This window comes from Nerophis lumbriciformis, linkage group LG07 (genome assembly GCF_033978685.3).
Source record: "Nerophis lumbriciformis linkage group LG07, RoL_Nlum_v2.1, whole genome shotgun sequence".
Classification (NCBI taxonomy): domain Eukaryota; kingdom Metazoa; phylum Chordata; class Actinopteri; order Syngnathiformes; family Syngnathidae; genus Nerophis; species Nerophis lumbriciformis.
In genome coordinates, this window is record NC_084554.2 from 47,990,228 (window position 1) to 48,101,292 (window position 111,065).

Here is a 111,065-nt window from a genome sequence, read left to right on the forward strand (position 1 = left end):
GCACCACATAATTTCATGTAAGTGCCCCGTCATTCTAACGTTGCCTGACAAATCATTTTATGTGATGTGCCACATCATTTTATTGTGGCCCGTCTAATCTTTTTATGCGATGCACCACATCATTTAATGTAAGTGCCTCATCATTCTAATGTTACCTGACAAATAATTTTATGTGCTGCGCCACATTTTATTGTGGCCCGCTAAATCATTGTATGTGATGCACCACATTTTATTGTGGCCTGCTAAATCATTGTATGTGATGAGCCACATAATTTTATTTTGGCCCGCTAAATAATTTTATGTGATGCACCACATCATTTCATGTAAGTGCCTCATCATTCTAACGTTGCCCGCCAAATCATTTTATGTGATGCGCCACGTCATTTTATTGTGGCCCGCCTAATCTTTTTATGTGATGCACCACATAATTTAATGTAAGTGCCTCATCATTCTAATGTTGCCTGACAAATCATTTTATGCGCTGTGCCACATCATTTTATGTAATCGCCACATCATTTTATTGTGGCCTGCTAAATCATTGTATGTGATGCGCCACATAATTTTATTTTGGCCCGCTAAATCATTTTATGTGATGCGCCACATCATTTTATTGTGGCCAGCTAAATAATTTTATGTGATGCGCCACATAATTTTATGTAATCGCCACGTCATTTTATCGTGGCCTGCTAAATCATTTTGTGATGCACCACATAATTTCATGTAAGTGCCCCGTCATTCTAACGTTGCCTGACAAATCATTTTATGTGATGTGCCACATCATTTTATTGTGGCCCGTCTAATCTTTTTATGCGATGCACCACATCATTTAATGTAAGTGCCTCATCATTCTAATGTTGCCTAACAAATCATTTTATGTGCTGCGCCACATTTTATTGTGGCCTGCTAAATCATTGTATGTGATGCGCCACATAATTTTATTGTGGCCTGCTAAATCATTGTATGTGATGCGCCACATCATTTTATTGTGGCCCGCTAAATAATTTTGTGATGCACCACATAATTTCATGTAAGTGCCTCATCATTCTAACGTTGCCTGACAAATCATTTTATGTGATGTGCCACATCATTTTATTGTGGCCCGCCTAATCTTTTTATGTGATGCACCACATAATTGAATGTAAGTACCTCATCATTCTAATGTTGCCTGACAAATCATTTTATGTGCTGCGCCACATCATTTTATAGTGGCCTGCTAAATCATTGTATGCGATGCACCACATCATTTTATGTAATCGCCACATCATTTTATTGTGGCCCGCTAAATCATTGTATGTGATGCGCCACATCATTTTATGTAATTGCTACGACATTTTATTGTGGCCTGCTAAATCATTTTATGTGACGCGCCAAATAATTTTATGTAATTGTCACATCATTTTATTCTGGCCCGCTGAATCATTTTATGTGATGCACCACATCATTTCATGTAAGTTCCTCATCATTCTAATGTTGCCCGCCAAATCATTTTATGTGCTGCGCCACATCATTATATGTAATCGCCACATCATTTTATTGTGGCCCGCTAAATCATTGTATGTGATGCGCCACATCATTTTATGTATTTGCAACATCATTTTATTGTGGCCCGCTAAATCATTGTATGTGATGCGTCACATCATTTTATGTAATTGTCACATCATTTTATTCTGGCCCGCTGAATCATTTTATGTGATGCACCACATCATTTCATGTAAGTGCCTCATCATTCTAATGTTGCCTGACAAATCATTTTATGTGCTGCGCCACATCATTTTATAGTGGCCTGCTAAATCATTGTATGCGATGCACCACATCATTTTATGTAATCGCCACATCATTTTATTGTGGCCCGCTAAATCATTGTATGTGATGCGCCACATCATTTTATGTAATTGCTACGACATTTTATTGTGGCCTGCTAAATCATTTTATGTGACGCGCCAAATAATTTTATGTAATTGTCACATCATTTTATTCTGGCCCGCTGAATCATTTTATGTGATGCACCACATCATTTCATGTAAGTTCCTCATCATTCTAATGTTGCCCGCCAAATCATTTTATGTGCTGCGCCACATCATTATATGTAATCGCCACATCATTTTATTGTGGCCCGCTAAATCATTGTATGTGATGCGCCACATCATTTTATGTATTTGCAACATCATTTTATTGTGGCCCGCTAAATCATTGTATGTGATGCGTCACATCATTTTATGTAATTGTCACATCATTTTATTCTGGCCCGCTGAATCATTTTATGTGATGCACCACATCATTTCATGTAAGTGCCTCATCATTCTAATGTTGCCTGACAAATCATTTTATGTGAGGCACCACATCATTTAACATAATCGCCACAGCATTCCAATGTTGCCCGCCACATCGATCTAATGTTGCCCGCCAAACCATTTTACGTGGCCTGCAAAAAGCTGGAAAATAAAAAAAAGCCCTTTCTGGCTAGATGCATTTGTTCTTTCAGTTTTGACAGAAAAATGCTGCATTTGCAATTGCGTGTGTCCTACATGTTAATATTATCTGATGTACCAAGCTTTGTCATTGAAAACAAATACATTTCTGCTTGTCATCTTTCAAAGCATCCATCGGTCTGTAAAAAATAGAATCATCAAAACAGTTGCCTTTGCAAATTGTGTAACAATGCTATTATACCTTGATAATATTCATCTATATTCACTGTTACATGTGGCTAGGTATGATGTTTGATAAGAAATTATCGAGTTTGAGCCCATTATCGAATCCTCTTATCGAACCGATTCCTTATCGATTCTCTTATCGAGTCCAGATAGGTTGTTGTGTATGGAAAAAAAACACAATATTTGGTTTAACAAAAGCTCACTTTTATTATATAAGAAAAAAATTTAATTAAATAAATAAATATTGACTGTTACTCCCCCCCCAAAAAAATTTAAAAATAAATATTGACTGTTGTTACCCAAAGTATATTAAGTGGGATTTTTCAGAAAACCAAATATATACAGTAAGACAAAAACAACCTGTCTCTGTGATCACTATAGGTGTATAAATAATAATATAGTGTTAAATAAAATCAGTCCATTGGGCACAAAACTGAAAATAATACAACTCTCCAAAAAGTGCACTTCTGCTGCTATTGGAACATAACTGTTTGTTATGATGCTTTGACATTTTTGCACTTTATTTCTTTATTGAAAGAAAATTCTATGAAGAGAAAAGTTGTTTGCAAATGTGGTTACAATGCTAAAAAAAAATGAAAAGTTAAAGCTAAAAAAAGAAATACACTTTATTGAGTTAACATTATTTCTTTATAGGGGGAAATATGTGATGTTAGGACGTGGCCCTCTGAGGGCAGCCATAATTGCGACTTGGCCCTTGATACGTATTATCTCATCATTTCGACTTTCTATCTAATTTCGACTTTTTTATCTCGATGTTTTTATTACCATTAGGGTATTTTTTATCGACAGAAACGTGTTTCCAAACACCGGAAGTGAACAAACATTTTAGTGACACATTTTTAATTGTAACTGTCGCCTGTGTTAACATAGACATCTTACAAGTAGACGCAGCATTGGCTCCTGTGACGCGAGAAATTGGGCCGCCATCTTGAAGTGGTGATGAGGAGCCGGCGAGCAGCCTAAACTGACAGTTGACAGCTAGAAAACAAAGATGGTGTTCAGCGTTTTCCTACTCAAATGAGCGGACTGTTGAAAATAGGAATCGGGGGATTACTTTTCACAAGTAAGATTGAACATTAACGTACTATTGGTTGTATTTTGTGAAAATAATATTACCACAGAGTTGAGAATGAGCAAAGATCTTCAATATTTGTATGTGAAAATCACAAATAAATCTTCTGGGGGAGGATGACCCCCCTACAGGGGTTTGGTTTACAAACTTTCAGCCCCACCTAAAACAAAATTCACCAGCCGCCACTGATTATGATGCATTCTCATTTTAGGCAAAGTATAAGACAATACCTTCCTAACAGTATAATTGTAACCAGGAATACGTCTTCAAGTAACAATATTCAAATACTAACATTGCTGGGTAACACAGAATTTGGTTTTATTCTGAATCCAGTGAAACAGATTGGTGGTTTTAGCTGATATAAAGACTTTCAGGTGTTTATATATGTTTATATTTCAGTATTTGGCAGACACTTTTATCCAAAGCGACTTACATAAAAAAACATATAAAACAATCACTGTAAACATGATCATTTAAGGGAAGAATGTAATAGAAAATATCAATACAAAGTGTCAAGACAGAATAAACTCTCTGCTGCTGCAGCAACAGAGATACAGTCTATAAGATATATAGATATCTAATATATTCATACATTGTTTATGTAGGATATACGCATGTATATATAACCTAATCATATTTTTTCTTCAATTTAAAAATAGCTGACCGTTTTTTTCCCCGTTCTCTGGGATTATTTTCCCAGTTTTGATCTCAAACGTCTGGTCACTTATAGCATATAAGAATATTCTATTACTGTTAAGCAAACTATGAATAATAAAACATGTGTCCTTTATCATAGCTACACATATGACAAAAAACTGCGTGAAAATCAGTGGTATTCAGTGAGGTTTGATTGAAACTTTTATTAGTAGATTGCACAGTGAAGTACATATTCCGTACAATTGACCACTAAATGGTAACACCCCAATAAGTTTTTCAACTTGTTTAAGTCGGGGACCACTTAAATTGATTCATGATACAGATATATACTATCAGATATATACTAACATCATAATACAGTCATCACACAAGATAATCATCAGAGTATATACATTGAATTATTTACATTATTTACAATCCAGGGTGGGGGGGGGGGTTAGGTTTGGTTGTTATCATCACTTCAGTCATCAACAATTGAGAACAGAGAAATGGACATTGAAACAGTGTAGGTCTGACTTGGTAGGATATATATACAGCAAGTAGTGGACATAGAGAGAGAGAGAGAGGTCAGAAAGTATAAGAAAAAGTATCTACATTTGATTATTTACATTTACATTTGATTATTTACAGGTAAGATTAATTAAATGCGCTGACAGTTCATTGCTCCTGCCAAATGAATTGCACTGAGTGGAGCGGATCACCACTCCAAGATGGCGGCCCCGCGTCTCGTCAGTAGCGCTCGATTGCTGCGTACCCTTAGAAGATGTCTATGTTTGTATACACATGCAGGGAAAACGTTCATAGACATGACGGGGTAGGTTGTCCGAAACAAAAACAAAAAAATAAAACATTACTTTGAAACACGAATGCGGTTTTTTTAAATCAGTTAACAGATTTTGTTTTGAATTCCCCCCGGGAGGCGTGGACCCCGGAAGTGTTGTGGCCGCGCCCTTGCTACATTGTCGCTTCCTTTTTGCGTGTTTTTTTATTTTTTATAAATGATAATTGTGTCTTAAAATTAGTTTGAGAGAGAGAGAGGGGAAAAAATCACACAAATGTGTCAATTATGAGTAGTTTTCGTATCGGTTTCCGCCAGCGTGACGCAGCACGACAGGTAAGCCGACACCGGCCGCCATATTGGGAAGTCCCGGAAGTGAGGCGGGGGGGGAGAGAGAGAGGGGGCGGCACATTGTCAAGCGATAGTCGGGTGTTACATGTGGCTGTTGAGCCTACGGGAAGAAGAAAAAAAAAAGAAATATATTCCCCGTCACCTTTTCTCATGTTAGACCGTTTGGAGCACGGGGTGGACTCGGCTCCACAGCACACCCGCGGATAGGTCGTGTTCGCCCGGAGCCAGCAGCAGCAGCGGCAGCACGGCGGCGTGGCTCGGCGCCAAGGAGACGCGGAACTAGCCCAACATTTTTTCAAAGAGGCCAAAAGAGATTTACCGGCGGCTGGAGCGTTAGTACCGGGGCGAGACGGCAGGAGTTTGAAAGCGGGCGAAGAAGAGGACTCGTCGGGCCGGAAGGAAGGACAAGATGCCGCTGGCTCAGCTGGCCGATCCCTGGCAGAAGATGCCGCTGGGGGGGACGCCAGGAGAGGTGAGTCCCTTACTCACCTTTTGCATAGAAACAAGTGAAAGTTTGCAAATAAAATAAAAAAAAGTGTCAACAGTGAAGTTATTCCAGTACTGTTTGAGTGACAGTGCAATAAGAGAACAACAAAAAGGTGAAGATAAAGACAATACCATAAAGTCATACCTGCCTGCTATATTTACATAAGCGCTTCAAGGTGTGTCACCCACACAGCAACTCTTTTACAAACACCTGGAAATGACTCCAAATATCTCCAGATTTCTGGCCAAAATAAGTGTCTAAAATAGGAGTCTCCAACAGGGAGCTGGCCGCCTGACTCTCTAACCCAGGGGTGTCCAAAGTAAGGCCCGGGGGCCATTTCTGGCCCGCAGCACATTCTAAAAATATTACTACAAAAAACATCAAAAGTGGAATAAAAGATGTGAAAATAACGAGAAAAAAATTAAATGTTGACGCTAACAAAGGTTTTTTTTCAAGCCGATACTAATAAAACAAAACAGATGAACCTATTTATACCTACAATTTTGTTCAATAGACACTTAACTGTAGTTTATGCACTTTAGCTGCAAGCGTCCCTTACTCACCTTTTGCCTTTCACTTTTATTCTTTGGCTTTTAACACTACGTGAGTTGTGTGGTCCTCTGTCCTCTGTTGTCCTCTGTGTTTTTTATACATTTTGATTTCTATTTACTGTTTTAATTGGTTTTTAATCATATTTATTTTTATATTGTTTTTATATTTATTTATTTATTGTTTTTATTCAGTCATTGGTGGAGCTAAGGATAATATTAGAATATTGTTTTTAAAATTGTTTTTAATATTGTTTTCAATATTGTTGTGCAGCACTTTGGAAACATTTTTGTTGTTTAAAGTGGATTGGATTGATTGAACTTTGCATTAAAAAAAGTGAAAGTTTGCAAAAAAAAAAAAGTATGTCAACAGTAAAGTTGTTTGAGTGCAATAATAAGAGAACAACAAAACGTTGTTTGAGTGAATTTTTTTCAATAGACACTTAACTGTAGTTTATGCACTTTAGCCGCAAGCGTCCCTTACTCACCTTTTGCAAAAAAAAGTGAAAGTTTGCAAAATTATAAAAAAAAGTATGTCAACAGTAAAGTTATTCCAGTACTGTTTGAGTGACAGTGCAATAATAAGAGAACAACAAAAAGGTGAAGATAAAGACAATACCATAAAGTCATACCTGCCTGCTATATTTACATAAGCGCTTCAAGGTGTGTCACCCACACAGCAACTCTTTTACAAACACCTGGAAATGACTCCAAATCGCTTAAGATTTCTGGCCAAAATAAGTGTCTGAATTAGGGGTCTCACCGCCTGACTCTCTAACCCAGGGGTGTCCAAAGTAAGGCCCGGGGGCCATTTCTGGCCCGCAGCACATTCTAAAAATATCACTACAAAATCATCAAAAGTGGAATAAAAGATGTGTAAATTAACGAGAAAAAGATTCAATGTTGACGCGAAAAAGTCGGGATGCACACATTTTTTCCCCCCAAGCCGATACTAAGTTCCTGCGTCTCACAAAACAGATGAACCTATTTATACCTTTTAATTTTGTTCAATAGACACTTGAGTGTAGTTTATGCACTTTAGCCGCAAGCGTCCTTTACTCACCTTGTGCCTTTCACTTTTATTCTTTGGCTTTTAACACTACGTGAGTTGTGTGGTCCTCTGTCCTCTGTTTTTTGTTTTTTTTAAATAAATTTTGATTTCTATTTACTGTTTTAATTGGTTTTTCCCTTTAAAATCGTTTTTAATCATATTTATTTTTATATTGTTTTTACATTGGTTTTATATTTATTTATTTATTTATTTGTTTTTATTCAGTCATTGGTGGAGCTAAGGATAATATTTGAATATTGTTTTTAATATTGTTGTGCAGCACTTTGGAAACATGTTTGTTGTTTAAATGTGCCATATAAATAAAGTGGATTGGATTGATTGGATTTTGCATTAAAAAAAAGTGAAAGTTTGCAAATTAAAAAAAAATTGTCAACAGTAAAGTTATTCCAGTACTTTTTGAGTGACAGTGCAATAATAAGAGAACAACAAAAAGGTGAAGATAAAGACAATACCATAAAGTCATACCTGCCTGCTATATTTACATAAGCGCTTCAAGGTGTGTCACCCACACAGCAACTCTTTTACAAACACCTGGAAATGACTCCAAATATCTCAAGATTTCTGGCCAAAATAAGTGTCTAAAATAGGAGTCTCCAACAGGGAGCTTGCCGCCTGACTCTCTAACTCAGGGGTGTCCAAAGTAAAGCCCGGGGGACATTTCTGGCCCGCAGCACATTCTAAAAAGATTACTACAAAATCATCAAAAGTGGATTAAAAGATGTGTAAATTAACGAGAAAAAGATTAAATTTTGACGCGAAAAAGTAGGGATGCACACATTTTTTTCCCCCAAGCCGATACTAAGTTCCTGCGTCTCACAAAACAGATGAACCTATTTATATGTATAATTTTTTTCAATAGACACTTAACTGTAGTTTATGCACTTTAGCCGCAAGCGTCCCTTACTCACCTTTTGCCTTTCACTTTTATTCTTTGACTTTTAACACTACGTGAGTTGTGTGGTCCTCTGTCCTCTGTTTTTTTTTTTTATATACATTTTGATTTATATTTACTGTTTTAATTGTTTTTTCCCTTTAATCATATTTATTTGTATATTGATTTTATATTGGTTTTATATTTATTTATTTATTTGTTTTTATTCAGTCATTGGTGGAGCTAAGGATAATATTTGAATATTGTTTTTAATATTGTTGTGCAGCACTTTGGAAAAATGTTTGTTGTTTAAATGTGCTAAATAAATAAAGTGGATTGCATTGATTGGATTTTGCATTAAAAAAAAGTGAAAGTTTGCAAATTAAAAATTTTTTTGTCAACAGTAAAGTTATTCCAGTACTGTTTGAGTGACAGTGCAATAATAAGAGAACAACAAAAAGGTGAAGATAAAGACAATAACATAAAGTCATACCTGCCTGCTATATTTACATAAGCGCTTCAAGGTGTGTCACCCACACAGCAACTCTTTTACAAACACCTGGAAATGAATGCAAATATCTCAAGATTTCTGGCCAAAATAAGTGTCTAAAACAGGGAGCTGGCCGCCTGACTCTCTCACTCAGGGGTGTCCAAAGTAAGGCCCGGGGGCCATTTCTGGCCCGCAGCACGTTCTAAAAATATTACTACAAAATCATCAAAAGTGGAATAAAAGATGTGTAAATCAACGAGAAAAAGATTAAATGTTGACGACAAAAAGTAAAAAAAGTAGCGATGCACAAAGCCATCCATCAAGCCGATACTACAGGGTAATAAGTTCCTGCGTCTCACAAAACAGATGAACCTATTTATACCTACAATTTTGTTCAATAGACACTTAACTGTAGTTTATGCACTTTAGCCGCAAGCGTCCCTTACTCACCTTTTGCAGAAAAAAAAGTGAAAGTTTGCAAATTAAAAAAAGTATGTCAACTGTAAAGTTATTCCAGTACTGTTTGAGAGACAGTGCAATAATAAGAGAACAACAAAAAGATGAAGATAAATCAAGGTGTGTCACCCACACAGCAACTCTTTTACAAACACCTGGAAATTAATGCAAATATCTCAAGATTTTTGGCCAAAATAAGTGTCTAAAATAGGGGTCTCGCCGCCTGACTCTCTAACCCAGGGGTGTCCAAAGTAAGGCCCTTGGGCCATTTCTGGCTCGCAGCACATTCTAAAAATATTACTACAAAAAACATCAAAAGTTTAATAAAAGATGTGTAAATTAACGAGAAAAAAATTAAATGTTGACGCTAAAAAGTAGAAAAAGTAGGGATTCACAAAGGTTTTTTTTCAAGCCGATACTAATACCGGTAAGTTCCTGCGTCTCACAAAACAGATGAACCTATTTATACCTTTTAATTTTGTTCAATAGACACTTAACTGTAGTTTATGCACTTTAGCCGCAAGCGTCCCTTACTCACCTTTTGCCTTTCACTTTTATTCTTTGGCTTTTAACACTATGTGAGTTGTGTGGTCCTCTGTCCTTTGTTGTCCTCTGTGTTTTTTTTAATACATTTTGATTTATATTTACTGTTTTAATTGGTTTTTAATCATATTTATTTTTATATTGTTTTTATATTGGTTTTATATTTATTTATTTTTTGTTTTTATTCAGTCATTGGTGGAGCTAAGGATAATATCTGAATATTGTTTTTAATATTGTTTTTAATATTGTTGTGCAGCACTTTGGAAACATTTTTGTTGTTTAAAGTGGATTGGATTGATTGGATTTTGCATTAAAAAAAAGTGAAAGTTTGCAAAAAAAAAAAAGTATGTCAACAGTAAAGTTGTTTGAGTGCAATAATAATAGAACAACAAAAAGTTGTTTGAGTGCAATAATAAGAGAACAACAAAAAGGTGAAGATAAAGACAATACCTTAAAGTCATACCTGCCTGCTATATTTACATAAGCGCTTCAAGGTGTGTCACCCACACAGCAACTCTTTTACAAACACCTGGAAATGACTCCAAATATCTCAAGATTTCTGGCCAAAATAAGTGTCTAAAATAAGGGTCTCGCCGCCTGACTCTCTAAACCAGGGGTGTCCAAAGTAAGGCCCGGGGGCCAGACAGCACATTATAAAAATATTACTACAATAACATCAAAAGTGGAATAAAAGATGTGTAAATCAACGAGAAAAAAATTCAATGTAGATGCTAAAAAATAGGGATGCCGGCACTAATAATTTCCTGCTTCTCACAATACCAATTACCGTATTTTTCGGAGTATAAGTCGCACCGGAGTATAAGTCGCACATGCCGAAAATGCATAATAAAGAAGGAAAAAAAACATATATAAGTCGAACTGGAGCCCGGCCAAACTATGAAAAAAACTGCGACTTATAGTCCGAAAAATACGGTAACCTATTTATACCTATAATTTAAAAAAATAAGCACCCAACTGTAGTTTATGCACTTTAGCAGCAAGCGTTTTTCATGGGCTTTTCAAAACACTTATAGCAAGGCTGGCGTTTCAGGTGGTTTAATGTGTTGAAGTGCAATGTTTTTTTACCCCTTCTCGTCAAATGTTTGTGGAACATTTGGCGCAAACAGCACACCGACTGTACTCCTCAGAAACGGGGAAGAAGTCCCAATCGACGCCATATTTGTTTACAACAAGGCGAGTCCCTCACTCACCTTTTGCCAAAAAAAGTGGTGTTAGCGGGGGTGTATTTTGTTGCGTCCCGGAAGAGTTAGTGCTGCAAAGGATTCTGGGTATTTGTTCTGTTGTTTTTATGTTGTGTTACGGTGCGGCTGTTCTCTTGAAATGTGTTTATCGTTCTTGTTTGGTGTGGATACACAGTGTGGCGTATATTTGTAACAGTGTTAAAGTTTTTTTATACTGGCACCCTCAGTGTAACCTGTATCACTGTTGATGAAGTATGCGTTGCATTCACTCGTGTGTGCGTACAGAAGCCGCACATATTTTGTGACTGGGTCTGAACGATGTTAGAATGGATGAAAAGCGGACGTGACGATAGCTCGTAGAGTACGTTAAAGGCAGTGCATTTAAGGCACGCCCCCAAGACCGTGGACGAGATATAATGACTGATGAATACCTTCGTTCGATAATGAAGGTTGCCTCAGCTCAAAGCCTGAGCCCCGACATTAATGAACTAGCATCCAAGAAAAGATGGCAGGTATCTGGCTTGGGCACATCAGATTAGATCAGTGTGTTGCAAACTGAGCAGTTTAAAGTCCTGAATGGTTGTTTTATTCATTGTTATTTTATTTTCTAATTTATTAGCCTGTGGAAAAAGTTAATGTTGATATTTACCTCAGGAGGCTGCAAATAGAAAAGAGGCATTACATTTTTATTTAAATTGTATTTGATATGCCATTGATATTTTTTAATTATTATTATTATTATTATTTGAAACTCGATTTTGCATGTCACTATAAAGTTATATAAGCCTTGCTTGTTCAATATTCAATGCAAAACTTGTTTGGGTCCCTATTAAAAGGTTAATTTGTTCAACTTTGGCCCGCAGCTTTGTTCAGTTTTAACTTTTGGCCCACTCTTTATTTGAGTTTGACACCCCTGTTCTAGACCAAAAATCACTTCATATTCTTTACTGCTCACTAGTGTTACCATATCTGAGTTACTGTGGAGAAATATGGGGAAACAACTACAAATGTGCGCTTCATTCACAAACTGTGTTACAAAAAAGATCAATGAGAATAATATATAATGTTGGATATAGAGAACATACTAACCCTTTATTTATTCAATTGCAAATATTGAAATTCAACGATTTGGTGCTTTTGCAAACAGCTAAAATGATGTAGAAAGCAAACTATAACCTGCTATCCAAAAATGTACAACAATTCTTCTCAACAAAAGAGGAGAAATATAACCTTAGAGGAAAATCTCATTTAAAACATTTGTATGCTCGTATAACACTTAAAACCTTTAGCATATCTGTATGTGGAATTAAATGATGGAATGCATTAAGCAAAGAAATCCAACAAAGCACCAATATGATTCAGTTTAAGAGACGGTTCAAACTACAAGTGTTTACAAAGTAGACAGAACAAGAATTATGATGAACATCTTGAACCTTTATTTTTTTCCTTTTTTTTATTGAGACAAAGGTTATTTATGTATTTAATATTTGTTTGCTTACTATGGTATATTATTTATTTGTTCACTGTTCTGTTACAGAGAACAAGGAGATTGGATAAAATTGCTATGGTATGAAAAGGGGTAGGATTAAATAAGCTCTGCTTTTTCCTACTCCTTTTCGGACGTGCTGTAATGAAACAACTGGAAATGTGTGATGAATTACATTGTATCGTATGCATGTTCCAAATAAACTGAAACTGAACTGAACTGAACAGCTCATTCTAAAAACACTGCTACAAAAACGCATCAAAAGTGGAATAAAAGATGTGTAAATCAACAATGTCGTAGGTGACGTATGTGCGCTTGTTTTATGTCTCTGTGAGAAGGAAAGACAAGAAAGAGTGAGAAGAGCCTGAAGTGTAATGCCCGCAGCTAAAAGCAACTGCCTGAGAACTTATACTTGAATATCACGATATACCGTATTTTTCGGACTATAAGTCGCAGTTTTTTTCATAGTTTGGCCGGGGTGCGACTTATACTCAGGAGCGACTTATGTGTGAAATTATTAACACATTATCGTAAAATACCAAATAATATTATTTAGCTCATTCACGTAAGAGACTAGACCAGGGGTAGGAAACCTATGGCTCTAGAGCCAGATGTGGCTCTTCTGATGACTGCATCTGGCTCTCAGATAAATCTTAGCTGACATTGCTTAACATGATAAGTAATGAATAATTCCGCTGGTAATCACAGTGTTAAAAATAACGTACAAAATATAAAACGTTCTCAAGCATTTTAATCCATCCATCTGTTTTCTACCGCACCTGTTCAAAAAGTCGCATTATCGGTAAGAAGTGTTTTATTTATTATTGGTTAGCTTCAGAATAACAATGTTATTAAAAAGAATGAGACTTATTACAGTCTAAAAATGTTGGGCTTACTTAAAAATGTTGTTGTTTAGTTGTATTCAGTGTTAAAAAATATTATATGGCTCTAACGGAAATACATTTAAAAAATATTTGGCTTTCATGGCTCTCTCAGCCAAAAAGGTTCCCGACCCCTGGACTAGACGTATAAGATTTCATGGGATTTAGCGATTAGGAGTGACAGATTGTTTGGTAAACGTATAGCATGTTCTATATGTTATAGTTATTTGAATGACTCTTACCATAATATGTTACGTTAACATACCAGTTGGTTATTTATGCCTCATATAACGTACACTTATTCAGCCTGTTGTTCACTATTCTTTATTTATTTTAAATTGCCTTTCAAATGTCTATTCTTGGTGTTGGCTTTTATCAAATACATTTCCCCAAAAAATGCGACTTATACTCCAGTGCGACTTATATGTTTTTTCCCTTCTTTATTATGCATTTCCGGCCGGTGCAACTTATACTCCGAAAAATACGGTAGTCATTTTCTATATCAGACGGAGACAAACGCGCGATATATCGAGTATATTCGATATAACACCCAACCCTAACGTGGACACTTACAAAAGCCTCTTTTTCAGTGGTTTTTTTTTTGCTGCGTTAAGCAGAATAATAACGACTGCACAATTGAAGAAAAGCTCCACTGAGTCGAGCATCTCAATCCTAAAGTGATGAAAGAGTCACATGACCCCAAATGTCAAATTTGCAGACACAATAGTGACACTCATGCGCTTGTCGTGGAAAAAGTGTAAACATGCCAGGGAAAAAAAGTGGATTTTAATTAGGCCAACGGACATTTTAAGTGACTTATTCTGCAGATTTATGACATAAGTTCTGGGTTTAAAGGGGAACATTATCACCAGACCTATGTAAGCGTCAATATATACCGTATTTTCCGCACCATAAGGCGCCCTGGGTTATAAGCCGCGCCTTCAATGAACGGCATATTTCAAAACTTTGTCCACCTATAAGCCGCCCCGTGTTATAAGCCGCATCTAACTGCGCTAAAGGAATGTCAAAAAAACAGTCAGATAGGTCAGTCAAACTTTAATAATATATTAAAAACCAGCGTGATGTGGGCGCGCATGGAGTCGTATATCAACATGGACGGAGCTGCGTGAAAAAAGCCACCCGGCCTCTTCGCGTAAACTTACCTTAACCACTCGCTCATCTTTTCTTCATCCATCCCTTCGAGTTAGCTTTTATGATGACGCCGGCTGGAAAGGTCTCTTTTGGCAAGGTCTTCCTTTTGAATATCACCATGGGTGGAAGTTTCTGGCCATTAGCATGGCAAGCTAGAACCACAGTGAAGGATGACTTCTCATTCCCTGTGGTGCGAATGTTCACCGTACGTGCTCCCGTTGTATCCACAGTGCGGTTCACAGGAATATCAAAAGTCAGTGGAACCACGTCCATGTTGATAATGTTCTCTGGCCGGATCTTTTTTTCAGCTATCTTGTTTTTACAATATGCACGGAAAGTAGCCAGCTTTTCTTGAAAGTCTTTAGGCAGTTGCTGTGAAATAGTAGTCCGTGTGCGGATGGAGAGATTGCGTCTTTTCATGAACCGGATCCCTGTCGCTTAGTAGGAGCCATTTTGTGGTCTTTACAGATGTAAACACACAAAGGAAATGAAACGTAATATCCGCGCGCTTCTTCTTCTTCTACGCGGGCGGGTGGTTGCTTACAGTAGAAGAAGAAGCGCTTCCTGTTCTATGGGGGCGGGTGCTTACCTTGGCGGTTGCTTGCGTAGAAGAAGAAGCACTTCCTCTTCTACGGGGAAAAAAGATGGCGGCTGTTTACCGTAGTTGCGAGACCGAAACTTTATGAAAATGAATCTTAATATTAATCCATATATAAAGCGCACCGGGTTATAAGCCGCACTGTCAGCTTTTGAGTAAATTTGTGGTTTTTAGGTGCGGCTAATAGTGCGGAAAATACGGTACCTTGATGTTGCAGAAAAAAGACCATATATTTTTTTAACCGATTTCCGAACTCTAAATGGGTGAATTTTGGCGAATTAAACGCCTTTCTAATATTCGTTCTCGGAGCGATGACGTCACAACGTGGCGTCACATCGGGAAGCAATCCGCCATTTTCTCAAACACCGAGTCAAATCAGCTCTGTTATTTTCCGTTTTTTCGACTGTTTTCCGTACCTTGGAGACATCATGCCTCGTCGGTGTGTTGTCGGAGGGTGTAACAACACGAACAGGGACGGATTCAAGTTGCACCAGTGGCCCAATGATGCGAAAGTGGCAAGAAATTGGACGTTTGTTCCGCACACTTTACCGACGAAAGCTATGCTACGACAGAGATGGCCAGAATGTGTGGATATCCTGCGACACTCAAAGCAGATGCATTTCCAACGATAAAGTCAAAGAAATCTGCCGCCAGACCCCCATTGAATCTGCCGGAGTGTGTGAGCAATTCAGGGACAAAGGGCCTCGGTAGCACGGCAAAGCAATGGCGGCAGTTTGTTCCCGCAGACGAGCGAGCTAAACCCCCTGGATGTCTTGGCTCACACCGTCCCTTATGCCACCGAAGATGATCAAGAGAAGAATATCGACCCTAGCTTCCCTGGCCTGCTGACATCAACTCCAAAACTGGACAGATCAGCTTTCAGGAAAAGAGCGCGGATGAGGGTATGTCTCCAGAATATATTAATTGATGAAAATTGGGCTGTCTTCACTCTCAAAGTGCATGTTGTTGCCAAATGTATTTCATATGCTGTAAACCTAGTTCATAGTTGTTAGTTTCCTTTAATGCCAAACAAACACATACCAATCGTTGGTTAGAAGGCGATCGCCGAATTCGTCCTCGCTTTCTCCCGTGTCGCTGGCTGTCGTGTCGTTTTCCTCGGTTTCGCTTGCATACGGTTCAAACCGATATGGCTCAATAGCTTCAGTTTCTTCTTTAATTTCGTTTTCGCTACCTGCCTCCACACTACAACCATCCGTTTCAATACATGCGTAATCTGTTGAATCGCTTAAGCCGCTGAAATCCGAGTCTGAATCCGAGCTAATGTCACTATAGCTTGCTGTTCTATGCGCCATGTTTGTTTGTGTTGGCTTCACTATGTGACGTCACAGGAAAATGGATGGGTGTATATAACGATGGTTAAAATCAGGCACTTTGAAGCTTTTTTTTAGGGATATTGCGTGATGGGTAAAATTTTGAAAAAAACTTCGAAAAATATAATAAGCCACTGGGAACTGATTTTTAATGGTTTTAACCCTTCTGAAATTGTGATAATGTTCCCCTTTAATGTCAGTGAAAGCAGAACTTCATCCTATTCTTGGTGTTATGCAAAAAACAAAAAGATGAACGCGCAGTTGGAGAAAAGTGTGGGATTGCTTCACAAAGTGAGTCAAAGTCAAATAAGTGTGTGTGTGTGTATGTATGTGTGTGTGTGTGTGTGTGTGTGTGTTCCAGTTCTTCAAGGTTTTGAATCTTGATAACGAACCGTAGGCGTTCGTCCGGGTGATTCAGGAAGGCGCTTCTTGCATAAGTCCTCTTCCTGCGTGCGTGACCACTTCCTGCGTGCGGTGTCGCCGTAGCGTCGCGAGGCGTGTAAAAACGCATCAGGCCCGCGCGTAACCCGCCCCGATTCACCAGTGGCTCCGGTCGCAAAAAAATGAAAAGGTAGCGAGTCACGTGCTCGACGAGCTCGTACTTGCCCGTTGCTTTTCGCACACACACCGCCTCGCTGTCATGTCCTGCTGGCGATGAACGTGACCTTTGAACGCACCTCTAAAGAGTGTGTATGTGTGTGAGATGGCGGCTGTCGCATAAGGGGAGAGTGATGTGGAATAAAGACGAGATCAGTCAGCAGGCACACTAAAAGAGTCAGTTCCTGTTTCTGGGAGGGAACGTTGCATCAGAAAAGGAATGTTCCGTGGTTACACCTGAATGAGGACATTGTGAGTGTGTGTGAGTGTGTGTGCGTGTGTGCGTGTGTGTGTGTGTGTGTGTGTGTGTGTGTGTGTGTGTGTGTGTGTGTGTGTGTGTGTGTGTGTGTGTGTGTGTGTGTGTGTGTGTGTGTGTGTGTGTGGCAGACAGACAGAAGTATCATTCCTATAGATATCAGCTTGTGTCAAGAATTGTTCCCAATACTCGTTTTTATACATTGGTGAGGCTCGGCATCGAACGCGCTGTCATTCCTGGAATTTCGTGTCATGTTGTAGCAAGTTGCAGTTGCGCCCATCCACACACACACACACACACACACACACACACACACACACTCTCTCTCACACTCAACGGTCGAGATTCCTCCCCGTCAAGTCCCAAGCAGCGTGGACGTGTGATGTCATCACTGGTGCTAACAATAGCAGCGAGGGGTCGTCAAACCAGACCAACACACTGCAAGCGTTAAAAACAAAAAAGCAGTGAAGTTGGCACGCTGTGTGAATGGTAAATAAAATAAGAATACAATGATTTGCAAATCCTTTTCAACTTATATTCAATTGAAGTGTGCCCATGCCTTGGGCACTGATACACCCCCATATTAGGGCTCCAACTAACAACTAATTTGATAATCGATTAATCTGTCAATTATTACTTCGATTAATTGATTAATAATCAGATAAAAAAGACTAACTACATTTCTATCCTTTCCAGTATTTCATTGAAAAAAAACAGCATACTGGCACTATACTTATTTTGATTATTGTTTCTCAGCTGTTTGTAAATGTTGCAGTTTATAAATAAAGGTTTATCATGCGCATAGCATAGATCCAACAAATCGATGACTAAATTAATCGCCAACTATTTTAATAATCGATTTTAATCGATTAGTTGTTGCAGCCTTACCCCATACCATCACAGATGCTGGCTTTTCAAATCTGCGCCCATAACAGTCCGGATGGTTCTTTTTCCTCTTTAATCCGAAGGACACAACGTCCACAGTTTCCAAAAACTATTTGAAATGTGGACTCGTCAGACCACAGAACACTTTTCCACTTTGCATCAGTCCATCTTAGATGAGCTCGGGCCCAGCGAAGCATTTCTGGGTGTTGTTGATAAATGGATTTGGCTTTGCATAGTAGAGTTTTAACTTGCGGGCAGCACGGCGGAACAGGAGTTAGTGCATGTGCCTCACAATACGAAGGTCCTGAGTAGTCCTGGGTTCAATCCCGGGCTCGGGATCTTTCTGTGTGGAGTTTGCATGTACTCCGGCTTCCTCCGGCTTCCTCCCACCTCCAAAGACATGCACCTGGGGATAGGTTGATTGGCAACACTAAATGGTCCCTAGAGTGTGAATGTTGTCTGTCTATCTGTGTTGGCCCTGTGATGAGGTGGCGACTTGTCCAGGGTGTACACTGCCTTCCGCCTGAATGCAGCTGAGATAGGCTCCAGCACCCCCTGCAACCCCAAAAGGGACAAGCGGTAGAAAATGGATGGATGGATGGAGTTTTAACTTGCACTTACAGATGTAGCGACCAACTTTAGTTACTGACAGTGGTTTTCTGAAGTGTTCCTGAGCCCATGTGGTGATATCTTTTACACACCGATGTCGCTTTTTGATGCAGTACCGACTGAGGGATCGAAGGTCACGTGCATTCAATGTCGGTTTTCGGCGATTTCTCCAGATTCTCTGAACCTTTTGATGTTATTACAGACCGTAGATGGTGAAATCCCTCAATTCTTTGCAATAGCTGGTTGAGAAATGTTGTTCTTAAACTGTTCGACAATTTGCGCACCCATTTGTTGGCAAAGTGGGGACCCTCGCCTTATCCTTGTTTGTGAACGACTGAGCATTTCATGGAAGCTGCTTTTATACCCAATCATGGCACCCACCTGTTCCCAATTAGCCTGTTCACCTGTGGGATGTTCCAAATAAGTGTTTGATGAGCATTCCTCAACTTTCTCGGTCTTTTTTGCCACTTATGCCAGCTTTTTTGAAACATGTTGCAGGCATCAAATTCCAAATGAGCTAATTTTTTTTTTAAATAACAAAGTTTACCCATTCCAACGTTGAGTATCTAGTCTTTGCAGTCTATTCAATTGAATACAATGATATATATAATACATCATTGTATTCTGTTTTTATTTACCATTTACACAGCATGCCAACTTCACTGCTTTTGGGTTTGGTATATAACAAATCCCATAAAGATAATACGACTCTTAAATAGCCAGAACAATATTATTACATAACATATTTCTTCTGCCAAGGAAGTATATTGGGTGGATATATATTTATTGTATTTCATTTTTAAAATAAAACTTGGCTATAAGTGTGTAGGAGTTCTTTTTAAGCACATTCAACAATCATTTTGGTGACAATAACCGGCATGATATAAAATGTTCATATTGTTAAATCCTTAATAAGCACATATAAACACATATCACGATATGCGAACTCGAAGAGATTGGGATGTGGGTGGTGGGGTATCGAGTGTGTGCTGTGTTTTTTCCCATGGATTCGCGTGTGTGTATGTAAGTCTAAAGAGTTGCTTGCCTCTCGAGTGTTTTTGCAATAATACAGTCCGTCAGTTTAATCGAAGTGAACAAACAACAGGCGTATGTCCATGAAAGACAGGGAAGGACTTTAGAGCTTTTTCGCTGCGCTATCCTACAGGGGAATCTCGTAGCAACCACCTCGAAATCCAAATTGGAATGTTTGCGTTTGAGCGAGCTAAAACAAATTCAAACGTTTCAATTGAATTATCCATTTCTGGTCTTCAAATTGATCACAATTTCGCCTTGTAGAGCAGACAACTTCTCCAGGATGTTATCCAGTTTGTGATTTAGTTTAGAAATTGCCAGTTCTCCCCCTCTGTCTTCCTTTTTTTCCTCTTTCTATCCCCTCCTGCTCCGACCCGGCTGCACCAAATGATATTATAAATACATTTAATAAAGTCAAATACAAATAAGGCGACAAGAGAAGTATCCGACACTACTCTTTTGTAAAGTAAATCTGAACAGCCGATATGGGCATCTACATTAATTATATGATTTTCCTGAGAAGCTGGACAAAAATAAATAAAAAATGAAATTGCCAGTCTGGGTGCCTACAGCTCTGCCTATCTCTTCAATCAATTGTGGCATCTTTTGGGAATGACTTCTAGCATCTTCTGAATTTGCTGATACACCAAGGCACAGCTTAATACATTCAGCTAATGGCCCTAATTTAGTTTTTTGATTTGAGTTTCAGAATTGGAAATAGAATGAACGGAATGTCTTCTCAAAAACTTTGTAAATGTCTATCCCAAGTATTGTTGAGTTGGGATTGGATTGGAGGTGCTCTATTTTCTATTGCTAAAATTGATTTAACAATATTAGATTTTTGTAATTACAATTTAAAAAATATAAAAATAAATAAATGATGTTTTTTAGGCCCACGCTGCATGTATATTATCATCCATCCATCCATCCATTTGCTACCGCTTATTCCCTTTTTGGGGTCGCGGGGGGCGCTGGAGCCTATCTCAGCTACAATCGGGCGGAAGGCGGGGTACACCCTGGACAAGTCGCCACCTCATCGCAGGGCCAACACAGATAGACAGACAACATTCACACTCACATCCACACACTAGGGACCATTTAGTGTTGCCAATCAACCTATCCCCAGGTGCATGTCTTTGGATATTATCATTTATAAATCAAATGCGAGAATGGATTCTGAATCGAACAGTCACCATGAAAATCGGAATCTAATTCAATCGTGAAGTGCCCAAGCGATACAAGCTGTACACTGACTACTCTTAAGTATATCCATGTTTCAGTGCTTGGAGGTGGACTCCCTTTTGTGAAGTACTGTAAATGACACAAGTAATTCCTGCCTGCTTTTAGCAAGTAGTAGGAGACCGCTATCAGTGTCGCTATCACAGCTGCTGTTCCAGCAGGGAAGGCGTCAGGCGGCCAAGATGTCTTATGCAGCACTACTTCCTGTCTGCCCTTCTTCTTCTTCGCTTCGGTGGCCCTGCGGACACATTTCCCACTGTGACCGTCTGGCGCCTTCAGGGGGTCTGACTCTCCTGCAGGGAGCAGCAGGGGGGAGACCATGAGAGGGAAAGTGAAAACGAAAGCGCGCCCACTTGTGTTGACTAAAACGGGATCTGTTTTTCGCAGAGCCAAAATATTTCCTCCCCCTAAGACGTGCAACCTGACGCAAGAAGCCCGCCGCCGTGTTAACCTTTGACCTCTCTGTGCTTACAGGATGCTCATAACGACCTCGAAGACTCCGTGGGCGAGGACGACGCCATGCTGCCCTGCGCTGTAAGTTCCCCCATTCTACGTGTGTGTGTTTGCCTGCGAGATTTGACTGACATCCCGCCAGTAGGCTGACGCCCACTCCGAGGCGGGATAATTGGCGTTGTGAGAGTGAAAACTCGCTGCAGCTGACGATCGGCGCCGTGACTCATCCCAAAACATAAACAAGCCCTCAAAACGTCAACTTGTTATCATCAACTCATGATATCTTTTTAACATGCCATGTGTGTGTGTGTGAGTGCGTGCGTGCGCGGAGGATTTGTTGATGATCACAACATACGTGTGTACACTTTGGTTTCCAACGCCTCTCATGTGGTCACGTGACCTGTTGATGTGGCGCCCAATCTGGTCTAAAGCCTAGTGTCTACACTTGAGTGCATCAAAAAAGGTTATTTCCAGTTGTTGTGTGTGTGTGTGTGTGTGTGTGTGTGTGTGTTGGCAGCAGCTGCGTGCATCGATTTTTAAATGTAGAGGAGATGGCTTATGGATCGTCTGTCTGAGAAGAGCTGAGTAGTCATTATTTCGCTCTCCAGAGTCCTCTACACACACACACGCACACGCACGCACATACACACACGTACCTCTGCACCCACAGGCAATAGGCTATGTGCAAATGGTACTGTGTGTGTGTGTGTGTGTGTGTGTGTGTGTGTGTGTGTGTGTGTGTGTGTGTGTGTGTGTGTGTGTGTGTGTGTGTGTGTGTGTGTGTGTGTGTGTGTGTGTGTGTGTGTTTAGCCAGGTTAAACTGCGATAATGAGGCAAACTGACCTGAAGTTCTGACCCGTTGTGTCCAAAGTGACTTTTAAGACAAAGTTCACTCTTGTAATTTGAATGTTTCTTACACTCTGTAGCCTGTACACACACACACACACACACACACACACACACACACACACAAACTGATGCCCCCGTGAGACAGAAAATGGTTCCCAGACAACATTAGTAGCATCGCTGCTCTCTTGAGAGACTGACTGCCATATGCTGTAATCTGCCACTACCATAGTGTGTGTGTGTGTGTGTGTGTGTGTGTGTATGGGTGTGTGTGTGTGACATAGTAATAGAACATGAGGTCACAGAAACTACTCTAATTGTTCCTGAAAGGTGCCATCTTACATCATTGCCATATCATAGTATTTGTCAGTGGTGCAGGATATATATTGGAAGTGTATTCTAGTTTTGAAGCTGCAACGGTTTAAAAGTGTTTTTAGTACGTCCGACTGGGAACACGCTTGGTGTGTCCGTAGCTTTAATGCTAATGAGCTGCGTGTGTCTTCAAGAATCGCTATTGTGTACTTTATTCACTTTTTACATACACGGTGGGACCTCGATTTACGAACGCCTCTCTTCGTGTTCTTTTTGAACGTTTCGATCCAGCCAAATAAGCCTCGGTGTGCCATCGCTTCATTCGTTCAGTCGTTTAGTTTGACTACCATTTTGATGACATCGCTTCTTGTACACGGCGCTTTGAAGAGGTATGCCCCCCACGTCAAATCCTGTTTGCATTCTTGCGAGGAGTAGACGGATTTGCTCGCAAAAATGAAAGAACAAGTCCACAATTGCAACCATTTTCAGATTGATTGATTTGATTGATTGATTGATTGAAACTTTTATTAGTAGATTGCACAGTACAGTACATATTCCGTACAATTGACCACTAAATGGCAACACCCGAATAAGTTTTTCAACTTGTTTAAGTCGGGGTGCACTTAAATTGATTCATGATACAGATATATACTATCATCATAATACAGTCATCACACAAGATAATCATCAGAGTATATACATTGAATTATTTACATTATTTACAATCCGGGATGCGGTTTTGAAGGAGGATAGAGATGCCCTTTCTTTTACACCTGTTGGGAGTGCATTCCATATTGATGTGGCATAGAAGGAGAATGAGTTAAGACCTTTGTTAGATCGGAATCAGGGTTTAACGTGGTTAGTGGAGCAAAAGATGTGGAGAAAAGGATGTTTATATGGTTGCTGACTTTGCCGAATTAGTTACATTTCTTTGCAAGGACGCAAAGAAAGTGCAAGTGTAGCTGTTGCCAGTAGGGATGTCCCGATCCGATATTTGCAAAAAAATGCGTATCGGCAAGGCATGGGAAAATGCCAATCCAGATCCAGTTTTAAAAAAAAAACTCCGGTCCGTGTTTTCCAACGCACCGATTTAAATAATACATTCCACTTTTCTGCTGCGCCCTAATTTCTGTTCCGCATTTTCCAGCACACCTTCAACACATCCACAGGTCTGTGGATTCTCACCAGTTGCTTTTAGCTGCTGGCATTACACGTCAGGCTCTTCTCACTCTTTCCTGTGTCTCCCTCTCACAGACAGACAAGCGCACCTTCTTACACACGTCACATACTGTCACGTCATACGTCACATACGTATACGCCCTCGCGGAGCAGAGAGGTAGCAGCATGGCTAACGTTAGCTGTGATGCTAGCGCAGCCGTGCGAGCAACCTTCCCTCTAAGGTGCGCGCCTGTGCAATTGCGCACTGCTCACGCGTCCTCTGCGCACGGCAAATCTATGCCACGCACAAAATCAAATAAAAAAATAAGCGCATAAGAATTTTCGACACACGGACACGACAGAGAAAACAGTTTTCGTCATCATTGTTCAAATATTGTAACGTCTGTCGAGACGCTTATCTCTATTCGGTGCCACACGCCCACACCATCAAAATGCCGAGGCAAACATTTCCAGATCAACACCGTATGAAAAAATTTTTGATTTTTTTTTTTTAGTTGTGATTTCCTTCTCTGCATGAAAGTTTAAAAGTAGCATATATTAATGCAGTATGAAGAAGAATGTTTTAATGTAGACACATAGAATCATCATACTGCTGTGATTATATGCATCAAGTGTTCATTCAAGGCTAAGGCAAAATATCGAGATATATATCGTGTATCGCAATATGGCCTTAAAATATCGCAATATTAAAAAAAGGCCATATCGCCCAGCCCTAGTTCAATGATGCCATTTCTGTTTGTCATGTATAATTTTGTCTATTTTGTGTTTATCCTTGAATAAACAGGTCAGTTTCTTGTTACCAACCATTGTGTATTATTCAAACTCCCCTAATTCAGCTGGCTAGTTGTTATCAAGAGTACTAAAACCCTTTTCAACATGATTCTGACAACTAAGTAGGCTAAATAACTTTAAACATGAATACATGCTCGGATAGGCCAGTATCGGTCAGTATCGGTATCGGATCGGAAGTGTAAAAACAATATCGGTATCGGATTGGAAGTGCAAAAACCTGGATCGGGACATCCCTAGTTGCCAGTGCAGATAAATGAGAAGCAGCTAGCCGGCGACAGCCTTTCTGAGGCTATCCGTTGAGAGATTTATATGGCGACTTGATGTCCAAAAGTGACCATGCTGTAATCAGCACGAAAAAAGTATTGTCCAGGTGAGCCAAGGGTGTTTGGAAAAGTTTAATAAGAGGAGCCGTCATTCACAGCACCGATGTAGCACGGCGAGGCTGCTCGGAAAAGCTGCCGCTTCAAGGATTTTATCGGCAAAGAGGAAATTCCACCTTGGTAAGTTTTTAACTGTGATAAGACCGGACGTTTTCGGAAAAATATGCCAGAGGGGACGGGACCTTTTTATTACAGCGAAGGGGAATGCAGTACTGGGACATATTCCGATGGAGGACCTAGTTTGTCATCTTAGTCTAGTCAGGAGGTGACCAAGAACCCGATGGTCATTCTGTCAGATCTACAGCATTCCTCTGTGGAGAGAGGAGAACCGTCCAGAAGGACAACCATCTCTGCAGCAAACCACCAATCAGGCCTGTAAGGTAGAGTAGCCAGACGGAAGCCATTTATTTAAAAAAAAGTTTGCTAAAATGCACCTAAAACTAAATTTTCTGGTGTGTTGAGACAAAGATTGAAGTCTTTGGCGAGAGTGCCAGGCATCATGTTTGAAGGAAACCAGGCGTGGCGCAGTGGGAAAGTGGCCGTGCGCAACCCGAGGGTCCCTGGTTCAAGCCCCACCTAGTACCAACCTCGTCATGTCCGTTGTGTCCTGAGCAAGACACTTCACCCTTGCTCCTGATGGGTGCTGGTAGCGCCTTGCATGGCAGCTCCCTCCATCAGTGTGTGAATGTGTGTGTGAATGGGTAAATGTGGAAGTAGTGTCAAAGCGCTTTGAGTACCTTGAAGGTAGAAAAGCGCTATACAAGTATAACCCATTTATCATTTATTTATTTACCATCCCTACAGTGAAGCATAGTGGTGGCAGCATCATGCTGTGGGGATGGTTTACAGTGGCACGAATTGGGAGTTGAGTCAGTATAGAGGGAAAGATGAATGCAGCGATGTACAGAGACATCCTGGGTGAAAACCATCGCTTCCCATCCAATGTGATGAGGAATTAGCAAAGAGGACTGAGTGAAACTGTCCAAAGATAGGTGTTCCAAGCTTGACTTGAGGCTGTACCGTATTTTTCGGACTATAAGTCGCAGTTTTGTCCATAGTTTGGCCGGGGGGGCGACTTATACTCAGGAGCGACTTATGTGTGTAATTATTAACACATTACCGTAAAATGTCAAACAATATTATTTATCTCATTCACGTAAGAGACTAGACGTATAAGATTTCATGGGATTTAGCGATTAGGAGTGACAGATTGTTTGGTAAACGTATAGCATGTTCTATATGTTATAGTTATTTGAATGACTCTTACCATAATATGTTACGTTAACATACCAGGCACGTTCTCAGTTGGTTATTTATGCCTCATATAACGTACACTTATTCAGCCTGTTGTTCACTATTCTTTATTTATTTTAAATTGCCTTTCAAATGTCTATTCTTGGTGTTGGCTTTTATCAAATACATTTCCCCAAAAAATGCGACTTGTATATGTTTTTTTCCTTCTTTATTATGCATTATCGGCCTGTGCGACTTATACTCCGTAGTGACTTATACTCCAAAAAATACAGTAATTGCTGCCAAAGGCGCATTAACAAAGTATTGCACAGAGTGTCTGAATACTTATGTACATGTGATTTTATTAGGGGTTTTTTGTTCATAAATTTGCCAAAAATTCTAAATTTCAGTTTTTTTTTCTGTCCAGATGGGGTGCTGAGTGTACCGTATTTCCCGCACTATAAGGCGCACCTAAAAACCTCCAATTTCCTCAAAAGCTGACAGTGCGCCTTATAATCCGGTGCGCCTTATATATGGACCAATATTGAGCCACAACAGGTCTCGCAACTTCGGTAACTACGCCAACTTCATTTTCCCCCTTCTACGGCTGCTTACCGTAGAAGAAGAAGCGCTTCTTCTTCTACGGGGGAAAATTAAGACCTAAACTTTATGTACAGACCCAAAAATGGCTCCTATTAAGAGACACGCTTACGACGCAGCGTTTAAACTCAAGGCGATCAGTCATGCAGTAGAACACGGGAATAGAGCAGCAGCGAGAGAATTTAACATTAACTAATCAATGGTGCGGAAGTGGAGGAAGCAACATGAGTAAAGAAGACTAAACAGAGTTTCCGAGGGAACAAAGCAAGATGGCTACAGTTGGAGGACAAACTGGAACAGTGGGTTGTTGAACAGAGAGCAGCAAGTAGAAGTGTCAGAACAATCACTATTTGTTTTGTTGACATTCCCTTTAGCGCAGCTCCATCTAATGGATGCATAACGTAACCCCAGCCTCTACTGTAGCGTCTATTCTATGCGCCTTATAATGCGGTGCGCCTTATATATGAACAACGTTTTAAAATAGGCCACTCATTGAAGGTGCGCCTTATAATCCAGTGCGCCTTATAGTGCGGAAAATACGGTACATTAATGGGACATAAAATGAACTTTTTTGATTTTAGCAAATGGCTGCAATGAAACAAAGAGGGAAACATTTAAAGGGGTCTGAATAATACCCACTGTACACATAGTACCGATAACAGTACCGATGAAACCAGCGTCAATAAGGAATATCGATGTTGGTGTGGATAAAATCCTAACGATAACACATATTACTGTGAGAACATCATAAAAAAAGTCACTGTAGTTGAAGCCGCCACCTTCAAGCTCCGTGGACAGCTGTCATTGAACTAACTAACGCCACATCTCATTTCCCTCCTGACAATTTGGCAAAGGATAGATTCATTATTCATGACTCCCTTGGAGAGATAGCGACAAATAGGCCTCAGCTAAAATTATAATGCCTTTCATTATTAGACCACTCCTTTTTCTAATTCCATACGTCATGTCACAACTTCCTGTGTGCGCGTGCTCTCTGGCAGATGGCGTTTAATCTTGTCCAGCCATCTGGACTGACTTACTGTAGCGTCTTTTTAAAGGCCCCCACACACACACACACACACACACCCAAACACTCACAATTGTGCACAGGAACAATTGTAAGGTGTGTGTTTGTGTAGAAAATGTGTGATCCCACGCCACGTCATCCACTCTCGTGTGAGTGACTTTTGATGAATGCATTGATTGTGTGTATGTATGTATGTATGTATGTGTGTGTGTGTGTGTGTGTGCGCTCTTGGTGCCAGGCAGGGTGGGGCTGGGAGCTGAGAGCAGTGCATTGTGGGTCCTACCATTGTGAGAGGTCACAGGGCGATGATGTAATCTGTCTCGACCCGTCAGCGCTCTTCCTGCACACGACTCTCTCTATCTCTCTCTCTCTCTCTCAATCTATCTATCTCGCTCGCTCCAGGAAGCCGCCAATCACAGCACACGGCAACAAACTGGTGTTTTCACTGCGCAGATATCTTTGTGAGGACACCGTGCACGTCTCTAATCCCTGGCTTTTCGACCACTCCGCCCCCGCCGCGCGACACACTCCTTCCTCTAGTGTCTGCACAACCATGTTACACACAAGACATAAGCAGCTATCATTGATTATTGCTATGATTATTGGTGAGGCCAGACTTAGGTTGGACCGACCTGAGCCGGAATTTGACATGGACGCTCCAAACTCCCTCTGTGTTTTATGTACACCCTTCAGCCTCTTCCTCGACGCCACATGTGGAATTTCACACAGTTTGCTAATAATTTCCTGTCAAGAAGCTTGCTGTGCAAGTTTCATGGTACATTCAAAGACCAGTGGGAAATCCTAGTACTTTTTTTTTTTTTTTTTTAATGCTCATAAACCACTACGAAGCAAAGTTACATGTAGTGTGTGTGTGTGTGTGTGTGGTGTGTGTGTGTGTGTGTGTGTGTGTGTGTGTGTGTGTGTGTGTGTGTGTGTGTGTGTGTGTGTGTGTGTGTGTGTGTGTGTGTGTGTGTGTGTGTGTGTGTGTGTGTGAGAGACGGGCGGCTTTGCGCACAGATGTTGACCTTCCTGTGCAGATGTTGTTGCTAGGGAAACAATGACAGGACATGATGAGCAGCTGGAGAGCCTTCCTGTGCGCGCGCGCGCGTGCCCTCGTCGCCACTTGGCTCTTAACTTTTCTCGTCAGTCCACGCTTTCGGGCGCCATGACAGGGTTGGCGCCATGAAGACGCTTTTACTGCACGCCGGGAGACTCCAACTTCAGGTACAATCTTTTTGTCGTGGCGTTCTGACTGCAGGGGGAGCTTTGTTGAGGTTTGATTCTTTGTTGAGGCCATGCCGTGTCAGCACTTTCTGTGACAATCCTGTGTAAGCCTCCCCCTGAGTGGATCATCGTGTCTTCTGCAAAGATTGTCACTATTATGTTGGATTCACTATGGACTGGACTTTCACAATATTATGCTAGACCCACTCGACGTCCATTGCACCGGTCTCCCCAAGAGGACATCTGCGGTCCTCTCCAAGGTGTCTCGTTGTCATCCCACTGGGTTGAGTTTTTCCTTGCCCTGATGTGAGATCTGAACCGAGGATGTCGTTGGGGCTTGTGCAGCCCTTTGAGACACTTGTGATTTAGGGCTATATAAATAAACATTGATTGATTGTAGGGCTGCAACAACTAATCGATTAAAATCGATTATAAAAATAGTTGGCGATTCATTTAGTCATCGATTCGTTAGATCTATGCTATGCGCATGCGCAGAGGCAATTTTTTTTATTTTTTTTTAATGTATTTTTTTTAATTTTTATAAACCTTTATTTATAAACCGCAACATGTACAAACAGCTGAGAAACAATCAAAATAAGTATGGTGCCAGTATGCTGTTTTTTTTCAATAAAATACTGGAAAGGATAGAAATGTAGTTTGTCTCTTTTATCCGATTATTAATCGAAGTAATAATCGACAGATTAATCGATTATCAAATTAATTGTTAGTTGCAGCCCTAATTGATTGATGGCTTTTGCCGACGAAAACCATCCGCACGAGTCCACACATCTGCTCCGAAGACAGTTAAGGACTCGACCCCCCTTATCATTGTTAATATTAAAATAACATCGTTTGTGCTGTAAAATTTTGATTTGTGCCATTCTGGTTTTTAGGTTATTTTAAAATATATTTTCTTACTAGTGATGTCATGCAGCCACCCCACCTTGTCAAAATCTTCCCAAACTTGTCCCATTCGTATTTGCTGCACATTTTTTTGTCTCACTATTATAATATTTATGTTATTAACATTTTATTATTCATAACCAGTGTTGGGACTAACGCGTTACAAAGTAATGTGTTACTGTAACGCCGTTAGTTTCGGCGGTAACTAGTAATCTAACGCGTTATTTTTTATATTCAGTAACTCAGTTACCGTTACTACATGATGCGTTACTGCGTTATTTTACATTATTTTTCATGTAGTATCGGCTAGAAACAGAATATCTGAGTGTGTTTTATTGCAGCGCTGTGGTGGAAAAGAAAAGGCGTGCTTTGTGTGGGTGGGGGCGGGGGGAACTCCCATACCGCAGTTGAGCGGCGCAGGGGAGACGTTCCTCCAGGGCCTATGTATGTCTTCAGAGCTAACAACCTTCACTTTACCCGGCAGTGGGTCTTTACAGCTGAGGGTGAATGACGAGACCGGCGGTTTGTTGCAACTTTGTGACTTTATTGGACGCAGCCGTCCACCAAGCTAGAGCACCTGCACGCACTCACTGTCGCCGCTCGCTCACCTCTCTCGCCCACTCACTCACTGACGTCACTCACCTCACATGCTGTCATATCTTAAAGGGCCACACACACACACACACATACGCTACTCTCATAACAACTAACAAGACATCATGGTGAAGCCAGAAGTCGAGTTTCTTAACATGGAGACATTCTCAGTACTTTTCTTTTGTCGAGCACAAAGAAAATAACATTTTAGTTAAATGTAAGTTGTGTCTTGGATCAAAAATCCTATCTACTTAAAGTTAAAGTGCCATTATGTTGCAGCTATTTAAAATAGTTTTGTCAATTTGTTCTGGCCTGAAATAAATTGGCCCTTTGAAACATATCTTTGTCTTTGTGTGTTGTATGTAGACCACATTGCTTCAGTGAGTTCAGTGATGCAAATGCATGTCAAGTTGATCAACAGATTGTATTATTCTCCAGTACAATAACAGTACTGAAATTAAGGCTAAAAGGGCATTAATGAGAGCCTTAAAAAAGGGGGGAAAAATAAGTAACTAAATAGTTACTTTTCACAGTAACTTATTACTTTTTGGTGTAAGTAACTGAGTTAGTAACTGAGTTGCTTTTGAAATAAAGTAACTAGTAACTGTAACTAGTTACTGGTTTTCAGTAACTAACCCAACACTGTTCATAACCAGCCACATAACATATAAACTATAACCGTTAGACAAGCATTTTTGCATCCCAAATGTTTGGGGAGTTTTTGATGGGGGTGCTGGGTATGAATAATGAAACATTATTAACATAAAAAGTATACCGTATTTTCTGGACCATAGGGCGCACCGGATTATAAGGCGCACTGTCGATGAGCGAGTCTAATCAGGTCTATTTTCTTACAAAAGGCGCACCGGATAATCCATCCATCCATCCATCTTCTTCCGCTTATCCGAGGTCGGGTCGCGGGGGCAGCAGCCTAAGCAGGGAAGCCCAGACTTCCCTCTCCCCAGCCACTTCGTCCAGCTCCTCCCGGGGGATCCCGAGGCGTTCCCAGGCCAGCCGGGAGACATAGTCTTCCCAACGTGTCCTGGGTCTTCCTCGTGGCCTCCTACCGGTCGGACATGCCCTAAACACCTCCTTAGGGAGGCGCTCGGGTGGCATCCTGACCAGATGCCCGAACCACCTCATCTGGCTCCTCTCGATGCGGAGGAGCAGCGGCTTTACTTTGAGCTCCCCCCGGATGACAGAGCTTCTCACCCTATCTCTAAGGGAGAGCCCCGCCACCCGGCGGAGGAAACTCATTTCGGCCGCTTGTACCCGTGATCTTGTCCTTTCGGTCATAACCCAAAGCTCATGACCATAGGTGAGGATGGGAACGTAGATCGACCGGTAAATTGAGAGCTTTGCCTTCCGGCTCAGCTCCTTCTTCACCACAACGGATCGATACAGCGTCCGCATTACTGAAGACGCCGCACCGATCCGCCTGTCGATCTCACGATCCACTCTTCCCTCACTCGTGAACAAGACTCCGAGGTACTTGAACTCCTCCACTTGGGGCAAGATCTCCTCCCCAACCCGGAGATGGCACTCCACCCTTTTCCGGGCGAGAACCATGGACTCGGACTTGGAGGTGCTGATTCTCATCCCAGTCGCTTCACACTCAGCTGCGAACCGATCCAGTGAGAACTGAAGATCCTGGCCAGATGAAGCCATCAGGACCAAATCATCTGCAAAAAGCAGAGACCTAATCCTGCAGCCACCAAACCGGATCCCCTCAACGCCTTGACTGCGCCTAGAAATTCTGTCCATAAAAGTTATGAACAGAATCGGTGACAAAGGGCAGCCTTGGCGGAGTCCAACCCTCACCGGAAACGTGTCCGACTTACTGCCGGCAATGCGAACCAAGCTCTGACACTGATCATACAGGGAGCGGACCGCCACAATCAGACAGTCCGAAACCCCATACTCTCTGAGCACTCCCCACAGGACTTCCCGAGGGACACGGTCGAATGCCTTCTCCAAGTCCACAAAGCACATGTAGACTGGTTGGGCAAACTCCCATGCACCCTCAAGGACCCTGCCGAGAGTATAGAGCTGGTCCACAGTTCCACGACCAGGACGAAAACCACACTGTTCCTCCTGAATCCGAGGTTCGACTATCCGGCGTAGCCTCCTCTCCAGTACACCTGAATAGACCTTACCGGGAAGGCTGAGGAGTGTGATCCCACGATAGTTAGAACACACCCTCCGGTTCCCCTTTTTAAAGAGAGGAACCACCACCCCGGTCTGCCAATCCAGAGGTACTGCCCCCGATGTCCACGCGATGCTGCAGAGTCTTGTCAACCAAGACAGCCCTACAGCATCCAGAGCCTTAAGGAACCCCGGGCGGATCTCATCCACCCCCGGGGCCTTGCCACCGAGGAGCTTTTGAACTACCTCAGCAACCTCAGCCCCAGAAATAGGAGAGCCCACCACAGATTCCTCAGGCACTGCTTCCTCATAGGAAGACGTGTTGGTGGGATTGAGGAGGTCTTCGAAGTATTCCCTCCACCGATCCACAACTTCCGCAGTCGAGGTCAGCAGAACACCATCCGCACCATACACGGTGTTGGTAGTGCACTGCTTCCCCTTCCTGAGGCGGTGGATGGTGGTCCAGAATCGCTTCGAAGCCGTCCGGAAGTCGTTTTCCATGGCTTCCCCGAACTCCTCCCATGTCCGAGTCTTTGCCTCCGCGACCGCTGAAGCCGCACACCGCTTGGCCTGTCGGTACCTGTCCGCTGCCTCAGGAGTCCCATGAGCCAAAAGAACCCGATAGGACTCCTTCTTCAGCTTGACGGCATCCCTCACCGCCGGTGTCCACCAACGGGTTCTAGGATTACCGCCACGACAGGCACCAACTACCTTGCGGCCACAGCTCCAATCAGCCGCCTCGACAATAGAGGTGCGGAACATGGTCCACTCGGACTCAATGTCCAGCACCTCCCTCGTGACATGTTCAAAGTTCTTCCGGAGGTGGGAATTGAAACTCTCTCTGACAGGAGACTCTGCCAGACGTTCCCAGCAAACCCTCACAATGCGTTTGGGCCTGCCAGGTCTGTCCGGCATCCTCCCCCACCATCGCAGCCAACTCACCACCAGGTGGTGATCGGTTGAAAGCTCCGCCCCTCTCTTCACCCGAGTGTCCAAAACATGAGGCCGCAAATCCGATGACACAACTACAAAGTCGATCATAGAACTGCGGCCTAGGGTGTCCTGGTGCCAAGTGCACATATGGACACCCTTATGTTTGAACATGGTGTTCGTTATGGACAATCCGTGACGGGCACAAAAGTCCAATAACAAAACACCACTTGGGTTCAGATCCGGGCGGCCATTCTTCCCAATCACGCCTCTCCAGGTTTCACTGTCGTTGCCAATATGAGCGTTGAAGTCCCCCAGTAGAACGAGGGAATCACCCGGGGGAGCACTCTCAAGTACTCCCTCGAGTGAATCCAAAAAGGGTGGGTACTCTGAGCTGCTGTTTGGCGCGTAAGCGCAAACAACAGTCAGGACCCGTCCCCCCACCCGAAGGCGGAGGGAAGCTACCCTCTCGTCCACCGGGTTGAACTCCAACATGCAGGCTCTGAGCCGGGGGGCAACAAGAATTGCCACCCCAGCCCGTCGCCTCTCACTGCTGGCAACGCCAGAGTGGAAGAGAGTCCATCCCCTCTCGAGAGAACTGGTTCCAGAGCCCTTGCTGTGCGTCGAGGTGAGTCCGACTATATCCAACCGGAACTTCTCTACCTCGCGCACTAGCTCAGGCTCCTTCCCCCCCAGCGAGGTGACGTTCCAGGTCCCAAGAGCTAGCTTCTGTAGCCGAGGATCGGACCGCCAAGTGCCCTGCCTTCGGCTACCGCCCAGCTCACATTGCACCCGACCTCTATGGCCCCTGCTATGGGTGGTGAGCCCATTGGAGGGGGGACCCACGTTGCCTCTTCGGGCTGTGCCCGGCCGGGCCCCATGGGGACAGGCCCGGCCACCAGGCGCTCGCCATCGTGCCCCAACTCCGGGCCTGGCTCCGGAGGGGGGCCCCGGTGACCCGCGTCCGGGCGAGGGAAATCTGAGTCTCGGTTCTTGCATTTCCATAGAAGTCTTCGAGCTGCTCTTTGTCTGATCCCTCACCTAGGACCTGTTTGTCTTGGGAGACCCTACCAGGGGGCATGGAAGCCCCCGGACAACATAGCTCCTAGGATCATTGGGACACGCAAACTCCTCTACCACGTTAAGGTGGCAGCTCAGAGAGGAGAGCACCGGATTATATGGCGCATTAAAGGGGTCATATTATTATTATTTTTTTCTAAATGTAAAAGACTTCCTTGTGGTCTACATAACATGTAATGGTGGTTCTTTGGTCAAAACGTTGCATGGATTATGTTTTACAGATCATCTGACAGTCGCTTCAGGATGCGGCGTTTTGTGGGCGGTCTTATTTACGTGACTCACCTTCGACAGCGTCTTCTCCCCGTCATCTTTGTTGTAGCGGTGTAGTGTGCAAGGACGGGTGTGGAAGAAGTGTCTAAAAGTTGTAGCTAACTGTTTTAATGACATTCAGACTTTACTTCAATCAATAACGGAGCAGCATCTCCTCATCCGTGGCTCACTAGTGCAACAACAACACCGGAAATGTGTCCCGTGATAAAACGTCCGACCAGAACTCTCTAATAACTAAAGTTCCTGGGGTGAATAATGTAAACTCACTACACCGGTATGTTTTAGCGCTTTCATGGCGAGTTTACTGACAGATATAAGTAAGAACTTTACACTACTTTATATTAGAAATGGCAACAGCGGAGGATTAATGTCCCATAACAAGAAGATAGAGAAAAAGCAGAAGCTTACCGACTACGGTGTCAGCACAGACCACAAAGGCGGACGCGCGCAAATTTTCAGGACTTATGCAGATCCCAAATACAGATCAGCAGGTATCAGAAGGTAAGAAAAGTTGCTTTTGCATAATATTGCAGAACAAAACGGCAGATAATGTCTTACCTTATACACACACACCATAATAATACTGCTATGTTGAAGCACAGTACAATCCATCAAGCAATGCGGCTTCATAGCTTACCAAAGTCCTACTAAAACATTTTGATAGATTTTTAAAATCTGTGTATAATGTTCTATATTTTTAATGAAACATATACCATTTTGGTGTTGTTTACTTGAGTCATATTGCAGTCTACACGTATCTCTTATGTGTGACTGCCATCATATTGCAGTCCCCACGTATCTCTTATGTGTGACTGCCATCTACAGGTCACACTTATCATTTCACCATGTGCCAAATAAAATAGCTTTGAGGTCGGTAAGCACAACCAAAATTATTCCGTACATTAGGCGCACCGGGTTATAAGGCGCACTGTGGATTTTTGAGAAAATGAAAGGATTTTAAGTGCAATTACCGAAAAATACGGTAATAGACAAAAACAATGTTTCAGTGCAAACAAATGGGACACACTTGGGGAGATTTTGCTAAACTGGTTATGAATCGTAAAACTCTAAAATCATCAAAACTATAATAGGCAAAAAGAATGTTTGCGGCACAAATGAATAGGGCAAGTTTGGGCAGATTTTTTTCATGGTGGGTGGCTGAATATGAATAATAAAACGTTAATATCATAAAAACTATAATAGACAAAAGAAATTGCAGCGCGAACATTCAAAGTAAAGTACCAATGATTGTCACACACACACTAGGTGTGGTGAAATGTGTCCTCTGCATTTGACCCATCCCCTTGTTCACCTCCTGGGAGGTGAGGGGAGCAGTGAGCTGCAGCGGTGGCCGCGCCCGGGAATCATTTTGGTCATTTAACCCCCAATTCCAACCCTTGATGCTGAGTGCCAAGCAGGGAGGTTTTTATAGTCTTTGGTATGACTCGAGACAAGTTTGGGGAGATTTTGACAAGGTGGAGGGGGAAGCTGGTTATGAATCATACAATTATAATAACATAAAAAAAGAGAAATAGAATTGTTCGACAAAATACATTTGTAGCACAAAAGTTTAGGACAAGTTTGGGGAGATTTTGCAAAGGTGGAGGAGCTGGTTATGAATCCAAAATAATAACGTAAAAACTATCGTAATTGGACAAAACAAATTTGTAGGACAAGTTTGAGATTTTGACAAGGTGGGGGCGCTGGTTATGAATAATAACATATAATAATAATAATAATAATAACTATAATAGACAAATAAAATTGCAGCACAAATAAATTGGACAAGTTTGGGGAGATATTGACAAAGTGTTATGAATCATAAAATGATAACATAACAATTATAATAGACAAAAAATGTTTTTTGACAAGATTTTGACATGGTGGAGTGGGTGGTGGGTATGAACAATAAAATGATAACATAAAAAATGTCCAAACATTTTGGGCATGCTGGTTATGAATAAATAAACGTTAACATACAAATTATAATAGACAAAAAAATAATTAGCAGCACAAACGAATGGGACAATTTTGGTGAGATTTTGCAAAGGTACGGTGGCGCGGGGTCTGGTTATGAATCATAAAATGATAACATAAAAACTATAATAGACAAAAAATATTGCAGCACAGCCATTGTACAAATGTTTGGGACAAGTTTGAGAAGAGTTTAACAAGGTGGGGGGGTGCTGGGTATGAATAATAAAATGATAACATAAAAAAATGTTAAGGGAGTTTGGGGAGATTTAGACCAAGTGTGGGGGGCTGGAACATAAAAATTATAATAGACAACTATAAAATTGCTGCACAAATGTTTGGGACAAGTTTGGGGAGATGTTGGGGGGCTGGGTGACATCATTAGTCAGAAAACGTATTTTAGAATAACTTAAAAAACCTCAACGACACAAAATGACATATTTTCTAGCACAAAGGAATGGCAGTGTTGTTTTAATAATTGCAATGATAAGTGGGGCAACCTCACACAGGTCAGGAATTGTCTTGTTCTGACATGTGATGACATTCTGAAGAGACAAAAGTGATAAATATTCATCTCCCAGCATGGCGTGCGCGCTCTCATGTTGCATTTCTGCCTGTTGTGTAATTAAGAGGCTTCCAGACCCTCACTTGGCAACTGATGAAGTGCTTTGATTCCACTAATGAGGCAAGGAGGGTTGCGTGTGGGTGTGTGTTTGTTGAAGTCATGGGGAGGACGAGCGCTTGAAGGTCGGCACTGTACCAAGACATTGTTGCACTCTGCTCTTTGTGTGGTGCACAGGTTGCCACGGTAACAGGGATGACAGGGTTGACCGTACCCCTGACCCCTTCTTTACACTCGTCGTTACATCGGCGAGAAGAGGATTTTTGTTTAGCTGCGTTTTCCGGCGTTCCTCACTGCTGTGAATAAATGCTCAGTGACTGGATTGAAGAGGATGAGTCAGTTTGATTGCAACTTTACTTTTTGCAGCAGAGAATGACTGAACGCTGTTAGTCAGATATTTGTTCAGATTGCAGAAAGTGTGACAACTGTTGTTGTGTTCCTTCAGAAGTTGTTTGGAGGTTTATCAGGACCGACAATGTTCCGTCTGTCTCCTGTACGCTAATAATTAGGGCCCGCATGGCCCATTATGGGACATAAGGACCTATTGAATTTGTAAGGTTTTATTATTCTTTATTCTTTATTCTTCCTCCGCCATATTAAACTGTAATTTGACCCACTTAACATGTTTCAAAACTTACCATATTTGACCCACACATCAGGACCTGCGAAAATTACCTTTTTTTTAAAAAAACGAACCACAAAAATCAAAATTGCGCTCTAGCGCCCCCTAGGGAAAAAAAAAAACTAGACTGCCTGTAACTCCCACTAGGAAGGTCGGAGAGACATGAAACAAAAACCTCTATGTAGGTCTGACTTAGACCTAGATTTCATAATTGTACATTGTCAGGCTAAAATCAACAGGAAGTTGGCAATTCCCCCTTCAAGACAAAAAAGTACTAAAAACAGTAACTTTTGCCTCTTTGAGCTGTAATTTGACCCCCTTAACATGCTTCAAAACTCACCAAACTGAACGCACACATCAGGACTGGCGAAAATTGCGATCTAATAAAAAAGCCTAACCCCAAATCTCAAAATTGCGCTCTACCGCAATTTTTGAATAAAACGGAGAAAAAACTGCTCCTCGGAAGAAAATAAATGACAAAACTGCCTGTAACTCCCACTGGGAAGGTCGGAGAGACATGAAACAAAAACTTCTATGTAGGTCTCACTTAGACCTATATTTCATAGATTGACAACCCCCAGCAAAAATCAACAGGAAGTTTGCTATTCCCCCTTCAAAACAAATGTTTTGTAAAAACCGGTCACGTTCCTTCAAAAATGTTCTCCTCTGAGCGGGTTTGTCGTTTCGGCTTCAAACTAACACAGGAGAGAGATTGAACCCTTGTGTATAAAAGTATTGAACAGCGTTTTTCTAATTATATCTTGCTTTTCTTTGGTCGCCAACCTTTAGCAAAGGCAACTCAGGATGGGCGATATGGCCTCAAATCTATATCACAATACATATAGGGCAATAACAGTGCAGTGTTTTAAGTCTCGTCTTAGGATCCACTTTTATTCTCTGGCTTTTAACACTGTGAGTTGTGTGGGCCTCTGTGTTTTTAAATTTAGATTTTTATTTATTGTTTTAATTGGTTTTACCCTTTAAAATCGTTTTCAATCCATATTGATTTTATATTGGTTTTATATTTATTTATTTTTTGTTTTTATTCAGTCATTGGTGGAGCTAAGGATAATATTTGATTATATTGTTTTTAATATTGTTGAGCAGCACTTTGGAAACATTTTTGTTGTTTAAATGTGCTATACAAATAAAGTGGATTAGATTGCATTGGATTGGATAACAATATTTATCACTATATGGCGACTTGTCCAGGGTGTACCCCGCCTTTCGCCCAAGTGCAGCTTAGATAGGCTCCAGCACCCCCCGCGACCCCGAAAGGGACAAGCGGTAGAAAATGGATGGATGGATGGATATTATTTGGCATAAAAATAATTTCAAAAGGGCTTAGAAAGGCTCCTAATTTGCAGATGTACTCTATGTTGTAACGTATTGGGTCATTTCCAGTTGTATTATTTTCTTAGTATTAATCTATTTGCTAATTAACTGTTGATTAGGGTGCACAAAAAAATTGATTCACATCCGAATTGTGATTCTTATTTATCCCGATTCATAATTTTTAAAAATTGATTTAAAAAAAAAAAAAAAGTTTACTTTTTAATTTTTTTGAGAATACATTTTTTTCAATGTGTTTTTTAAGCCATCTCCATGCAACTAAAAGCTTTTATAATCCATAACCTGTTTTTAAAAAGTTTTATTCTAATTATTATACCAAATGATACAAGGCAAGAATTTGTTTGAAGTGAGAATCGCGTTGAAATGAGAATTGAATCGAATTGTCAACCCAGGAATCCGATTCGGATCGAATCGTTAGGTGCCCAAAGATTTTCACTCCTACTGTTCCAGATTTCTGTTACGTGATTCTTTAGTTTTGGGCGATACCACTACTTTGGGTCTCAATCCAATGTCAAGTAGAGTTACAAGGGCAGTATCGGTCACACCAATGTTCATACTTAGAAATTTCAGGATCATTTAATGCTTACATTTTTTTGTCACAGCTATAATCTGATTATCAACTCTTATTCAAGGATTTCCTAATTCAATTTTGTACATACATTTATGATAACGTCAGTAGTGCAAAAATAACTGAACAAAAGCAAAATCTACAGTTGGCTCTTATTTCCTCGTTGTGTGTAATGTGAGAATGAAATATTTTTAAGCTTTCTTTTTTTAAACCCTAGTCATGTTTAAATCAGCTAGTATTTTCCCATGTAGTGTGTCTTCTCCTTGCTTTAATCTTATGTCCGCTAGTAAACTCTTTGTTTTGTCTTAAGGGCTCCTGTTTGTCAGGTCATAGGGCTGTTTTGGCCAGTTCCTTATCTGTTTAGAAGAAGCAGCTGCGCTCCTTTCTGGACGAGAGGATCTATTTTCGCTCTACATAAGCTGAGTCTTTTTGTTTGGATTTAGACATCTTCTTGCTGATGGTATTGTCGCATTGTAAGGGCTGGTCTCCTGAAACTTCAGTAAAAAACCTTAATATTGTATCATTCTGTCTCTGAGGTCCTTTTTACTCAACATATGTCATCCAAAAGAACATGGGAGTGACCAATGTGCTTTATTCCCTGAGAGGAACAGTAATAAAAAAAAAAGTTTTTGTGATCATAGAAAAATATCGATCTTACCACTGTTGTATTGACAATATATCGACACTATGCTCTGTATTGTTACAGTCAATATTTGTATTGATCCGCCCACCCATGGTCACATTAAAGAGTTCTGGTTTAGCGGTTAGCTATGCTTTTCTTGTATCCTCCTACCGTGTGTAGCATAGCATGTTCAATGCTCTGTGGCCTTGTGATTAGAGTGTCCGCCCTGAGATCGGTAGGTTGTGAGTTCAAACCCCGACCGAGTCATACCAAAGACTATAATAATGGGACCCATTACCTCCCACTCAGCATCAAGGGTCGGAATTGGGGGGTTAAATCACCAAAATGATTCCCGAGCGCGGCCAGCGCTGCTGCTCACTGCTCCCCTCACCTCCCAGAGGATGGGTCAAATGCAGAGGTTAATTTCACCACTACGTGTGACTATCAGTGGTACTTTAGCTATTACTTGTCGTCTATAATAATACTTGTATGTAACCCAGTGTATTTGCCCACCATGAAGGCAATGATTAGTGATTTAGAAGCTGCTGAAGGGACGTAAGCTGCTAGCGCTACATTAGTTTAGTTTAGTTTTATTCTTCTTCTTCGGTCAATGGTCAAGAAAATAAAGAAACAGTTGTACATTCATAGACTGAAAAAGAAAATGTTGCAGACCGAAAGGGTTTAGGCTGAAGTTGAACACTTATTGCGCCTAACCCTATAAACAATGTCAAGTGCACGATGAACTTCCGAAAATGATGAAATGTCCTTTGTACAACATATTATAAATACACATTATGCACAACATAAACACAGTTAAGTTATATACACAGTAAAAAGTTAAACCTTTGCACCAATTATATACAATATACAAACAATTATACTTCCATTATTATTTATTATTGCATGTCGCTGTCAAATGCATCATCACAATATTGCTCTATCGTCGGTCAAATTGATATCATTGATATCGTACATCGTCTATATTGCGCAACCCTACTGGCAACAGGTGGACACAACTCAGTACCTTCTGCCATCTAGTGGGAGATAATTGAATTGTTCTGCTGGTCACACTGGCATGTTAGGACACATATATATTTGTTTGTAGTAAATATTTGCTAATTAACACACCAATGAAGTGAAAGGGGTCATTTCGACGAGTTAAATTTTAGGATGCGTAGCAAAGCCTAGGTATCATGTCCATTGGGAAAGTGTTTTTTGTCATGGAAAGAAGAACTCTAAAATCTCTCAAAAGTGGGGCACAAAAAGTAAGCCAGTTTGTGATCCACCTTTGAGGACGTGAGGATGGCGTTGAATCTGACCCAGAATCTGCTGTGCATGAACAGAGGCTCATTCAGCCAGCGCTTCCACCAACGTGTCCTTTGTGCACGTGCACGCGCGTTACGTGCACGTCGCACTGATTGAGTGTCTGGTTTTTGCCAGCTCCTGAATAAATGATGGCGGCCTGACTGCTCGTGCCCATCAATGTTTCATGCGCTCATCCTCTCCTCCGCTCTCACACTCCACTTTTCTCCCTTCATCTTTTTCCTCCACTCTCCACATCGTTTCTGTTTGCTGCTGACGCAGTAGGTGGCACAGCCACAAAGCAAAGTGCGTGGTCGCAACTCGTCACTCGAAATACGTCCAAAGAAGCATCGCTATTGCTGAGCCGTCTCTCTCTCTCTCTCTCTCTCTCTCTCGGCTTGACAGGTGTGTGTGTGTGTGTGTGTGTGTGTGTGTGTGTGTGTGTGTGTGTGTGTGTGTGTGTGTGTGTGTGTTCTGGCAATGCGTACTTATTGGGGACGTCTTTCTGTTTACAAAGTCACTTTAGGGGACATTTGACGTTATGGGGACCAAAATAAAGGTCCCCTGAAGGGAAACCTGTTTACAAAATCACTGTAGGGGATTTGTTTTGGGGGCTTTTGCAAACTTTTCCAGCTTTTCTTCCCCACTCACAGTGCGACTTTGCTGGGTGGGTTTTGGACATGTCGGGGGCACCCCCGGACTCGGGTGGAACGCGGCGGGACTTGTGGGACTCGAACCTGGGTGTCATTTATGATCATTTTCGGGACTTTTGCCAACTTTTCCAACTTTTCTTCCCCACTCACAGTGCGACTTTGCTGGTTGCGTTTTGGACATGTCGGGGGAACCCCCGGACTCGGGTGGAACGCAACGGGACTTGTGGGACTCGAACCTGGGTGTCATTCTTTATCATTTTCGGGACTTTTGCCAACTTTTCCAACTTTTCTTCCCCACTCACAGTGCGACTTTGCTGGTTGCGTTTTGGACATGAACGCGGCGGAACTTGTGGGACTCGAACCTGGGTGTCATTTCTGATCATTTTCGGGACTTTTGCCCACTTTCCCAACTTTTCTTCCCCACTCACAGTGTGACTTTGCTGGGTGCGTTTTGGATATGTTGGGCACCCCTGGACTCGTGTGGCCGTCTGCAAAAGGTCCCCTGAAGGGGATTTTTTGCTCCCCGCCTGCCCCTGTGACTATGCTGGGTGCGTTTTGCGCATGTTGGGCACCCCAGGACTCACGTGGCCGGCTGCGGGACTTGTGGTACTCAAACCTGGGTTGTTTTTTTTTTACATGTTGGCCGCATTAGGGACATTTGCACTGCTAGCCTACCAGTATAAATGATAAATGGGTTATACTTGTATAGCGCTTTTCTACCTTCAAGGTACTCAAAGGGCTTTGACAGTATTTCCACATTCACCCATTCACACACACATTCACACACTGATGGCGGGAGCTGCCACGCAAGGCGCTAACCAGCAGCCATCAGGAGCAAGGGGTGAAGTGTCTTGCCCAAGGACACAACGGACGTGACTAGGATGGTAGAAGGTGGGGATTGAACCCCAGTAACCAGCAACACTCCGATTTCTGGCACGGCCACTCTACCAACTTCGCCGCGTGCGTGCGTGCGTGCGTGCGTGCGTGCGTGCGTGCGTGCGTGCGTGCGTGCGTGCGTGCGTGCGTGCGTGCGTGCGTGCGTGCGTGCGTGCGTGCGTGCGTGCGTGCGTGCGTGCGTGCGTGCGTGCGTGCGTGCGTGCGTGCGTGCGTTCGTTCTGGCAATGCTTACTTAATGGGGACATGGCTCTGTTTACACAGTCATCTTTAGGGGACCTCTGAGGGTATGGGGACAAAAAAACAGGTCCCTTAAAGGGAAACCTTTTTAAACGATAGTCAGATCCAATCTGAAGATGCCGAAGTGAAAAGTGAAACATTTGTTATCCTGGCATTAATAGTACTGTGATTCTGTATGGTATCCGTCCTTAGTTAAAACTATCGTTTTCCAAAAACAAAATCTGGTTTAGTGTTCCTCAGGATGACATTTTCATACAGCATGATTATAAAACATTATTACCTTAAAGTATGATTCACATTCAGAATTGTCCATCCTTCTATATATGGTAGTTGGAGTTGCAGACAACTTCATTACTGCTAAACAGCAGTTTTCAGTAATGTCACAGAAGATGCAGGATTTGCTTTAACATTTAAGTGGTAAAACTTCCTATAAGAGGACAGCTGTAGTGCTGTATTCTGAGGATCATGTCACATTTCATTTGAACTTCTTTTTTTTTTAAATGGTCCTCAGGAGTCACATACAATTTTGTGTGAATTATGCAAAATGATTTAAATTTGGTCCCCATGAACCATATTAACTCTTTTTTTCCCAGGGTCCCCAGTAAGAATGATCAGCACATTACTTCATCAATCCAGAGATTTAAAGACGTGTATGAGCTAACTGGGCAGTGGACATTTGACCTTTTTTTATGCCTCCACAACCTGTAAAAAGGGTGGTCCCCACAAGTGATGATCAAAAACTTGGTCCCCATTCCAAATGATAACCAGTATGTGTGTCCGTGTGTGTGTGTGTGTGTGTGTGTGTGTGTGTGTGTGTGTGTGTGTGTGTGTGTGTGTGTGTGTGTGTGTGTGTGTGTGTGTGTGTGTGTGTCCGTGTCCGTGTCCGTGTCCGTGTCCGTGTCCGCGTTTGCCAGCATGTTATCTGAGCCACAGGCTTCAAGTGAGCGGAAATGCACTTTCAGCCTCTAACCTGGAAGTCTCAAGTGTGTGTGTGTGTGTGTGTGTGTGTGCGTGCGTGCGTGCGTGTGTGTGTGTGTGTGTGTGCGCGCGTGCATGGTGGCCATCCAGCCTGTTAATTTGATTGCGTAACAGGATTAGAGGCTGCAGATTGTGTGGAATGGAATCCCGGGCAGCTCGATCTCTGATGCTATGCAAAGCCTTGGCACAAACACACGCACACACACACACACACACGCACACAAACACACACACACACACACACACACGTCTATGACATTGACTTGTAAGTTGGTGTAGTTCCCCTGTGTGTCAAGGAGAGCTTTCTAGTAACAATGTCTGGTTGTTTTGTTCAGAGGGGAACTGCACTTATGCATTCTAATTTGTAAAATACAGCATGTACGAGGTGGCTAAGAATGCATTATTCCCTCTAAAAAACAATCAAAAACAGCCAACAATACTCAATGTACATTTTGCGACCTGAATATTAGCCAAGTATTAGCAATGTTGTTATTATAAGCGCTAACCTACTCAGTGGCCTAGTGGTTAGAGTGTCCGTCCTGAGATCGGTAGGTTGTGAGTTCAAATCCCGGCCGAGTCATACCAAAGACTATAAAAATGGGACCCATTACCTCCCTGCTTGGCACTCAGCATCAAGGGTTGGAATTGGGGGTTAAATCACCAAAATGATTCCCGAGCGCGGCCACCGCTGCTGCCCACTGCTCCCCTCACCTCCCAGGGGGTGATCAAGGGTGATGGGTCAAATGCAGAGAATAATTTCGCCACACCTAGTGTGTGTGTGACAATCATTGGTACTTTAACTTTAACTTTAACTTTAACGCAGACAAACCATTTTTAGCGGTGCCGTGATCACAGAGAGCTAACTAGCTTATGCTGCTATATTGACATACTGAGCCGGCGAGCTGCTGCGTCGCCTCTGAGTTGGTGAAAGTTAAGATTATAAATCATGTCTCTCACCTGGATAGTGGAAGGATGTGGACATAAACTGAGAAGTTGGTCATATTTGACATCCAACTTATACCTCAAGATGGCGAGAAAGACTTAAAAAAAACGTTTGTTTTGGGACACTTTTTTTTTTATACCGCCGGTTGTATTATGACTAATTATTAATCAAAACAGGAAGATATAAACATCACATCAGTCGGCATCCCAGTGAGAGCAGATATTGTACAGTAAGTGATTGCTTTATTATAGGGATGTCCGATAATATCGAACTGCCGATATTATTGGCCGATACATGCTTTAAAATGTAATATCGGAAATGATCGGTATCGGTTTAAAAAAGTAAAATTTGTGACTTTTTAAAGCGCCGCTATATACACGGACGTAGGGAGAAGTACAGAGCGCCAATAAACCTTAAAGGCACTGCCTTTGCGTGCCGGCCCAATCACATAATATCTACAGCTTTTCACACACACAAGTGAATGCAATCATGCTTGGTCAACAGCCATACAGGTCACACTCAGGGTGGCCATATAAACAACTTTAACACTGTTACAAATATGCGCCACACTGTGAACCCACACCAAACAAGAATGACAAGCACATTTCGGGAGAACATCCGCACCGTAACACAACATAAACACAACAGAACAAATACCCAGAACCCCTTGCAGCACTAACTCTTCTGGGACGCTACAATATACATCCCCCGCTACCCCCAACCACCCCCGCCCCCCACCTCAAACTCCTCATGCTCTCTCAGGGAGAGCATGTCCTAAATTCCAAGCTGCTGTTTTGAGGCATGTAAAAAAAAAATAATGCACTTTGTGACTTCAATAATAAATATGGCAGTGCCATGTTGGCATTTTTTCCATAACTTGAGTTGATTTATTTTGGAAAACCTTGTTACATTGTTTAATGCATCCAGCGGGGCATCACAACAAAATCAGGCATAATAATGTGTTAATTCCACGACTGTATATATCGGTATCGGTTGATATCGGAATCGGTAATTAAGAGTTGGACAATATCGGAATATCGGCAAAAAAGCCATTATCAGACATCTGTACTTTATTATGTTCGTGGGTTGTATTTATTGTTGAGCATTGAGCAATATTGCTACATGACACTTAGTGTTTCACTAAAGCTAGATCTGTTTAGCACACAGCTTCTAAAACTTGTAGATCATCCTCCTCATATTCAGGCTCAAAAATATACGTTTCTGGATCGTCATTTGTCCCCAAGTAATCTTTGTTGTTTCTCATGAAGTCTCCATGATTAGTAGTAGTAGTGTTGTTGTTGGAGGGAAAAGCGAACGTTGTGATGCGTCTGTGAAAGAGCCTAAAATGAGCAGAATACCTAAATGTTACATGTTTTAATGAATGTGCCTGTTACTACATTACATATATACTTGCAGCCTGTAACGTTGGAGATTTTTAGAGTGCTTTATAGGCGGAATAGAGCTACTCCCATTAGCTCCATTGTTGGCTGACTTTTGTTAATGTTTATTTACGAGTTAGAATGCATAAGAAAAGAAAAACATATGTGTTCTTGTCGTACATAAGGATTGTAAATTATTGGCGAAATTCCCCCAAAAGTGCAGTTCCCTTTTAAAGTTGCATATCATAATTCCATTAACTGTAAAGGGGAACTGCACTTTTTTGGAAATGTTGCCTAGCGTTCACAATCATAAGAGACATAACTACGGATATTTTTTTTTTTTTCATGCATTCTAACTCGTAAATAAAAGTCCGCTTACAGTGGAGCCAATGGGAGCTCCACTAATTCTCCCTTAAAATCAGAAAAATAACCATTCAAAAACCACCAACAATACTCTATTTACATTTCGTGACTTGAATTTTAACCAAGTATTAGTGGTATTGTAAATATAACGCAGACCAACTATTTATAGCGGTGCCGTGATCATGAGCTTGAGTGCCAATGTTGATATGATCGACTGATATGACATGATCAGCTGCTTCCTTGCTTGTCTAACTTTATTCTAGATCATAAATAATGTCCCTGACCTGGATAGTAGACGGACAAGGACGTATTCCGACAAGTTGGTACACTCTGACAGACAATTTAAACCCGGAAATGGCGGGAACGACACGAAAATACGGTTGGTTGCACACCTTTTTTCTTGGCGAGGATTTAGAGTCATTCTTCATCTAAATGGGAATATTTGAACATCCCAGCAGTCGGCATCCTAATGACAGCAGACATTGTACAGTAAGTAGGGATGATGTTTGATAAGAAATTATCGAGGTCAAGCCCACTATCGAATCCTCTTATCGAACCGATTCCTTATCGAGTCCAGATAGGTTGTTGTATATGGAAAAAAACACAATATTTGGTTTAACAAAAGCTCACTTTTATTTTATAAGAAAAAAATCAAATCAAATGAATAAATAAATATTGACTGTTACCCCCCTAAAAAATAAAATAAATAAATATTGACTGTTGTTAGCCAAAGTATATTAAGTGGGATTTTCCAGAAAAACAAATATATACAGTAACACAAAAACAACCTGTCTCTGTGATCACTATAGGTGTATAAATAATAATACAGTGTTAAATAAAATCAGTCCCTTGGGCACAAAACTGAAAATAATACAGCTCTCCAAAAAATGCACTTCTGCTGCTATTGGAACATACTAACTACACACACAGGCAGACAGCTAACAAACAATCCAAGACGTCTAATAAAGTTCCAAAGCAGATTCATCCATTTAGGCTCTTTATTGTTGTCGATCTTGCTTTGTCTTTTCCTATCTTTACTTATGTCTTGCACTGGACTGTTATTTTTTTATTTATTTTTTTAACTGAAATACACACAATGACAAATGTATAAGCTGTGTGATTCAATTAACATACTGAAATATAATACACAATATGTAAATATTAGCTTCACACAAATATACAGTACTATCATCAAACAAATACTTCTGAGTGTTGAAACTATTTCGATGGTGGAAATACACGACTGGCAGCCATTTTAAGTCCTCAAAACATCCATTGAAACAGTGCACAAAAATCGTTTTTCAATAAACATCTTACTATCAAATTTAACCACTTTCCACCTTAATATTGAGTTGCATAAACAAGTTAAACAGTTTACTTACAGACTTATCTTTTCCCAGGCTTGTAAGAGCTAACACAACTTGTCTACTTCTCAATTGCCTCATGAACTGAACTAACACCGTCAACCCGGAAGTGCCCAAACTATTGACGCGTAGTATTTTCATATCGCCACAAGGTGTCAGTAAGAGTCTACAATCAAATGGGCATAACATTGCCCATTTGGGATTCGTTCCCAGGGTTTCGAATAAAGAACCAACGGTTCTCAAAAAGGGATTTGAGTCCATGGAATCGGTTCTTTTCTTATCGAACAACCGGGAGAATCGGTTTCGAACATCATCCCGAACAGTAAGTGATGTTGTATTATGTTTGTTGTCACTCAAAGTCTGCAGTGAGTAATAATCAGTGATGTTGTTGGGAAAAAAAGGCAAAAGTTGTTAAGTGTTTTTGAAATTAATGTGCCACATATGCTTAAAATGATTAACATACGTTGTGAACGTCGCTTTGCTGGGAGGGTTCTCCTGGTGCCGACAGATCTTTCGTGAGCCCGGTAGACAGGTTGGAGCAAGTCTTTTATTTGTCATACACAAGTATGGTTTGCTTTCCAGCAATATATATTTAAGTCTCTGTTCGGTCTCTGGGCGTCTCTCTCTCTCTGTCTCCAACTCCAACAACGTGTCTCGGTCCGGCTGCTGCTAATAACCAATCTATCAATCAATGAATGTTTATTTATATAGCCCTAAATCACAAGTGTCTCAAAGAGCTGCACAAGCCACAACAGCATCCAAAAGAGGCGACAGGTGATTAGATAACCAGCCCCAGCTGGGCAATCTATTCACCTGCCACTGGCTTCGAGGCAGGTCCTTAAACACCCCGCTCCGCGGCAGACCACGCCCCCCTCCACATATGAAAATATTAAATGTTATTGTAAATGTGCCTGTTACTACGTTACATATATACTTACATCATGTATATAAAAGCTTAATGGAAGTGTTAGGGTGTTTTTAAGGGCTTTATAGTCAGAATAGAGCAACTACTTTAGGCTCCATTGTAAGTGGACTTTTGATCGCATTTGTTATAGTTAGAAGGCATTAAAAAAATGCATCCGTCCCATAATGATTGGAAACGATAGGCAAAATTCCCCCAAAAGTGTACTTACTTACTTACTTACTTACTTAATTCTCTTCGTCCCTGACGGGACATTAGTCCTCGACGATCTGCCTCCATCTGGACCTGTCTTGAGCAACATGCTGTGCCTCGCCCCAGGTTAGGTTCATCTCCTTCAGCTCAGCTGTCACCGTACGCCACCACGTGTTCTTGGGCCGGATTTGCTTCCTTTTCCCAGGTGGAGCCCAACGTAGTGCGATCTTGGGGATGCGGTCTTGGTACATCCCCAGAACATGCCCAAGCCATTGGAATCGGCGGCATTTGATCTCTAGCACCACACTGTTGAACTTGGTCTTCTTGTATAGATGTGCATTGGATATTTTCTCGGGCCAAAAGATTCGACAGAGTTTCCTGAGGCATCCATTGTGGAAGGCTTCGACTTTTTTCATGTCGTAGGATGTTACTCGCCAGCACTCCGAGCCGTACAACAATACAGATTTTACATTATTGTTGTAAAGTCGGACCTTTGTTCTTAAGCTATGTTGCTTGGACTTCCAGATGGTGTGTAGCCTAGCAAAAGCACCCTGTGCCTTTCCGTGTCTTGCTCTAATGTCCTTTTGTGCAGAGTTGTCCTTATTGACGAGACTTCCCAGATAGGTAAAGTTCTCAACATAGTCGAGAGCGTGTCCATTCACTGTGGTTGGTACATCTGAAGTGGCTTCGAGGCCGGTCCTTACACACCCGGCTACGCAGCAGGCCCGCAGACCACGCCCCCCTCCACATACGTAAATATTAAATGTTATTGTAAATGTGCCTGTTACTACGTTACATATATACCTACATCATGTATATAAAAGCTTAATGGAAGTGTTTGGGTGTTTTTAAGGGCTTTATAGGCAGAATAGAGCGACTACCTTAGGTTCCATTGTAAGTGGACTTTTGATCGCATTTGTTTAATAGTTAGAATGCATTACAAAAATGCATCCGTCCCATAATGATTGTAAACGAGAGGCAAAATTCCCCCAAAAGTGTAGTTCCCATTTAAAGCTGCATATTATAGCATTTTTCATCAAGTGTCAGATGTTCCAAAATAGTCTGTTTTAAAGTATATTGTCCAAAATCCAGTATAGATGCTGGAATTGGGATTTAGGTTACCTTCACACTGCAGTTCGATTCCCTAACGGAGGTGATGCTTGTTTCACGTTTGGTGTTCATTACTTGTTAAAACATTGTTAAAAATCCACTTTTTCGTAACCTTTATATATTGTGTACAGTGTTTATTTTGGGACCAACAGAAGAAGTGTGACTTACGGTTTGTCTCTCTGTTATTTGCTCTTTGTTCCCGTCCATGTTGTGGCTGCCCTCCATGGCGTGACTGGAAATGTCCTCACACACGGAGGGCGACAACAGGTGGAGGTAACCAAAGAAATGTCACACAGCACTCGCATTGTGCAAAGTGTGCGTGTGTGTGTGTGTGTGAGTGTGTGTGTGTGTGAGTGTGAGTGTATGTGAGACAGGTGGGGGAATTTGGACATGGAGGCTTTGGACGGGTCCAAATTGTGTGGTCGTTTCCTTGAGAACCCCAGTGATGATGCAATAGAGTGAGATTGTCAGTAAAAGTTCTGTACCGGATTAGAGGAAGGGGAGGGGCTGCGGGGTTCTTGTAGTCGTGGTTTGCTGTCATTGGTCAGCGTGTGTGTTGAGAGGGGGTCTCCAGGACACCTGATGGAAACTTTGGATGGAAGGTTACAGCTGTGGGTCAGCGGACGAGGGGAGTGAGGTCAGTGTGGGGAATCCCACTCCCTCCACACACACACACACACACACACACACACACAGCTGCTCTTACTGCGGGTATCCCCTCACTCTGACTCACACGGCAGTCACTCGCTGTCACAGCTTCGCCACAAGCAAGTCGCACTCCCGCCTGCGCCGTGTTTTGACATGACGGTCGACACCAAGCCTCCGTGCCTGTGCGCCCTCGACGGCCTCCTGCGGGCGCTGAGGGCTCGACTGAAAGCGCTCCGTCACTCGCTGTTGCCCCCCAGGAGGGACGGTAGCCCCGGGACGGCGGGCCGCATGAGGAGGGGGGGGATGTTTGGCTGTCTGGGATCAACACCCCGCAGCTGGACTGTGAGTTGTCAACATGCACGCCATGTAGTGTGATGGTTCTGGTTAGGGATGATGTTTGATAAGAAATTATCGAGTTCGAGCCCATTATCGAATCCTTTTATCGAACCGATTCCTTATCGATTCTCTTATCGATTCCAGATAGGTTGTTGTATATGGGAAAAAAACACAATATTTGGTTTAACAAAAGCTCACTTTTATTTTATAAGAAAAAAATAGAATAAAATAAATATTGACTGTTACTCCCCACAAAAAAAAAGAAAAAGAAAAAAATTGACTGTTGTTACCCAAAATATATAAAGTGGGATTTTTCAGAAAAACAAATGTATACAGTAACACAAAAACGACCTGTCTCTGTGATCACTATAGGTGTATAAATAATAATATAGTGTTAAATAAAATCAGTCCCTTGGGCACAAAACTGAAAATAATACAGCTCTCCAAAAAGTGCACTTCTGCTGCTATTGGAACATACTAACTACACACACTATGACACTAAGAACACCACAGTCATCAATCAACAATTCTTCTTCCCTTACATGAGAGCGAAGCCTGGCAATAATTGCATATTGCCTGTTCTGCCCTCACTATACGTGTTGAGGTTATACAGCTTGGCAGACAGCTAACAAACAAACTGAGCTGGCTTTTTTTTTTTTTATACCGTAAAACAACTTTGGTACCGTTTTTCCATTTTCAGTAATACACTATAAAAACAACAACAACCATTGATTTTAGGGCCAAAAATTGGCAGCTCAGTTGCATGAATTTTACCATAAAAACAGTGGTACTATTTCCATTCCATTCACAGTACCGGTAATATGCAAAATAAAAAACACCACACATTTTATGGTAGAATTCTGGCGACTGAGCTGCCAGATTTTTACAGCGCAAGTAAAAAACATATAATAAACAAATAGATGGGCAATTATGTGATATGAGGCGAAACCGTATACTGGTACATTTATATTTATTTATACACATATATATTCACTGTTACAAGCAGCCCTCTGAGGGCAGACATAACTGCAATGTCCACCTCAATGAAAACAAATTTGATACCTCTGCTTTACATGTCCCAATGAAGTAGGAAGAAGCAAAGCTTATATTTAATCCTACCCCTTTTCCAATTCTAACACATACTCACTTCCTGTTCTCATTTTCTAACACAATTTCCATCACTGAATGGATTTCTAAACAGAAATAGAAACAATTCTCTTATAATAGTTAAGTCAGTTAGGATTTACATAATGAGATGAATATCTCATTTTCAATAAATTCACCACATTTATTAAAATTCTTCTTCTTTGTACTTTAGCACTTTTAGTTTGAACAGCCTCTTAAACAGGATCATATCAGTACATTGTTTGACTTCTTTGCTCCCTCATAGTGATACACTAAAGGTTTGAAGTGTTGTACGTGCATGCAAATATTTTACGTTAGAATTTTCTCCAGGATTATATTTTTTCTCTTTTGTTGACAATAATTGTGGTTGAAGTTTTTCGCAAAAGCATGATGGAAATACTTTTTTCCGTGGGGTGCCAATGCAGGACAACTAGTGTAGACGGGTTGTCTTGGTCTTGCTTCCGATCGGTCGTCCATTGTCGAGCGAGGCAGAACCGCCGCACCGGGCCGTCTTGCGGGACCCTTCCCCGCAGTAGAGGCCGACCCGCAGGCTCGGAGATACCCACATGAACAATGTTGTGACGTTGCCTTTGAGCGATCACTCGCTGCCTTCGTCTTCGATTGGCATCACGGCAACAGCAGTGGCTGCAATATCTTCCTCAAAGTGCAGTTTCGCGGGATGACATTTTACGAGAATTACGGCTCATGACGCAAAACTCCCTTTAATGGAAACACCTACAAGTCGCAAATGTACTTTATCGAAATTTTTGAAATATTGATTATATTTTTGTACTCGCTTCTATAAGCAGTAGTTCATCCTCCGTATATTCAGCCTCAAAAAGATAGGGTTGTGTATCGTCCTTTGTCCAAAAATAGTCGTCTTCGTTGTCCGTTACCAAGTCTGCCATGATTAGAACACATTTGGGTTTGTTTCCGGATGTAGGTACACACACATGTTGCCGGAAGTCGGAAGTGCGCTGCTATAGAAATGCTTAAAATGACCAAAATATATTTCAATATTTCATATTGTTATGAAGGTGTCTGTTACTACATTATATATATACTTGCAGTGTGTATATTGTACATATTACATATTGTTATGAAGGTGTCTGTTGCTACATTATATATATACTTGCAGTGTATATATGAAACATATTACATATTGTTATGCCCGAATGCAGCTGAAATAGGCTCCAGCACCCCCCACGACCCTGAACGGGACAAGCGGTAGAAAATGGATGGATGGATTGATGGTGTCTGTTACTACATTATATATATATATACTAGCAGTGTGTATATTGTACATATTACATGTATGTATGTGTGTGTGTTTGTGTGTTTGTGTGTTTCTACTTTTCTTGAGACATCAACAAGGAAAAGTACCTTCCATATGAGGAGGTGTGAACAAGTTAGGACATAAATCATGGTCCCAATACAGAAAACCATTGCATCTAATAGAGAATGTCTCAATTGCACCCCTGGTGGTGAAATCTATCAAAATTTGGGTGGTCCCAAAAAGAAGGGATTTTTCAAATTGACTGTGTGTCGGTTTTAAAAGGGCTCCCCTTCTGGTCAACATATGAAATAACAAGTGTGTGTAACAATTTGAAGTGCGCCCCCCTTTGGCCATAATAAATAACAAAAATTAAATGAATATGTATATAGAGACATACTGTAATAACTTGAAGCAAATAATAAAGATTAACAAACAATTACAAAAAATAAATACATTAATTCAATCAATCCAATCCACTTTATTTATATACCACATTTAAACAACAAAAATGTTTCCAAAGTGCTGCACAACATTATTAAAAACAATATTCAAATATGATCCTACATTAACTGAAAGCAGTCTTTTTCTCACAATGTGTCGACTTCTTTCTTATAAAATTGGGAACAATTTCTCATTCTTTCTTTTTCTGTAATATTGCAGTATTTTCTCGTAAAAATATTACTATTTTAATGTAAAATTATTACTTTTTTTTCGAAATGATGACATTTGTCTTATAAAATTCTGACTTATCACAGTATTGCCATTTTTTAGTTGTTGTAAAATAGTGACATTTAAGTCATAATTTTGGCAAGTGAAATCCCGATTGTTATTATAATATTGCCAAAATTTGAAAGATTTCTTACTTTTGTCGAGTAAAGTTACGACTCTTTTCATAAAATTGCGAAAATTCTAAGCTTTTCTTGTAAAATTGCGACTGTTATTGAGTAAAATTCCTACTTTTATCATAAAATTGCACAAATGTTCTGTTTTTCTTGTAAAACTTTGACTTGCGTTGACTAAAACTACGACTCTTGTTATAATACTGCCAAAATTCTAAGTTTTTCCGGTGAAATTGTGACCTTTTTCTTGTGAAATTCCCACTCATTTTTCACAACAAGCTTTTTTATATTTGCATGGTTTGTATATATTATTAATGTTGTAAATACAAATCTTTATATATCTAGAAAGGGTGGTCCTAAAGAGGCAGGCATTTTTCACAGGTCTCAAGAAGGTAAGAAATACAAGAGTGTGTGTGTGTGTGTGTGTGTGTGTGTGTGTGTGTGTGTGTGTGTGTGTGTGTGTGTGTGTGTGTGTGTGTGTGTGTGTGTGTGTGCGTGTGTGCGTGTGTGTGTGCGTGTGTGTGTGTGTGTTTCTACCCTTCTTGAGACATCAACAAGGAAAAGTACTTTCCATATGAGGAGGTGTGAACAAGTTAGGACACAAATCATGGTGCCAATACGGAAAACCATTGCATCTAATAGAGAATGTCTCAATTGCACCCCTGGTGGTGAAATCTATCAAAATTTGGGTGGTCCCAAAAAGAAGGGATTTTTCAAATTGACTGTGTGTCGGTTTTAAAAGGGCTCCCCTTCTGGTCAACATATGAAATAACAAGTGTGTGTAACAATTTGAAGTGCGCCCCCCTTTGGCCATAATAAATAACAAGAATTAAATGAATATGTATATAGAGACATACTGTGATAACTTGAAGCAAATAATAAAGATTAACAAACAATTACAAAAAATAAATACATTAATTCATTAATTCAATCAATCCAATCCACTTTATTTATATAGCACATTTAAACAACAAAAATGTTTCCAAAGTGCTGCACAACATTATTAAAAACAATATTCAAATATTATCCTACATTAACTGAAAGCAGTCTTTTTCTCACAATGTGTCGACTTCTTTCTTATAAAATTGGGAACAATTTCTCATTCTTTCTTTTTCTGTAATATTGCAGTATTTTCTCGTAAAAATATTACTATTTTAATGTAAAATTATTACTTTTTTTTTCGAAATAATGACATTTGTCTTATAAAATTCTGACTTATCACAATATTGCCATTTTTTTAGTTGTTGTAAAATAGTGACATTTAAGTCATAATTTTGGCAAGTGAAATCCCGATTGTTATTATAATATTGCCAAAATTTGAAAGATTTCTTACTAAATTGTGACTTTTGTCGAGTAAAGTTACGACTCTTTTCATAAAATTGCGAAAATTTTAAGCATTTCTTGTAAAATTGCGACTGTTTTTGAGTAAAATTCCTACTTTTATCATAAAATTTCTTGACTAAAACTACGACTCTTTTTATAATACTGCCAAAATTCTAAGTTTTTCCGGTGAAATTGTGACCTTTTTCTTGCGAAATTCCAACTCATTTTTCACAACAAGCTTTTTTATATTTGCATGGTTTGTATATATTATTAATGTTGTAAATACAAATTTTTATATATCTAGAAAGGGTGGTCCTAAAGAGGCAGGCATTTTTCACAGGTCTCAAGAAGGTAAGAAATACAGGAGTGTGTGTGTGTTCAGAGCGCAGGTGCTGGCTTTGCACTTTTAATCCCGTGATTAAGAGGTGCGACATGAGCATCCTGTCGCTCCGGCTCTGATCCGCCATCTGTGATCTGACTCACACACACGTTCATTTAAAATGTCAACATTCTTCAAGTCCTCAGTATTTCCAGTCTATTCCTGCAAGCTTGCTACAGTGTAAAATGTGTTAGCCCCCTTATCTAATGTCATCATAGTTACCTGCGGGCATCCACGGAGTCTGCTACAGTACACCAATGAGTTTTGCTGCTAAATGTCCATGCAGTTGAAACATTGTTGTAACTTGCGTAGTGTTATGTCCTGGTGTTGCTGATTTGAATTCCCTAGAAGGCCAAAACGCACGTGCCAGGGTGACTAACGCAGCAAGAGAGAAGTGTTGAAATGAAGACCGAAGTGGTGAGAAAGGAGGCGGGAACGCGGGATGGGAGGGAGTTGAAGATGTGTCTGAGTAATATCAAGCGAGAGGAGAAGAAGAAGTGTCAGGAATGATCAAAAGCCGGCGGCGCTTGGTCCGGACGCCCAGCATGTTGTCACCGCCGAGCCTGCGACGCACTCCGGACTACAGGATCCATCATGCACTGGCAGTCTGCAGGTCGTCCACCTGGGATGTCCAGGTATGATGGAGGACGTAGACAGGATGCGGGGGACCATGATGGGGGTTGAAAGTATCAGACTGAACGCCATCATTAGTCACACTGGTACAGCACAAAGCAGGTACCGGGGGTGGCTCCATGACAACCGTGCATGCGTGTGGTTGTTAGCCAGTGTGTGCATGACAAATGTAGAGGAAGCCTGTTCAACCTGTCGTCGGCTAATGGCGTCGCGCTGTGGTTTCGCTTGATTTCCAGGAATCCTTTCTCCAACAAACCGTAGCAGCTGGAATGTGACTCAGTATTGTGTAGATCCCTGCCAAGACTAAACCATTCTCAACAACTGTCTTATAAGTTTCACTCCAAAAAAAGGGAACTGCTCTCTTTCTGGAATTTTGCCTTTTGTTGAAAATCATTTTGAGAGACAAGAACACACATTTATTGTTTGGAGGTGCGGTGGGTTAAAGATTATAAATAAAATGCTTGGGAAAATGTGGCTAATGAGAGTCACCGTTGTAGCCTTCAAAGTCCTCTAAAATAACTTCAAAATTCTTCATCAACAGTTTGTATACACACTGCAAGTATATATATAATGTAGTAACAGACACCTTCATAACAATATGTAATATGTACAATATACACACTGCAAGTATATATATAATGTAGTAACAGATACCTTAATAACAATATGTAATATGTACAATATACACACTGCAAGTATATATATAATGTAGTAACAGACACCTTCATAACAATATGTAATATGTACAATATGTACACTGTAAGTATATATATATAAAATGTAGTAACAGACACCTTCATAACAATATGTTTTATATACACACTGCAAGTATAAATATAATGTAGGGCTGCTGCAACTAATCGATTAAATCGATTGAAATCGATTATAAAAATAGTTGGCGATTAATTTAGTCATCGATTCGTTGGATCTATATGCTATGCGCATGCGCAGAGGCAATACTTTTTTTTTTTTTAATCTTTTTTTTTTTTTATAAACCATTATTTATAAACTGCAACATGTACAAACAGCTGAGAAACAATAATCAAAATAAGTATGGTGCCAGTATGCGGTTTTTTTCCCATTAAAATACTGGAAAGGATAGAAATTTAGTTTGTCTCTTTTATCCGATTATTAAACGATTAATCAAAGTAATGATCGACAGATTAATCAATTATCAAATTAATCGTTAGTTGCAGCCCTAATATAATGTAGTAACAGACACCTTTATAACAATATGTAATGTGTTTTATATTCACACTGCAAGTATATAAAAATGTAGTAACAGACACCTTCATAACAATATATAATATGTACAATATACACACTGCAAGTATATATATAATGTAGTAACAGATACTTTAATTATAATATGTAATATGTACAATATGCACACTGTAAGTATGTATATAATGTAGTAACAGACACCTTCATAACAATATATAATATGTACAATATATACACTGAAAGTATATAAATAATGTAGTAACAGATCCCTTAATAACAATATGTAATATGTACAATATGCACATTGTAAGTATATATATATATATATATATATATATATATATATATATATATATATATATATATAATGTAGTACCAGACACCTTCATAACAATATGTTTTATATACACACTGCAAGTATATATATAATGTAGTACCAGACACCTTCATAACAATATGTTTTATATACACACTGCAAGTATATATATAATGTAGTAACAGACACCTTCATAAGAATATGTAATGTGTTTTATATACACACTGCAAGTATATATATAATGTAGTAACAGACACCTTCATAACAATATATAGTATGTTTTATATACACACTGCAAGTATATATATAATGTAGTAACAGACACCTTCATAACAATATGTAATGTGTTTTATATACACACTGCAAGTATATATATAATGTAGTAACAGACACCTTCATAACAATATGTAATGTGTTTTATATACACACTGCAAGTATATATATAAAGTTGTAACAGACACCTTCATAACAATTTGTAATATGTACAATATACACACTGCAAGTATATATATATATATAATGTAGTAATAGACACCTTCATAACAGGATGTAATATGCACAATACACACACTGCAAGTATATATATAATGTAGTGACAGACCCCATCATAAAAATATGTAATGTGTTCAATATTTACTGTATTTTGGTCATTTTATGCATTGCCGGAAGTGGTTTCCCCTGGTTTTCCCTGGTTTCCAAAGCAGCACACTTCCGACTTCTGGCAACAAATGTGTGTACCTACTTCCAGAAACAAACTCAAGTGTGTTGTAATCTTGGCAGATTGACCAGTAAACATTTTTGATCGACTAATTCAGGACTAATGGATGCAAAGCACACGGTTTGTAGTGCAGAACTTTTTGAAGCATGATACTGATAAAGCATGTTACACGCGACACCGAGCCAGCTACTATTTGACTGTAGCTTGTTTACTTTAAATGCAGTCAGTAGTGTGTGAATGTGTTCAATGGCATTAGTTATAGTAGTGGTGTTCCTCAAGGTTCCATCTTGGGGGTGAGTTTTTCCTTGCCCGTATGTGGGCTTTGTACCGAGGATGTCGTTGTGGCTTGTGCAGCCCTTTGAGACACTTGTGATTTAGGGCTATATAAATAAAGATTGATTGATTGATTGATTGATCTTAGGTCCTTTCTTTTTCATCATTTGAGCTATTCAACTGGTGGCTCGCGAGTGCAGTTAAAAAAAAATTCTTGCAGCATATTCCGAAAAACACTAAAGTGCTGTCATAACCATGATCTTTGACTTGTTTTTTTGCAAAAGGTCCTTCAAAACAGCAGAGCGCTCTTGACAAAATTAATAGACCAAAACCAAAAGTCTACTGTAGAAGACGCTTGTTCTCTAGAATATACAGAATAAGACAAATAGTCAAGGAAGAAGTCCGGCGCCCCGGTCCTTAGCCTTCTGGAAATGTGGCCCCCAAAACAATTTAGTTGAATATCTCTGATCTAGAGGGTCCCTGTACCACAAAGTCCACAATGCAAGCAGACTTTAACGACCAAAAGTGTGAATACATTCCTTGTGCACCACCACTCAAAATGTTTATTGTTTTGCAACAAACTAGGGTGCTCCAAACCTAACCCCGCTTTTCCTGCTTGGAGAAGGTGATTAAAAAAATAACCAAATCTGGTCATGTGACCTGGTCCTGCAGCAATCCGGTGTTCTCATATTAGACCAGGCAAGTCAAACTAGTTTACATTGAGGACCACATCGCAGTCGTGGCTGCCATCAGAAGGCCACTTGTAACAGCGAATAATGTATGAATTTGCCTCTGGATTTTATTATTAATTATTAGGGCTGCGAATCTTTGGGTGTCCCACGATTTGATTCAATATCGATTCTTGGGGTCACGATTCGATTATAAATCGATTTTTTTCGATTCAACACGATTCTCGATTCAAAAACGACATTTTTCCGATTCAAAAGGATTCTCTATTCATTCAATACATAGGATTTCAGCAGGATCTACCCCAGTCTGCTGACATGCAAGCAGAGTAGTAGATTTTTGTAAAAAGCTTTTATAATTGTAAAGGACAATGTTTTATCAACTGATTGCAATAATGTAAATTTGTTTTAACTATTAAATGAACCAAAAATATGACTTATTTTATCTTTGTTAAAATATTGGACACAGTGTGTTGTCAAGCTTATGAGATGCAATGCAAGTGTAAGCCACTGTGACACTATTGTTCTTTTATATAAATGTCTAATGATAATGTCAATGAGGGATTTTTAATCACTGCTATGTGGAAATTGTAACTAATATTGATACTGTTGTTGATAATATTCATTTTTGTTTCACTACTTTTGGTTTGTTCTGTGTCGTGTGTGTGTCTCCTCTCAATTGCTCTGTTTATTGCAGTTCTGAGTGTTGCTGGGTCGGGTTTGGATTTGAAATTGGATTGCATTGTTATGGTATTGATGTGTATTGTTTTGTTGGATTGATTAATTTAAAAAAAATAAAAATAAAAAATGTAATTAAAAAATAAATTTAAAAAAATCGATTTTTTAAAAATGAGAATCGATTCTGAATCGCACAACGTGAGAATCGCGATTCGAATTCGAATCGATTTTTTCCCACACCCCTATTAATTATATAAATTGTTTTAAGTATACTGTCGATTTTACAGTAAAAACCTTACATTTACAAAATTTTACTGTAAAGTATAGTGTTTTTTTAATTTTTTACAACATTTTACGATAAATTGAAAAACAGTACTACTGTTTTTTTGAGGGGGTTTTACGGAAAAGGCTGGCAGCTTAGTTGCCAGAATTTTTGTGTTAAATTGACACTGGTTTTTACAACATTGTATTGGTAATGGAAAAAGTTCTTTTTTTATTCTGGCAACTTCGCTGCCAGTTTTTCTGCCGTAAAAACAAATGTACCGTTTTCCATTTACAGTAGTACACCGTTAAAAACGCAATTTTACAGTAAAAATATGGCAGCTCAGTCAACAAAATTTTAATGCCAACATTTTTTAGTTTTTTTCATTTACAGTAGTAAAGAACACCGTAATATTTATTGTCATTTTTATTAATTTGATGGGTAGTTTGCTGTCAAATCGTAAGTCAAGCAGATATTTAAGTATTTATTTTTATTTAGACAAAAAATTTTTGGAAATTATGATAGCATACTGTAAGCATCAAGGGTACGAATTGGGGGTTAAATCACCAAAATGATTCTCGGGCGCAGCCACCGCTGCTGCCCACTGCTCCCCTCACCTCCGAGGAAGTGATCAAGGGTGATGGGTCAAATGCAGAGAATAATTTCGACAATCATTGGCACTTTAACTTTAACTTAATATTTGTTGCAATATTGGATACTGTTAACGTTTAAAAGGTTTGCAATTTCAAGCAGTACATACCGTATTTTTCGGACTATAAGTTGCAGTTTTTTTCATAGTTTGGCCGGGGGTGCGACTTATCCTCAGGAGCGACTTATGTGTGAAATTATTAACACATTACCGTAAAATATCAAATAATATTATTTAGCTCATTCACGTAAGAGACTAGACCAGTGGTTCTTAACCTAGGTTCGATCGAACCCTAGGGGTTCGGTGAGTCGGCCTCAGGGGTTCGGCGAAGGTAAAGACACATCCGACTTATCGTGTAAATAAAAACTTCTCCCTATCGGCGTATTATGGATACCCCCAAACAATGTTCCCTCTAATTTTCCAACTAATTTGCAGGTTTTTTGATTGATTGATAGAAACTTTTACTAGTAGATTGCAAAGGAAGAGAATACATTTTTTGAAACAGTACAGTTTACACAGTACAGCACATATTACGTACAATTGACCACTAAATGGTAACACCCGAATAAGTTTTTCAACTTGTTTAAGTCGGGGTCCACGTTAATCAATTCATGGTAATGTGTGTAAGGTGTGTAATTTGTTGTGAGTTCATGCACTGTGTTGGTTTTGTTCTTTGAACAAGGTGATGTTCATGCACGGTTCATTTTGTGCACCAGTTAAAAAAAACATGACTTTTTCTTGAATTTGAAAAAAAAAAAAAACATTTTATTTTTCACTAAAGAAGGGTTCGATGAATGCGCATATGAAACTGGTGGGGTTCGGTACCTCCAACAAGGTTAAGAACCACTGGACTAGACGTATAAGATTTCATGGGATTTAGCGATTAGGAGTGACAGATTGTTTGGTAAACGTATAGCATGTTCTATATGTTATAGTTATTTGAATGACTCTTACCATAATATGTTACGTTAACATACCAGGCACCTTCTCAGTTGGTTATTTATGCCACATATAACATACACTTATTCAGCCTGTTGTTCACTATTTTTTATTTATTTTAAATTGCCTTTCAAATGTCTATTCTTGGTGTTGGCTTTTATCAAATACATTTCCCCAAAAAATGCGACTTATATATGTTTTTTTCCTTCTTTATTATGCATTTTTGGCCGGTGCGACTTATACTCCGGGGCGACTTATACTCCGAAAAATACGTTATGTTTTTTCTGTCAAACTGAAAACAATCAATTTATTTAGTGTAAGTACTTTATTGACACATATCATTTCCAGGTGTTTGCGGGCCAGACAAAATGATGTCGCAGGCCAGATCTGGCCCTCGGGCCTTGAGTTTGACACCTGTGAATTAGACATCATTGAGGCGGCAGCAGCTCCCGAACCTGAGCGGTTTGGTGTTAGTGCTCCACAAACAATAAGAAGATGTGTGTGTGTTACAGGATGACGTGCCCATCAAGGAGATCACCATCACTCACCTCGTGAAGGAGGGATGCGAGAAGGCCGACCCTCGCCAGTTCGAGCTGCGCAAAGTCCTGGGACAAGGCTCCTTTGGCAAGGTGTGTGTGTGTGTGTGTGTGTGTGTGTGTGTGTGTGTGTGTGTGTGTGTGTGTGTGTGTGTGTGTGTGTGTGTGTGTGTGTGTGTGTGTGTGTGTGTGTGTGTGTGTGTGTGTGTGTGTGTGTGTGTGATTTAGTATGGTATGTGTGTCACCTACGCTGAAATCAGTGCCACTGTTTGAGAGCCTGTTGCCACGGAGATGGCAGGCTGAGAGCCCTCCATACACTTACTGAGTGTCATTGGGTTTATGAATGAGCTATTAGCCCCCCGCCTACCTTGCCGGTTCGTTAATGCACTCCAACACACCGCCTTCACACACACTCACACACGAACTTGGCTACACAAAGTGACTGTGCGTACGGTGTAGGTGTTCCTGGTGAGGAAGATCACGGGTCCCGATGCCGGACAGCTGTACGCCATGAAAGTCCTGAAGAAAGCTACACTGAAAGGTAGGCACGACAGGGTGACAAATGGGGCTCCTCCGCCACTGAAAATAGTCCCTAGTATATTTAACGAGTGTACGAATGTTTTTTAGTGAACTGAGTGTGTGTTTTCAGTGCGTGACAGGGTCAGAACAAAGATGGAGAGAGACATCCTGGTGGAGGTCAACCATCCCTTCATCGTCAAACTGCACTACGGTGAGTCAGCCAATCCCACACCAGAGCGATGAGTCACAGCGCGGCGGTCCGGCCAATCGCAGGCCGTCATTTCCACTTTTAGACTTTCCGACAAGGGAGTGTTCATCCGCCGTCTTCATCTATATCGCTTCCTTTCCCCCACAGCGTTTCAGACAGAGGGCAAGCTCTACTTGATCCTGGACTTCCTGAGAGGGGGAGACCTCTTCACCCGGCTTTCTAAAGAGGTATCACATGTCTACATAATACATATTAATAAACACACACATGCTTTAGTCATCGATGGTTAGTTAGAGGGCACTGTGCTTTATTGGTAAGAAAGTGTGTGTGTGTGTGTGTGTGTGTGTGTGTGTGTGTGTGTGTGTGTGTGTGTGTGTGTGTGTGTGTGTGTGTGTGTGTGTGTGTGTGTGTGTGTGTGTGTGTGTGTGTGTGTGTGTGTGTGTGTGTGTGTGTGTGTGTGTGTGTGTGTGTGTGTGTGTGTACTGTATAAATGTTTGTATGTATATATGTGTGTATGTATATATAAGTGTATGTGTGTGTGTGTGTATATATATATATATATATATACGGTATATATATGTGTGTGTGTATGTGAATATACATATAGACACACATATAACTATATATGCATGTATGTATGTATGTATGTAAATGTGTATATATGTGTGTATGTATATATAGGTGTGTGTGTGTGTATATACTGTATAAATGTTTGTATGTATATATGTGTGTATGTATATATAGGTGTATATGTGTGTGTATATGTATATACACTGTATATATATATATGTGTGTGTGTGTGTGTATTTATATATGTGAATATACAGTACATATAGACACACATATACCTATATATGTTTGTATGTATGTGTATATATGTATGTATATATGTGTGTGTGTATATAGGTGTATATGTGTGTATAGGCCGTAAGAATCTTGAACGCATCATAATTAAATGATCCCCTCAACTCCCCCCAAAATGGATTAACTCGCTGGAATAAAAAAAGACAATATAACATACATCCATAAACGTGGACGCTTGTGAAAAAGTGCTATATATTTATCTGTACAGTATTTATTTATTTATATATATTTATTTATTATATATATATATATTTATATATTATTTATATTTATTTATTTATTTATATATGCACCTTATTGCTTTTTTATCCTGCACTACCATGAGCTTATGTAACGAAATTTCGTTCTTATCTGTGCTGTAAAGTTCAAATTTGAATGACAATAAAAAGTAAGTCTAAGTCTCTAAGTCTATATATATGTGTGTGTGTATGTATACATGTGAATATACATATAGACACACATATATAACTATATATGTATGTATGTATGTATGTATGTTTATATATGTATGTAAATGTGTATATATGTATTCATATATGTATCTGTATGTATACATATGTATATATATTGATAGATAGGTGTGTGTGTGTATACTGTGTATGTGTATATATATATATATATATATATATATATATATATATATATATATACACTGTATATACACACTGTATATATATTTATTTATTTATTTTTCAACATTACTGCAACGTCCTTCCTGGGCAAATTGATTTCACATAGCGACAGTAGCATTCGTTGCTATGCCCTCTGTGGAAGTCAATGTCAACAACAAACTAGAGAGCACTTTCTGTGTTTGCTACTACTTATGACAGGATTTTTGAGAGCGTTGAAATGGCGTCATGTCGCACGTTTGCCAAACATTTCAAATAAGAACGGAAAACAGTGACTTAATGAGATGCTGACTGATTGGATGTTGTATCTTTCAGCACTTGTGCTTTCCTTGCGCTGGTAAATTCCAAATAATCATCACGACTCAGATAAAAAATTGACTCCGAGCGATGCTTTGATGGAGCTCAAGCCCCTCCGTCTTTATTTTATGGCGCGTCGCCGACAGCGTTATAAGCAGCTCAGGCAAGCCAGCAGCTGGCTACTCGCTAGTGGCCGGAGGAAAGGTGTGAGCAAGGCAATGTGTCACGACGCCAGAAAAGTACTTCCTCTGTGTTAGCTCTCTTTTTATAGCTTGGTGAATATGCAGGTCATGGCACGTCAATGGAGTATTGTTGGTGGGCTTTTTTAGAATGCTAGATCCGCAAAATAGGTGAATTCCAAAAACCTGCATTGTTAGCCGCCTCTCACTAGCAGTTTTTCGCTAATTAGAACACACATAAAATGGAAAGATATGTATTCTTGTCTCATGTAGGGATTGCAGATAATCTGCAAAATTCAGGACATGTGTGTGTGTTTCAGGTGATGTTCACGGAGGAGGACGTGAAGTTCTACCTGGCAGAACTTGCCCTGGCTCTTGATCACCTTCACGGCCTGGGCATCATTTACAGAGACCTGAAGCCTGAGAAGTAGGCACAAACACTTTAATTGTTTGCATTGCGTGATTGTTTGACACATGTCTCAGGGAACATATTTATGCAACACGTCTGTTTACGTCCTGTGTTTAACACCTGTCGTTGTGGCTTGTGCAGCCCTTTGAGACACTTGTGATTAAGGGCTATATAAATAAACTTTGATTGATTGATTCTAAAATAATATAAATATCATTAACATAATTCAATCCATTCATTGTTAATACAAAATGCTTTTAAAAGTGTCTTATATTCAATTTTATTTTCATACTTTTAATCCACATATTGATACAGACACACAGTTTTATGTTCCCATCCAAAAATAACCCAACTCATTTGTGTTCTTCCAGCATCCTGCTGGATGAGGATGGACACATCAAGTTGACAGGTGTGTAGTAATTTGACACTGGCGTAGAGATGGGTGTCGCTCAAACATCCTCATGTGCGTCTGCAGACTTTGGCCTCAGCAAGGAGTCCGTCGACCACGAGAACAAGGCGTACTCCTTCTGTGGGACGGTGGAGTACATGGCGCCGGAGGTGGTCAACCGGCGAGGACACACACACAGTGCGGACTGGTGGTCGTACGGCGTCCTGATGGTGAGAGGACAAATCATCAATATTTTGTTTTGAATACTAATACTTTAAATAATAAATTGTAAAATGACATCCATAATAAATAAGGACGGGTACCAAATTCTAGTTCCGTCGGTACTACAGAATACCAACTCAAGTGAAATCAAACTGTACCGTAGTTTAGATATCTTTTGTTGCACGTGACGTCATCGTGTGAAGCAGACTGCCTGGAAGTAATCTTTCAATTTTTCATGCCAAAGAGCAAGCATGCCTTGTAGAAAGCGCTCAAAAGCAAGACTTTACTTTTCAAAATGCACTAGCTCGAGTTTATTTAAATTATTTTCCCGAAAAAAAGCATTGAGGCTATAAAGTGTGTTTTATCAGATTATCATGAATCGAACAAACTATTGGCTTGCTGCGGCCCTAATGAGTACAATACTTACAGTATAAAAACCTTGTAGAACTGAACTAAAGACAAGACTGCCACATTCAACTTAATGGCAAAGACTACTTTCTCACTACAGCAACAATCGCACATAGTATTGGTGTACTTTCTCACTCTTTTTCTCCCCTTTTAGTTTGAGATGCTGACGGGAACGCTGCCGTTTCAAGGGAAAGACCGTAAAGACACCATGACCATGATCCTCAAGTGAGTCCACACTCTGTTATCTACAGTGCAACCTCAATTTAAGAACTTAATTGGTTCTTGATCAGAGTTTGAAAAGTTTGTATATTGAAGTAAATTTCTCCATAAACAATGTAAATATGAATAATGGGTTCCAGCCTCAACAGAAGTCCATATTTTAGTGAAGGTTTGTACACAAACAATAACGGGCCTTAATGACTATAGGCCTTAACTAGAGATGCCGATAAATGCTTTAAAATGTAATATCGGAAATTATCGGTATCGGTTGAAAAAAGTAAAATTAATGACTTTTTAAAACGCCGCTGTACAGAGCGGTACATATCCGGTAAAACACGGACGTAGGGCATACCCTCCCGATTTTCCCGGGAGACTCCCGAATTTCAGTGCCCCTCCCGAAAATCTCCCGGGGCAACCATTCTCTCGAATTTCTCCCGATTTCCACCCGGACAACAATAATGGGGGCGTGCCTTAAAGGCATTGCCTTTAGCGTCTTCTACAACCTGTCGTCACGTCCGCTTTTCCTCCATACCAACAGCGTGCCGGCCCAGTCACATAATATATTGGGCTTTTACACACACATAAATTGAATGCAACGCATACTTGATCAACAGCCATACAGGTCACACTGAGGGTGGCCGTATAAACAACTTTAACACTGTTACAAATATGCGCCACACTGTGAACCTACACCAAACAAGAATGACAAACACATTTCGGTAAAACATCCGCACCATAACACAACATAAACACAACAGAACAATTACCCAGATCCCCTCGCAGCACTAACTCTTCCGGGACGCTACAATATACACCCCGCTACCACCAAACACCGCTACCACCAACCCCGCCCACCTCAACCCCTCAATCCAAGCTGAATTGTCCTGTCTGTGCTGCTCTGCCATCACACAAGTCCCTTAGGTGCCCTCACAAACGATCAGAAATAACATACATCCTTAACTTTAACAAGCATTTAAAAAAGTTAAATTCACTTAAATTGAATCGGAAAAGGAGGAGCTGACCAAAAAAGAGCAGACAGAGGGCGGGAAGAGAGGGATTGGCAGGGAGGAGCCGTGTGTGTGGTGTGTGTGTTTTCTTGGAAGAGTTGTCGCTGAACGACAGGTAGTATTTTATTCCACTGTGAAATAAGTCTGCTTTGGCATCTTTTTCCAGAAAAGTCCGGTCTCATCACAATTAAAACTTGCTGTGGTACGACGCCCGCTTCATCGATTTTTCCCTACTTGTGAGCGCCAATAATGTACTCTTCGTAAATAGTCTTTTTTTTAACTCCCTCCACGCTGGTCTGTTGTCTTTTGGGACTCACATTTACTTAGAAAACTTGTCAAATAACTATATCTGAGGAAGAATGGACAATAATATGGAAATATCAATGGACTTGTACCAGCTCACCCAAGTGGAGGGAGTTTGGCTGCCTGTCCCCTGCCTGCTGGAGAAATTGTGGGAATTCAAATGCAAATCACTACCATGTTTTCTGGGACTGCTCCACCATAAAGGACTATTGGAAAGAGATAAACCAAGCTCTACAGGATATTTTCAAACGTCAAATACCCCTCGAAAGTAAAACTTTGTTTTTTGGACATGTACCTCAGGAATGGCTGAAGAAAGATAAACACTTAATGAATATCCTATTGGTGGCTTGTAAATAGACCATTACTAGGAAATGGATATCCCAGGAGAGCCCAACTTTGAAGCAATGGATGGAAACAACAATGCACATATATAAAATGGAGAAGATAACTGCCTTTATTAATTATAAATTGGAGAAATTTACTTCATACTGGGAAAATTGGGTCAACTATATTCTAATTGATCTGATTTTATAAAAATGCAGCACGGTGGAAGAGGGGTTAGTGCGTCTGCCTCACAATACGAAGGTCCTGAGCAGTCCTGGGTTCAATCCCGGCCTCGGGATCTTTCTGTGTGGAGTTTGCATGTTCTCCCCGGCTTCCTCCCACCTCCAAAGACATGCACCTGGGGATAGGTTGATTGGCAACACTAAATTGGCCCTAGTGTGTGAATGTTGTCTGTCTATCTGTGTTGGCCCTGCGATGAGGTGGCGACTTTTCCAGGGTGTACCCCGCCTTCCGCCCGATTGTAGCTGAGATAGGCTCCAGCGCCCCCGCGACCCCGAAGGGAATAAGCGGTAGAAAATGGATGGATGGGAAAATTGGGTCAACTATGCCACGCCCCATAAACCTGACTTTAATTTTTCGAATTAGTAATTGTACTGCAAAAAAAAAAAAGGGATTACTCCCTATATGTGTATATGTATGTATGTATGTATGTGTATATGTATATATATAAATATATATATATGTATGTATGTATATATATATATATATATATGTGTATGTGTGGGGAAAAAAATCACAAGACTACTTCATCTCTACAGGCCTGTTTCATGAGGGGTTCCCTCAATCATCAGGAGATTTTTACATACATATACACATACATATATTGCGCTCTACTACGGTATCGAGCACTATTTTTTGGATAACCTTATTAAGACATATATATATATATATATATATATATATATATATATATATATATATATATATATATATATATATATATATATATATATATGTATATATATATATATGTATCTGTTTGTATTTTATTTATTATTATTATTACTGTATTATTATTTCCTATGTATTTGTAGATATTACTTTGTTTTTTTTTGTTGTTTCTTTCTTTTTTTTGGGAGGAGTGGTATGGATGGGATATAAACAAAAATATTTTGACATTTAGGACAGACAATAGATATATGATTTATGTGAATATGATGTAATGGATAGGAATGTCCGATGCTGGATGTCAATAAAAATAAAATGAAAAAAAAAGAAGAAAACTTGTCAAAAGACAAACTATACAGTAAAAGCACATACACTGAAGCGCTGAGAAGTGGCTCGTAGCGTGTTCTACTGGGCAGCATGAAAATGGTCTTTATTTATAATGGAATGATACCCAAAACACTTTACATTATACATTACATTCACCACTTTATACACACTGAGAGCAACTTGTGCAAGGCTCCGCCGTTCCACAGATTCTACACCGCAAAATGGCTGCAGGCGGGACACAAGATAAATGAAACGTTCATACACAGAGACATGGTTTGCACACAGGGGCATAGTTTGCTTGATCTAAAAGTTTGTAAATCAAAAACTTTGCCAATAGAAGGGTTGATCTATCGAGGTTCCACTGTTTTGAGCTACACCAGCATACGGGTAGGCGACATTCACCCGCCATTTGGTGTTCGTTTTTAAAATGTCTTTTCAACTTTACAGTTTGGTGGAAGTGAAGGGAAAATAATTAGTCTATTTTGTTTCTGTTTTGGGTTTTATTCATGGTTAGCATACTGCCGTGATCGCAGAGAGACGTCTCTTCATGATTCCCTATTCCTTGCCTTCCTCGCATTCGTCCAGTCACCACTCAGGACTCAATGTGGACACTTTCACGGCCTCACAGACACATACCTGCCAACTACTCCGGTTTTCCCGTAATTAGTACGGTTTTCATCAACCTATTCCGGGTTACGGTTGCAGTGATAAAAAATACGGTTTTTCATTAAATAAAAAAACAATTTTTTTTTAAAGTTTTATTCACGAAATCGCGTAACAACAATGACAATCGACACTGCTTCCCGTAACTTCCTATCGAGCCATTCCGAATGCCATGCGCGAGGCTATTTATAGCACCGCTGCCAAGCACGAGGCCATTGTTTCCAAACGAGCGAACGATCATGGAATCAGCCAGAGAAAAATCGCAAACGAGTCTTAAACCGAAAAGAAAACTGCAGTAATTCCGTGAAGAATATTCAAAAGCCTATCCGGGAATAATTATCCGTTCCAAAAAGGGTGAAAACTACGCGAATTGCACCTTGTGCAGACAAGATTTTTCGATCGGACACGGAGGAATTAGCGATGTAAAAGACCACGTTGGGACAAAAAAACACAAGTCTAATGCCGTTGCTAGCGATACAAGTGGAAAACTTTCAACGTTTTTCGTCGCCCAAACAGATTCTTTGGATGTGATAAATGCCGAAGTTTTATTTACGGAGGCAATAATTGAGCATGGACTTCCAATCGCACTGGCTGATCACATGGGACAGTTATTTCGGAAAATGTTTCCCGACTCGAAAATCGCCAAAAAATATGGATGTGGTCGAACCAAAACATCAAACATTACGGTATTCAGTGTCTTGGAACAGAATTTTTTTTTTTAATGGAATTGTTTAGTACTGTTTTACCATTTGTTTACTGTAAAAAGTGTTTATACTTTCAATTAACAAATTGAAGTCTTGTGAAAGGTTGACAGGATAACTGGCATTAACTGTCAAAATAATTTCAAACTATTGAAGTTAGCTTACAGAATAAACATGTCAATCAACCCATATGATTTTTGCTGTAATATTTTTGTTTTGAAAAGTCACTGTGACTGATAGAAAAGTGATGGTTTTAGCAACATTTTAACCTGTCTGAATGCTAATAATCATTTTGCGTCGGTGAACCCCCCACCAGGACTTTGTCCTGGACCTACCGGGGCCTGCGGCCCCTGAACCCTGGCTACTAGGTTTTTCTGATTTCAAAAGTTGGCAGGTATGCAGACAGTCTGAAATGATAGAGCTCTTCTCAAAAAAAGGCCCAGAAGGGAGCCGCGACAAGGAGTTTTTATTCCAGCATGGCTGCTCTTCCTCCTCTTACCCGATGTGATTGCACACATGAGCTCAGCTCGTCACGTTCAAGTAGGAGGCGGCGGGAAAGTGTCAGAGGGGAAAGAAGACGATCCTTCTGAGGTTGACAGGAAACGCGACTTTGCTGCTGTGTGAAAATGCTGAGTGTGTTTCCTGTGCGATGCATCACTTTGGTCTCTTGTGTCTGCAGGGCCAAGCTGGGAATGCCACAGTTTTTAAGCTCGGAAGCCCAGAGTCTCCTCAGGAACCTTTTCAAACGCAACCCCTCCAACAGATTAGGTTCGTGCTTCTTCATTATTTTCTGTTACGTCCCCACAGGAAGAAGAAAACATCCCAGCTCGCTGCCGCGGCTATAAATAGTATCATTTGTCTACAAAATAGTTGTAAGTAGGGCAGGACAGTACAGGTTGAATAAAAATAAATAAATACAGGAAAATTGTTCCAAGTACACCTCTGCATAACATTATATCAGAATCAGATTTATTTGGCAAAGTATACTTGCATATACAAGGAATTTGTCTTCGGCAGTTGTTAGCTCTCTAAACATACAACAAATAGACAAGTATACATTCACTGAGCAAGCAAGTACTCTAGGTGCATACTTTACAGCAAGTCAATAGACGATATAATTGTCACCATCAACATTATATACAGGATATACCAGATTTAGTGCAAAGTACAAATATATACATAAGAAAGATATATAGTGACAAAACATTAGTAACATGTCATCAAAGAGTAAAAATGCATTTCTTTCAATATGCATAATAACAAAAAGGGTAATATTGAAAAAATGGATAGATGTTGATAGTTCAACACATACTGACTGGTATACACAAGCTATGGAGATGATATCAGTAGAAAAAACTGCATTTAGTTTAGATAATAATGAGTCATATATTGGAATATGGGATCCATTATTTACATTTTTTTTAACTATTAAATGAAACAAAAATATGACTTATTTTATCTTTGTGAAAATAATGGACACAGTGTGTTGTCAAGCTTATGAGATGTGATGCAAGTGTAAGCCACTGTGACACTATTGTTCATTTTTATTTTTTATTTTTTTTACAAATGTCTAATGATAATGTCAATGAGGGATTTTTAATCACTGCTATGTTGAAATTGTTGCTAATATTGATACTGTTGTTGATAATATTCATTTTTGTTTTCACTACTTTTAGATTGTTCTGTGTCATGTTTGTGTGTCCTCTCAATTGCTCTGTTTATTGCCATTCTGAATGTTGCTGGGTCGGGTTTGGTTTTGGAATTGGATTGCATTATTATGGTATTGCTGTGTATTGTTTTGTTGGATTGATTAATAAAAAAATAAAATAAAATTAAAAAAATATATACAGTGACAAAAAATGTAGAGAAAGAATAGTGCAAAAAAAAGCCAGGTGCATGGTCTGTAATGTGCAATAAGTCTGTAATATGCTTATTATTATTATTATTATTATTATTATTATTATTATTATTAAAGAAAACAAAAAAGAACAAAATATAGATCAACTTATAACAAATAAAAACTTTTATTTAAAAATAAAAAAAATTAGTCTGTTATAGAAAGGATTAGAAGTTCGTCAAATTGCCTAAAATAAAAAACCAAACAATTTTATCTTTATATTAAAAAAAATTGACCGACTTGAACCGTTTGATGCTGAAAAATACAATTATTAAACTCAATAAACAACGACAAATTAACCCAGGAGCACAATATACAAAATACTTTAACCTACAAAACATAAATGAATAAAGCAATTTGTGCTGATTTTTTTTCCTATCACATGAGTAAGTCAGGATTAATAATGGCTATATTGAGCACTTTTTGTAGCGCACAGCTTTCCGAAGCGAGGTTTGAAGCATGATACTGATAAAGCTTGTTCTCCGGGGTCACACTATATGAAAAGAACTGGTTTAGGTGAATGCAGCCTCATGCCTGGGCAGCATTGAACTACTGTGCCCCCTGCTGGCCTCCACTGGCAACTGCTCATGTTTTGCAGGAGCGGGCCCAGATAGCGTGGAGGAGATCAAGAGGCACCACTTCTTCAGCACCGTCGACTGGAATGTCGGTTTGCGCCGTCACCTTTTCCTTTCAGTCGGGGCATTGTGACTCATGTTGCCTCCCCTCCCACAGAAACTCTTCCGCAGAGAGATCTCGCCGCCCTTCAAGCCCGCCGCGGCACGGCCCGACGACACCTTCTACTTCGACCCGGAGTTCACGGCGAAAACGCCCCGAGGTACAGCCTGTCCACGCCCCGCCCTGCCTTGTTAATGACATCATTTAAGAGCTCGGTGTGTGTGTGTGTGTGTCAGACTCTCCTGGAGTCCCGCCCAGCGCCAACGCCCATCAGCTGTTCAGAGGATTCAGCTTTGTGGCGATAACCGAAGAGGAGACGACACAACCCATGTCCAACACAATTGTTCAGGTAAACACACACACTAAATGAGCCTCGTTACGTAATTGCTCCGTTACCCACTTAACGACCACACACTTTGTGCGCCCGCCTGCAGCAGCTCCACAGAAGCACGTCGCAGTTTTCCGACACCTACGACGTCAAAGAGGACATCGGCGTGGGCTCGTACTCCATCTGCAAGCGCTGCGTCCACAAGGGCACCGGCATGGACTACGCCGTCAAGGTTAGGACCCCGGCAGCGTAAACCCCCGACCTCCGAGCGCCCCTGTAAACGTGTCGCCCCCTCAATCTGAGCGTTGTTTTCCACTCTGACCTTAGTTTTATATAACATGTAAAAAAAAGTATACCAAAAATAGGTTTTTATCATCTTAAGAATATAGCGAGAGTTCGCCCAATTCTCTCTCAGGGCAACACGGTGACGCTAATGCATGCTGTTATTACAAGTCGTATAGATTATTGTAACGCCCTGCTTTCTGGTCTTCCTAAAAAAGGTTATTGCACCTTTACAATTACTCCAAAATTCAGCGGCACGTGTCCTGACGAACACCAGAAGGCGGACTCACATTACACCAGTTTTAAAATCTCTGCATTGGCTCCCCGTGTGTTTCAGGATCAATTTTAAGGTTCTTCTTATGGTTTATAAACGTTTTTATGGCATTGGACCTTCTTATCGTTCAGATTTGCTTTTACCCTATGAACCTTCCCGGGCCCTGAGATCCTCCGGCACTCATCTCCTAATTATTCCCAAAGTCAGGACACAAAGTCATGGGGTGGCAGCTTTCCACCATTATGGCCCCCGTCTATGGACCAGCTTACCGGAGGACATCAGGGCTGCGGAGAACGTTCATGGTTTTTAAGAGCAGGCTTAAAACCCACCTTTTTAATTTGGCTTTTACCTGATATTAATTATTTTATTGAAGTCATTTGTATTTTACTTTTCATCCTATTAGTTATGCAAGATTTTATTTAGTTTTATTTATTTATTTATTTACTGTGTGTATATATATATATATATATATATATATATATATATATATATATATATATATGCTTTTGTGTCAGCGGCCTGGTGGCCATGGTCTGATGACCTCCTGGTGCAGATGTGATAGTGTTTACTCACATGTCTCCTCTGTACTCAGCCATGCAATCATTGGTCCATATAGTTGCATACGTGTGTATGTTGTGTGTGTGTGTTTGTGTTTGGTATGTGTGTGTGTGCGTACGTATGTGATAATGGGGGATATTGGTCACCGGGGTATTGTTTTTAACTTTGTAAAGCACTTTGCGTTGCATTTCTTTTATGTATGAAAAGCGCTTTATAAATAAAGCTTGACTTGATTTGATTGCAGATCATCAACAAGGCCAAGCGAGACCCCACGGAGGAGGTGGAGATCCTGCTGCGATACGGCCAACATCCCAATATCATCACGCTGAAAGACGTGAGTCCCAGGTCACAGAACGTAAGAGTTGGAGTTGTGACTTCTAACCCTGCCACAGGTCTTCGACGACGGCCGCTCCGTCTTCCTGGTGACAGAGTTAATGAAGGGCGGCGAGCTGCTAGACAAAATCCTGCGCCAGAAGTTCTTCTCGGAGCGAGAAGCCAGCGCCGTTCTCTTCACCATCACCAAGACGTTGGAGTACCTACACGTGCAAGGGGTACGTTCGCATGCATGTTGTACTAATATACAAAATACTACCATATTTTTCGGACTATTAGTCGCACTGGAGTATAAGTCGCATTTTTTGGGGAAATGTATTTGATAAAACCCAACACCAAGAATAGACATTTGAAAGGCAATTTAAAATAAATAAAGAATAGTGAACAACAGGCTGAATAAGTGTACGTTATATGAGGCATAAATAACCAACTGGTATGTTAACGTAACATATTATGGTAAGAGTCATTCAAATAACTATAACATATAGAACATGCTATACGTTTACCAAACAATCTGTCACTCCTAATCGCTAAATCCCATGAAATCTTATACGTCTAGTCTCTTACGTGAATGAGCTAAATAATATTATTTGATATTTTACGGTAATGTCTTAATAATTTCACACATAAGTCGCTCCTGAATAAAAGTCGCACCCCCAGCCAAACTATGAAAAAAAACTGCAACTTGTAGCCCGAAAAATACGGTACTTGTTGTGGTACATCCTCTCTTCCAACAGAACACAAACTGTAACCATGCAATTGTCCAGAAAGTCTTAAAAATATTAGAGATCGACCAATTATCGGCGCCGATATTTGGCATTTTGACAATTATATATACGTACATGTATGTATGTTTTTTATTTTTTATTTTTAACAACTACAACAGAACTACATCAGCAGATACTATACATACATATTTGATACCAGTATTTAGTACCGTATTTTCTGGACTATAGGGCTGGACTATAAGCAGCGGCCACCAAATCTTTGTAGAAAAAAAATATTTTTCCATACATGAGCCACACCGGACTATAAGCTGCAGATATATGCATTGTGAAATTAGTTATTTACACATAAATATTATGTACATTTTCATTTACATACCATAATTGTTTCCAATCAGTGCCTGTCACACGGCAGTAAAACGGCTGCTCAAACAAAACAGAAGCCATCATCACGGACACACTCGTTGCGGAAGCTAGCTTTCAATTCAACTAAACAGACTCAATAACTCTACGGTGACGTTTTGGTGAATTTACCGTGGACTTTGTGAAACTGAAACAATACAAAAAGAATGCCGTTGTAAGGTAATAATACTAACATAGACACTCGTAAACATGTTAGCTAATGCTACCGACGCTAGATTGATTACATTACAATAGCACGTAGAAATATGCATGAAAACACTCCTGCAGACATCACACATGGGACGATTTAGTCAGTATGAATTGCTTTAGTTATATTGTCAAACTTAAACGTTGCGTGGAGTGATGAATGAAGAATCCTTTGTCGCAAAAACGCTATGGATGGTTTTACTTCCAGTAGAAGGCATTAAAACAGGAAATACATTTTCATGCAGCCCTGTACAATGACCCTACCACTACCCCGCTAGACTGTAAAGACACAATTATTTTGCTACTGAAGACCATGAAAGATGCACGGATTGTCGACCATTTTGATTTTCAGATCACAATTTTAGGGATATTGGCACCAATTTCATTTTTTTGGGTTGATTTTTTGTGTAATGATCCAATCGGGGACAATCTGTCATGGACAAATGGTCATCGGGCGGCACTTTGGACACCCGTGCTTTAGTAACTGTACACTGACTACTCTAAAGTACAGTGGACTCTCGATTTACGAACTTAAATGCTCCGAGAACGAGGTTCGTAAATAGAAAAGTTTGTATATCGAAGCAAACTTCTCCACAAGAAACAATGTAAATATGAATCAAGGGTTCCAGACTCGACAAAAGTTTGTACACTTTGAAGACAATATAAAGCGCTATATGGTACAGTATATCAAACAAGCAGGTAATGGATCAACTTTCTATTTAATAACAGATCCAAAACACCAACTAGCTGAACTGCCCTCCTCGTATGCAACCGCCCTGCCAACATGCACACACACTGTCACTAGCCCTGTGGTGCACTCACAATTTAAAATCACAAAGTGATTAGGAAAAAATATATATATATATAATTTTTTTTGTCCTGTACAGCTTCTCAGGCAAATCATATAGTTGATGTAGATGCCCATATCAGCTGTTCAGATTTACTTTACAAAAGAGAAGTGTGGGATACTTCTCTTGTTGCCTTATTTGTATTTGACTTTATTAAATGTATTTATATTATCATTTGGTGCAGCCGGGCTGGAGCAGGAGGGTATAGAAAGAGAAAAAAATGAAGACAGGGGGAAATTGTGGGGACTAGAGGGGGATAAGACAGAGAGACAAAAACAACAACAGCAAACACAACAATAACAACAACAACAATAGAGCAACATCAGCAAATACGATATGTACAAATATGATGGTAAAAGTGATAGCAAAGAAGCAGTTAGCGAAATAAATAATAACACAGAAATGACAATGAGCATTATTACACTACAGGAATACAAATACCAATAGAAATAGCGCTATTGATAATGAACAATACCAATAATTTACCTCTATTATTAACAATTCAGTTGTTCAAATGCAATAATACATATACGTAATGATAACTTGAGATACAAAAGAATGCAGAAAAATGGAGGGGAAGAAAGAAAAGCAACCTATATTAACCTTGTAGATTGTTATAGTAACAATAGGTTAAGCTTTGTCAGAAAAAAATAAATAAATCCACTTTACCTTGTTGTGTACCTGGTGTGCAGAAGAAGGAGTGGAGAGTGTCAACAACGTTGTAGATTTTTCCTGACTGTTTCAAACCACACAATTTAAATTTTCCTGAGGGAACTCTCCTGAAGGAATCAATAAAGTACTATCTATCTATCTATCTATCTATCTATCTATCTATCTATCTATCTATCTATCTATCTATCTATCTATCTATCTATCTATCTATCTATCTATCTATCTAATGCTTGTCCATGCCCTTCTTTAAACTCATATTGAGCTAGCAAAATTAGAAAAATACTGTAAAAACACTAGGTTTAAACCCTCGCCCTAACAAGAGCACGGCTTTGCTGACTGAATTTGAGCACCAAGATCGATCAGCCCGCTCACAATGGATGTGCTGCCGGGCACAAAATGGCTGCGCCGCGAGGCATACAATAGGTGGATATAAAGTGCGTGCAATGAGGGCTTCGTAAATGGAGGTTCCAGAGTATATCTATTTCTATACTATTGTCCCTTGAGAAGATATACCAATGTGAGGCCTGTATTCACTTGTGGGACACGTGGCACAAATTGTGTTCTCTGGTCTGCAGGTGGTGCACCGAGACCTGAAACCCAGCAACATCCTCTACATGGACGAGAGCGGGAACGCCGAGTCCATCAGGATCTGTGACTTTGGCTTCGCCAAGCAGTTGAGGGCTGAGAACGGCCTGCTCATGACGCCGTGTTACACCGCCAACTTTGTCGCTCCGGAGGTAACCCGGCTTTACTTCCTCATTAGCACCCGCAGATTGAAACCCTGCTGTGTGTGTTTGGCTGACAGGTTCTTAAGAAGCAAGGTTACGATGCGGCCTGCGACATCTGGAGTCTCGGCGTTCTTCTCTACACAATGCTAACAGGGTACGCTAACAGATCATCTTCTCACACTTCTAATATTAAAGTGGAGAACATTTGCAATTGCATGTGCAGCATTGAAGGAACACATACATTTCGCCAAAGTGCTTTTTTATTTCCAGCCTTACGCAGGCCACATATTATGATTGGGTAGGCCAAGTTCAAAGGACGTGGCTGGCAACAATAAAATGAGGTGGCTGGACACATTAAAATGATGTGGCAGACCACATTAAATGATGTAGGGGGGCACCATAAGATGATGTAGCGGACCGCAATAAAATGATGTGGCAGAACACATTTAATGATGTGGCGGGCCACGTTAAGATGATGTAGCGGACCGCAATAAAATGATGTTGCAGAACACATTAAATCATGTGGCGGGCCACGATAAAAAAGTAACAACTACATTTGGCCAGGAAGTGCTTTATTATTTCATGCCTTTGATGTGGTGGGCCACATAAAATAAAGTGGCTCGACACATTAAAGTATCAATGATTGTCACACACACACTAGGTGTGGTGAAATTTGTCCTCTGCATTTGACCCATTCCCTTGTTCACCCCCTGGGAGGTGAGGGGAGCAGTGAGCAGCAGCGGTGGCCGCGCCCGGGAATCATTTTTGGTGATTTAACCCCCAATTCCAACCCTTGATGCTGAGTGCCAAGCAGGGAGGTAATGGCTCCCATTTTTATAGTCTTTGGTATGACTCGGCCGGGGTTTGAACTCACAACCTACCCATCTCAAGGCGGACACTCTAATCACTAGGCCACTGAGTATTAAAATGATGTGGCAGGCCACGATAAAAAAAAATAACAAATACATTTAGCCAGAAAGTGCTTTATTATTTCCAGCCTTTCGCAGGCCACATATTGTATATGATGCGGTAGGCCATATAAAATGATGTGGTGGGCCAAATGAAATCATGTGGAGTGACACATTAAAATAATGTGGAGTGACACATTAAAATAATGTGACGGACCACAATAAAATTATATAGCGGGCCACGATAAAATGATGTAGCGACCCACATAAAATGACGTGACTGACCACAATAAAATGAAATGGTTGCCACATAAAATGATGTGGCGGGACACATTAAAATGATGTTGCGGACCACATTAAAATGATGTGGAGTGACACAATACGATAATGTGGTGCACCACATTAAAATGATGTGGCGGGCCACATTAAAATTATGTGGAGTGACACATTAATATAACGTGGCAGACCACAATAAAATGATGTGGCGGGCCACATAAAATTACCTGACGGACCACAATAAAATGAAATGGTTGCCACATAATATGATGTGGCGGGACACATTAAAATGATGTTGCAGACCACATAAATTGATGTGGCGGACCGCTAAAATCATGTGGCGCACCACATTAAAATGATGTGGAGTGACACATTACGATAATGTGGCGGACCACATTAAAATGATGTGGAGTGACACAATACGATAATGTGGCGGACCACATTAAAATGATGTGGAGTGACACATTAAAATAATGTGACGGACCACAATAAAATTATGTGGCGGGCCATGATAAAATTATGTAGCGAACCACATAAGATAACGTGACGGACCACAATAAATGAAATGATTGCCACATAAAATGATGTGGCGGGACACATTAAAATGATGTGGCGGACCACTTTAAAATGATGTGGCGAACCACATTAAAATAATGTGGTGGACCACACTAAAATGATGTGGCGGGCCACAATAAAATGATGTGGCGGACCACTTTAAAATGATGTGGCGGACCACTTTAAAATGATGTGGCGAACCACATTAAAATAATGTGGTGGACCACACTAAAATGATGTGGCAGACCACAATAAAATGATGTGGCGGGCCACGATAAAATGATGTAGCGACCCACATAAAATGACGTGACTGACCACAATAAAATGAAATGGTTGCCACATAAAATGATGTGGCGGGACACATTAAAATGATGTTGCGGACCACATTAAAATGATGTGGAGTGACACAATACGATAATGTGGTGCACCACATTAAAATGATGTGGCGGGCCACATAAAATTACCTGACGGACCACAATAAAATGAAATGGTTGCCACATAAAATTATGTGGCGGACCACATAAATTGATGTGGCGGACCGCTAAAATCATGTGGCGCACCACATTAAAATGATGTGGAGTGACACATTACGATAATGTGGCGGACCACATTAAAATGATGTGGAGTGACACATTAAAATGATGTGGAGTGACACATTAAAATTATGTGGAGTGACACATTAATATAACGTGGCAGACCACAATAAAATGATGTGGCGGGCCACATAAAATTACCTGACGGACCACAATAAAATGAAATGGTTGCCACATAAAATGATGTGGCGGGACACATTAAAATTATGTTGCGGACCACATAAATTGATGTGGCGGACCGCTAAAATCATGTGGCGCACCACATTAAAATGATGTGGAGTGACACATTACGATAATGTGGCGGACCACATTAAAATGATGTGGAGTGACACATTAAAATAATGTGGAGTGACACATTAAAATAATGTGACGGACCACAATAAAATTATATAGCGGGCCATGATAAAATTATGTAGCGAACCACATAAGATAACGTGACGGACCACAATAAATGAAATGGTTGCCACATAAAATGATGTGGCGGGACGCATTAAAATGATGTGGCGGGACACATTAAAATGATGTGGCGGACCACTTTAAAATGATGTGGCGAACCACATTAAAATAATGTGGTGGACCACACTAAAATCATGTGGCAGACCACAATAAAATGATGTGGCGGGCCACGATAAAATGATGTAGCGACCCACATAAAATGACGTGACTGACCACAATAAAATGAAATGGTTGCCACATAAAATGATGTGGCGGGACACATTAAAATGATGTTGCGGACCACATTAAAATGATGTGGCGGGACACATTAAAATGATGTGGAGTGACACAATACGATAATGTGGTGCACCACATTAAAATGGTGTGGCGGGACACATTAAAATTATGTTGCGGACCACATAAATTGATGTGGCGCACCACATTAAAATGATGTGGAGTGACACATTACGATAATGTGGAGTGACACATTAAAATGATGTGGCGGGACACATTAAAATGATGTTGCGGACCACATTAAAATGATGTGGCGGACCACATTAAAATGATGTGGCGGGACACATTAAAATGATGTTGCGGACCACATTAAAATGATGTGGAGTGACACAATACGATAATGTGGTGCACCACATTAAAATGATGTGGCGGGACACATTAAAATTATGTTGCGGACCACATAAATTGATGTGGCGCACCACATTAAAATGATGTGGAGTGACACATTACGATAATGTGGAGTGACACATTAAAATGATGTGGAGTGACACATTAAAATGATGTGGCGGACCACATTAAAATGATGTAGAGTGACACATTAAAATGATGTGGCGGACCACATTAAAATGATGTGGAGTGACACATTAAAATAATGTGACGGACCACATTAAAATGATGTGGCGGGACACATTAAAATGATGTGGCGGACCACATTAAAATGATGTGGCGGGACACATTAAAATGATGTGGCGGACCACTTTAAAATGATGTGGCGAACCACATTAAAATAATGTGGTGGACCACACTAAAATCATGTGGCAGACCACAATAAAATGATGTGGCGGGCCACAATAAAATTATGTAGCGACCCACATAAAATGACGTGACTGACCACAATAAAATGAAATGGTTGCCACATAAAATGATGTGGCGGGACACATTAAAATGATGTTGCGGACCACATTAAAATGATGTGGCGGACCACCTTAAAATGATGTTGCGGACCACATTAAAATGATGTGGCGGGACACATTAAAATGATGTTGCGGACCACATTAAAATGATGTGGAGTGACACAATACGATAATGTGGTGCACCACATTAAAATGGTGTGGCGGGACACATTAAAATTATGTTGCGGACCACATAAATTGATGTGGCGCACCACATTAAAATGATGTGGAGTGACACATTACGATAATGTGGAGTGACACATTAAAATGATGTGGCGGGACACATTAAAATGATGTTGCGGACCACATTAAAATGATGTGGCGGACCACATTAAAATGATGTGGCGGGACACATTAAAATGATGTTGCGGACCACATTAAAATGATGTGGAGTGACACAATACGATAATGTGGTGCACCACATTAAAATGATGTGGCGGGACACATTAAAATTATGTTGCGGACCACATAAATTGATGTGGCGCACCACATTAAAATGATGTGGAGTGACACATTACGATAATGTGGAGTGACACATTAAAATGATGTGGAGTGACACATTAAAATGATGTGGAGTGACACATTAAAATGATGTGGCGGACCACATTAAAATGATGTGGAGTGACACATTAAAATGATGTGGCGGACCACATTAAAATGATGTGGAGTGACACATTAAAATAATGTGACGGACCACAATAAAATTATATAGCGGGCCATGATAAAATTATGTAGCGAACCACATAAGATAACGTGACGGACCACAATAAATGAAATGTTTGCCACATAAAATGATGTGGCGGGACACATTAAAATGATGTGGCGGGACACATTAAAATGATGTGGCGGGACACATTAAAATGATGTTGCGGACCACATTAAAATGATGTGGAGTGACACAATACGATAATGTGGTGCACCACATTAAAATGATGTGGCGGGACACATTAAAATGATGTTGCGGACCACATAAATTGATGTGGCGCACCACATTAAAATGATGTGGAGTGACACATTACGATAATGTGGAGTGACACATTAAAATGATGTGGCGGACCACATTAAAATGATGTGGAGTGACACATTAAAATGATGTGGTGAAGCACTTTAAATCATGTAGCAGGCCACAATGAAAATGACTTTGCGGACCACATCGGAACTGTGGGACGGTCACAATGAAATGATGTAGCGCGGCACATTAAGATGTCGTGGCTGGCCAGATTTGGCTCCTGGGGGCCTCAAGTGTGACACCTGTGACTTACCTAGCTGTTACTGGCACAGGCCTGGTGGCACATAAGGCCCTACCTACCTGTACCTTAGCTTGTGATGATATCTTGTCTCCCTTCACTCCTCCTTTCCCAGCTTCACTCCATTCGCCAACGGCCCGGAGGACACGCCCGAGGCGATTTTGGCTCGGATTGGTAGCGGGAAGTTCTCGCTCACTGGAGGATACTGGAACTCTGTGTCTACTGAAGCCAAGGTGCGCACACACACACACACACACACACACACACACACACACACACACACACACACACACACACACTGGTTATCATTTGGAATGGGGAGCAAGTGTTTGTTCATGACTTGTGGGGACCACCCTTTCTACAGGTTGTGGAGGCATTTAAAAAATGGTGTAAAATGTCCACTGGCCAGTTAGCTCAAACACGTCTTTAAATCTCTGGATTGATGAAGTAATGTGCTGATCATTCTTACTGGGGACCCTGGAGAAAAAGAGTTAATGTTAGGGCTGTTAATCTTTGTGTGTCCCACGATTTGATTCAATATCGATTCTTGGGGTCCCGATTCGATTATAAATCGATTTTTTTCAATTCAACACGATTCTCGATTCAAAACCGATATTTTCCCGATTCAAAAGGATTCTCTATTCATTCAATACATAGGATTTCAGCAGGATCTACCCCAGTTTGCTGACATGCAAGCAGAGTAGTAGATTTTTGTAAAAAGCTTTTATAATTGTAAAGGACAATGTTTTATCAACTGATTGCAATAATGTACATTTGTTTTAACTATTAAATGAACCAAAAATATGACTTATTTTATCTTTGTGAAAATATTGGACACAGTGTGTTGTCAAGCTTATGAGATGTGATGCAAGTGTAAGCCACTGTGACACTATTGTTCTTTTTTATAAATGTCTAATGATAATGTCAATGAGGGATTTTAAATCACTGTTATGTTGAAATTGTAACTAATATTGATACTGTTGTTGATAATATTCATTTTTGTTTCACTACTTTTGGTTTGTTCTGTGTCGTGTTTGTGTCTCCTCTCAATTGCTCTGTTTATTGCAGTTCTGAATGTTGCTGGGTCGGGTTTGGTTTTGGAATTGTATTGCATTGTTATGGTATTAATGTGTATTGTTTTGTTGGATTGATTAATTCAAACAAATAAAATAAAATTAAAATTAAATTTTATTTTTTTTAAATTGATTTTTAAAAAATGAGAATCGCGATTTGAATTTGAATCGATTTTTTTCCCACACCCCTAGTTAATATGGTTCATGGGGACCAAATTTAAATAATTTTGCATAGTTCACACAAATTTGTACATGACTACTTAGGACCATTTAAAAAAAAATGTTTTAAATGAAATATGACATGATGGTCAGAATCCAGCACTACAGCTGTCCTCTTATAGGAAGTTTCACCACTTAAATGTTAAAGCAAATCCTGCACTTAGGCATCTTCAGAATGGATCTGACTATCATTTAAAAAGGTTTCCCTTTAGGGGACCTGTTTTTTTTGTCCCCATACCGTCAGAGGTCCCCTAAAGGTGACTGTGTAAACAGAGCCATGTCCCCATTAATCAATCAATCAATCAATCAATTCCTTTATTGTCATTGTCATAATAACACTTAAGTCATACATGTCAACAAGATTTTGTTTGAGCTTTGTCCAGCGACATAGAAACTGCATTGCTGTGCAGGTTTTGATTGATTGATTGAAACTTTTATTAGTAGATTGCACAGTGAAGTACATATTCCGTACAATTGACCACTAAATGGTAACACCCCAATAAGTTTTTCAACTTGTTTAAGTCGGGGTCCACTTAAATTGATTCATGATACAGATATATACTATTTTCATAATACAGTCATCACACAAGATAATCATCACAGTATATAAATTGAATTATTTACATTATTTACAATCCGGGGTGTGGGATATGGAGGGGGGGGGGGGGTTAGGTTTGGTTGTTATCATCACTTCAGTCATCAACAATTGCATCATCAGAGAAAATGACATTGGAACAGTGTAGGACTGACTTGGTAGGATATGTACAGCAAGTAGTGGACATAGAGATCAGAAATTATAAGAAAAAGTGTCTACATTTGATTGTTTACATTTGATTATTTACAATCCGAGGAGGTATGATGAGGAAGGGAGGCTGTTTAGGGCTGAAGTTGCCTGGAGGTGTTCTTTTAGTGCGGTTTTGAAGGAGGATAGAGATGCACTTTCTTTTACACCTGTTGGGAGTGCATTCCATATTGATATGGCATAGAAAGAGAATGAGTTAAGACCTTTGTTAGATCGGAATCTGGGTTTAACGTGGTTAGTAGAGCTCCCCTTTGTGTTGTGGTTATGGCGGTCATTTACGTTAAGGAAGTAGTTTGACATGTACTTCGGTATCAGGGAGGTGTAGCGGATTTTATAGACTAGGCTCAGTGCAAGTTGTTTTACTCTGTCCTCCACCCTGAGCCAGCCCACTTTGGAGAAGTGGGTAGGAGTGAGGTGTGATCTGGGGTGGAGGTCTAGAAGTAACCTGACTAGCTTGTTCTGGGATGTTTGGAGTTTAGATTTGAGGGTTTTGGAGGTGCTAGGGTACCAGGAGGTGCATGCGTAATCGAAAAAGGGTTGAACGAGAGTTCCCGCCAAAATCTTCATGGTGCTTTTGTTGACCAGAGAGGAGATTCTATAGAGAAATCTCGTTCGTTGGTTGACCTTTTTGATTACCTTGGTTGCCATTTTATCACAGGAAAGATTAGCCTCTAGAATGGAACCTAGGTAGGTGACCTCATCCTTCCTGGCGATAACAATGTCACCCACTTTTATAGTGAAGTCACTGACTTTCTTAAGGTTGATGTGGGACCCAAACAGGATGGATTCCGTTTTACCCAAGTGTATGGATAGCTTGTTGTCAGCGAGCCAGGTGCATGTTCTACAGAGTTCAGCACTGAGGATTTTCTCCACCTGTGACTTGTCCTTGTCTGATACCAGCAGGGCCGAGTCGCGAGTTGTGTACATGGCACTCATCTCTGGGAGTATCGTCCTTGTAATTTTCCCCCGCCGCTTTAACCACTCGCTTGAGGGCCTGTTGGTTCGCTTTAGTGCAGCTAGCAAGGACACTGCTGATGGCACAGTTGTAAAAGTTTACAACTTAAGTAAGCATTGCCAGAACACACACACACACATAAAGCTGATTATTTGGCCAATCTGACTCTTCAGGACCTGGTGTCCAAGATGCTACACGTGGACCCGCACCAGCGGCTCACGGCGGGCCAGGTCCTCCGCCACCCATGGGTGACGCACCGAGACCAGCTGCCCAAATACACCTTGAACAGACAGGACGCCCCGCACCTCGTCAAGGTGACGCCGCTCTTTTCAAAATCTTCCTTTTTCTCCAAAAAGCCGTTCATTAAAGCGTGTTCTGTGGTGACGTTCCAGGGAGCGATGGCCGCCACGTACTCGGCCCTCAACAGGAACGTCCCGCCGGTTCTGGAGCCGGTGGGCTGCTCCACTCTGGCCCAGCGTCGAGGAGTGAAGAAGCTCACCTCCACCGCTCTGTGACCACAACCACCTTCAACCACCCCCGCCCCCACCTTCTCGCCACCCCGCATCCCCCCGTCCTCACGTAACGTCAACTCTGACCTCAGTCCAGTCCAGCTGGACAGACTACTGATGGAACCGCTAACGCCAAAAAGAAGCACATCGGGACCCCCGCACCTTAACGGACTCTGTCTGGCCTCGGCCGCAGTTTTGCTTCGGACAATCAGGACAGGAAGTGCGTGTATATAAAATGATGATGGTAGGAACACAATAATCCAACATTAGCATTTAAAGACGTAGGATGGTGTTTGCTTTTATCGTCGTCATGGTTACAAGAAAGGAAAGTCATCTCAACTCTTCATATATATATATATATATTTTTATGTCTTTCTTTTTCTCCTTTGCCGTTTTTGGCCAGGCGCCATCTTTTAAGCAATCACATGACAGGAAGTGGACTTATTTGATTGGCAGGTGTGCTGCGGTCGGAGGGCGGAGCTGACCAAATGAAGCCCAACGCTAACACGACGCCGTGATGTCACACATATGCAAAAACGAGTTATTGACACAACCATTTTTAGCTCCCTCGGCGCCTTTTCCGCCGGAGAGTTCCGCCCGGATAGGGATCGAGGCCAAATAATCCTGAGGCCGTGTGATTTATGCAAGAACAAATAGCGTAGACTTTGAAGCACTCCAGATGTCATCAAACAAGACTTTGTGACGTTACCTGGAATCGAGCTTTCCTTCCTCTCTGACGTCGCTACTTCTACAAATAACAAAAACATCTCAGGTTTTATTTGCCCAGCAACGACGAGCACAAGCCCGTGATCCGCACCCGTTTTCTCAGCGCCGCTTCATGGACTTGGGACCACTCGGTGTCATCAGTGATGTTTAACAGTGCAATTCTTCAGCTGCCCTCCCAGCCAGTAGGGGGCAGGGTTACGAGGCAAGCGCTTCCAGGTGCTCGGGTCCCGCCTCGGTTTCCCGTTCGGCTTCAACCAACCACTTTTTATCATGAACGTGTACGACAGGATGGGTAATCTGTCTCCGCACAGCTCTGGGAACAAGGAATGTAAAAAAAAAAAAAAAAAAAAGAGAGAAAAAAAAAGCTCATTATTTCTGTAATTAGAAGCGTCTTCTGTCATCTTCCTCTTCCTCGTTGATCTGACCTATTAGAGGTGTTCAGCACTGCTGCTACACCACCTTTTTCTGTTCTGTTTTTTTTTTTTACCTGCAGGGAGACTTTCTATGAAAAAATAAAAATATTAATAAGCTGATGAATTTGTTGAGTGTTCATCATTTGACTGCTGTAATTGTTTTCAAACTTTCATAACTGAACGTCTTTCATGACACCATGGAAAGTCCTGAAAGTTCCTTTTTACTTTAATTTAAATGATTCATTTCTCCTTTTTTAAAATTTGTCCCCCATTTTTTTTAGTTTTTTTTAATTTTGTATCTGAATGTTTTGAGCAGGCCGTGCTCCGCTGTTTGGAGACCATAGACAAGAATAAAAACAAGATGACTACTTGTTGTCGCTTCCTGGTGTTGTGGATGACACACTTTCACATTAGTGTCCAAAGCAGCCACTACTTTGACGGCCGCAGAACATTCTACAAAAAGTATTTAAAAAAAGTAGAATAAAAGAGCAAACAGGTAAAATGTAACTACAAAAAAATTGCAATGTTGACTCCAGGTGATAATACAGGCTGTTTTTTTTTGTTTTTTTTTACTTTAAAACTAGGAATGTCCGATAATGGCTTTTTGCCGAGATCCGATATTCCGATATTGACCAAACCCTTAATTACCGATACCGATATCAACCGATACCGATATATACAGTCGTGGAATTAACACATTATTATGCCTAATTTGGACTACCAGGTTTGGTGAAGATAAGGTCCTTTTTAAGAAAATAAATAAAAAATAAAATAAGATAAATAAATTAAAAACATTTTCTTGAATAAAAAAGAAAGTAAAACAATATAAAAACAGTTACATAGAAACTAGTAATTAATAAAAATGAGTAAAATTAACTATTAAAGGTTAGTACTATTAGTGGACCAGCAGCACGCACAATCATGTGTGCTTACGGACTGTATCCCTTGCAGACTGTATTGATATATATTGATATATAATGTAGGAACCAGAATATTAATAACAGAAAGAAACAACCCTTTTGTGTGAATGAGTGTATGGGGGAGGGAGTTTTTTTGGGTTGGTGCACTAATTGTAAGTGTATCTTGTGTTTTTTATGTTGATTTAATTTAAAATAATAATAATAATTTAAAAAAAACATACCGATAATTTCTGATATTACATTCTAAAGCATTTATCGGCCGATAATATCGGCAGGCCGATATTATCGGACATCTCTATTTAAAACTCATCGCTAAAAAATTTTTATAAATTAAAGTCTATTAAGTCACATTTAAAAAATCATTTTTGACATTTTTTGGTGAAAATATTGCATATTTTGTGTGTTCGCCATATAAAAAAAATGACTTACAGTATAATCGATTGATAGATCTGAAGTTAATACAGAGACTTAAGTGTTAAATGTACAAAAAAAAAAAGTATGACTTTTTATTGGGATTTTTGTTATACTGTCATTGCTCAAAAAATGTTTTCATTAAAATCAATGTTGTTATGAATTACTGACCCATTAAGGGTGTACCCCGCCTTCCGCCCGATTGTAGCTGAGATAGGCTCCAGCGCCCCCCGCGACCCCAAAGGGAATAAGCGGTAGAAAATGGATGGATGGATGGATAAGGCTCCAATTACTTCACATCAAATATTCCACTTGGAACGTTTTTGCCATAAAAAACAGGGTTTTGAGAAAAAGGGGAACATAGATAAAAACGACTTTATCTCAACAGAGAGACTTGAAGTTGATTTAGAGATTCACGCGTTGATTAAAAAATAAAAATCAATAAATTACATTTATTTACATTTTATGACTGAGACCCATCCGGGTCCCCGGGACCAAACTTGGGGAGCCCTGAATGTTAGCTGCAGATAAACAAACTCAAATGTAATATGCATGAATAATATATAGTTGCATGCCGATTAATACATCTAGGATTTGATCAAAATAGTATGAATAACTAAATATAAATACATTGATATTTAGTGCAGAAACAAGATGACTACTTGTTGTCGCTTCCTGGTGTTGTAGTGTCCAAAGCAGCCATTTTTTTGACAGCCGCAGCACATTCTACAAAAGTTTTTTTTTAAAACAAAGTAGAATAAAAGAGCAAACAGGTCAAATGTAACTACAAAAAAATTGCAATGTTTTTTTTTTTTACTTTAAAACTCATTGCCAAAAAAATAAAATAAATTAAAGTGTTAATTCACATTAAAAAAAATCATTTTTGACATTTTTTGGTGAAAATATTGCATATTTTGTGTGTTCGCCATATAAAAAAAATTACTTACAGTATAATCGATTGATAGATCTGTAGTTAATATGGAGACTTAAGTGTTAAAAGTACAAAAAAAAAGTATGACTTTTTTTTTTATTGAGTGGGGCCCTTTTACATCCTCAATATTTTTATTGGGATTTTTGTTATACTGTCATTGCTCAAAAAATGTTTTAATTAAAATCAATATTGTTATGAATTACTGACCCATTAAGGCTCCAATTACTTCACATCAAATATTCCACTTCCTACAGGAGTTTGAGAAAAAGGGCAACATAGATAAAAAAACAACAATTTTATCTCGACAGAGAGACTTGAAGTTGATTTAGAGATTCATGCGTTGATTAAAAAAATAAATGTAAATCAATAAATTACATTTATTTACATTTTATGACTGAGACCCATCCGGGTCCCCGGGACCAAACTAGGGGAGCCCTGAATGTTAGCGGCAGATAAACAAACTCAAATGTAATATGCATGAATAATATATAGTTGCATGCCGATTAATACATCTAGGATTTGATCAAAATAGTATGAATAACTAAATATAAATACATTGATATTTAGTGCAGCCCTGGACAATATAAGGCCCGGGGGCCACATGCGGCCCGTTAAGCTTTTTAAATCGGACATTCCCAAATCATTTTTTTAGATCTTCAAGATGTAAAGTATAGCTGCCATTATGATGTGCAGTGATCTTTTCTAATGACTGTAAGTCTTCAACTTTATTTATATCTGCACCTTATGGCTCTTTTATCCTGCACTACCATGAGATAATGCAACGAAATTTCGTTCTTATCTGTGCCCTAAAGTTCAAATTTGAATGACAATAAAAAGGAAGTCTAAGTCTTGAACTATACAAAGTTTTTCAATGGTTGGAATCTGCGCTTTTGCATGATGTACTAGTTACTATGGTTATCTACGTAGTTAGTTACTATAGTAATCTAAGTCACAGCAGCTCAGACGAGGCACCAAGCAGTGTGGGTGGGGAGCGTTTCCACAGAGTGTTTCCACAGAGTGTTTCCAGAGCGGCCAGCCTGAAATGTGGGTGTTAGGGACAAACGCGGAAGGAGATTTTTACAACAAAGTTCTAAAATTTAGTGATATATCAGATGTCAATCAATCAATCAATGTTTATTTATATAGCCCTAAATCACAAGTGTCTCAAAGGGCTGCACAAGCCACAACGACATCCTCGGTACAGAGCCCACATAAGGGCAAGGAAAAACGCACCCCAGTGGGATGTCGATGTGAATGACTATGAGAAACCTTGGAGAGGACACCCCCCCCCCCTTCTAGGGGAGACCGAATGCAATGTATCAGATTGTAGGTGGGGGTTTTTTTTTTTACCCTTCGCGTTCATATTTGGCTGTGTTTGTTGCATTTTTTTTTGTGTTTCGCTTGATTGTAAAATATGTGGATGGAGAGGGGGTGTGACGTTCATATGTTGTCAATATTCAGTGTTTTATCGTTCATAGTTAATATTGTAAACTAAAGATGTCGATATTATCGGCCGATAAATGCTTTAAAATGTAATATCGGAAATTATCGGTATCGTTTTTTTTTTATTATCGGTATCGTTGTTTTTTTTTGTTTTGTTTTTTTTATTAAATCAACATAAAAAACACAAGATACACTTACAAATTAGTGCACCAACCCAAAAAACCTCCCTCCCCCACTCATTCACACAAAAGGGTTGTTTCTTTCTGTTATTAATTTTGTGGTTCCTACATTATATATCAATATATATCAATACAGTCTGCAAGGGATACAGTCCGTAGCACACATGATTGCTGGTCCACTAATAGTACTAACCTTTAACAGTTAATTTTACTAATTTTCATTAATTAATAGTTTCTATGTAACTGTTTTTATATTGTTTTACTTTCTTTTTTATTCAAGAAAATGTTTTTTATTTATTTATCTTATTTTATTTTTATTTTATTTTATTTTTTAAACGACCTTATCGTCACCATACCTGGTTGTCCAAATTAGGCATAATAATGTGTTCATTCCACGACTGTATACATCGGTATCAGTTGATATCGGTAATTAAGAGTTGGACAATATCGGAATATCGGATATCGGCAAAAAAAGCCATTATCGGACATCCCTATTGTAAACCCCACATTCTGTATTTTCATGTACATTCTGGGGGTCTCATGAAGAAAAACATTTTTTAAATTGCATTTCGTTTTTTAAGGTGATCTGTCATAACGTTTTTAGCATTCAATCAGGCATTATTGTGAGGTTTTGTATTAGTGTTCCTAAAAATTAATATACAGGCCCCCTGACACATTTTTTTCTCTAAATTTGGCCCCCGAGTCAAAATATAATTGCCCAGGCCTGATTTAGTGGATAAAATAAAGTCACACGGGGAGGACATGAATATGTAAATTGTATAGTTTCATAATTGACTGTCTCTGTCACTTCTCCTTGTTCAATAAAGCACGTTTTGAATCTTTTCGGACGACGCATGCGCAGTCCAGGGAGTGAGCATCAGCAGTTACAGTAGCTGCTAGCTTGTCGCCTCAGTCCACTCCAGCGCTTTACTCTCTCCTCACACTTGTAAACAACCTCGACGTCTTCTTTTCCCACACAGCGAGCGGGATTCATTTGACGGAGGCTTGAGGGAATATGCCCAAGAATAAAGGTGAGTGACAGTCAGGTGGGGCTAAATGTCTTGGAGCCCGCCGCGGAGACACGCACGGGGGGGGGAAACGTGACAATTAGCTGCTAATGCTAGTTAGCGACACGGATTCCATCCCTTTGTCGAGGCCTCGGATATCTTTCAGAACAAGTAGTTCCACTCGTAGGGTCTCTTTATTGTCGTGACAATGACTGAAACTCAACCGGCTGGCTAGCGATGCTATGTCGGGCTTGTAATAGTGCCGCTAGCCACCACTGCTAACTAGCTAGTTCCGCTTGGCCTCTTCACATATGTCCTAATTATTATCAAGTTCTGTGGCTTAAGCCCCGTTTACACTTAGCCGGCTAAGGTTATCCAGGGTAAATCCCACCTAACCGTATCCCTGTCCACACACAATGGTCGTTTAATACCCCCTTTCCCCCCCCCCCTTCTCCGTCCGCCGGCGCAACGCCACCTAATACGCATGCGCGGAAAATGCGCACGTCATCGTCACCTCCAGTGTTGCTCTGTGTGCAAGTTCTAACCTAACCTATCTGAACAATATCCAGTGTTGTGATATTTCAATTAGGGATGTCCCGATCCGATATTTGGATCGGATCGGCTGCCGATATTTGCCAAAAATTGCGTATCGGCAAGGCATGGGAAAATGCCGATCCAGGTCCAGTTTAAAAAAAAACTCCGGTCCGTGTTTTCCAACGCACGTATTTAAATAATACATTTCACTTTTCTGCTGCTCCGTAATTTCCGTTCCGCATTTTCCAGCACACCTTCAACACATCCACAATTCTCACGCAGTTGCTTTTAGCTGCTGGCATTACACGACAGGCTCTTCTCACTCTTTCCTGTGTCTCCCTCTCACAGACAGCGAGCGCACCTTCTTACACACGTCACATACTGTCACGTCATACGTCACATACTGTCACGTCATACGTCACATACGTATACGTCCTCTCCCAGCAGAGAGTGAGGTAGCGGCATGGCTAACGTTAGCTGCGATGCTAGCGCAGCTGCTAAGGTGCGCGCCTGCTCAAACGTCCTCTGCGCACGGCAAATCTATGCCACGCACAAAATCAAATAAAAAATAAGCGCATAACAATTTTCGACACACGGACACGACAGAGAAAACCGTTTTCGTTATCATTGTTCAAATATTGTGACGTCTGTCGAGACGCTTATCTCCATTCGGTGCCACACGTCCACACCATCAAAATTTCCACATCAACACCGTATGAAAAAATTAGTGATTTTTTTAGTTGTGATTTCCTTCTCTGCATGAAAGTTTAAAAGTAGCATATATTAATGCAGTATGAAGAAGAATGTTTTAATGTAGACATGCAAGCCTTGAAAGAACATTTTGAAAATCAAGAATACATTTCCTGCAAATGGGTGCATTTTTACCCTATATTTTAACTTTAGATTTATTCTCATATCAAACTCTTTTGGCTGTCTTTTTGACATCAGGCGCCCCCCTCCACACCCTGGATTATAAATAATGTAAATAATTCAATGTGATTATCTTGTGTGATGACTGTATTATGATGATAGTATATATCTGATAGTATATATCTGTATCATGAATCAATTTAAGTGGACCCCGACTTAAACAAGTTGAAAAACTTATTGGGGTGTTACCATTTAGTGGTCAATTGTACGGAATATGTACTTCACTGTGCAACCTACTAATAAAAGTCTCAATCAATCAATCAAAACACATAGAATCATCATACTGCTGTGATTATATGCATCAAGTGTTCATTCAAGGCTAAGGCAAAATATCGAGAGATATATGGTGTATCGCAATATGGCCTTAAAATATTGCAATATTAAAAAAAGGCCATATCGCCCAGCCCTAGTTCAATGATGCCATTTCTGTTTGTCATGTATAATTTTGTCTATTTTGTGTTTATCCTTGAATAAACAGGTCAGTTTCTTGTTACCAACCATTGTGTATTATTCAAACTCTCCTAATTCAGCTGGCTAGTTGTTATCAAGAGTACTAAAACCCTTTTCAACATGATTCTGACAACTAAGTAGGCTAAATAACTTTAAACTTTAATACATGCTCGGATAGGCCAGTATCGGTCAGTATCGGTATCGGTCAGTATCGGTATCGGATCGGAAGTGCAAAAACCTGGATCGGGACATCCCTAATTTCAATTACCGTATTTTTCGGACTATAAGTCGCAGTTTTTGTCATAGTTTGGCTGGGGGTGCGATTTATACTCTTGAGCGACTTATGTGTGAAATTATTAACACATTACCGTAAAATATCAAATAATATTATTTAGCTCATTCACGTAAGGGACTAGACGTACAAGATTTCATGGGATTTAGCGATTAGGAGTGACGGATTGTTTGGTAAACGTATAGCATGTTCTATATGTTATAGTTATTTGAATGACTCTTGCCATAATATGTTACGTTAACATACCAGTTGGTTATTTATGCCTCATATAACGTACACTTATTCAGCCTGTTGTTCACTATTCTTTATTTATTTTAATCAATCAATGTTTATTTATATACCGGTAGCCCTAAATCACAAGTGTCTCAAAGGGCTGCACAAGCCACAACGACATCCTCGGTACAGAGCCCACATAAGGGCAAGGAAAAACTCACCCCAGTGGGACGCCGATGTGAATGACTATGAGAAACCTTGGAGAGGACCGCATATGTGGGTAACCCCCCCCTCTAGGGGAGACCGAATGCAATGTATCAGATTGTAGGTGTTTTTTGTTTTTTTACCCTTCGCGTTCATATTTCGCTGTGTTTGTTGCATTTTTTTTGTGTTTCGCTTGATTGTAAAATATGTGGATGGAGAGGGGGTGTGACGTTCATATGTTGTCAATATTCAGTGTTTTATCCTTCATAGTTAATATTGTAAACTAGAGATGTCCGATAATATCGGCCTGCCGGTGCTTTAAATGCTTTAAAATGTAATATCGGAAATTATCGGTATCGAGTTGTTTTTTTTATCGGTATCGTTGTTTTTTTTTTTGTTGTTTTTTTAATTAAATCAACATAAAAAACACAAGATACACTTACAAATTAGTGCACCAACCCAAAAAACCTCCCTTCCCCATTTACTCCCATTTACACTCATTCGCACAAAAGAGCCCACATAAGGGCAAGGAAAAACTCACCCAAGTGGGACGTCGATGTGAATGATTATGAGAAACCTTGGAGAGGACTGCATATGTGGGTAACCCCCCCAACCCCTTCTCGGGGAGACCGAATGCAATGGATGTCGAGTGGGTCTGACACAATATTGTGAGAGTCCAGTCCATAGTGGATCCAACATAATAGTAAGAGTCCAGTCCATAGTGGATCTAACATAATAGTGAGAGTCCAGTCCATAGTGGATCTAACATAATAGTGAGAGTCCAGTCCATAGTGGATCTAACATAATATTGTGAGAGTCCAGTCCATAGTGGATCCAACATAATAGTAAAAGTCCAGTCCATAGTGGATCTAACATAATAGTGAGAGTCCAGTCCATAGTGGATCTAATATAATAGTGAGAGTGCAGTCCATAGTGGATCTAACATAATATTGTGAGAGTCCAGTCCATAGTGGATCCAACATAATAGTAAAAGTCCAGTCCATAGTGGGTCTAATATAATAGTAAGAGTCCAGTCCATAGTGGATCTAATATAATAGTAAGAGTCCAGTCCATAGTGGGGCCAGCAGGACACCATCCCGAGCGGAGACGGGTCAGTAGCGCAGAGATGTTCCCAACCGATGCACAGGCGAGCGGTGCACCCCGGGTCCCGGTTTTAAATTGCCTTTCAAATGTCTATTCTTGGCGTTGGCTTTTATCAAATAAATTTCCCCAAAGAATGCGACTTATACTCCAGTGCGACTTATATATATATTTTTTCCTTCTTTATTATGCATTTTCGGCCGGTGCGACTTATACTCCGAAAAATACGGTAACTGGAATCCAGTGTGCTGTGGGGCCCTATTGTAGTGAATCACACCTGTGACATCATAAATGAATAAATTATTTATTAAACACGTTAACAATCTGATGAACATTTGACAACAATCAATCTCGGAATGTAGATATACCACGGGGCACTGAGATTCATCACCAACTGCGCTCCCCTTACTCACCATTGTGTGTTATACTCAATGGTTAACTGGACATCTTTATGTGCTCGACGCCTCAATCATTGGTATGTTTTCATCTACAAAACCATTCTGGGTATCACTCCATCTTATCTGTCTTGTCTTTTAACAAAGAAACAAGGAAGTCACAATCTTCGTTCAATGAATGTTCTGCAATTTGTCGTCCCCAAAGTAAGAACTGAACTGGGCAAGAAAGCATTTAGGTTTTCAGCACCGAAGGCTTGGAATAACCTACAATCGAACATTAAACTTCAAACCCTAGTTACGTTGAATGAGTTTAAAGCTTCTGTGAAAGGACTGCAGTTTACCTTGTCTGTATGCACATGTGTCATGTGAGCAAGTTTTAATGTTGTAAATGTGATGTTTTATGTATTTCATCCATCCATCCATTTTCTACCGCTTATTCCCTTTGGGGTCGCGGGGGGCGCTGGAGCCTATCTCAGCTACAATCGGGCGGAAGGCGGGGTACACCCTGGACAAGTCGCCACCTATTTGTTTACTGTTTTTAATGTAACCTTGCTGCTGCCCTCTTGGCCAGGTCTCCCTTAGAAAAAGAGATCTTTGATCTCAATGGGATTTTACATGGTTAAATAAAGGCTAATAAATAAGATATGTGGTCAGGACACTCCTCACTCTTTTGCCTTCACCTTCATTGTCCATTCGTTTTTGGTGACTTTATATCAGGGGTCTCAGACACGCGGGCTGCAATTGGCCGCGTTATTTTGCCGCCCCCACCTTAATATGAAAGTTTATTGTTAGTGCGGCCCGCGAGTTTTATATGAATGGCGCTTAACAGCGTTTTTGCAGAGCTGAAGGAATCTACTAATCACGGTGTGGTATATGGCTCTCGAGGGCCGAACATTGACGTCACTTGCGTGATGCAAGCAGAGAAACGTTTTGCCACTTTTCCATTAGACCCGCGCGCGCTCTTCTTCCCTCACTCGCTCTCTCTGTCACTGAAAATGTCCATAACACACCCAGCCGAGTCCCACGGGGAAGGAGGGATAAAAGTTGGAAAAGTCAGCAAAAGTCCCCAAGATGTTCAAAATACCTACCCAGGTTCGAGTCAAGTCCCGCCGCCGGCCGCGCAAGTCCCGGGATGCCCAAAATGTCCAAAACTCACCCAGCCAAGTCCCACGGGAAGGCTGTGTGTGTCTCTCTCTCTCTCGCTCCTTCCCTCGACAGATAGTCGCTGGGCGCATCGGACGTGTAACACGTTAGTCGTAATGTTAGCCCGTTCGGGGCTAATTGTGCTACCGTAACTGTAAACTCCACAGCGAGGCGCGCCCCCCCCCCCCCCCCCCCCCCCCCTTTCAGCATTCTGGGTTGCCTACCCGTGCGTTAGTGGAAAAGCGGCAAATGAGTGAAAGCGACAGAAACGTTGCCATGGAGACTGATTTATATACTTAATTCTCATTTTGTCCATTTATATTTTGATTTTATTTTGTGTTGAAAATAAAAATAAAGACATTTAAAAATATATTTTTTAAAGAAATCTTTTCTTGCGGCCCCCAGGTAAATTGAGTTAGAGACCCCTGCTTTATATACTCTGGACCTAGACGTTGAGTCCGCGACATACATGGCGGAGAATAACTGATTCAGTCTGCTTTGCCAGTCCAAATGCATTCGCCGTTTTCCATAGTCTTCCCTCGACGGCCAGGTAATACAAAGCACACGCTGCATTTTTTATCACATCCACGGGAGCCCGCATCCTCGTTGAATCTCCTTCGACAAACGGATTAAGTTTCTCTGTAAGTAGAATCACAGCTGACCTGGACATTCGAAAGTTCTCTTGCCGTCTGAGAAGTGTTGTATCGCAAATAGCTGCAATCGCTTTCTTTTAAGGTACCGGTATTCATGTGTGATTTCCACAAGTGTCTGTATAGACGGGCATGTCTGGATGACTCGCCTCCATATTTCCAGTGGTTAGCTCCGGGTTAAAAAAACGCTTTATTATGAAGGTGGCTTTGGCGCGATCTTTCTGATGTCACATCCGGTGTGGGGCGCGGTCTTACAAACTCAGTTTGTAAACGATCAATGAGTCCGTACAAAGCTAAGAGCCGTAGATTCAAGAAATAAATGGCGCACTTACCCGTGTAAAAATTTGTCCGAGGAGGGGGAACCTTAAACGATAGTTTAGTGTGGCTGAAACGGGGCTTAGGCTAAATAATTATTCGTTTAAGGGGTTATCCGACATGGCCTTAAAATCACCCCTTTTGTTTAATGTAGTTGTTTCTTGAGGTCTCATGTTACTCAAACTACAAACTTCCCAAGGTATTTCAGGCTTGTCTTCATTGAACGCCTACATCAACACTTTGTAACGTCCCCTCTTAACTTCCAGGTAAGGGAGGAAAGAATCGGCGGCGTGGAAAGAACGAAAATGAGTCTGAGAAAAGAGAGCTGGTGTTCAAAGAGGACGGACAGGGTGAGTATTTGTCACCATCTTCACTCCTTTACCATTTCATTGTTGTCAAACCGAGGTGAGTCATAAAAAGACCTCGCCCAAGTGCATGTTCTGTCACTGTTGTTACCTTTTATGGAAGAGATTAATAGACACCTAAAATAATCCACCAGACACGCGACAAAACATTTGGAATGCAAAATATATTCCAAACAATTGACACCATAGCAAGAACAATTGACACCATAGCAAAAAGACTGGGAAAAAGCTTTCAATTGGTATTTGAACCATTTTGATAGGCCAAAATTAAGGTAGCTATGAATTTTTAAAATTCAATAATCTATTTAAAATTACATTTTTGTCCTCGATTATCAATTTAGACAATAGAGAAATGTGTGACCTGCTTTTTAGAAAGTGAACTTCAAAACATAGCTCCCTTTATAATTTGTCAAATGCATGAAAAGTAAAGTAAATGTATTAAACTAACCCAAAGAATATCACGTAATGGAAATAAGTAAAAGTGTTTGATACATTTTTGATTATTTAATTAAGTTGAGTAGAAAGGTTGCAATAACCAGAAAAATAGCTGACACTATTGTTCATTTATAAAATGTTTTTATTTTATTTTTTATAAATGGCTGTGACGATAATGTAAATGAGGGATTTCTAATCACTGGTATGTTGGAATTCTGATTACCGTATTATTGATACTGTTGTTGATATTAATCATTTTTGTTTGACTACTTTTGGATTGTTTTGTGTCCTCTTGATTGCTATTCTGAATGTTGCTGGGCCGAAATTGGAATTGTATTATTTTGTTGGACTGATTAATAATAATAATTTAAAAAAAACAACTACATAAATAAATGCATGAAAAGAAAAGTAAATGTATTATTTAACTAACCCAAAGAATATCACGTAATGTACTTTTTTTTTTAAGTGTTTGATTATTTTTTTATTATTTAATTAAGTTGAGTAGAATTGTTACAATTACCAGAAAAATAGCTGACACTATTGTTATTTTTTTTTAATGTTTTTATTTTATTTTTTATAAATGGCTGTGACGATAATGTAAATGAGGGATTTCTAATCACTGCTATGTTGGAATTCTGATTATTATTGATACTGTTGTTGATATTAATCATTTTTGTTTGACTACTTTTGGATTGTTTTGTGTCCTCTTGATTGCTATTCTGAATGTTGCTGGGCCGAAATTGGAATTGTATTATTTTGTTGGACTGATTAATAATAATAATTTAAAAAAAACAACTACATAAATAAATGCATGAAAAGAAAAGTAAATGTATTATTTAACTAACCCAAAGAATATCACGTAATGTACAATTTTTTTAAGTGTTCGATTCATTTTTGATTATTTAATTAAGTTGAGTAGAATTGTTACAATTACCAGAAAAATAGCTGACACTATTGTTAATTTTTTTTAATGTTTTTATTTTATTTTTTATAAATGGCTGTGACGATAATGTAAATGAGGGATTTCTAATCACTGCTATGTTTGAATTCTTATTAATATTCATACTGTTGTTGATATTATTAGTTTTCTTTGACTACTTTTTGATTGTTTTGTGTCATGTTTGTGTCTTCTCTCAATTGTTCTGTTGATTGCTATTCTGAATGTTGCTCGACCGGGTTTTGTTTTGTTATTGGAATTGTAATGTTATTTATTATTTTGTTGGACTGATTAATAATATTTATTAAAATTTAAAAAAACTAAATAAATGCATGAAAAGAAAAGTAAATGTATTAGTTAACTAACCCTAAGAATATCATATAATGGGAAAAAATAAAAAATGTGTTTGATTAATTATTTAAGTTGAGTAGAAACATTACAATTACCAGAAAAATAGCTCTTAAAGTCCATATTTCCTGGAATTTTCAAATGGAGTTTTCAACAAAGAGTATATTTTTGAAAAGGCAATCTAAAAACAATCTAGTTGCATTTAACATTTAATTTTACATAATTTCTTCCTGGATGTTACAGAAAGTATGAGAATGTGTGAGCTGCTGCCTGCTCTGCTTTACTTTTATATTAAGCTGTTATTTGTCAAAATATTTACACAAAGTTTGGATTTTTGGCAGCAATATCTTTTCTGTCGTCTTCATGTCATCCATCTCTGTCGTGTTATTTCATTGAATCAGGGAACATGAAGTGGTTATTACTATCTAATTCACTAGTTGTTTATTTTTTAATACTAAATACTGCTATCGTCGGTGTATAAATTGTAACTGCTGATGGAGTTCTGTTGTTGTAATAATAAGGGGGTGGGGAGGACAGATATACGTCAAAATGTCAATAATCAATCTAGTTCTGTCTTATGTTCACTATTTTGTATTCAAATTATTTCTGCTTACTTGTTGTTTCGTATGTGTACCAGAATACGCTCAGGTGATCAAAATGTTGGGTAACGGTCGTCTGGAGGCCATGTGCTTTGACGGCACCAAGCGGCTCTGCCACATCCGAGGAAAACTCCGGAAAAAGGTAGGAACGTTGTGAAACGTAATGCTTGTTGTCATTGACTGTCTGGGTTGCGTGCGACGACGTGGTCTTGTCGGCTGATCTCCGCTCTCTGTTTGGTCCAGGTTTGGATCAACACGTCCGACATCATCCTGGTGGGGCTGAGGGATTACCAGGTGACGCCTCCGCTCAACCGACCTTCAGCTTCAAGTTGTTATTTTGTCGGTAGATAACGCTCGCTGTGTTGTCCTATTGCAGGACAACAAGGCCGACGTCATCCTCAAGTACAACGCAGACGAGGCTCGCAGTCTCAAAGCGTACGGCGAGCTGCCAGAGCACGGTGAGTGCGTCATAATCACACATAAATCAATCAAGACTTTATGTAGCAACACAAAAAAAAACATAAAACACACACAGCACTATTGACAATGACAACATGGCTGAGGAAACATGTGACTTTTGAGGCCTTTACATTGGAGAATAACTCATTCATATTTGGAAACATAAAAAATAAATGTACATTAATAAAAACATAACATTGAGAGAATAATAAAAGCAATAAATAACATAGAAAATAACACTGAGAAAATATTATAAAAACGTACAGTACAGGCAAAAAGTTTGGACACACATTCTCCTCATTCAATGCGTTTTCTTTATTTTCATGACTATTTACATCAAAACTATGAATGAACACATGTGGAGTTATGTACTTAACAACAAAAATGGTGAATTAACTGAAAACATGTTTTATATTCTAGTTTCTCAAAATAGCCACCCTTTACTCTGATTACACACTCTTGGCATTCTCTCCATGAGCTTCAAGCGCACCTGTGAAGTAAAAACCATTTCAGGTGACTACCTCTTGAAGCTCGTGGAGAGAATGCCAAGTGTGTGCGAAAAAGTAATCAAAGCAAAGGGTGGCAATTTTGAAGAAACTAGAATATAAAACATGTTTTCAGTTATTTCCCCTTTTTTTGTTAAGTACATAACTAAATGTGTTCATTCATAGTTTTGATGTGACAATCTACAATGTAAATAGTCATAAAAATAAAGAAAACACATTTGCTGAGAAGGTGTGTCCAAACTTTTGGCCTGTACTGTACATTAATAAAAACATAAGATTGAGAGAATAATTGTAGTAATAAAAGCAATAAATAACATACAAAATAACACAATAAAATAAGCGGTAGAAAATGGATGGATGGATGGATAAAAAAATACAATCATGTGTGCTTACGGACTGTATCCCGTGCAGACTGTATTGATATATAATGTAGGAACCAGAATATTAATAACAGAAAGAAACAACCCTTTTGTGTGAATGAGTGTAAATGGGAGAGGGAGGTTTTTTGGATTGGTGCACTAATTGTAAGTGTATCTTGTGTTTTTTATGCTGATTTAATCAATTAAAAAAATATATAATAAATGATAAATGGGTTGTACTTATATAGCGCTTTTCTACCTTCAAGGTACTCAAAGCGCTTTGACACTACTTCCACATTTACCCATTCACACACACATTCACACACTGATGGAGGGAGCTGCCATGCAAGGTGCTAACCAGCACCCATCAGGAGCAAGGGTGAAGTGTCTTGCTCAGGACACAACGGACATGATATATATTTTTTAATTTTTTAATTACTTTTTTTTTTATTTCTTGTGCGGCCCGGTACCAATCGATCCACGGACCGGTACCGGGCCGACATCTTTAACCTTTTTTTATATATATACAGGTAAAAGCCAGTAAATTAGAATATTTTGAAAAACTTGATTTATTTCAGTAATTGCATTCAAAAGGTGTAACTTGTACATTATATTTATTCATTGCACACAGACTGATGCATTCAAATGTTTATTTCATTTAATTTTGATGATTTGAAGTGGCAACAAATGAAAATCCAAAATTCCGTGTGTCACAAAATTAGAATATTACTTAAGGCTAATACAAAAAAGGGATTTTTAGAAATGTTGGCCAACTGAAAAGTATGTAAATGAAAAATATGAGCATGTACAATACTCAATACTTGGTTGGAGCTCCTTTTGCCTCAATTACTGCGTTAATGCGGCGTGGCATGGAGTCGATGAGTTTCTGGCACTGCTCAGGTGTTATGAGAGCCCAGGTTGCTCTGATAGTGGCCTTCAACTCTTCTGCGTTTTTGGGTCTGGCATTCTGCATCTTCCTTTTCACAATACCCCACAGATTTTCTATGGGGCTAAGGTCAGGGGAGTTGGCGGGCCAATTTAGAACAGAAATACCATGGTCCGTAAACCAGGCACTGGTAGATTTTGCGCTGTGTGCAGGCGCCAAGTCCTGTTGGAACTTGAAATCTCCATCTCCATAGAGCAGGTCAGCAGCAGGAAGCATGAAGTGCTCTAAAACTTGCTGGTAGACGGCTGCGTTGACCCTGGATCTCAGGAAACAGAGTGGACCGACACCAGCAGATGACCTGGCACCCCAAACCATCACTGATGGTGGAAACTTTACACTAGACTTCAGGCAACGTGGATCCTGTGCCTCTCCTGTCTTCCTCCAGACTCTGGGACCTCGATTTCCAAAGGAAATGCAAAATTTGCATGGTTGGGTGATGGTTTGGGGTGCCATGTCATCTGCTGGTGTCGGTCCACTCTGTTTCCTGAGATCCAGGGTCAACGCAGCCGTCTACCAGCAAGTTTTAGAGCACTTCATGCTTCCTGCTGCTGACCTGCTCTATGGAGATGGAGATTTCAAGTTCCAACAGGACTTGGCGCCTGCACACAGCGCAAAATCTACCCGTGCCTGGTTTACGGACCATGGTATTTCTGTTCTAAATTGGCCCGCCAACTCCCCTGACCTTAGCCCCATAGAAAATCTGTGGGGTATTGTGAAAAGGAAGATGCAGAATGCCAGACCCAAAAACGCAGAAGAGTTGAAGGCCACTATCAGAGCAACCTGGGCTCTCATAACACCTGAGCAGTGCCAGAAACTCATCGACTCCATGCCACGCCGCATTAACGCAGTAATTGAGGCAAAAGGAGCTCCAACCAAGTATTGAGTATTGTACATGCTCATATTTTTCATTTTCATACTTTTCAGTTGGCCAACATTTCTAAAAATCCCTTTTTTGTATTAGCCTTAAGTAATATTCTAATTTTGTGACACACGGAATTTTGGATTTTCATTTGTTGCCACTTCAAATCATCAAAATTAAATGAAATAAACATTTGAATGCATCAGTCTGTGTGCAATGAATAAATATAATGTACAAGTTACACCTTTTGAATGCAATTACTGAAATAAATCAAGTTTTTCAAAATATTCTAATTTACTGGCTTTTACCTGTATGTATGTATGTATGTATGTATGTATATATATATATATATATATATATATATGTATGTATGTATATATATATATATATATATATAAAGTGTCTGCAGTGTACATACTGTAAATATCCACACTGTTATATAAGCCACTGCTTCCTTCACATGTCTAATAACTCCACCTTTATTTCCTAACAATAGCCAAGATCAACGAGACAGACACTTTCGGTCCCGGAGACGACGAGGACATCCAGTTTGACGACATTGGCGACGACGACGAGGACATTGATGACGTAAGCACTTCTCCTTCACCTGACTTGTCCTGCCTCACTCATCACATGCTCACTTGGGACTCTCCTTGTAGATCTAAAGACTGGCCACTGGGGGGCGATGGTGGCATTTTACTAGAGATGGGATTTCCTGAACCCACACAGCGCCGCTCACTATTTTTTATCAGGACCATCCTACGGGTGTGTTCATTTTCACTATCCATTTCCATCAGTAGACATCTTTTGTTTTTTGGGAGGACTTTGAGTTTGTTAGCATGAACCAAGGTGAGGTCAAAGCTGACGGTCTCACAGCTGGGATGAGGACTCGGACGATGTTCATCACCAGCATCTTGGAGGCGATGTTTATAAAAAAAAAAAATTAAAAAAATCTATAATTTTTTTCCCAACAGAAAGGACATTAATGTTCACTAATTATTATCTTCTGTGTTTGTTGGGAGGAGGCCAGCATGTGACGGCAACACATCGCATCCAATACATCTTTTAAAAAATGTATTTATATTGATTTCACAACATGTGGAATTTGAGAAGAACTGCAGAATCTCTGGATTCGCCAATAAAGATATAAACCATTTAGATTTTGTTTTCCTTCATCCGCGTCCTCGCTTACATAAATAGAACGGTCACAATGTATAGATTTTTTTTGTCATTGTGTGGACTGTCACGTTGTGTATTATTGCTGCTCGCCTGCCAGAAAACATGGAAACCTCACTTTAGCTATACAGAGAAGAATGAAGTCAAAATTGGAACTATTTCTTTGTGTGGCTGCTGTTCTCATTGTAGAAACTGCTGCTCTCTGGGTGGTCCAACACTGTCACTGGCCACTCAAATGTATGATGCATGACGGCCAATAAAGATCCTAACTAACCAACTGACCATTAATTCTGGGCTTTCTAAAATTTTTACTCTGAAAAATCAAATCATTTTGATAATTTTCATTTTCAAAACCAGTACAATATAGACTTTTTTTTTTTTTTTACCTTTTAGGGCTCCCCTCAAGTTTGGTCCCAGGGACCTGGAGGAAGGGGGTGTCATAAAAATGTTAAGTCATTTTTATTATTTAACACTAAATTCTCGATCAACCTCAGGTCTGTCTGTTGATATATAGTGTTTCATGCCCTTTTTGTAAAAAAAAATCTGTTTTTTTATGGCAAAACCCAAAAAATATTTGCTGGAAGTAATTGGAGCCTTAAATAGGTAAATAACATCATTGATTTTAATTAATAATTTTATTTTTCTGAGCAATGACAGTTTAGAAAATCCAATTAAAGGCCCCACTCATAAAAGTAAAAATAAGTAATACTTGCTTCTTTTTTTTTTTACTTTCAACAATCATTTGATCAACTTCAGATATATCTGTCAATTTTATGGCAGAAAAAGAAATATCCCAAATTTTTCCCCAAAAAGATGAAGTTGATGTGAAGTAATTGGAGCCATAAATAGGTCAATAATTCATGATACTTTTGATTTTATTTTATTGGTTTTGAGCAATGAGTTTTTTTTTAAATACCACAAAAATCCTAAGGATCCAACATATATATATATATATATATATATTATTTTTAAATTTTTTATGAGTGGGGCCCTGTTGGATCCCTAGGATTTTTGTGGTATTTAAAAAAAAAAAACTGTCATGAATATTACTTCCAACACTTGAGTCTCCAAAACAACTTCAGATCTATCCGTCCATCATACATACATTACTTTTTAATATATATTATTTAATGTGTATGTTTTATGCCCTTTTTCCAAAGAAACTTTTTTTTTAATTGGGCAAATATTCAAAATAAACACTATTTTCCCCAAAAATATTTCAAAGTGGAATATTTGATATGAAATAGTTGAAGCCTTAAATATGTCAATAGTTCATAACAATGATTTGAATTCTTTTTTTTAACGACAGTTAAAAATAATTCCCAATAAAATACTTGGGGATCCAAAAGGGCCAAAAATCCCTTAGTAAAATATTCAAACACAGTGTTACTGTTACAGTAGTCAAATGCATTAAATATACTTGTTAATACCTCTGCCATGTTTTTAATCAATACTTAGGCCTACTCCGCTACTTTGTTTTAATGTTGGTCATTATGGTGGTACTTGGAGAGCCAAGTGTTTTTGAGGTGGAATCAGTTTCAGAAACACTGATCTTGATGAACTTCAGATATATCTATTTATTATAAGTTTGTACAATTTTTTTATATATATTTAAAAAAAAATATATATATATATATATATATATATATATACCCTTTTTGCCAATATTTTCCCACCAAAAAATGTCAAAGTGAAATGTTTGATGTGAAGTAATTGGAGCTTTGAATAGGTCATTAATTCATAACAACATTCATTTTGATTCATTATTTTTTTTTTAAAGCAATGACAGTTTTAACCTCTTAAGGCCCAAGCTGTTTGTTTACCGGTACATGCTTTTTTTTCCCACTTTGCTATTTGGACTGATTGGACCCTAATTAGAATAAAAACTAAGAATCATCTTTTGATATGATGTACTTAGTCCATAAGTACACAAACGTGTACTTCATGTTTAGTGACATGCTAATTCTTATTTTTACACTTTTTTTTCCCAAATTCCATTGTATGTTATACTCTTCTGACACCACCAGATGGCAGTATAAGTGTCCACATAAGCGGCCATAATACCCCAATTCAGTAGTGTACACAATTTTGGAAATAAGAGCTAAAGTCCAGTCCAGCCACGCTCCACTCTTCATCAACGGCACAGCAGTGGAAATGGTAAGCAGCACCAAGTTCCTGGGGGTGCAGATAACTGACAATATGACCTGGTCCCTACACACCGGAGCTCTTGTAAAAAGAGCTCAGCAGCGCATGCCCTTTTTGCATCGGATGAAAAAAAGCACAGCTCCCTCCCCACATTTTCAGCACATACTATAGAGAGCCTGCTGACCAACAGCATCTCTGTCTGGACTGGAGCCTGCAATGCCTCAGACTGGAAG

At 39.9% G+C, this 111,065-nt stretch overlaps 2 protein-coding genes across 4 annotated transcripts; both read left to right on the forward strand.

Moving 5' to 3' along the window:
- Window positions 1-5,579: 5,579 nt before the first annotated feature.
- Window positions 5,580-90,700, forward strand: rps6ka3b (ribosomal protein S6 kinase, polypeptide 3b). Of its 3 annotated transcripts, XM_061964970.1 has the most exons (22): window positions 5,580-6,005; window positions 21,743-21,802; window positions 64,154-64,270; window positions 64,637-64,718; window positions 64,827-64,907; window positions 65,052-65,131; window positions 67,194-67,300; window positions 67,654-67,691; window positions 67,758-67,900; window positions 68,455-68,525; window positions 73,433-73,521; window positions 75,249-75,313; window positions 75,383-75,485; window positions 75,562-75,674; window positions 75,760-75,885; window positions 77,012-77,101; window positions 77,160-77,318; window positions 80,530-80,691; window positions 80,760-80,836; window positions 85,999-86,116; window positions 89,106-89,246; window positions 89,325-90,700. In XM_061964970.1, the coding sequence occupies exons 1-22, from the start codon at window positions 5,943-5,945 to the stop codon at window positions 89,445-89,447; spliced, it is 2,208 nt and encodes a 735-aa protein (XP_061820954.1). In that variant the 5' UTR covers window positions 5,580-5,942; the 3' UTR covers window positions 89,448-90,700. The 3 variants fall into 3 exon arrangements, with proteins under 3 accessions (XP_061820954.1, XP_061820955.1, XP_061820953.1); XM_061964971.1 differs by lacking the exons at window positions 5,580-6,005; window positions 21,743-21,802 and adding an exon at window positions 29,104-29,314; XM_061964969.2 differs by lacking the exons at window positions 5,580-6,005; window positions 21,743-21,802 and adding an exon at window positions 57,730-57,898.
- Window positions 90,701-95,315: 4,615 nt separating this feature from the next.
- eif1axb (eukaryotic translation initiation factor 1A X-linked b) lies at window positions 95,316-108,669 on the forward strand. The gene is made up of 7 exons (XM_061964968.2): window positions 95,316-95,495; window positions 101,965-102,048; window positions 104,421-104,524; window positions 104,626-104,676; window positions 104,759-104,840; window positions 108,008-108,099; window positions 108,171-108,669. The coding sequence occupies exons 1-7, from the start codon at window positions 95,480-95,482 to the stop codon at window positions 108,174-108,176; spliced, it is 435 nt and encodes a 144-aa protein (XP_061820952.1). The 5' UTR covers window positions 95,316-95,479; the 3' UTR covers window positions 108,177-108,669.
- Window positions 108,670-111,065: the final 2,396 nt, after the last annotated feature.

Bases quoted from the DNA above. Each gene is read 5' to 3' on its own strand.
- rps6ka3b (XM_061964969.2), top strand. From the start codon at position 57,770: ATGATCAAAAGCCGGCGGCGCTTGGTCCGGACGCCCAGCATGTTGTCA. The intron at 67,901-68,454 runs GTGAGAGGACAA...CTCCCCTTTTAG, and splicing joins GGTCGTACGGCGTCCTGATG to TTTGAGATGCTGACGGGAAC. The intron at 77,102-77,159 runs GTGAGTCCCAGG...ACCCTGCCACAG, and splicing joins ATATCATCACGCTGAAAGAC to GTCTTCGACGACGGCCGCTC.
- eif1axb (XM_061964968.2), top strand. The intron at 104,525-104,625 runs GTAGGAACGTTG...TGTTTGGTCCAG, and splicing joins GAGGAAAACTCCGGAAAAAG to GTTTGGATCAACACGTCCGA. The intron at 104,677-104,758 runs GTGACGCCTCCG...GTCCTATTGCAG, and splicing joins TGGGGCTGAGGGATTACCAG to GACAACAAGGCCGACGTCAT.